The sequence below is a fragment of the Oryza sativa genome, chromosome 11 (assembly GCF_034140825.1).
Source record: "Oryza sativa Japonica Group chromosome 11, ASM3414082v1".
NCBI classification, from domain to species: Eukaryota; Viridiplantae; Streptophyta; class Magnoliopsida; order Poales; family Poaceae; genus Oryza; species Oryza sativa.
This window is the reverse complement of record NC_089045.1, coordinates 23636423-23750828: the sequence shown is the minus strand read 5'-3', so window position 1 is coordinate 23750828 and position 114406 is coordinate 23636423. Positions and strand designations below refer to the sequence as shown.

The following is a 114406-nucleotide window of genomic DNA, read 5'->3' as shown; positions in this document are numbered from 1 at the left end:
CTCCGATTTCAATTGCCCGTGTCGTGTGTCTTCCTTTCCGAAAACATTAAAAACGAAATCTGCTCTCAAACTTTTTCGTTGGTGCATCTCGAAAGTCGTATGTCAAGTCCGCCTGCGCGTCACTCGGATCTCCCCAGCACGTGCCCGCGCATGACGTGCCCAATGTCGTGTTCTTGTTCCCAGACCCAGCCGTGTGCCTGTGTCCAGTGTGGTTTGACAGGAAGATAAACAACTTAGTGTGTCCGTATGTAATTTGGATTAAGGCTGTGTTCATTTGGTTTTGTTCGGAACAAATCTCCCGTTCATGAAAAATAGAGTGGTCCATTAGAGTGTGATTAATTAAGTATTTATTATTTTTTAAAAAAAAATTGGATCTGCCAATACTTTGGTACGTCATCTGTGTCTGAGTCAGTTTTTAAGTTAGTTTGCTTTTGGAAATACATATTTGTATTTGAGTTAATTTTTAATTTTTAAGTTCGTTCGCTTTTGAAAATTTAGAAGGAGTTGTATAAGAAATTTCTTAGAAAAACTCGCATACTAACTTGAAACGATCGGATTCCTAATTGCAGCTCATAATTTTCTAAAAACAGAATATATATCCAAGCGAATTCTCACAGAACTAAAATAATATTCACCCGTTACAACGCACGGGCATTTGTTCTAGTATATATAAAGTACATCTAATGGTGAGAAATAATGGGTCCATCGGTTTATATGATAAGGATGGCAAGATGTTTTTTTTTCTTGGAAATCTTAGGATATTCTCTAATTTATATAGTGTTATGCAGTGTTTGTAAAGGTAACATATGCTGGCTTTATACTGAAAGGAATCATCATCTAAAGTCGATTAGATACTATGTAGAATATAGAAGATCATTTGGCTTGTTTGGATTATTTGAACATGCTATTTTTTTAAAGAAAAGGACAATTGCTTATTTTACCCTACTTTTATAAGCCCAAAATACCAATCTAACCATATTTTTATAAGTTTTCTCACTTGAAAACAGAGTCAGATGGTAACTCTAATTTTGAAAAGCACAGTAAAATGAGCTTGAAAAAATTGGGGTCATAGTTAGGTTTCTAAACACGCACGGATAAAAGAACATTTGCCCCTTTTAAAAAAAAACAAAGTAATCAGACCGTTTTCTCTAACCAAGGCTTCATATTATTTTTATAAAATAGCAACTCTTCATCTTCATATTTGAGATAATTCTTTTTCATATTTTTTTAGGCAATTCGGATAAAATGTAAAAGAACAGCGGTTTGTTTGACCATCCAAATTATTTTTTAATGTAGTGTCTTAGACTATTCATATTTTTACTATTTTTTAATGTCTAGTTTAGTTATACATGTTTGCAAAACAATATATAATGGCGCAACATGTGTTGTTGAATTATTTCTTAGTTTTTATGGCAAGTCCGATAGTATGTAAAATGGCAACGGTGTTGTCCATCAATAAAAACATTGATTGAAACATGAAATTACAATGTTTCTTTGGATAATATTGATTTAATATAGATATCCATGTTTGTAGATTGATGTATAATGACAAAATATGTGTTGACAATTTTTTATAGTATTCCATTGCTATTTGGATGACATACCAAATGCATGGGTCGAGTGTGCCTAAATGTCATATTATTCTTTTATATAGAAAAATATAGACATGTGTATTTTAAATTGCTGGTTTAAATATTAATAGAGTAACATTTGGATTATGATTTTGGATCAGAAATCATACATGTAGTATAAAATTACGATCTTTCAATATCTATAATTATTTGTTGTTTCGGTTTTAGTTTGACAGCTAAAGATGAGGAGGGAGAGACTGGGAAAGAAGAAATAATGTAGAGCTCGAGCGAGAGATTGGAAGGGGTTCGTAATACTGTGTGCCCATGATGGACTGATGGGATGTACAGGTGGAGAAAATATATTAGGTCGGGGAACTCTGTTTTTCAAATCTTTCTAAAAATCTAAGTGAAAACCAATGGTTTTTTTTCTCAGATTTCAATTCTTTTCTAATATTTAAAACATGATGTGATGGATTCGGATTTCCGGAGAAGATCTAATGCTTAAAAATAGTAGATCTATCAATTTATTTTTTTCCTTTAAATTTCTGAAAAAAATTTCTAACTTGAAAATGTGATACGTGGTAATTTCATAGATATTTGTTATGAAAAGTGAATTTAAGATAACATAATAGATATTGTCATCTTTTTATTATTTTGTTCTTATTTGATTTGTCATACAGAGGACAACGGTTTTAGTTGAAAATAGTAGACTTAATTTCTTAGAAATAGACTTAATAGGTTCACTGGTTTCAACTATGCTTATCTTTCTAATGGTTAAAATAATAGGTCCGAAAATCAATAATTCGACTTTTATTTTTTTCTTCATAATATTTGTTCTGTACTAAACTACTTTTTAGTTACCCTAACAAATTTGTTAGCTACAATAGAAAGGTGAGATGGAGGAAGCGTACGTACACGCACGTCTGGCCTGGACTGGTGGGAAACAGAGAGGGAGAGAGGAGATTGTGGGGTCCTTTTTTTCCTCTAAAAATAAATCTAATATTAGAAACAGTGGGTCCACTAATTTATTAGATTGCCACGTGGTGGTTTAGGAGCGTTTGTAGGAATGTCACGTAGCGTCTTAGGAGCGTTTGTAGAAAGTTTAATGGATTTTTAATATATAATAGATAGAAGATAGATTTCATGCATTGGCTAAAATCAAGGTCAAGTAAACACTATCCATTATTGCATTGGTTACTCATCAATATTCTACAATATATGGAAAACAGGGAAGTGTACCACAAGATTCTTTTCATTTCATTAAAACAGAAGAATTAATAGCTACTATTCACTGAAACCTGGCTAGAAGGTATTCACAAGGTGACTATACAAAGACAGAATAAAAATATGATTCCATTAGGCATTAGCACATCATAAGTAAATTGAGACTATAAGGGCATGCACAGCGGTCATCAATGTGCTGTCTTAGCAAGTGTCTCGTTCAATAGTTGCTAACATGGAGGGGAGAAAATAGAGTTGTATCTTCACAAAACAACAACATGAGCGTGCAGGTTAAGAAAAAGTAGAGAGGATAAAATAATCTAAGATTGAACTCCATGTTATATACTATGGTCATCTGTCCATGCTGTCTTTTGAGCTAGCTTAGTTGACACGTACCTATAAAATGTGGCAGTGGTCTCAAATGTTGAACATGCCCTAAAGGGCCCTTAATTGAAAGCTTGTGAAGTAACAATTCACAGGCTGAAAAAACAAAATGCGCACTAGCAGATTCACGATGACTGAAAAGTTCAATGAATTCAATTAACCAGCAGAGGCATCTATGCAGGACCAACAAAATCGTAAAAAAATAAGGCAATACGAGGTCTACAGGAATTGCCTGCACAAGAACTCAGTTTGTGCAAAACATTCACCTCATATTTCGGAGAATTGCCTAAACTGTCACATGTACTATGTGGTTTGTAATGTTACAATAAAACTAGTACTTTCACACAGATACCATCAATTAAGCACTCATAATCTTAACAACTCCCTACATTACGAATCTTGGGGGGTAAAAAAAGAGGGGTTTTCTCCCTATCCGTTCCTCCTTGCGACCTTGCATGCCATCGTTTTCTAGATTTTCTACCAAATCCTATTTAAAAGAAATGTTGCACAAAATTTCTAATTACCGCGCAACCTCCAACTGCTACCCCAAAACCCCAGGAAATCAAACAGGAACAGCATGAGCTGCACGGAATCGACCCCAATATTCCCAATAAAAAGGAATAACGGGAGAGAGAAAGAGAGAAAGGGATCTAGAGCATAGAAACAACAGTCACCTGAGCTAGGGGGCTAACAAGGTCGTCGGCGGCGGCCGGAGCCCTGGGACCCACCAGCGGCGAGGTGGATTGGGGCGGGTCCCCGTGGCACTGTGAGGAGTGAGGGCGTGGATAGTGTGGCTAGTGGGCAGAACTTCAAGTAGGAGGCTGTGTTCCATGGTAAAATGTAGCGTCGCATTAGCATGATTAATAATGTATTAATTAAAAAATAACAATAAATTAATAAGTTTTTCTAAAATAATTTTTTGTGATACTTTCAAAAAATACATACAGTTTAACAGTGTTAGAATCGTGCGCGCAAAAAACGATGGGTAGAAGTTGAGAAAGTGTTCAAAGAACACTGTTGTGGTAAACTCGTAATCCCCTCCAAAGTCCAACAGGGTATTTTGATGGGAAAAATTATATTGTTTCATATAATAGGAATTTAACTAACATTTACTATGTTAAAAATATAATTTTGCAATATAAATTGTTAGATTTGTATTCAAAAGTCTTGTACTAATTTTTTGTAATATATGATGAAGTTGAGTTTTCTTTAATAAATGACCAATGATAATTATTCAGCTATATGATTTATTTAAGTAAAATGAAATGAGCGTCACTAGAATTGTCATTAAAAAGTGATTACTATGTTTGTCTATTTGCACAAATATTTGTTGTCTTGTATTTTTTGACAGAGGGAGTAATTTGTTAAGGACTACATTAAATCTTTCAGAAGTCGTTTACGAAAAACTTTAAGATGTATATAATTGTAGTATAATTATATTGTACCTCTACTGTAATTACATTGTGACTAAGTATTAAATCGACTAGAAACCACGTCTAAGCCCTACGAGCCCTTGCTCATGAGAGGAAGATATTGTCATCAGCTTTCTAGCAAATCCATAAAAGAAATGCTTTGAACTGGAGTGTCAAATAAAAACGACGGGAGAGGGAGTACTTTTTTTTCTCATAATGCAAGACCAGGAATATTTTAAATTTTAAATTTTATTTATTAAAATATTTACAAAAATATATATAAAGTTTTATAAATCTACACCCCTAATACCCTTTGAGAGGGTATTTTTTAAAAGTCATTCCAAAGGACTTTTTTTTTATAATGTGGCACACGTCCGTTGACGTATTCTAATAGTCACATGAAGGGTGGCCAGTCATTTTGCAGACAACCGCTTGTCACCTTTCCAAAGAGCTACAAGGAAGCCAGTTGCAAAATAATTGAGACAGGCTATTTATAGGCAGGCCCTTGCCGCCCTCCCAGAGAACGTTGGAGTAGTAGATTTGTAAAACTTTAACCATAAATTAATTTTTAAAATATTTTAATAAATAAAATTAAAAGTTTAAAAAATTCTTGTTCCAAGCCAGTTTGCTTTATCCTCCATTCCTCCCAATAGCAAACACGTGTCGTAATCTACGGCACGTGATTCCTCTTTGGGCACTTGGTCACAAAGGTGCTATAGTCATGCTGTGTTCTGAAATTCAAATTTACAGGAATATGGAATTTTCACTGGAGGCTGACCGAAATTTATTAAATGGGGAGATAGACTTATCATCATATAGTCATAGAGATTCCGTCACGTACAATGATTTAGCTATAGTTACTAGGGGTACTGTAGCTTGTAGAAAAAAAAAACCATTTATACAAAGGGCGAATCAGGATTTGGCCAACCCATGCATTATACCTTTCATTTCTCCAATCTCAGAGAACACCACTTAAAATTTGAAATGAAGAAAAAGCTCGTGCACTGATCTCACGCGAAACTGAGTACGACGAAAGTGCATCGGATAACAGAATACCTATGGAATTTCAATAAAACTCTTAGTTGCAAATGCTCAGCAGACACCAGCATAGGCTAACATACTTCTTCCAGCGAAGAGATAATGCTTCTTTTCTAGTTTTATCAGCTGAACATTTAGAACGTTGGCACCGAAAATATTCACAGGTGTACCCAAGTTCATGTGAAAACATCACTCGTAAATATGCAGTGCGATGTATGTACAGCAGCAGAATTCATACATTGCAGCCAAATTTTAGAACAGATTAGTCACAGAAAGTAGAAACATTGATGGTACATACAATGGTCATGCAGACAATGCTGCACAGTTTCAACGGTAGTCAGGAGCCAAAGTTATGTAAGACCCACATGACTCTAGGAAAAACAATAAACACATATAACTTCAGAAAGAGCAATACTAATTGCTTGCAAGTTGCAACCCATATATTATGATGGTTTTGAACAGGTCTTATCCTTGGGCAAAACCGCAAAACATGACAATTGCCAAGTAGCATAGGCTATAGAATTTCAAAAGTTAGTAGCAGGATTCTGAATAAACAACAGATCAGGCATACATGTACACAGAAAATGGATAGCAGCATATATCAGGATATATTATAATTAAGACCAGATTTCAGTTCTACTACTTCAAGAGTCTGCTTTGACGTTGGCAAGTCATGGGGTGTCCCTGTAGAGGAAAACGTCAGGAACAGAGGCTGGATCAAGCTCATAGAAGCCACGGAGCTTGCCACCTCTTTCTTCTGTCAGACGGAAGGATGGTATTTGATGAGAAAACTTCAAACGATCTCTTTTAGGTATCTCCAGAACTCCACTTTGCCTGTCAGGCTTAAACACCGCTCTGTAGCCATTAACTTGGGTCAGCAGAGAAACTTTTATAAGTGCTTCCGTGCACTCAATGATCTCGCCGATGGCGAACTCGCACATATCTATGCTGGAAGGAGTCCAGTCAGATGTCCAGTTCATGTAGATACACCAAATTTCGCCTACTTGTGGAAGAATGTCAATCTGCCATGTTGAGTCCCTCTGTCCCGTGTGCACTAAATGAGAGAAAGTATCAGTTGTCTCATATTGGGCTTTCCAGGTCCGAATTTTAAATTTGCCACAGCAGACTGGTATGTCCTGATCCAACCACTGTTTCTCCTGCTCCTGTTCAGGACAAGCTTCAAGCCAGATCAAATGTACTCTGAATGGTTGTAGCTCGACTTTGCTTATCCAACCATAGAACTTGGGAAATTTATCAGCATCACTGTATAAAGCCCAAATTTGTCCAGGTTCAAACTTCTCACATGTGCGGCCTTCCTCGAAGTTATGGAATTCTGAATCAGGATATGAATAAATACTTGGGGAGGGACAGCTTGGCTCAGAAGAATTGCCAAAACCGTTGGCATCATGGCCATTTTTGGGCAAGGATGTGTTTTTCTCATAAGAAAGACTTTCATGATTTTCTGTAGACACTGGGCGGCAAATATGTGCTTCAGGCAGATTCTCCTTTTTCTCATTTCCAGGATCCATTCTACTACTTGTACTATCATTGGTCAAATCAATGATCGTACTGTCCTCTTTCTTGCCAAGGGAGATGTAAGATTCCAGGGGGACAGAAGGAAATATTATATCCATGTCATTGGGGAGACAAGCAGTGTCAAGTTCTATAAACCCTGCTGGGGAACCTACTTTCTCATTTCCATTTGTCCTATAAGAGGGGATACTGTGAGAAAATCGAAGCAACTCACTCGACACTATCACATTTGTGGATTTGTCTTTAGCCGCCGCAAATAAACTCACAAAGCCTTTAATCCTGACTAATGGGACAACAGTGATACCATCATTAACTGAGAAATCTGACAAGATTTCAACAACTTCATACTCATAAGACCGATGGCTGTCTGCATCTGAATTCCACTGCATGCTCCAATCCTTATAAAGCGCCCATACCTCACCCTTATTAGGATATACTTCATAGGCATTCCTCTTTTTGCCTTTTGTCCATGAAACAATGTGAGAGAACATGAGTCTGTCATGTGATACCTCTGTTGACCCTAAGCAAAACTTACCACAAGCAACAGGTAGTTCTTCATCAGTCCATTTCTTCTCTTCTTCACTTGCTGCATTGTACTCCAACCAAGTGAGATGAGCTTTGAAGTTGGATGCATCAAAATGTTTAATTCGAGCATAAAATCTTGGCATGCCATCAAGGTCATCATAAAGGGCCCATATCTGACCAACTGCGAACATATTGATATCCCTGAGCTTCTCAAAATCATAGAAATCTGGATCAGGGAATGATAGTTTTTCAAAGCAGGAAGGCACATTCCAACCAGCAGTATCAGTAGATTCTGCCTTGGTCTTACTATCTGCATCTGTAACTTTTGTTTTATCTTGAATGTCTACTGTGCTCGACACATGAGGTGGAGCAGATTGTTTGTCACCACTAGTGCCATTATTGTTGAATATTTGCTGGCAATTCAAGTCAACATCAGATAGCACATTATTCTTCTTTTGCTTCTTTCTGACCTTGGAGTTCATGCTGCCGTTGTCACCAGCATCTTGCTTTCTCCTAGCTGATCTCCGGAGACTGGAGGGTACTGCAGAATTGGGCACTGGAAATGAATCTTCTGTACCAAAGTTCTTTCTGTCAAAAACATTTGGATCAGCATGGTCTGGCTTGAATCTTCCACTGGCATTCTCATTTGCAGTTTGGGCAGAAGATTTTCTTTGATTCATCATTGACTGGTTTGCTTTCTTTTCAACACTTGCACTGCTATCCTCTTTTGTGGTTTCCTTCCATTGTGCCACATTTACCCGTGGTTTGGCATTTGTGCCTCCACCTGTCGAATGAAGCTTCGAATGACCAGGCACATTCATAGCAGGTGCAACAGATGCATCTTCTCTACCCAACTTTTGCCTGTCAATAGTGTCTGGACAATCAGGAACTGGTATTGAACATCCACCTGAATTCCCATTTGCTGTTGGTACAGAATATTTATCTTGATTCCTTGCTGGAAATTGATCTTTCCCCCTTGTCATCTCTGACTGAATAGTTCTCTCATCACTGCCTGGCCAGCTATATGTCCCCGGCCTCACATCTGTGTTTCCACCTGTGCAAGAAAGCTTCACAGGGTGGCCCTGTCGACTGATGGGATCACGCCGTTGATTTGGAAACATGTTTGCTGGAAATTGAGAACTATAAGGTACATTTGGTGTAGGCACAGGCTGTTCTTGCAGGTTGTATGCAAAAAAATTCCTTCTGCAGTTCATACAACAGACAGTAGTATTTATGGCATTGTTGTAGTACTGATATCGCATCTGACAATGTGGGCACATTGTCCAAAATGCATGTAAGTATACAGGTACACTGTATTTGTTTGCCTGAGTTTTCTTTGTGGGCCGTGTAGCTTGCTTTGGAGCCTTTCTGGGAATATTATTCCTTTTGATGTCATAAATAGGACGTTTTGTTGGATCACACAATAGTGAATGAGCTTCAGCAACCAACTTGAAAGCAGCTTCAGCGCCAGCGAAACTATTTTTGTCAGGATGAAGTGAAAAGGCAAGCTTGCGGTATTGCTTTCTTATGGTAGCCTCATCTGCTGTCGCCTCCACTTGAAGGATTCCATACCAGTCCGTCTGTCCATTTACCGTTGCTTCTGCTGCACAATGTACATGACAGATATTTAACAGCTGGGATATGTTCTCAAGCTCTGGGAAAAGCTTTTGAGCTTTAAGAACAATCTTTTGGGCACCATTGAAGTCTTTGTTTTCCATCTTTCTTAAAGCAATTTCCCTGGCCCTAAAGGCCTCTTCGCGGTTGCACTCCATCATAGTCTTGCACAATACACCACAGAATACCTCACATGAAATGATCTTTCCTGGAAATGAGTATCCACTGACACATGCTCTACATCAAATACTATTTGAAAGTAGATGTACAGCTACACCCATGACACACTAGTCCCTGCAAATTTAGAGTAGAAAATAATTCATAAACTGGAAATATCCCCCTACCATACCATCAGTGGTACAATGTAATACAGATATGTTGATTCTATGAATAATATTACAATGTACAATTAAAACTGAAGGAACAATAAAAAAATAAGCACATAAGGATAGCCAGATTAAACAATGAAGGAAATGACTTATACAACATTAATAAGCAGACTCTATTGCTGGCTCCACTCTATTAATAGTAGAGGTAAAAGATATAAATCATATGGCAGGATCAGACATTCAAGAATGTTCATGATTCTATCTGGAGGCCGCACGATTCATACACCAAATAATTCTCTTCGTGTAAACAGGAAAGTATATGTTGAATGTACATAGCATTGAAAACCAATGCAGAAACTGACCAACCATCAGGTGAGCAAATTGGAGCTTATAGTCTGCATATAAACCTATTAACAATACACACCATTCTCAATAAAAAAATGTTTTCTGACACGTCCAGTTACACCCCACAATGAAGGCAGTATTACATAGTCGATAGCTGCAATCTGTCTCATGAAGTTCTCCAAACACGCGCCAGTATAAAACGGTAGTAACTCCACATGGCCTAAATCATCAAAGCGTTCCGAAAACACTACCAAACAGGCCGGGTTTTTCCTTTTAGCGACAGTACTGTGTTGGTGTGACTAGGCTTGAAAGCATTAGATAACAACAACGATTAATTCACATCCAAATCAGTCATTTACAACCCACAAATCGGCAGCCTACTATGACTATGAGCAAACAAATCAGTAACTATGACTATGAGCAACGAAGCAAAAGCTACTGAGTTAGTCACTGACCTTCAATGTTCAATCGCCTGCTGCCGCGAGACTGAAGAGGATTAAGCAATCAGAGGATTTGGAGGAGACCAGATCGAGAGGCCGAGACAGCGGCGGGGGTCTGCACCAGTGAACTCGATTTCAGACTGGATAAAACATCGAGTAAAGGAGGCACCACGCACAATCTCACTAACTGCACATATCAAACGAAATCCGCGACAAACATTTCACATATCGGCAAGAACACAGAACGATTTGGGTTTCGGTCGCGGCGCACACCAAAACCCACCCCCACCCCCCAAAAGCAAAAGCTAGAGAGTTCCCTTACCAGCGCAAGAGAAACGAGAAGACGACGACGGGGGTGTGTGTGAGGGGGGGAGAAGGATCCTCGGAGGAGGGGGTTCGCTCCGGCGGCGGGAAGGAGGCGGATGCTCGCTCGCCGGAGGACGGCGGCGCGGGCGGAGGGGGAGGGGAGGAGGTTTTCGAACGAAATTTTGGTGGTGGCGCCCTCGTCCCGGAGTTCCCGCCTCTCGCCGCCGCCAGATGAAAGGGAAAATGGGGAATAGCGAGAGGGGAAGGGGATTGAAATATCTAGGGCAAAATGGGCAATTTGGGTATTTCACATTGGTGTGGTTTTTTCAAAAATGACCCTCAAAACTACTCGAAATTGTATTAACGTAGATTTATTTCCAGAGATGCTAGGTGACGTGATTAATGCTCCCAGAGATGTTAGGTGTGGTGAATAATGTGCCTTGAAGTAAAGTGATCGGTACATAGAGTTTGTAGCGTAACGTGTGACTAGTCAAATAGCTTAAAATCACTCTATGACACTTCTAACTCTTATATAGTAATAAATCGATAGAAATAAGTTCTTTTTTCGAAACACGATACAGTCGCAGACCCTGAAAGACACGTGTGTGCATCCCTAAAAACAGTGGTGGAGCCAGAAATTATATAAGACTAGGGCTAAAGTAGGGCTCGACTAACGGAGTATTAGTTTTCTGAAAAATTTACATGGTGAATCAACAAAATTTAAGCAAGTTTTTAAAGGCAAGCCTAGGGCCCAAGCCCTAGCCGCCCTGCCTAAAAACGTCATACATGCATACATTACCTATATGAGCACATTCTCCAAAGACTGAACTGATATATCTTAAGATTGACAAAGTTATTACAGCCATCATGTTACCAATGGATTACCTATTACTCTCTCTGTCCCAAAATATAATAACTTTAGCACTAAGGATTTGTCACAAAATATAACAACTTCTCCACCATTTACTTTTCCCACCTACCCCCACTTCTCAAGCAATCACAACCCCTTCCTGTTGATGCAAAAAAACATACGGCCTGGGAGATCTGCTTAGCTCCAGTGTAGGTCCAAGATGTTGATGAGATGCGGACGTGCCAGTCAGTTTGATCCTGCAACTGACAAGACATGTAAACATCAAATAAGACAGTCGATCGGCTGACAAGCCGATGGAATAATTCTAGTCGATAGCCGATATTAGCTGATACCGATTCCAGCCGATGTCGATAGGGTTTTGAGCAATCGGCTATATGTCCAATGCAGATAATGATATAAAGACAATCGGTTGATGATAATAAAAAGGGGAAATTGCAATTTTACCACTGCTTTGAATCGTTATTGCAAAACTGCCACTAGAAAATTGCAAAAATGCCACTAGAACTGGCATTCGAGTGGCATCCTTGCAAAATTGAAAAAAACGGTGGCAAATTTGCAAATGCCCCAACAATAATATAATCCAATAGAAACCAATCGACTAATAATAATATGATATGATAAGTATTGATTCGATGGTTAAAGCATACATCGGCTAAAATTCCGATGTCATAAAATCCAATCAATTTAGATAAACAGTGAAACCTTTGTTGCAATCGGCTAAATCCAATTTGTATGTAATCTTTGTAAGCCGATGCAATGTCCAGATAACTTATCGGCTAGCACCCCGATAAAACACTAGCATTAACTTATCGGCTAGCACCCTGATAAAACATTAGCATCAACCTATCGGCTTAACAAGATTTCTATTATCAACAACAATCTAGTAGGTCGGACCTAACCGATGAGCCGATAGATCTATCTAATGTGATGAATATAACAAATCTGTTTATAACAACATTGTAATTATAGAGATATATCGGCTAAGACAGAAGATCGGATCTAACCAAGACAATCCCAACTAAACCGATGCGCCTCTAAACACAATGCAAGAGATATAATTGAGATATCAGGTAGGCAAATATATCAACCAAACCAGAGCGATCCAAGAGATCGAAGCGATGCAGCCTTGAACAACACCAATGTAGCCGATAGATTCACCAGGGCCGACGGAACGTAGGACTTACCCCTTTGTCGAAGATCGAACTGAACCGATGCAGCCCCGTGTCAGGTGCCAAATTCCGCCGGTTGATAAGTAAAACCTCAGAAAGGAGGGTGGTGATGCGCCGGAGTAGTATTGATCGAGAGATAAATTACAATGACCCCGGGTATACATATTTATACCCATGAGTAGTATAGTCCTTGTAAGATAAGAAAGAAACTTTACTAAAGATAAAGGGAAAACATAAACTCCTTATCGGATACTAAAGACACTTTCCTAAAGATAAAAGGAAACTAAACCCTACCTAATTAATAGATAAACTGCCATGTCGCATCCTCCTTGAACTTGGACTCTTCTAGATAAGCTTCATTTAATTGATCTTTACCCGAATCCATCAAGAATACAACTGTTGGCGATTGATAGTTTCCATCGGTCGATTCTAGGATTTTGAAGTCAATACTGACTCTAAGCCGATGATTGCTCCGGGCTTACCAAATTTTGTCGTTAACACTTCCTATTTAATTCTACTTACTTTCTTAATAACCGTGTCCAACTCTAAAACTCTCTATATTCTGAAACGGAGGGCGTATTAAAATAATAAATAACCGTAAATGTGCCAAGTCAACTTATAGACAGATTTCATCAAAAAAACATAACCAACTAAGCTAGGCACACTTCGTGCAATAGGAAGATTTTAAAGAAGTTAGAATCGAATCCTCATGATTATCCAATTTTAACCAAATTTCATTAGCTACTTGCTAGTTGCTATGTGTTGCTTAGCCTCGATTCCCGTATCTAAAATGTGGGTCGTAGAGAGTGTTCAAATGGCTAATGGAGGTATCGATATTTTTGCTGCACTTTCACAAGTACAATTTCTAAAAACCTTTTCATTCTAGTATTGCGTGGACAACTTTTTAAAAAGTTATTTGCTAACTTGTAATATTTAATTAATCTACGAGACTTTTTTTCCTTTGTTCGAAATCTATCAATCATCTAGTTAGAATGCGCCCTTACCCCTTTCTTTTCTAGCACCACATTGATCATGGCCTTATTTACTTAAAAAAAATATGAGGATGAATAATGAAGTTGTATACTGGCGTATCATTTTCATATATTTCTTTATAAGGCATACCTTCTCATAACTATTCCTATTATCATATCATGCATAAAAAAATCACTATCCATTAGAACCAATCAAAACTGTTGTTACACATTGGATTTTTCTATTGTACTTCAAAAGCTATATAGTTCAAAAATCAAAACATAATGGCGGATGAAGATTAAGTGCAGGCACCCAAAACGAGAAAGTATTTAGCACATGATTAATGGAGTTTTAATTATTTTAAATTTGAAAAATAGATTTATTTGATATTTAAAGCAACTTTTATATATAAAAATTTTGCACAAAATGCATCGTTTATAACGAAACTGAGGTAGAATTTGTATCTTCATCATAAAAGAACGGGCCTTAATATGATATTCCCTTGTTACTTCCTTCTTAAGTGTATCATTGAGAAAAAAATGCTTTTGTATTGGAGAAGGTAACATCAAGAAAGATTAGAACTAATGGGAGGCATACACAATTGTAGTAATGGGTAGGAAAGTGGCATGAAGATGTGGGATTAATCTATATATCCCATGGACCACTGCACATGCCATGCACACACCACAAAAAGCTTGTGTCCAATATGTTCCTTTTTTATTTCTATGGCCCATAGCACATGTTAAGCACACACCACAAAAGGACAAATTCTTTGTTTGGGTTTAGGTTTGTTAGCTTATAATTTTAACCTGACATTTTGGCATATAAGTTTTATAAGCCGATGGTTTTTAAGCCATTAAGTTTAATGGTGGGGTCCTACCTTTACTTCACGTAAGGACAAAACTACTCTAATCTAGATTTTGGCTTAACAGTATAAGAATGGTTTATGGCTTTTAAAAAACTACTCGATGATACATTTTTCAAGGAAATTACTCGATGCCCTATTCTTTTCAAGGAATACATGAAACATACGTTTCCAGAGTATCAAGCATTTTTATGAAAAAACTTTCTATTTATACAAATTTCTTAGAAAATTGTTTTAAATCCATTTTCAACTTTACAATATTTAATTTATTTTTAATCCTTGAATAATTTCACAAATCATTCCTCTATTTAGCTATTTAGCACAACAGTATAGGGTGATATAGAGAAAAAAAACCATTCCATGTGAGCATCATGCCCAATTCTATCGGAACAACAACAACAAAAAGAAAAGATAGCAGCTAGGGAAAAAAATCAATTTTGATGATAAGCCCAATTCTATCGAAATATGGAAGAACAAATCCTTCTAAGAGCTACTAACTCTGTCCCATATTATAGCTGCCTTTGCTATTCAAATTTTAATAGCAAAGGTGCTATAATATAGAACGGAAGTAGTATAACCATTTTAATACATTGGCATGATGAATTGATGATACACCAAGAACAATGCAAAGACATCAGCTCAACCATGCAACCCCCCCCCCCCCCCCCCCAAAAACCAAAATGTGCTGTCCAGGCACCAAAATCTTTCTACTGGACCAAACCTAAAATAAAAGAGAGGCCTTCGTTGTTGAAACCTCAGACCACCAGTAAACATGGAAAATATAGCACAGCAGCACACTTATATTGGTTCATCTCCCTGGCTGATCATCTCTCCGTGGCCCTCCTGCTGGCTTTGCCATGAATGATCTGCGTAATTCATGAGAGAAAACATTAGCATGTACTTTTTATATTACATTTAACCATCATCTTATTAAAAAAATAGTGTAAACTAGCTGAATGCCCGTGCGTTGCGATGGGAATTAAATAAGAGAACCCTATCATACACTTTAAAGCCTCGAAAATTAAAATAAAATTATTCTCATTGTAAAATATTTAGATCATATTATTTGTCATTATTTTTACCTCACTTCAAAGGAAATTTCCCTGTTTGATGGCTTGAGGTTAGGGAATGGACAAAAGTCCACTTACCTCATGTTCAGGGGATCCACATGACAGTGGTGGTGGGTGGTGGCAAATTCACCACTTACCACCACCATTAGGGTCTTTTAAAGAGTACATATATGCAAAAATAGAAGTAACGCTTAAAGTTTCTTTATGAGAAAGCATGTCACAACAAAATAATTAAAACTTATATAATTTTGTTTAATGAGACAAATTCTCAAACGTCAAGCCAAAAGTCAACATCGTCATGTATTAAAAAAAATGGAGAGAGTATATGAGAATGATTTCTACTTCGTTTTTAACACAGCCAACAACATAAGATAGCACTCTTACGGTCTTACCTGGCCAACCCGCAGAACGGTACATGCAGCATCTGCAGAGTATTTTAGAGAACAAAAACTGATGAGTGAAAAGAAGGCACATGATAAGAGGTGGGCTAAAACAAGCTTAAGTCCTGGCAGTAGACAAGGAAATATAAAAATTGAATTAGACGCATGGATATCATGAAAAGTAACAAAGGGAAAAACATTGCATGTGCTTCCCACATAGTAAGTACACCTATTCTGCCGTACTAGAAGGTATGGACACATAGACTTACTTTGTAAGTTGTAACATAGAGGTCCCATATTTTCATGATCGAGACATCCTTGCAAACACCTTCCAAATCAATACCAGCTTTCGTGTTTCAACCAGCATGCTCGGTATAAACAGAAGATATTAACTCCAGAGCACTAAGCCCAGCATTTTCAGCCTGGGTTCTTGGAACCATTTCAAAACTTCAAGCAAATTTTGCAATGGCATAGTGGTCCAACCTGCATAACTGTTAACCATCAATATAGGAAGCAAAAACCGAAAAATGTATGTACTAAGGACATTGCATAACAATCATAAACCAAGGTACATAAACAGAAGCTCATGAATCAAATGTGTCAGGCATAATAACGCATAAAACTTTAAAAAACAACAAGTGAATACATTAAAAAAATAATCTGGATGGGTAAGACAGTATGGACACCTTAATATACAATTAAGCTATACCTGGACTTTATATAGTTTCATTCCAATAGAACAGGAGAATGTTAGCAACAGAGCTTATTATATTTATTGACAATGGACTGGAGATGGAACATCTTTTTTGGCCCTGTTCTTTTCAGCTACTAGCTACTCCTAAACGTTATATTTTTTGGAAAAAAGTTTACATGGAAAAAATTGCTTAGAATACATTTAAAAATTCATTTTCAACTTTTTAATATTTTTTTTATTTATTTGTGCCCTCGAAAAGCTATAAAAAATCAGAATAATCTTTAATCTATAAGCTATTATCTACTTCGAATGGGGCCTTTATCATCATGTTCCATGCATGAAAATTATTTGGTGTAACAAATATACTACCCTGTTTCCTTCAGAGAGAATTCCTTCAATCTCTTTGCCAATTCTATTTCTGTTGCTGCGGCACCAGGAATAATCCGACTATCCCTGCACATTGACTGTATAAACACCAATAGTCCGATAATATCTCAGCAAATTAAACATTAAAACAGCAGGTGTGTTCCAAAACAATGACAGGAAGCTGATTTACACACATACCTTGTAAGTGTTGACACCGTCATCAACAGCTCTTCCGAGATCATCCAGTATACTATCAGTGCTGCCTCTTAAGACAGCAATAGCCACCGAGTTTCGACCTTCTTCATTCTTGAGAACAGTTACCCACAAAGAACTAAACATGGTAAGAAGAATGAGGTCATGTCTATTGGAAAAAGAGCAGAGGCATGAAATGTACTCGAACACCTCCAATATCTTCCAGCGAAACAGAGTCTGCATATCCTAATTCATCCGCATTTGGCTGGCTCAGTTTCAACTGTTTTTTGGAAGAGCACTGGCATCAGCATATACACATAGTACTGTGAAATTGAGCAAAAGCTTGAGATCAGAACTTACAAGTGCAATAGCCCCCGTAGTACGACAAAACATTCTCAGTTTAAATTTTGAATTCATTTTCCTAATAATAATATTAGCCTGAAAATAAAAGGAAAAGTAAGTACTCCTCTAAAACAGAACCAAATCAAGCATGAAGTACCCAACTTTGAGATGCCTTTTAATATTAGAACTTCCAGGGTTTCAGTTGAGTAGAGTATTTACAATATTTCCAATTTTGAAGTGTAGATAAGAAAGATGCAAAGCACTGACTTGTTCACAAAAAGTAGAAGTGGAGTATTGCAACCATCCAGCAAATTCACAGAAGCACAAAATAGTGTAACCAAAGTACGTGAATTACATATTTTAATCACTCTAAAAAAGAACAGGTCCACAAGGTTGCTGTTTATTGCAATGTAGGTGTACAGCCTCTACTTGATCATGTACTCAATAGTCCATGACAAGGGCAGTCCATATGTTAGATTATTGAGCACATCAACAGCAAAAGGAAGGAATTGTAAGAAATACCATGAGTATTCTAAAGCAGGTTTACAACTACTATGCCATATAACAAGAGAAGAAGAGTGTTATCATACAGTGCCAATTAGGCCATAAGATCATAACTAGGTGGAGACAATTGAATACCGGCTACCAATTTTAGAACCCTGCTACAGTGCTACCTTCTAAGCCTTCAAAGCTTATTGACAAGATATATTCCACTAAATCTAACCACCAAATAAAGGCAAGCCTTAAGAAAACCATTTACACCATCAGAGTGCAATAACAAAGAAAAATGAGTATCATATCTCAAATAAAAATTTCAAGAAGATGAATCATTGAGTTACTAGAAACTCCCGATTCATAGTGGAAAGCTACAAAGATAAGAACAAAAATATTTGATCTCAGATGATGATATACTTCATCCATGAAAGGGACGACAAAGGAAAATAGAATTATCACCACCTAATGTATGCTACTATACAGTGTGGGAACAGCCCTGACTAAACAGTATCATCAAATCAAGAATAGATAATGTATCAACAGACTGGCAAAGACACACCACAAATTAAGTGTAACATTTTGTTCTCACCTTTGCCTTCTCCACCCTTTTTGACGATGCTCCCAACAGCGCCATTTTTCAGAACCAGCCCGTGAACTACAGAAGAGTTATGCAAACCTAACCACCTCGAAGTAGCTTCTCAACTCTAACATTGTCAACGTTGAAGACTTGAAGTTAGCAGGATTTTTGGGCAGACTTGCTTACAGGCCTGAAAAACCGTAGTACAAAAACCCAGCTACTAGTTTTCATCCATGAGCGCAAAAAGGTCCCTCTCACGTAAGAATGCAAGATGGTAACTTACATCAGCTAGAAGACGGCACAATATATCCTCCTGGCCTGAATTTCTTGATCGCGACTGTAGATCTTATCCGCAACACAACCTCCTCCTTGTTCCTCACATCCATGTTCTCTGAACCTTTCTCCACCAGATCTTCCAAGATCTCAATAAGCATGAATAAATAGCCTGCCATCAGGCAACAGGGTTAACAATACAAGGCCAGCTCAATCAAGAGGGTAAGTAACCTTATTGATGGCCTTGGTGTACACAGCGCGACGATCACACTTGGATGCAACCCCATCCTGACAAGCTCCTTAGCCTTCTCAAGCAGCCCCATCAGCAAAAGATATGGTGAGGTTAGCTCCATCACCAATCTCCTATTGCTGAGCAAGTACCAGGATCTTAGCAGCAGGGTGCTGGACCTCAAGCTCGTTCACAATTGTTGCAGCAGCGTTTGTGACAAAGAGCTTGTCGAGATGGTCAATGACCATCTTATTCAATCCTACCACAACAGAACAACAACAACATACTCCCTCCATCCCTAAATGTTTAACGTTGTTGACTTTTTTAAACATGTTTGACCATTCATCTTATTCAAAAATTTAAGTAATTATTAATTCTTTTCCTATCATTTAATTCATTGTTAAATATACTTTTATGTATACATATAGTTTTACATATTTCGCAAAAATCTTTGAATAAGACGAACGGTCAAACGTATTTAAAAAAGTCAACGGCGTCAAACATTTAGGTACGAAGGGAGTAGTTAAGAAACTAGCTTCTGGTGCTTATTTGAACCTGTCAAATGTTATACATCCACAGACAAAATGTAGCAGAAGAGCATGTTTACGCGGAGCAACATTTGGCAATCAATAGCGGGAAATTTAACTGAACTCAACCTCAAACCGCAAGACAAAAGCAAACCATTTTTTTACTACCCAAAAGGCCATAGAATTTTCCTCAGCGCCATTATACTAACCCAATGAGCTCCCACAATATTATCTTCAACTCATCGCTAATAACTAATAACTAATGTCTTAACAATCAAAATCCGGGCTCTTCTGCAGCTATGACACTAATCCAAGTTGGATGCAGTAGCAGTAACACGGCCACAACCCTAACCCGTTTCTACCACCACGCCACAACACTCACCTCCTGAGCTGCGGGTAACGAGAAAAACCTGGACATGAAGCGGGGAAGGAAGGGGAGGGGGCCTCACCGCTGCTCGCCGGCGCTGGGGACGAGGGAGGTGGAGCTCGCGGCGGCGTCGATGTTTGAGGGCGGCCTCCTCTTCTCGATCGAGACCGGAGGGGGGGGGGTGCTTGTGCCCCTCGCCTCGAGCATGGTGCTCAGTCCAACCATCGCCGGCGGCGGACGCGAGAGGTGACGGCGGCGTTGGAGGAGTATGCGACGGCGGCGGCGTCGCGATGATCTCGGCGATGGCGGCGAAGCGCGCCGACCTTGTGGGCCTCCATTTTGGGCCTGGCCCATGAGGTCCAAAGCTGCTTACTACTCTAGGCCCAAAATCTTAATGGGCTAAATTTGGGGCCTGAAATTTAGTTGACTGACAATAAAGTGACCTAATGCTTTTTTAAAAAGTAAATTTCACAAAACTTTAATATATTTAAAGTGACTAGCAAAAATGCCCGTGCGTTGCAACAGGTGAAAAAATTCTAATGATAATATACATTTTTCATGCATAATGATTTCAATGACAATATTTGTATTTTAATGAGCGGCTTGTTTTTTTTTATAAACAGTGTTCGCGATTTTCTCAAACCATTTTTTAAAATGGCACATTTCTTTCTAATATTTTTTCTTAGCATGTTTTTTTTTTGCTTTTTTTACTGACGACGAAAACCATATTTTTCTCCCTCTTTTTTTGCTTTTTTTTCTCGTGTGTTTTTTGCCTATTTTTTCTGACAATTATTTTCTCACGCGTTTTTTTTGCTTTTATTTTCGAATGTTCTTTTTTGCTTTTTTCCAATACAGGAGAATGTATGACGAAATAAAAGCCGTGTAGTAGATGGCAAAAAATTGATGGATTCTATCCGACTCAAGCGCCCATCAATTTAGCGTTTTTCTGATAGTTTTTCAGAGCGATTTGTTTTTTAATAGACGGTGTTTTTTTTCTTGCGAGGTTTTCTCAAACCATTTTTTAGAAATGGCATGTTTTTCTGGCAATTTTTTCCTCGCATGTTTTTTTAAAAAAAATTTACCGACGATGGAAATAACTTTTCTCGCATGTTTTTTTATTTTTCTTATGGAAGATGTAAAACCTTTTTACAGTGTTTTTTTTTTTGCGCTTTTTTCTGACTTTTTTCTCACGCGTTTTTTTGAACTGTTTTTATTTTCTCACGCGTTAGAGTACATTAGAGATAGAGAAGAGATATATACTGATTAGAAATCAGATTTTGTTTCACCCATTTTATTTTTTTCTCACGTGCACTTTTTAATTCATACGAACTAGCTTTTTATTTTTTACGAACCATTTTTTTGCCATTTTCTTAGGGAATCGGACGAACTTTTTTAGATGTTTTTTTCAGATTTTTTTTTCGCCTTTATAGGAATCAGACTTTTTTTTCCGTTTTTAAAGGAATTGGATCTAGCTTTTTTTTACCACTTTTTGTTTGCCTTTTATAGGAATAGGATTTTTTTTGTTCGGATCTATGGTTTTTTTTGGCCACATAGGGGAAACAGACTTTTGTTGTTGTTGTTGTTGTTTTTCTTTTTTTCTTTATTTTTTTGTGGCTTTTATTTTTCTTTTTATGCACCTTTCTTCCTTTGTTATCTCCCTTTTATTATTTTTTTAAAAAAACGACCTCAAGTACCTTATTGCAAGATTATAGGGACTTAAATGTAAATATAAAAATTACAGGGACTCAAATGCAAAATTACATACCAAAAATTAAAATCATATAAAAATAGAATGCTCTCGACATGTAGGTTCCATTTTTGCAAACAGATCTCCAATCTGGCACATCAATTTTTTTCACCAAGATGTATGGGATATCACGGTATAGATTAAAACCGTATGGAGTGGTGCCCGGATCTTGGACAAGCCTAGAGGAGTGGTGCCTTTTATTTTTTGTTTTTAAGGGGGAATCGGATTTAGAGTTGGATTTTTTTCGTTTAGAGATAAAGAATCGGACAGATTCTTTTTTTTTATATATTTTTTTCGTCCTTATTTTTACCCGGAGTCGGATTCGTTTTTTTCCTTTTTTCGCCTTTTTTTTTGGATCGGACAGGTTTAGGTTTTTTTTTTCACCCGGTTTTTTCTGGATCGGATAGAATTGGTTTTTTCGCCCGGTTTTTTGTTTTTTCGCCCTTTTTATTGGACAGGTTTGGTTTTTTTCCTTTTTTTCCGCTTGGTTTTTTTACGGACAGATTTGGTTTTTTTGTCCCGTTTTTTTACGGACGATGGAAGCACCTCTTATTTTTTTAAGTAGTAGAGATATATCAAAAGACTACAAATTGAACAATAAAATCATAAACTACAAGTTGAAGGCAAAGTATCACATAACTACTGATTTAGTAATAAAATTATCACTGAACTATAGATTTTAGTGCTTAAATCCTTAGCACTAATATTATGTTTGAGTTAAAAATATGAGAAAATTTCTTATTTGCCATTGAAAGTTCACAAGTTTCCTTATATGCCATCGAAAAGTTGCTATTCCTTTATATGCCACTACTTGAACTTTTTCTTTCCCTATATGCCATCCATGTCATCATCTTGTGTAATAGGGATGCAAAAGTACAATATTACCCTTTTACCTTTTAATCCCTCGAGGGGTTGTTCACTTGTTTTTTTTTTTTGCATGTCATCCCCATAATTATAAATTTTTTTACTAACAAAGAATAATATGTAATATATCACTACACAAATATGAAAGTTTAAATTTCACTTTTACAATTTTTTTTAAAAAAATCAAATTTGGTTATAGCACACGTATACTAGTTTCGATTAAATTTATTATTTTCATTACAACTTGTGAAGATCAAATTTGAATTTGAATTTTTGACTGATATATCAAATATTAATCTATCTTATCATTTAATTTTTTTAAATATTTATAACAATTTTAATGACGGTAATAATGACATCCTTGGATGGACTAGCAAAATTTGACAAATCAACTGCAAGATAAAATCGTTATGCTCAAGTGTGTACGTTGATAATGAGTGAATAAAAGCAGTCAGAAGAACACACGAGGGTAGTTTTGTCATTTTGTTAAAAAACTGACAAGGTCAAAGCGGTTTGACCTCGATAGTGGCATATAAAGGATGGAAATTTTCGTTGGATGGCATATAAGGAAATAGCAACTTTCCAATGGCATATAAGGAAGTCCGTAAACTTTGAGTGGCATATAAAGAATTTTCTCTAAAAATATTCAATTTTGGTGATTGAATTGATATTAAACTTGTCGTTTCGTGATAACTTTGTTACTAAATTTATAGTTTTGTACTATCCGCCTTAAATCTATAGTTCTGTGATAAATCTAGTGTTAAATATATGATTTTGTGATACATTATGTTAAATATACAGTCTTGTAACAATTTGGTGAAGGTATCTTTAATTTTGTGAAATTTACTTTTATTTAAAAGAAAAAACTGTGGCCTATACTTAATCGAGAACTATGCCTAAATTTTCTACAGCCTTCTTGGTTAGTGAATAGCTGATTGATTATAAGGCAACAGAATAGTTTATTAGAGAAAAAATAATTTTTAAGTAAAACTTTTATAAATGTGTTATTAACGACTTAAAAACCAAATTATAGATGTGTTATCAACTGTAAAATTAAGTTTTAAAATTTAAATTTTAATAACGGCTGAATTATTTTTAAGGAAAACGATGAGGCCCCCTAGCTTTATAAGCAGAAACAATACACTACTCATATAAACGAGCAGAAATAACCAAAGTATAGTGGTACAAATTTTCATAGGCTTCACCTATCTACAGCCTCTGCATACATTTCACCTTTCACCGTATCTAATTAAGTTTCAGACCAACGCAAGGAGCGCGGCCACCACGGCCGCCGCGCACGCCACCGCCGCGGCGGCGGCAACGGCGGCGCCCACCAATGCCGCGGCGGCGACCTGCACGCTGAAGTTGCAGGCGCCCTGCGCCACGTCCCTGTCGTCTTCGGTGACGACGGCGAGCCCCTGGAAGTCGCACGCCGCGTCGGCCTGCCCCTGCGCCTGGTAGTACACGTTGAACGCGTACGACGCGTTCCCACGCGCGTCGAGCGCGCCGCAGCTGCACCCGTAGCCGAGCGCCGTGCAGTCGGAGTGCGAGCACGCGTACCCGACGTTGTCGGCGAGCCGGCCGGCGTCGTCGTCCGTCACGTTCGGGTTCAGCACGCACCACCGCCGTGGCAGGTACTTGACGCCCTTCGCCGGCACCGGCATCGCCGGCCGCCCGGCGCCGCGGAGGTCGAGCGGGAACTTGGGCCGGCCGTCGAACGTGAAGATGCCCCAGTGGCGCTCGAAGTTGCCCGGCGCCACGCTCTTGGTGTCCTCGTCCATCAGCCCGAACAGGTACACCTCGATGCGCGCGCGCGGCCGGAGCGGCGTGCCGCGCCGCGCCGCCAGCCGCTTGAGCAGGCCGGAGTAGAACCGCTGCGCGTACGGCACGGTGGCGTGCTTGTCGCCGTCCGTCGGCCACCCGACCTCGCCGATCACGATCGGGAGGCTCCCGAACCCGATCCTCTTCAGCGCCGACACCAGCGTGTCGAAGTTGGCGTCGAACACGTTGGTGTAGTTGATGCCGTTGTCCACCACCGGCCGCGGCGGCGGCCCGCCGTCGAAGAAGGCGTAGTCGAGCGGGAAGTCGTCGTTGCCGTAGAGGCTGAGGAAGGGGTAGATGTTGACTGTGAGCGGCGCGCCGCTGCGGTTGAGGAACCTGACCATGTCGGCCATGGTGCCGGCGACGTCGTCGCGGAACCTCCCCGCCGACGGCACCGGGTTGCTCGCCGGCGAGTCGTACACGTCGGCGTTCACCGGCACCGTCGCCTTGATCCGCTTCCCGTACCCGGCCTCGTCGAGCGCGCGCTGGATGTTCCTCAGCGCCGGCACGGTGGCGCGGTCGAACTGGCCGTTGTACGCCTTGAGGAACGGCTCGTTGCCGACGGCGACGTACCTGATGTCGACGCCGCCGTCGAAGCTGTACCTCGTGACGTTCTCCTTCACCCACTCCCTGGCGCGGCCGTAGTCGCCGACGGCGGCGAGCATGTCGTTGGGGACGGCGATCATCGCCTCGATGCCGGTGCCGGCGAGCCCCGACATGGTCGTCGCGTCGGCGTCGAAGATCTTCACCTTCTTGAACCCGTTGTCCTTGAGCAGCCGCGCCATCACCTTGGGCGGCAGCCGGTGCGTCGCCATTGTGCCCCAGTTCACCCCGAGCCCATCCACCACCGCCGCCGCCGCCATGATCACCACTCCGACCACCACCGCGCAACGCCACACCGTCGCCGCCGCCATCGCCGACGTATCGATCCGATCCAAGAAACTTCAGTACGCTTAAAAAGGAAGCAATTCGATCAACCGATCGACCGACACGGCGGAGTAACGCCGAGTACGGATCAAGCGAATGAATTGGAACGCAACAACCGCAACTTTTTTTTTTTTTTTGCTCCGAAAGAAAAGTAGATCACCGCTCCGGCATTCAATTGGAAGGTGGCAATCATAAGCTGGAGCAATCAATTCGCGAGGTTTCTGGTGGTTTTGAGGTTAATTAGTGGAAGAAGAACACGCAGTTAGTTCAGTACTACGTGGGTAAACAATCTGAGCCTTGAACTGAAACTAAAGGGGAAATTTTTCAAATTTGGCGGGAGTCCTGCACTGATGTTTGACTACTCTGCAGCCGTCGGATCGCGCGCCAACGGCTGATCAGAGTGGATCACAAAACTTGCATACACAATGAGGATTGACAGTAAGTGCACGGCTTCAGTTCGACAGTTTTGTGGTTTGATTAATTAGCTAAGATAATTGTATGATTATGAATACAATCAAATCAATTGACAATTGCTACATGTATAGGCGTATAGCCTAAGCATATACAGAGAAACTTTAGGGACTAAAGTAGCTATTCTCCCGGTAGGGTTTGGAGGACATGATGCGCTGTTTAGTACAGTTTCTTTTATTTATGCATCAAACAACACCAATAAATAGTTAACTACCACCTCATTACTAACCAACTAAACATCACTAGGAGAACATGGGGATACCTAACACATAATGCCCTATGCACACTACTACAGTACTACCTGGGGCGGATCCAACGTGGGTGCAGGGGGACTTGAGTCCCCCCTACACCATAAGACCTATGGATACCCTCCGAAGCATCCCCTTCGATTTTTTCACCATGAATGATAAACTAAAAGTTCCTAATGGCTGGAGGTTGAAGAAACTGTGCCCCCCCCCCCCCCCCCCCCCAAAAAAAAAGTTCCTGGATCCGCCCTGTACTACTATGGAGACACCATTGATCGATCAAGTTCATTTGCCAACAGAGGAGAAAAATACTGCAAAGACTAGAGAAGAAGAAGCGGTTAAGTAAGCATTGTATGAATTGTACTCAATTCAGTAAAAGATCAGTCATCTAGACATATTCACCATCATATTTGACACTAAAGACAAGAAATGAGAGCAAGCTGTAAAGTAGATCAGTCATCTAGACCTATTCACCATCATTCCTGTGGAAGTCAAGATCACAATAGCATCCTACTGCTGCTGATGATAATATCTCCTGTGGAACTCTAGATCACTGTCTTTTAGAAATCTCGCATTGCACAAGTTGCATTTGGTTCCCGCATTCTGATGTATTGTTTGGCAATGATGTATTATCTGAGTTATAAGAAGAAGGTTAGGATTTTTTTCTTGAAATAAGATGTGCATATTTATAATTCAGAAAATAACATAACTTACCTTTCCTGAAGCCATTGCGATAGTAGAATATCTCTCAAAGAAGCAGATGACACATAGTTCCTGATCCTTTGGGATCTTAGCCTGTTCTCTTCTGTATGATTGGTGCGAATGCTCCACCTCGTATGGGTCAAACTTATTTGCTGCATCAACGATCTACCAATTCAAAACAAATTAGCTAAGCAGGAGAAAATTAAACATTTTAACAAAAAGAACAGCAATACGCAATAATAAAATTACCTCCACAAGTCTATTTACTGGAGTCACAACACTTTGTCCAATAGCTGGCCTGTGTAAAGCGCTATAGCCATACCGAGTGGCTTGCTGATTTACGATCCGCGGATCAGGAGGGGGCTGTATGGATAGTAGAAATCAGCAGATCAGGAGGAGATATGCACAGTTAGCGCAAATGAGAGGCATATGCATAGCAAACAGAAATAGTGTTTTACCTTGTATAAAGAGGGATCAGAGATCTTTGGAACCAAAATCTTAGGAACGTCCTGTACTGAGTTCTGATAATTGGAGGTGCCTGCAATTTCATCATTGAATTGTCCAATTTTTACTGTATTATGATATTGTTAGTAAGCAAAATACAATACATTTACCAACTAACAGAACATATTTGGAAATGGAAGCATATTGTTCTAGCACAAGACTAGACTTAGTAATTCTCAAGAGAAGATATCTAAAAAAATCACATTAAAAATGAATTCATCAGAGTAACAAATAAACAAAAGAGTTTTATTGGTTGTCAGGAATAGTTACAACATAGGACAATAGCTTCCCTATACACTAAGAAACATTGAACAACATTATGTTACAGAACATGGATCACACCTTTGAATATCTAATGTGAACTTCTAGAGTATGGAGGTGATGATGCTTCACTGCAGGCTATAAACTAAAAGTTCAATTACCAATTCCATCTAAGCGCATGTATATTTACTTCCATTCTGATTATATTGAATTAAACTCAAATAGCTTCTGTATTTGAGTAAAACTTATGTGGGTTAATCTTGCCAGGCAGTCAGCAATTAGGCCCCAAGTATATTTGGTTTGAGAAGTGAAAACTGATTAAAATTATCAAGATCTCTGAAAAAAAATGGAAACAAAGAAAATTAGGCAATAAGTGAGATATAATTTGTTTTGCATGACAACAAAACAAAGCTCATGGAAGAGTCAGTTTCATGAGTTTAATAAATATTCATAACACTGTCTGTATAAAGGAATATAGATTGCATAGTTCTAATACCAAATAACCATGCAATATCAGAACAGAACTCAAGATATAAGTGTGCGTTTCTTTCTTAATTTCACTGTTACAGTATATAAAGTGGGAGTGCTATTTATTAATCTGGACTGCTATTCCAGAATTATACTGTAATTATCGTAACTTAAGATGGGAAAAAGACGTTGAAATCAAGAGGTCACCTTTTGTTTCTAGTGTCGCTGAAGGCTTCACCCCATTGTCCTCCACATCAATCAATTCCAAATCTGAGGGGTTAGCATTTTCAACGAGGACCTCACTGCACCAATTAATAAACATGTGAGTTCATTGCATAACTAACAAAAAAAGAGGCTAATTTAACAAGAGTAATTGCATTATGCACAGTCCATTATTGAAATTCAATTGCTCAGAATCACTATTTTTCCCGTTCATCAGTTGCAATGCGTTTTCACCATAAGCAACAGAGAACTCAAGTCAACCATCAAATACTAAGGGACTTCTTGGCATCCATAATGTCCAGCTAGTAAATACTGTCTTCTAATTAGACCACATAGAAATAGTAGGGTGACCGCCCCCAAGGCCCAAGAACCTGAAATATGTTACGCTGTTTCTCATTGTTTTCATTATTTTTCGCACTTGTTTCAATAACCTGAGTGATTTCTGCGTTCTGATGCAAAGTTTCAGCACTGAAAGTAAGTAGTGGAGCCGTGCAATACATTGTACATAAATCAAAACCATTCAGATAATTGGAACAAGTGCAAATGGTAATGAAAAACTCAAGAATTATTGCTAAAACTTTGGGAGAGTATATTTGATTACTTCAACAACAAAGTAGGTTGAAGGATGGGTAAACTATAAAAAGGTAGGGTTGTTTGTGAAGAAATTAGCCTAATGCTGTGATACATTAAATCAAGATGCATACATTTATAACTATAACTTCAGCACACAATTTTAGTTTGACGGAAAGCTAGTAGCCAATCGCCATGACACTACTAACAGTTGCACCCTGTAGCTCTGCCAAACCAATCAACGAAAAAAGACATAGAATCTTACAAGATGGCTGAGAGAAGGCTGCAGACAAAGCTAAACAGCAACTCTACCGAAAACAACAAAAAGTAGTGCAGGACTGCTCAGGCCTTACAAAAGCAATGAACTAGACTGCAGTAATAAAGATCTTGTTGCATAGGGCCCTTAGAAACCAAACTTGCAGTAATAAAGCAATGAATAAAGGGCATAGCAAACTGCAGACAAACCTTTCTGGAATTAACTGAGGTATTTTCCTTAACCAAACTTGCAATATTAGATATAAAGCTAACTGCTATTCATTGATCTTACACTTACCAACTCAGAAAGATATTGTCTTTATGACATCATGAAAGTACACTATACTTTTCTACACTACACAATTTGTTTATAATTCCCTTATAGGAAAAAAAAAAGTTAGCCATTCCCTTTGTCAGGTTACATTATAAACAAACCGAAAGTGAAAGAGCCTGCACAAGTGGATCATAATTTAACAGCAAAACATGCAACCATATTGTTGAAACATCAGATAAGAAACATGAAAACAAATTGCAGGACCAGTATACATTCAATATAATAATGTAAACAGACTAAACCAGTCAGACAACAAAAAAAAGGAGAGATGGTTCTTTTTACCTTCTTTTATCTTCTCCAGCAATTAAGTTGTCAGAATACGAAAGCTGTAAGGAATTTCAATATATTATTGTTTTAACTTCATGTAAAACAATTAACAAAATGCAACTACATCTTACAAATTATCGTGCAAAAAACCTTTAAGTTTGTTGTATGCATGTTTTGCTTATCAGTCTTTGAATCAAGTTCCAAACTAGCGTTCCACTCAGGCGAACAACAACCATTCATAAATATATCATCAATATCTTTGTTGGTAATGTTTGGACGGGAAGTAATTTCACCCTGACTTATGCATTTCTTGAGCTCCCTCTGGAAAGATGGTTATATGTGAGCACACGACATGAGCAAACAGTTGATTAGCTGGAAAACAAAAGAAACTTCAGATGTAAACAAACCCATCGGTGGAATCGAAGAAGGGGCAACACGAATTCTCGGTAATCAGTGCATGAACTTTTGAGGAGCTTATGACACATTTCCTGAATAATTTTACAAGCAACATGGAACTGCAAAATAAAACCAGGATAAGAATAACTGTAAGCACTATAATGGACATCAGGATGAAATGTTGAACTCAAACCATATTGTGTAAAAGTACCAGACCTCATTACTTGATCTATCCGAAGGTAAATTCCGCAACTTCTTCTTGACTGCCTTGATGATGTCATTTCCTTCTTTTCGTTTCTCCCTTTGCAGTTCAGCAGCATCAGCTACTTCCTTTGCAGTAAATGGACTGAGGAGAAAGGATCCAAATGCACCTTCCACATTCATGAAACAAAATAAGTCATGCTGACTTGAGTCCTTGCACACATCTATGACGTCTAAGGAACAACAATGCTCCCCCATCACATCCTCACACAGGTTTGGATCTGAAACTTCAAGTAGTTTCTCCCCTAGTGAACCAAAATGGGAATTACACAAGTGAGTCCATAACATGACAGTGCTGTCGAATGTAATGTTAGAGCATCCTCAATGGGGGCATTTCCTCAGAATCCATGATTTGCTACTACTCACGAAATGATGAGCATCTGTTAGAGACTTGGATAGTGAACGGTTGATTTTGCTGTAGTATTCGCAAAGAACATCAAGCCTCACAGATAGGATCATTCGTTGCTTTTCACTTGTTATAAGGCTCCAATCACGTCTTGCGAATAGTACAAGAGTTTGTAGAAGCCCATGGATCTGTTTCTTTACAAAGCAAATCCGATCATCATATTCATCCCCTTTGGTAGACCCTACAGGGATGTCGTGACTGCTTGGATCGTCAGCCTTCTCAATGGGCTCGACAACACTCATCCTCAGCTGCAGCATAATCATGGAGGACAGCCATCAGTCCTGCACGAAACAGTGCGATCACAAGAGAGTGATCTGATATTTTTGCAGCACTGTCCATGATTTTCAGGGCACATTGTAGGACCTCCTCCTTATCAGCATCTGGTTCAATACTCTTGGCAAGGTCCAGTGCCACATAGGTTGGCAGAAATTGCGCACGAGCTGACTTAGGGAATGTGGTTGCAACAGCTGCGGCCCTATGCACCGCATACGCGACTCCTGAGCTCTTTGCAATGCTGAGAACACGCTCCACATCGACTTCACAACAAGCATTGTTGTTTATATCGATTGCTCGTTGGAGCCTTTCTCTTGCTGCAGTGATTCTTTGGCTCTTAGAGGCTTTTTCAGGTAGGGATACTCCATATGAAATGTTATGGATGGCAGGATCTAATGGTCGTGCAATTGATAGTGCTCTGTTGAACTGGGATTCCGCCAAACTGTACTCCTTAGATGCAGAAAGAGACTCACCGTGGGCGGTAGTTGTCTCAATGCAATCTGGAACTGCTTTTGCAGCAGAACCATACATATCAGTAGCAATTCATAGAGACATTTCTGGGCTGCCCTTGGCCGCTCGGGAGTGAAATGCCTTCATATTCAGGTCCCCTACGAGGTTGTAGATCATGGGACATGGAGAGGCGTTGAAGAGGCTCATAGCGCGATCAAGCGCCATGTCTAGATCGCCATTCCTCTGTAAATCCAGAACTTCGGCAGCTTCCCTCCGTAACCTCATTTCATCCTCCTTTTGTCCCCTCTTGGACCGGCTGGCCCTGGCCTCCTTTCCTCTGTCCATTCTGCCGCACCCGCAAGCTGTTCGTCAAAATGCCGCAGTGGGAGCGAGAGCGAAGCAACGATTTTACGAGGAAGGAGATGTCACGTGTAGTAGTTGGAGGACGGCGGCGACGCGTGGGCCGCTTGGGAGCGGTAGGAGAAGCGAAGCGGCGAGGCTTGGAGGAGGTGTCGAGCGCGGCGAGGCCTGGAGACGGTGTCGAACGCGGCGAGGCCTGGAGGCGGCAGCGCGACGAGTCCTGGAGGCGGCGAGGCGCGGAGGAGGCCGCGAGCGCGGCGAGGAACGGAGGCGAAGGCGAGGGCGGCGAGGTGCGTGGGCTTGGAGGTGCGCGACGGGCGATGGCCGAGGCCGCGAGGGTTTTCGTGGGATGTTGGGTGAGGTGAGTCGTGCAGGGCCAAAGGGCCTAAAGGGGAGGAAGTAGGTGAAGCGGAGAACGCGTGTCCTCCGCGCTGTTGTCCGATCATAGCCGTTCCTTTGAATAGACGATCAAGATGTGCTAAAAGAGGGATAAAATTTTAGCAGTAACCACTTGAACCTCTGAATATTCTGCATTTTTTAACAGAAAAACTGGTTGATGGCAGTGGCACGTAAAAATAGTCATGTGAAGCAATCACGCAGGCAAATGATGTGTATTAGTAGTAGTGTATATGTGTGCGTGTCTGTAACATAATAATCTTAGAAAAGAGAAAATAGCCATTAGCTATGGATGTGTGCATACCCATCATCCATGACCATGATCCCACCAAGCTTCCGCCACCCGAGTCTGCTTATTTGAGCTTACCAATTTAGGTGGTGTTTGGTTCGGATGTGGTAACGTAAACGCTAATGGTATTGCCTCCAGCCGTAACGGATACCAATTTATCCGATTACATGATTAGTTTGGTTGCAGGCGGTAACGTCATTTATTTACATTACTGCGTTTGGTTGCGGATGGCAGCCAAGGAACGGGAGGCTGATCAATAGGACACAATTCGAAATTTGAAACAGAAGCCTTTGGGAAGATCATTTGCTCCGATTACACTAATCAAAGAACTGCTTGCTTCCAGACAACCATTGATCAAATAACTGATTATACAAGTATGCTTATACAAGTACGCAATTAAGCATATGACATAAGCTATGAAACATTCGCACCAGACACACTCCAGTACTATATCAACAGCAGCTGACATCAAAAGCTACATAAAGAAGCTCAATAAATTTTGACATGCAAATGTTTGAAAGATAACTCGAGAGTTAATTTCCTATACATGCAACGAGCAGAGTTTTGGCAGATAGTTCATAATATTCCAAACACTGTCACCTCATGTTTGGATACAAATTTTGACAGTGAGAACTCAAGACAAAAAGACATTTTGCAGATTAGTAAACAATAAGCTAGGGGCAATACTTCTGTCTGAAAAACAGGACAGTACTTTGATCACAGAATATGTAGATTGTCATGGTTCAAGCAAATAAAGCTGAAGTACTGAAACTAAACATCCTTAGGACATAGGTAGTCTCCAATCCCCAAGGCCTATGCTTATATGGAATTCTAATAATTCAAAAACAAATAATGAACATCTTGTAGATCATGCTTGACAGCCAGCACATCAGTACATCAATTTTTCTTTGCCTCATCTGATAACAAAAAAAATTCAGAAATTAGTGAAAGAAACATTAGGTGAAAGAAAATATATAGTGCTCAGCATCATACCAAATTAAGAATATTCTTGCACAGACAAGCCATATATGATATTCAGAAAAAAGGTAGCATTTTTTAACTTTAGGAGTACAAAAACTCCCAGTTAGGTGTAAGCAAGTAAGCAAGAGACCAAGCACATACTCCAGTTAGAAGTGAATATAATATTACTATGGCATTGAGATGGACAGCTGGGTCCATTGATGCATTATACTAGTGCAAGGCAAATAATATGAATGCATATATGAAATGCTAAGTGGTAAAGAGCAATATGCTTACAATTAATGATCACAAAATAAAGTGATATGTTTCCTGTTGCATTTGCAACACTACAAGATTGATCAAGTGAATTACCAGCAAGTATTTTCAGTACGTACTCCCTCCTGAGAGACTCTGGAAGAGCGAGAAGCATACTCATTTGAGCCGGCACTTTTACAAAAGCAGCTGCAGCATTGACAACTTCAGTACCAGTCAATCCAAGCTTTTGACACTCAAGAATAGCTTCGTTCTGAATTTTTTGTAGTGGGTCCTCCTCAGCCATTGCCTTCTCTTGGATCTCAGCTTCACGTTGCATAGATGCCACCATTGCTCCCACATGCTTTGTAACATCCCTCAGATCACCTTGAACATTGGCAAAGACATCCATAAAAGGGTCACTTGACAATGTATTTTTCAGTTTGTTGTTGTCTTTCTTCCTCTTCTTAGAGCTTGAAGCAGTTGAATCAATGCTCCGTCGAGGTGTGGCTGAATCGATGCTCCGTCGAGCTGCAGCTGAATCGATGCTCCGTCGAGCTGCAGCTGAATCGATGCTCCGCCGAGGCGTTTCTCTAGACACTCTCTCTTCATCCTTCTCATCTTCTTCATCTTGAATATCTTGAACAATTTTTTTCTCCATATTAGCAACAGCCTCACCAAGACCCTCTGCACCTTCTCCAGTAGCAATGTCTTTACCATAAATTGCAGCTAGTGTATCATAGTGAGGGAATGCTACACCATATAGACCCTTTGCCTCATTGTTTTTCTGTAAAATACAAAGAATGACACAAAATTAAGGTCATGGTTTAGCAAGCAAAAGAGAGACCTATGCAGCTACAATTGCATGAAAAACACAAGAGAACATATGTATGAGAAAGCATACTACTAGAAAACCATAATGTTGTCTTTGCAAACATTTCAGAGGAATTTTACATAGCCGCTTATTTGGAACAAAATTTCATAAAATATCTTACAGTAGTTTCACATATTTCAATTCAATGCACTCATGAATCAATAAATAAATTTTCTACTCCATAGTTAGTTTGATGACTTACCCTGCAATGATCATCGTATTGTTGTTTCTCACATTGTATCATCTTTCTATTGTCATCCCAAGAAAAGCCACTTTTGGTTAGCATCACTTCAATTGCGCCAAACTTGGTCCTAAAGTGTCTTACTCTCGACTCTATGTGCGGAACAACAGTAAGGCCAGAACTTGGCAACTTCTTAGCAAGCACGTTCTCTAGAACTTGGCAGTATCCATTTTTGAAACCCCCTTCTGATTTCCAGCTTGGATCCAAAGCAATCTCGAACAATGCCTTGATCAGCTCCTCATCCTCAAAGTACGTCCAAATCCTCTTGTTCTTGCCTCTCCCACGCACAATGCTTGAGCTTCCAAGATGCTCCATAACTGCAATATTAGAAATTCAACAGAAAACTAACATCAGTAAGCATCCATAATTGTACCAACATTTTTTTATTTCTGATTTGCAAACAATTAGAAATTCCATTTAAAACACAAACCTCAATGAGCCCTATAGCTATTATACATCCCCTGAGCAAGAGTGTTGCGAAAATTTGTCCAATCATCAGATGTCGAAATAGCTGAGATAAACTCAGGTTCGGCGAGTTCTCCCTCAAGTATATCCAATGGTATCTCGTCCTCATCCTCATCCTCGTCCTCATCCTCAAATGGATCACTAGACATCTTTTGCAAAATTAAGTTGTGCAATAAAGCACATGCCATTATAATTCGACACTGAGTTTTGATAGGAAAATATGATGGGGACCTCAAAATCGCCCAACGACCCTTTAGTCTTCCAAAAAACCTCTCTACAATATTTCTAGCACTTGCATGCCTCATGTTAAAGTACTCCTCTGCACTACGTGGTGGGTTACGTGCTGTGAAACGGCCTAAATGATATCTTTGGCCTCGGTAAAGGGCTAAAAAACCATCTGCGTTTGTATAACCAGCATCCACAAGGTAATAGCAACCTTTAAAATTTTAAAAAAGAAATATCAGTACAATTCAGGCTGTGGAGTGTCAAACTTCAAAATAAATTGATTGGAAAAAGACTCGCCTTGAGGGACACGAAGCCCGTCCGGCCTGTGAATTGCATCACGAAGGACACGACCATCATGTGCAGAACCCTCCCAACTAGGTAGTAAGTAAATGAACTGCATATCGGGTGCACAAACACCTAATACATTTGTAACAATGTCTCCTTTTCTTGACCTATATCTTCCTTTTATCCTAGTTGGGACAGTTACTTTTATGTGTGTACCATCCAATGCACCTAGGCAATTCTACAATCCAGAACACCACATCAATAAAATATGGTACAATTAATAGTGCTGAGATGTGATTTTTTTTTAAAGGAAATGTGATTTATTTTTTAGAATGGGTTACCTTGAAATATTTCCATCTATCGTCGGTGGTGTCCTCAGGTATAGGTTCTGGCTTCTTAAGTAGAAGTTGATGAAGCCTCAGAACAGCAAGTAGGCATAAATTGAAATGCCTACTCACAGTCTCTCCACTTCGGTAAAAAAACTTTCCTATTGTTCTATTCTTTAAATGGTGAGATAGTATATATAAGAATGAAGCTACTGATTCCTCCAACGGCATATTTCTTGTATCCTCAATACCTCCGACGTCTCTAAGCATGTCACATAGAATGTGAAATGTCCTCCTGTCCATTCGGAGCTCGCTTATACAAGCAATATCACTCTCACGAATAAGCTGGAATAGTCTTTCACTCCTAAGTTCTCTAGTTCTGATCCTCCTCTCTATTTTCCAACATTTTCTCTTATATGAAATTAAAAACAGTACAACAACATGATAATACATAAGTATGACAACAATCATCATATTTCTAAGCCCTAAATTTCTTCTCCGCGTTTTGGTACTTAAGGGAAGGCGAGCCATAGCACTCTACAAATATATAAAACAAAAGCATTAACCATGTCCAGAATATATCCTGCTAGCACGCATAATACATCAAGCTACCACTAAAATAAACACAGTACATATTTTTTTATTGCTAAACCTAAGTGATTTGCTAGAACACAATATCAAGCATCCATTCAGGGATATTTACATGTATCTGTTGTTTTACACAAAACTTTTTTTCCAATCTTACATTGTGGAAAATGATATATCACCTGGCAGTAAAAGAAATCAAAATTCTCAAAATCTAGATAGTAAAAATGAGTTGATCAAACTTCCCTACACTCAAAAAAAATATTCACTAATATTCAACTTTCCTGCAATCTGGGAAAATATATTCTACATAACCATGTGAACTTATGAAGAAAACATGTATGAGGCAGGATTAATACATGAGATTCACTAGTATAAGCTACTTCATGATTTGTTAATGAAAAGATTATCACAGGATCATCACTCATCAGCATTCACAATTTATAAAGAGAGGTGGTTTCAGTAGGGGGAGGGTTCTCACCGGCGAGGTGATTGATAGATGACAGCAACGACGGAAGTCCGATGTGGTTGATGGCACCAGCCCCCTGCTTCACAGCCTCGCCCTTGTTCCCGGAGTTCTTCCGGTCAAGATCCACATCGGAAGACGGCGGTGGTGGAGGAGCGCAAGACGGCGGCGTCGGCGATGCACGGGGGGGGGGGGGGGGGGGTGGGGGGACGGCGCCGGCGACACGCGGGACGATGGGGTGGCGCGGGGACACGCGCGGGGCGAGGGGGCTGCGCCGGCGATGCGCACAGGGTGAGGAGGAGGCGCCGGCGACGCGCACAGGGAGAGGGGGCGGCGATGGCGACGCGCGCGATGTGGAGGAGAAGCTGCGGCGGCGCTCGATCTGGACGAGGCGCGTGAGGATAGTTAGGTTACGCTCCGTATCGGTATCGTTTTCCGCCCGCCTAGGAGTGTAATCAGCTTTGTATTGGGCCGGAATTCGTTTGCGGGCTATCCGATTACGATCCATCTGAAACAAACATGTGTAATGCAATCTATTCACGGTGGGATCTGATACGGGCCAAAAACGGCCCAACCAAACAGCTCCTTAGATTTTTAAGATTGATTTAGTTTTTTTTCATTTTTATAACTTTTCCTTGGCTTTTTAAATTGCTAGGAGTAGGAATGCTAAGCGCTCAAAAATTATTATTCTTTATCAATCTCATTTCTTCTCCAAATGGAACACAATAAAGATCTGGATCCTGATGGATTTTTACAAAGAAGAATTACCGATGCATTGTCTGACTTTTCGTACCAGTTTATTACCCAAACAAAAGGATGCTAAGCGAATTCAGCAATAAAGTCATATATGACTGTTGAATGTGAGTTTCAAAATTTACATGGAGCTAACAGCTAACAGCTCAAAAGGTCATTAGACCTTCACAAACAACGTTTTTACCAGGAAGGAACATAACAGAAGGTGCAATTATTTTACATGAAACAATTTATGAAATGCATAGGAAGAAGAATGATGGGGTAATTTTTAAACTCGACTTTGGAAAAGCTTATGGCAAAGTAGACTAGAGGTTTTTATAACAGACGTTGAGAATGAAAGGCTTCTTGCCACTATGGTGTCAGTGGATAGATAATATTGTTAGAGGGGGTAGTGTAGCAATTAAAGTGAATGATGAAGTAGGAAACCTCTTTCAAACAAAAAAAAAGGCTTAATACAAGGGGATCTGTTATCATCAATCCTTTTTAATTTAGTGGCTGGCATGTTAGCAATCCTGATTAGGAAGGGCAAATGGACGAGAGAGCTTTCATAGGGTGATACCACATCTAGTAGATAATGGGTTGTCTATCTTGCAATATGCAGATGATACAAACATCTTTATGCAACATGATTTAGAAGAAGCCAAAAACCTCAAACTTGTACTAAGTACATTCGAGAGGTTATCATGTCAAAAGATCAACTTTCACAAGAGTGAATTGTTCTGTTTTGGCAAGGCTAAGGAAGGGGATAAAGAGTATGTTATGTTATTTGGTTGCGGTTCTGGTAGGTATCCCTTTAGATATCTAGGGATCCTAATGCATCATAAAAAAATGTCAAACAAAGACTGGCTCGCAATCAAAGAGAGAATACAGAAAAAACTGATTAGTTGGAAAAGAAAACATCTGTCGATAGGTGGTAGATTAGTGTTGATAAACTTGGTGCTTAGTAGCCTGGCTATGTTCATGCTTTCTTTTTTTGAGGTACCTAAAGGTATTCTTGAGAAGTTGTACTATTATAGGTCATGATTCTTTTGACAATGTGAAGAATATAATAAGAAGTATAGGTTGACCAAATGGAGCATTTTATGCAAGCCAAAGGAATGTGGGGGTCTTGGGATACATAATCTAGAACTACAAAACAAATGCCCGTTAAGCAAATGGTTATATAAACATTGGAATGAAGAGGGAGTTTGGCACAACTTACTAAGAAGGAAATACTTATCAAAGAAAACTTTGACTCTTGTAGAAAAAAAACTAGGGGATTCTCATTATGGTTAGGACTCATGATTGTTAAGGACATCTTCCTTTCTTGTGGATCATTAAAAGTGCACAATGAGACTCAGGTTAGATTCTAGGAGGATCAATTGAACGGGAATGCTCCCTTTGCTGCTCGTTACCTGGCCTTGTACAACCTCTTGATAAACAAGAATGAATCAATGGCAGGGGTTACGAGTAAAAGGCCTCTAAAAGTGTCCTTTAGGAGGGTTATAGCGGGACATAATTTAAAAGCTTGGTTGGAAGTGGTCTCAAGGTTATCCTATCTATATAATCTATATAGTTGATCCCCACTAAATATAGTTATTAGTATTTTTCTCACTTGTGGTGCTTCCACATCACCTTAATTCTTTTTAGCCATTAGATTGAAATTCAACATTCCAGATTACCTCAAAGCCATTTCACTATTCACCATTGGATTATCTTGGACAGCTCAGATTTACTTTGAGTGTGATACGTTTTGTAGCGTGCATTTAGTTATTCCTTCCATCATGCACTGCATGCACTCGATGCCACAATTTTGCTAGCCGGGCGTTTCAGCAACATGCATGCATGAAGTAGGATTGAACAGACCTCCTTAATGCCATCCACAAATCAACTAAGGCGATTGAAGAGCCCTGCTTATAAATGACAACGATTGAGCTTTAATTGACACGGTACATATCCGTTCTGTTGTTATAAGTGCCATCGTCCCATCAGTACTCACCGGCCCTTGGAGTTTGATATTGTCTTTTGCCTTACCATCGGTTGAAATCAACATACACAGTTCCTCACCTTGATCTCTGTTGAATAGCTTCGCACTATAAATCTCAATGCATTTCCTCTCATATATATCTTGGAACAATCACTTGCTCGGTGCTGTCGCTGCTGCTTGGCAGTCATTGTCATCTCTGACCGTAAGCAGCAAATTTCCCACATCGCAGTACTTATTGGTAGCTGACTTGATTAAGCTTTTCCTTTTGCTAACCCCATTCAATCGCCATTTGCAGCAGTGCAGGTGTTTATATATCTATTTGATATTGGCCTCTTCAAACTTATATATCAAGATCTCACACCTTCACACTTGACAGTACATTCATAAGTATTGTTATTGTGTTCAAATATCATATGCTAGTGTTGTATGGATTCCGTTAATCATAGTGGTTTCGTCCAGCAAAGATTATATATTTCTTTTGCTCATCAGAACGGCATAAGATCTGGTTGGATATATAATTTTCAACTGGAGCCAAAAGAGTGCAGTGTTGCAGTACATGTGAGGTAGACCTGACATTACAAATTGCTTGATAGGTTTAACTTTATTTTCTAAAGAATTAACTGATGGATATACGGTCTGTTATTTGTACATATGATTTATTCTCAGTTTGATAATTTGTGGGCATTTGTTTCTCTTATTTCAGGCCCTTTTGCCATTACGTCCTCTCGGCTTTGCTGCAGCTTGCGCGCTGTTGCTCCGCTGATATAAGTCACCGTAGTCTGTAGATGGCAATGCAATTAGCCATGTAAAGCAGTACAGCACTACAGCAGTACGACGGGAGCTTTTTTTTAGATAATGGAAGATTTTATTGAACTCAGTCAATTACATCAAGGTGATACAATTATCCTGAGAACACTTCCGGCCTCTGCATAACTAAGATGCACACAACGGAACAAACAAAACCACACTCGAAAGGAAAAAAGAATGACATGGAGTATTGAGGACCATCAATCTAACGACTAAATTGCCACTTATGAACAACTCCTTGGCCATCTCCTCCAAAAGCACAGAGTTTTAAGGACCACCAATTCTAAGACTAGATCGCCACCCATATCCCTGGGTAAAAAACTCCTTGACCACCTTCTCCAAATGTTGACATGCCGCAACTATCATATCCCGCGAACCAGGCTTCTGTAGGATAGCCCATGTACGAAGCCAATGGATAAGAGAATATATAACCTGCAAAGGTGAAGATATGACTTTTTTTTATCAAAAACCACATTATTCCTGCATAGCCAAAGCGACCAAAGCGACCAACAAGTAGCAGCTGCTCCTAACAGAACATGTGATTTCAAAATATTATGAATTCCATCAAGCCAGCTACCAAACATATGCGCTACACAATGTGGTGGAGGAAGTCCAGATGCTGCTTGGATGATGGACCAAACAGAAAGGGCAAAACGGCATTCGAAGAAAAGATGTCTAATTGTCTCGTCATTGCAACAAAAACAACACTTCTTATTGCCTTGTCATTTCCTTTTTATCAAATTGTCCTTCGTTAACACCACTCCACGACGCAAGTACCAAAGAAAAATCTTAACTTTTAGGGGTATCTTTAATTTCCAAAGACGGTTATTAATGTTGGGAACATTGTTGTGAATTAGAGCTAGATAATGAGACTTCACCGAGAACTCCCCATTTGAGGTTAAGTTCCAATGAAACTCATTTTGCTCCTGAGTTAAATGAAAACCAGTGATGCGCGGTAATAAATTATTCTACGCCACTAGTTTTGATCCTATAAGGTCTCTTCGCCATGAAAAAGATGGAGGATTGTTTTCGAAGACTTGTGCAACTGTAGCGTGCTTATGCCTAATTATGTTATAAAGGCAAGGATACTGTTCTTTCAAGGTTGAATTGCCCAACCATTTGTCTTCCCAAAATCTAATTTGGGAGCCATCTTTAATTATAAAGGATCCAAAACGGAGAAAGTCCTGTTTCACCTTCATGAGGCTAGATCAAAAGTGTGAGTCCCCTGCCTTCCATTGAGCTTGAGAAAGAGGTTTATCACCGAGATACTTATTACGCATCAACTGTTGCCAAACCCCTTCCGTGGAGAGCAACTTGAATAACCACTTACTAAGTAGAGCCATATTCTTAATTTCCAAATCATGAATTCCTAATCCCCCTTGTTCCTTGGGGCGGCACAGTATGTTCCATTTATCAAGACGATACTTTTTTTTTACCATCACTTTGCCAGTAAAACCTGGAGCGAAAGTAGTCAAGCTTTGTAAGTATCCCTCTTGGTATGGCAAAGAAGGACATCATATACAACGGGAGGCTACTTAGCACCGAATTAATCAATGTTAGCCGTCCTCCGGTAGATAGGAGTTTTCCTTTCCAACTACTTAGACGCTTTTCAAAGCGTTCTACAACCTCCTTCCAATCGGCATTTCTTAATCTCCTATAATGAATAGGGATACCCAGATACCGAAATGGAAATTGACCAGTGGAACAACCAAAGAGTTCCATGTATTCGTTTTCAAAATCTTTCGCTTCACCAAAGCAATATAATTCACTTTTATGGAAATTTATCTTAAGACCCGATAATTGCTCAAAGACAAAAAGCAACAACTTCATGTTATGAGCTTTGTCTAGGTCATGATCCATAAAGAGAACCGTATCATCGGCATATTGCAAGATAGAGAGACCATCATTAATTAGATGTGGTACTACTCCTGCAATTTGCCCATCCTCTTTGGCTCTATTAATCAGTACAGTCAACATGTCAGCTATAATATTAAATAATATAGGTGATAAGGGATCACCTTGACGTACCCCCTTCTTTGTCTGAAAAAAATGTCCAACTTCGTCATTAACCTTTACCGCTACGCTTCCTCCAGAAATGAAAGACTCAACCCAAGAGATCCACTTAGGTGAGAAACCTTTCATACGTAGAGTTTGCAAGAGGAAAGGCCATTTGACTTTATCATAGGCTTTTTCGAAATCTACTTTAAAAATTACCCCATTTAGTTTTTTACGATATAATTTGTGTACAGTTTCATGAAGGACGACAACTCTCTCTAGGATATTCCGTCCTCTCATAAAGGCTGTTTGAGAAGAGCTCACCACATGGTCTGCCACGGAATTAATTCTATTTGTTGCAACCTTGGTGAAAATTTTGAAACTGACATTCAAAAGACATATTGGCCTGTACTGTTGTATACAGTTTGCCTCATGAACTTTTGGAAGAAGTGTAATTATCCAAAAATTGAGACTAAACAAATTGTACGACGGGAGCTTACAAAGATGCTTGCTACTTAACCAAGTAATCTACTTACGCTGGAGTCAGTAATATATACATACATCTAGGGACATGTTTCTGAGAAAATAAAATATGTACATCTTCATAATAATTTAATACTACTAGACAATAGAGTTTACAAAATTTTAAACTATAATTTCAGACATATCTTTGGAGTATATTTTTATTTGATCATAATATCATTTTTATTTTTTCTTACACAAAATCCCACAGCAACGCGCGGGGTTCTTTCTAGTATATCTATAAAGTTCATCCCCACTAAATGTAGTTATTGCTAATTCTCTCTTCTCTCATGAAGCCACATCACCTTAATTCTTTGTAGCCTTTGGATGATTCATCAAGGGTGTAAATTGCATCTCTTCACATCACCTTAATTGTTTTTAGTCTTTGGATGATTCATCAAGGATGTAAATTGCATCTCTTTCCCCCATAAGACACACCATACAACCCAATTATTTATAACATCTGGATATTAATAAAGGTAAAAAATATATAAACACGTGAAAAAAAATCATATAGTTGGTTTGAAAGAAAGTTTTAGAACTCATATCTACTATATTATCATATAATTCTTTCGCAGCAACGCGCGGGGTACCCATTAGTATCAATAAAATTGACCGAGAAAAATGATACCTTTTTGTGGGAGGAACAAAAGAATGGGCATTTCTCAGTTAACTCACTATACAAAACAATCATGTATAGGTAAGTCGTTCCTAAAAATGACATGATTTGGAAACTCAGAATACCACTAAAAATTACAATTTTCTTGTGGTACTTAAAGAGCGGAGTAATTTTAACAAAGAATAATTTAGCCAAAAGGAGGTGGAATGGTAGTGATAAGTGTTGTTTTTGTGATTCTAACAAATCAACTCAACATCTTTTCTTTGATTGTATTTTGGCAAGATTCATGTTTAATGCAGTCCTTATATCTTTTGGAATTCATCCGCCTATGAATGTTGCTAGTCTTTTTGGCAATTGGCTAAAGGGGGTTTAACCCAAGCTAAGAGCTCAAATCCTTGTGGGGATCGCAGCTTTGTGTTGGGCGGTTTGGTTATGCCGGAATGATGTAGTCTTTAGCAGCTCCAATACGGTGATTTTCAAGGGGACCTTTTGAGTAAGACAATGGTCTTTGCTACTTAAGGAGGAAGATGGCCAAAAAGTGAGAGAAGGTTGTTTGATGTTGGAGAAGAGAGTTTCTGGCTTTTTTTTGCAATGAAGGGATGGAACTTAAGAAAAATATTGGGTGATTAATACTCGTTGTATTAATCTTTCTTGTTTTCTTGTGTGTCTCGGTTGAAACTTTGTATTAACTTTTTAAGTTGCTAGAGACTAAGTGGTCAGGTCTAGTTGCTTGAGATGGTATTAAACCTTTTGTAAGGGTGTGAGTCTATGTACTCTTGTATGTTTCGTTGGGGTTGTGCACTTCCTCTTTGGTGTAGAGGCCAGTTTAATCCATTATCTTAAAAAAAATCAATCTCATATCTTCAGAGTTTGGATATAATGGGCATGCAATTTTTTTGCTAATTATGAATGGAAATTGCTTAGTTGTATCTCCTTTTGAGTTAGCGTGGTTTAAGATTAATTTCTCTATCATTCTTTTAGGAACTATGAGTAGTTTAGAGTAGAGTTAGGCCTACCACTATAAGGGTATGAGTAACCCATATCCATACTCTATTTTACTTATACCCATTTTATAATTAGCTTACCCATATCCAATGGGTAAGGGTATTATCCAATGGATCTGGGTAATCTATATATGGGCCTAATATATAGAAATGTCTCAAAGCTTGTACAAAGTTGCTTATCTATACAATAAATCATTTCTACAAAATTCAATCGAATTTAATAAGTTTTTATAATGTGAATACGAGTTTTTAAATTTTGGATCCAAATTTTACACGTATAAAATGTGTATGAGTAAAGTGAGTAATAATGCGTATTATCCTCCGCTACCCAAAATTAAAATGTGTAATTACTTTGCACCCATACCCTTTCTAAATAATGTGGGTAAGGGTAAGCATATACTCCCTCCGTCCCATAATATAAGGGATTTTGAGTTTTTGTTTGCAACGTTTGACCACTCGTCTTATTCAAAAAATTTTGAAATTATTAATTATTTTATTTGTGACTTACTTTATTATCTACAGTACTTTAAGCACAACTTTTTATTTTTTATATTTGCAAAAAAATTGAATAAGACGAGTGGTCAAATGTTACAAGCAAAAACTAAAAATCCCTTATATCGTGGGATAGAGGGAGTAGGTATTGAGTACCCAGTGGCAGCCTTGAGTAGAGGCCGGATTATCTTTTATTTAAAAAAAAGGCTTAGAAACCATAGGCCAAAAAGGAATAAGTTCACTTAAGGGCCCTCAATTTGTTGCCTAGTCTAATTTTTGTCCTTCCAACCAAAAACCAGATACTAGTCCCCCAACTTACAAAACCAGTGCAAACGAGGTCCCTCAATGGTTTGGATAGCAGTTTTAGCTAAAGTGGCGCATACATGGATAATTTGACTTGGTCCTTGTTCTACGTGGCGGTGATGTGGCACTGGAAGCAAAATATAAAAATTTAAAAAACATGTGGGGCCTACATATCAGCCAGATAAAAGATAAAAGAAATAGTGGGATCCACATAATCAGTGGGTCGCACCCTCTTTTCCCGTCACCACCTCCTTCCCCATGGATGACGGCATCGGTGCCTCCTTCTCCCCTCTCCCTCCCTCCTCGAGCTCCCTCACCGGTTGGCGAGCACACAGGAAGAGGGAGAAGGGCGACACGCGGCTTCACTGGCGCTGCTCGAAGGGAGACGAGGTCACGCTCCTCTTCTGTCATAAGGAAGAAGCAGGGGAAGCAGCTATGCAGAGGGAGGGAATGGTGATGTCGGCCTCCGAAAAGGGGAACTCAACAACGACGGGAGGGGATGCAGCGGTGACTGGCTCTCGGATCCATCATCGCTAGGAGGGGACCCAAATCCGCGTGGTTGTCGTGGGTTCAGTGCTTAGCCTCCCTGCGGCGGGAGCTTGGGAGGCCCGTGGTGATCGACTCGGTGACATCGCTGCCGTCGCCTAGCTCCTTCCCGTCGGTCATCGCCCTTTTCCCGCTGGCCTCCGCCCCTCTTCCCGTCAGCCATCGTGCCTTCAAGGCTGTCACACACCTGGTGACCGGGCGAATCTAATGGGTGCAGGAGGAGTGCGGGGTGAGAGGGGAGGCGGCTGGGTCATCATCGTCCACGACCTCCGTGGTGGTAACCCGGGTATGTGCTCATGGCGCGGCTCACACAGCTGGCCCAGGAGAATAGGAGGAGTTGGTGGGGGCCCGTCATGTGCGGCGTCATCATCGAAGCGGGTGACCGCCTCCGTATATCCTCCACGCGGCGAGGATGGAGGCGGTGGTAAATGGGTTGGGAGGAGCGGGGGACGGCAGGGTGGTTGGTTCTCCTCCATGCAAAAGTGTTTGCGGGACGGCGATGGTGGAGCTGGATCTAAGGGGGTGGAGATCTGGAGGGAAAGGAGAGCGGCCGCTCTACCCTTGCCGCCCGCCGCCCGCTGCCCGCTGCACTCGTTGTCCTTGCTGCGCTCCTCTCCCTCTTCCTCTTGTTGTCGCTGGTGTTCTTGGAGCCCGCAAGGCACAGGTGGTCGGTGGTCACCCGCTTCGATGTTGCCGTTGTGGGACACCACCACCGTGGGAGTACCGGAGGATGGAGGATGGAGGCCTAGAAGAGGAAGAGAGGGGAAGAGGTTGAGGTGGAGGAAGTGGGACCCACCGACATGTGGTTCCCACTATTTTTTTGTTTGGCTGACGTATGGGTCCCGCATATTTTGTTTTATTTTTTAGTTTTAATTTTATTCCATTTATTTATTTATCAAACTGCCACGTAAGTGCCACGTCAATGCCACGTGGGACAAAGACCTAGTTGAAGGCGCCACGTCAACCAAAACTGGAGACAATACTGTCGAGGGATCTTGTTTGCACGGTTTTGTAAATTGAGAGATAGATTGTATCTGGTTTTTCGGATCAAGGACAAAATCAGACTGAGGGACAAATTAATGGACTTAAAAGTGAACTTATTCTTCCAATAAATGCCTTCCAACCAGGCCCAATTTTTAAATTTACTTATGTATTTTTTTTAAAAAAAATACAGAATACACTAACGCCTCTTGGAAGAGCTTTTTTTTTTTTGAAATTAGCTATATATCTGTGCTTTGCTACGGATAAATAAAAGAAAAGAACATTACCATCTTGTTGGAATAGGGAATATTCATCTTAATTTAATTTTATATACATGGTTATCCACTTAGATTTAGTTGTTATGTAATATTAAAAAGTTTAGGGGGTGAATATTAAAAAAATAATAATTGGAGTAGGTGGGGTGACAGATTCGCCATTGGGGTATTTTTAAGGAGTATAGAAATCGCTCCCTGAGAGGGCAAGAAGGGATTAGATACAAAATTTCACATATAGGTTGCCAACCTTGTATTTTTACAATTTCAAATGTGCCATATGAAGTCGGATGAAATCAAACCATATATTGAAATTATAGAGCCAGAGGAGATCTATGAAGTACTTGCCAACTTTTTCATTCAAGACCATGTAGGAGTGCAAACATTTGTTACAAAAACTAAAAATATTTTTATAAAATCTTAGATCTAAATCTCAAACGATCTCTGATGGAAATATTTTCTCTATTTTTTTTATATAAAAGTAGTATATCTACAACTTTGTAGTTATCACATTTTCATTTAAAGTAATTTAGAATGTTAAGTAAGCATCACTAGCTTTCATACCAATTAAAACTGGCTGAAATGATATAATGTAAATCTCTTCTTACCATACAGTTGGTATCCACTAAAATCATTAACTCATACTTCCTCTGTTTCATAATGTAAGACTTTTTATTATTGTCCACATTTATATAAATGTTAATGAATCTAGACACATAATCTAGATATATATATATATGTGTCTAGATTCATTAGCATTTATATAAATATGAACAATACTAGAAAGTTTTATATTATGAAACGGAGGGAGTATAAAAACATCCTTCACATGAAGCCACCTCACCACAAATTCCATAACCGTTAGATTTGATCTCAACATTTGCAAACTCCCTCAGCTCTCCGTTACATAGCTCGGTTGCAGCAGCTCAGGCCCAACCCAACTTAACCGATTGATCCAGCCCATCCAGTCTTCTTCACTTCCATCGCCCCTTGCGGCATGCGAGCGGTCAATGTGAACTCCGACCACCACGCTCACGAGTCACGAGTAACCATGGCGGCGAGAACAATTACTTCTTAATGGCGAGGTTTCCCACCTGAATATATATTGCCTTTTATTCCCTTCTTATCCCCTCTTTTCATTTTACTTATAAATTCACATAATCTTAATAATTATCAAGCGTAATCGTTAATCTATCAGGCCGATGGTGTTTCGCTCATGTTGCTGGAGCTTGCTCGCTGGAAACATATGCATCACTGCACCATCCTCCTCAATTTACTCCAACGATCTAGCACAGGTCACCAACTTCCTCTTTCCCTTTGGTTGATTCAATAATTTGTTTCTCCGAAAATAGGACCACCATTCTAATTTGAACCTGCATGTGTTCAGTGTTTAAGTCTAATTTGAATTAAGTGGTGGTCCTATTTTCTCCGAAAATAGGTCCATACTAATATATAGGGCCACCATTCTAATCTGAATCCTGGGAAAATGAATGGGGATAGGAAACGGAAGGAATTGAAATGCATGGGAAAACTGTTAGATAGCAAAAATGGGAAAAATAATGCTAATATGTATAGTTCAAATTAGAATGGTGGTCCTATTTTCGGAGAAACAAATTATTGAATTAAGTCTATTTTGGATACCTCAATTATGTTTCTTTGACTGTGTCGTGCCGAGCTGGTCCACCGTGCAAGGCATCGGTCCAGGCATGGCCCAACTGTCGGGTCGGGCCGTCACGGGCCCGACTCCAATCATGACGTGCTGTGTTTGGGTTGGGCCAAATGGCCGTGCCATTGGGCCTCGGCCTTTATGGCCATCTATCTATACTTAGGTGAACTCTATAAATTTTTTTAAAAAATAAATATACAAATAAAGAGAATTCTGCGTGTCAGTCGAGGCAGTAGTAACAAGGAATAAGTCTACTTTGCCTCCCTCAACTCATTCGCTTGGTTGAATCGTATCCCTCAACCGCAAAATCGGATATAACCCGTCCTCCAACTTATAAACCGTTGCAAATTGACTCCTCGGGCGGTTTGGGAGGCGATTTTCTCCCACGTGGCATATTTGACCCAGGGTTTCCCAAACCGCCGGGGCCAGGGTTATCACGCCCCGGCGGTAAGCACGGTTACCGCCGCGGTAACCGTGAAAAACCGTACAAAACCGTGCAAAATTTATCAAATATTCAAATTATTTTTTAAATTTATTTGAATTTAAGGAGGTTACCGCGGTATTTATATTACCGTACCCCCGCGGTAACCGCGCGGTTACCGGCGGTAACGTAAACCCTGATTTGACCCTATTGACTGGCTGAGTCATTAGGTGGGACCCACTTGTCAACCGACCGACTGCTGTAGGGCGACAGGGTGGCCTTCTCCTCTTCCTCGTCGTCGTTCTCGCCTGACACCGAGCTCCTCGGGATGCTAAACTCGAGCACTAGTAGGAAAGATGGCGACGTCGAGCTGGACCCCTCCTCCACAAGCGCAGTCGTGTCGAACGCCTCTACGTTGGGCAGCGACGACTCCAACACCACCTCCGCGCCGTGCAGGGCATCGACAAGGCTGACCAGGATGACTTCCATGCCGCCTCGCTCTTGATGAATGACCGGGGCGGCGGGGAGGGAGGAGAGGAGGTGGCGGCGAGACCGGAGTAGGCGAGGACGGGGATGAGGCAGTGGCGGAGGGGTGCGGGAGGGGAGGCGGCGACGAGGCCGGAGGAGGCGAGGACGGGGATGAGGCGGTGGCGGAGGGCGCAGGAGGGAAGGCAATGGCGAGGCCAGAGGAGGCGAGGACGGGGATTAGGCGGCGAGGAGAGGAGGCGGCGGCGAGGCCAAGGAGGCGAGGACGGGGATGAGGCGATAGAGGATGGGTGCGGGAGGGGAGGCGGCTGCGGGGAGGGAGGAGAGGAGGCAGTGACGTGGCTTTCTCACCTATGCTCTCTCTCCCCTCCCGCCGTCCCACCGCTTCGCCGAGCTCCGGCCGCTCCTGCGGTCCTGCCACTCCGCCGAGCTCCCACCGCCCCGCCGTCCTCCATCTTGCTCGCCACCGAGGATAAGGCTTCATCACCTCTGCTCTCTCTCCGTTCCTGTCGTCCCGCCACTCCGATGAGCTCCCGCCGTCCCGCCACTTCGACGAGCTCCCGCCACCCCGCCGCTCTCTCCATCTCGTTCGTTGCCGAGGATAAAGAGGAGGAGAAAGGGAAACTGACACGTGGGCCCAATTCTTTTTTATGGTTTTACTCGCTGACAATTGGGTCCCATTTAGATTTGTTTTTATTTTAGTGCCACGTAAGCGCCACGTCGATGCCACATGGGATGCAGACCAAGTCAATCCACCACGTAAGTGCCACGTAGGATAAAACTGCCTCCGAAACCACCAGGGGAGTCTATTTGCAACGGTTTTGGAAGTTAGGGGACGGGTTATACCTGGTTTTGCTGTTGAGGGATGCGATTCAACCAGATGAATGAGTTGAGGGAGACAAAGTGGACTTATTCCTAGTAACAAAGCCCAATAGCAGATTCGGCCCAGCAGCAGAAATCCCTACCCGATTTCTTCTCAGGATAAGTTCATCTGAGGTCCCTGAATTTGTCAACGAATCCGATTTTCGTCCTGGAACCCTAAAACCAGATACAATGGGTCCCTCAACTATCAAAACTGGTGCATATAAGGTCCCTTGGCGGTTTAGATGGCGGTTTTGGCTGACGTGGTGCCTATGTGGCTATTTTGACTCGGTCTTCATCAGACGTGGCACTGACGTGGCGCTTACGTGGCAATTTGATCCAGAAAAATAATAAAACCTATGGGACCCACATGTCAGTTACACAAAGAAAAATAATTAAAAAACGGTGGGGCCCATGTGAGCCCCACATGTCATCCTCACCCTACCCTTCTTCCTCATTTCTCCCTATCTCCCCTCTCTCCAGGCACCACGGGACAGGGTGGTTCGGCGGCCGCTGCCGGCGGCGGCGGTGGCAGCGCAAGAGAAAGGGAGGGCGCAAGAGAAGGGTGGCCGGTCGAGTTCCTCAAGGGCGGTGATGACCTGGACGACGACGACGACGACGACTGCGGCGGCGGGAGCGCTGGGTGAAGGGGGAGGGGGAGCGGGGCGGCCGGCGCAAGAGAAGGGCGGTCGACTGGGTTCCTTAAGGGCGGTGACGACCTGGACGACGACAACGATGACTGTGGTGGCAGGAGGGGAGGAGAGCGGGGCGGCCGGCGAACGCCGGGTTCCTCAAGGGTGGCGATGACGACGACGACTGGGCCGTCCGCCCCTTCTCTTGCGTCGCCGCCGCCGAACCTCCCCGTCCCGTGGCGCCTAGAGAGAGAGGAGAGGGGAGAGATGAAGAGAAGGGAGATAGGGAGAGATGGGGAAGAAGGGTAGGGTGAGGATGACATGTGGGGCCCACGTGGGCCCCACCATTTTCTAATTATTTTTTCGTGTAACTGACATGTGGGCCCCACGGGTTTTATTATTTTTCTAGATCGAATTGCCACGTAAGCGCCACGTTAGTGCCACATCCGATGAACACCGAGTCAAAAATAGCCACGTAGGTGCCACGCCAGCTAAAACCGCCATCTAAACCGCCAAGGGACCCGTTGTATTTGGTTTTGGGGTTTCAAGGATGAAAATCGGATTCGTTGACAAGTTCAGGGACCTCAGATGAACTTATTCCTCTCTTCTCCTCTTTTTTTCAGTAGAAGTCGAACAAATTCAGTCCACAACACGCCAACACCCGCGGCCTCCGCCCATGGCGACCTCCGCCGCGCGCGCCAGGATCGACTCCCCGCCGCCACCGCCGCCGCCGACTCAGCCGCGGCGCGGGGACGACGACTACGTGCCGTGCAACATCGTCGAGATCGAGCTCTTGAACTTCATGACGTACGACCGCCTCGCCTGCCACCCCGGCCCCCGCCTCAACCTCGTTGCCGGCCCCAACGGCTCCGGCAAGGGCTCCCTCGTCTGTGCCATCGCCCTCGCCCTCACCGCTGACCCCAGCATATAACCTCCTCACCCTGCTCTCCCACTCCCCTCCCGCCGCAATTCTTCTGGGAATACGACGGCAAAATGTATGAACAAATGCGTGAACGGAATGCAGGTTCTCGGGAGGGCAGCCAGCGTCGGCGCGTTCGACAAGAGGGGGGAGGAGTCCGGCCATGTCAAGATTTCACTCAGCGGGAATACACCCGAACACATCATCCGCATCACAAGGAAGATCGATACCAAGAACAAGTCCGAGTGGCTACTCGATGGTACTCCCCTTGACACTGCTTGTGTGTTCCTTCATTCTTCTGAGCTATATATGTTACTTTTAAAAAAATTGAAGAAAACTGTGGAGGTGCATCACTAATATTTATTACCTGTAAAAGCCACTGTGCCAAGAAAGGAAGTTGTTGATCTCATCAAGAAATTCAATATTCAAGATAACAACTTAACTCAGGTGCACCTTCAGTTTATGTTACCTCTCCCTTTGTTTACATTCGTTATCATTTTGCTTTGCATGTTAATCCAGAGGAGACACTCACTTATCCATTTGTCGTGAACCTATTCCTGATTTCTGTTGCTTCCTGCTCAACTGTGTTCAGTTTTTACCACAAGACCAATTCAACTATTGGAAGAGACTCAAAAAGCTGTTGGTGTTCCTGATTTACCCGTTCAGCATCATCAGCTTATATACAGGAGTAAGGAATTGAAGAACCTTGAAGTGGTAAACTGAATCATTGATCTTCTCTTTATGCTTGCTTGGACCATTGGCAGCTATTCTCATTTATTATTAACATATTTTATTAGTTCTCATTTATTATAAAGCAAAAGGAGCAGACTCTGAATAATCTAAAGGCCCTCAATGCTGAACTAGAAAAAGATGTTGAACGTGTCCGGCAGAGAGACAAACTCCCTATTTTTGGTTATGAAGGGAATGAACAGAACTGTAATTTCAATGATAATTGTGATACTTCTTGTTGATTTGGTCTTAGGCCAATTTAATGAGGAAGAGGCTGCCATGGCTAAAATATGAAATGAAGGAGGAGGAATTGATAGAAGCACAGGAGCAGGAAAAAACAATGAAGAAGAAAATGGAAATAGCCAAAATCTGGGAAGATTCAAAGCGCCCTATCGACTATCGAGTATGTTTCATACTAAAATGGTTTCAATTATTCCTAGAGGCTTCTTGTACTATGCGCGTGGGTAATTGTTCTTTAGCAAGAAGATTCATTTTAAGTCCTCCAATCTGAATCGATAAAATCTTGGTCAGCCAAGAAGGCAGTCCTGTTATTTTTACTAGCATTCATTTGATCCAACCTTGATTCAGTATTACTTTTTATGTTTTGGTAGATGCACCACTTTCCTTTAATATTTTAAGTCAATGTTTTTCTTTTGTACTTGAGTAATGCTAATTAAAACAAGCTAAGCTTGATAGGGCCAGTATCCATGATCAGCATCATTTATAAAGAAGCAACTTGTGAATCCGACCACTTTATATAAATGACAGTCTTCCCTTGTTTTCTAGTATAAGTTGTCAGCCCAAACACTCACTCGCACACACACCTCTCTCTTTCTCACTTGATGAAACACACACACACAGAGATGATGAACTGACGGAGGAAGAAGATGAACGGTACGCAAGGAATTTCCACGCTGCACACCAGCGCGCACAGCACAAACACTTGTTTTTCACTTCACTTTTGGCACACTTTAACAAATGCTGATTACATTGGTTAAATAGACCACACACACGCACAGGTTAAGCCACGTCTTGCCGCACAAACCGGCAAGCACCTCCCGTGGATTATCCTCTAACCACCTTCCTACATGCAAGGCACAACTCGCTGCATGCAGAGCACCACTAAATCACTAACCAACACATGCATGAGCCATCTGATCCAGTCTTCTCGCCAAGAATCCATGCTTCACTTGCATGCAGATCATGGCCTCCCTGATCAAACTAAATCACACATACTATTGACCTGCTCACTGCTCAGTACACACACATGGAAAGACTAACGTGGACACAAACCACTAATTAGCTAAACACGACTTGATAGGATGAAAAAACACAAACGACAAGATTAAGTCTAACATAAGTTTCATGGCAAGTTTTTCATCTCCTGTTAAACTTTTTTTTCATATTCAAGGAGCTTATGCAATCAAATTGTTTGCACTCAATATATCTGTGGTTTTTTAATAAATCGACTCCACTCTATTTCTCACCACTGTGGCTGCTCATGCAGTATCAGAGTGCACCTTAAATGCAAGAGAACAAGAACAGTTAGTATATGGGGGTATAAAATATGCTCTCCACTTACTTAGGGAGTAACTATAACTAAAAGGAATTGGGGGGGGGGGGACAGGGAGAGGTTAGGAGATACATTGTTGTATTACCAGTGGATATAACAAACTGGCGAGGTTAATGTTTTGAGTTCTAGTAAAATACCCATCTTATTTGTTTTTCCCTACTTGTAGAGAGCTCAAGAAAGAGAATGTCCCATACTTCAATTATAAAAAGGACAAGCAACCAAATAGCGGAAACATGAATAAGCAATATGTTACAGACAAGGAACTGCAACTGGAATGAACTCTTCTATACCGAAATCAAATTTCTAGAACTATTTCACTGCTGTATGTCATTTCCATGTCTTCTCTATCAGAATGAACAAGTGAGGGCTATAATGAACAAGCTCCCTTGAGCTTTGGACTCATCGAGCTACAGGAACTGCCAAGTCCAAGATTGAATCTTGGTGTCAGCTCCTACAGTTACAACCTTAATCTGTAAATACCATCACCATTGTAAATTCCTGCATTTCTGTCTGTTTTTTCCGTTTTTCTTTCTCTCTCCTTCTTTCTATTTTATTTTCTTTTTCTATGTTTGTATCACCTCATTTCTATTAATGAAATGGCTATAAGGTGGAGCCAGCTCTACCTTCTTACGTCAAAAAAAAAAAATGAAGGACATAGAAGATCTAAAACAACAAGAAATCTCTGTTCAGCAAAGGATCTTGAAGGCTAAGGAAGCTCTTGCTGCTGCTGAGAGGGAACATGATCTACAACCATATGAAGCACCTAAAGCTGAAATGGTTAGTTTATTTGCCTTCTTTCCACTAGCTTTTTCTTTTTCTTTTACATATGTGACATACAAGTATTCTGTACAGTTTATCTGCTCCTGTCATTATTTAAGCCTGCGACTAATTTTATGTTTCTGCATAGTTGTGACTCCGAGCAAATTGCAAAACCCAACTGGGATATAAATAATTAAAAAATGAAAGCACAGACACAGAATCTCTCTTAGTGTGTGTGTGTGTGTGAGAGAGAGAGAGAGAGAGAGAGAGAGGGCAGCTTGCAGTGGGGGCGTGGTGTTTGGTTGGTGACTTTAACTTGTTGGCCTCGGAGGGTGACAAGAAAAATGGCAATGTGAATCGCAGACTGATTAACAAGTTTAGACAAACTATTGACGTTCTGGAGCTCCGTGAAGTTTATCTGTTCGGGCGCCGGTATACTTGGAGCAGTGAACAAGAGCAGCCAACCTTAACCAAAATTGATAAAGTGTTGATTAATGGGGAATGGGAGGAATTTTTCCAGGATGCCCATTTGCAAGCTCTCAGTTCGTCCGCATCCGACCACTGCCCTCTGCTTTTGACTTGCGATAACATGATGCACCGTCCGAGAAAGTTTAAGTTTGAGTCTTTCTGGACCAAGCTAGATGGGTTTGAGGAAGTGGTCCGGCAAGCTTGGGCAGCTGCGCCGTCGGGCTCCAACTCTGTTTCCTCCCTTCATCTCAAGTTGAAATCTACTGCCGCATCTCTTCGTTCGTGGGGGGCTAGGCGAATCAGCGAACTTCGGCAGCAGCTCGCAGTGGCTCATGAAATTATTCTTCAGCTGGACAAGGCCCAGGACGACCGGCTTCTCTCGGCAGAGGAGCGATCGCTGCGTGCTACCTTGAAGGGACGATGCCTTGCTCTCGCCTCCCTGGAGCGCATTAGGCTCCGTCAGCGAGCCAGGCTGTTATTCCTCAAGCATAGCGGCACAACGGCACAATTTTTTCGCCTTAAGATCAATGCACGTCGAAGAAAGAAAGCAATTCCTACCCTCTGTCATGATGGTGTCTATGCTACCACTGAAGAAGATAAGTTACAAGCTGCATACAACTATTTCCTCAATATTTTGGGGACGCCGTGTCCACCTTCGGCATCCGTTAATTTCGGTTTGATTGGTTTGGCGGCCCACGATCTCTCTGAATTGGAGGGCGACATCATTAAGGATGAGGTGAAAAAGGCGATCATGGCGTCACCAAGTGACAAGGCGCCAGAGCCAGATGGTTTTAGCGCCACCTTTTTCAAGGTTTGTTGGGGAATTATCAAAGATGACTTGGTTGCGGCCCTTAACTTAGCCTGGAGAGTGAATTCCCAGCACCTGCATCTCGTCAACACAGCTTCCATCATCCTCCTGTCCAAGAAAGAGGACCCGAATCAACTAACTGACTTTCGCCCAATTAGTTTGATTCATAGTTTCACCAAGATCCTGACCAAAATTCTAGCACTCCGTCTCGCCCCGAGAATGGATGAATTGATCGGGCCTGCACAGTCGGCCTTCATTAGGTGCAGAAGAATACAAGAGAACTTCCTCTATGTTCATGGTGTAGTTAAGAAGTTGCATCGGTCCAAAACGCCTGCCATGCTGTTGAAGATTGACATCGCAAAAGCTTTTGATACGGTATCTTGGGAATTCCTTTTGGAGCTGCTTCGACATTTGGGCTTCGGTGCTCGATGGCGTGACTGTGTTTCAGCTCTGCTTTTCACTTCGTCAACCACCGTCACCATCAATGGTAGAGACACTCAAAGGATCAAGCTAGCTTGGGACTCAGGCAAGGGGATCCACTCTCGCCGTTGCTTTTCGTCATTGTGATGGAGGCGTTTGCGGCTCTCTGCTCCACGGCAGCGAGCCGTGGCGTGCTTTCCCCACTTGCTACGGGTTCCTTGCCACTTCGCGCCTCAATCTATGCAGATGATGCCATCATCTTCTTCCATCCTTCTCGGCGGGACGCGCTGACGATCCACTTCATACTTAAGTTGATGGGTGACGCCACCGGCTTGGTTTCCAACCTAGCCAAGAGCTCGTTGACCCCGATCCATTGCACTGTTGTTCAAATTGAAGAGGTCACAGAGGTGTTGACATGCCCGATCAAGCAATTGCCGATTGTTTACCTAGGGCTGCCGCTTTCTGTGAGTAAACCGACGAAAGTGCAAATCCAACCGATGATGGATAGGCTTGCCAAAAATTTGGCTGGTTGGAAGCCCAAGCTTTTATCTCCAGATGCCCGTCTAGCCCTGATCAAGCATGTGTTAATGGCGCTCCCACTCTACTTCATGTCCGTCTTGGAACTACCAGCCTGGGCGATCAACGAAATTGAGAAGAAATGCCGGGGTTTCCTTTGGAAGGGTGATGAAGATGCTGCGGGCTCTTGCAGCTTGGTGGCTTGGGAGAAGCTTTGCCTCTTTGTCGAGCAGGGGGGACTAGGGATCAGAAACCTACGCCTAATGGGAATTGCGCTTCGCACTCGGTGGATTTGGTTGCGCCGTGCTGAGCCAGAGCATCCTTGGACGCGTGTTGCACCTCTAGCTGACAGAAAGTCGCTGCACTGCTTTGCCGCTGGTAGCAAAGTACTGCTGGGGAACGGAGCCTCTACCTCGTTTTGGTGCGACAACTGGTTGCCAGACGGAGGATCAGTGCAGTACAGATTCCCAATTCTTTTCTCCTTCGTCAAGCTGAGTGACATCACGGTGGCTGCCGCTCTCTGCGACAACTCCTGGATTGCAGATATTAGGGGCGGCCTGTCTGTCCAAGCGATGGGGGAATACCTTGCGCTCTGGGACGTGATCGCCGGGATTTCTCTCGACCCCGGAAGTACTGACTCTATGATCTGGAAGGCGGCACCTAACGGCGACTTCTCGGTGCGGTCTGCCTACTCTATCCTTTCGGCTGGTAGAACATCTTGCCCACTCGGCAAGATTATCTGGAAATCCCGCGCGCCAGCGAGATGCAAGTTCTTCATGTTCCTTGCGGTCCGCAATACCTGTTTAACAGCTGATAACCTGCAGCGCCGAGGCTGGAAGCTCGCACCAATTTGTCACCTTTGTTCTAAGGATGGAGAGTCCTACCAACACATCTTCCAAGCCTGCACCTTCTCGCAGCAAGTTTGGGTGCAGGTTCAGGCTCGTTTGAGCCTCTCCTGCTCGCCGCCGTCCTCAGACTTTGCCGGTTGGTGGCTCGCTGCCCGGCAAACTGTTGCGAAGATCGATCGCAAGACGTTCGACGCCGGGGTCATCCTCGTTACATGGTTGATTTGGAAAGAGCGAAACGCACGGGTTTTCGAGGGAAACAACCTCGTCGGTCACGCAGCTGTGTGTGACCATGTGTGATGAATGGGAAACTTGGAAATCAGCAGGGCTAGTTACCTCGTTGAATGTTGCTGCGGCGCCAGCTTTAGAGAGATTACAGACTTTGTAATTTGCTTTTTGTTGTAATGGCGGTGCTTTGACGCATTGCATTTGTATAGTTTTTCCCTTTTCCTTAATATACATCGGTCGGCATTCTTCACCGTCCCGGCGAAAAAAAAAGAAGAGAGAGAGAGAATCTGAGGAAGTGCTCTGATAGGTAACCTGTTTTGCCTATTAATTTCTATTTCATCCAAGACTCGGCTACATGTTGCTTTATCACAGATTGAAGCAAATGGAAACTATAAGATTCTCCAAAGAGTGAGATGTTGTGGTGCTGAAAAAAAAATCAAAGAAGCATACAACTGGGTGCAAGATAACAGATACAAGTTCAGGACTGAAGTTTACGGACCTGTTTTCCTTGAGGTTTGTTTACATGCATGTTTGTCTACCATTGTTTGCTTTGCATATGATACAAGTACAACCATTGTCTTGTTCTTTGTACTATTCTCAGGTAAATATTCAGGATAAGGCTCACGCTTCATACTTGGAAGGCCATGTCCCAAACTATATATGGAAGGTACAAATATTATGATAGTATTTTGTGATGCTTACTTATGCCTTACTTGATTTTGACATTTCAATGAAAATATGGAAAGCCAGGACAACACATTCTACCAGTGCCTGCTGTTTCTGTTGTGCCAATGCATGTTGTGTTTTCTTTTTCTTGCTCATAGTCAAGATATGTAAAGGGGAAATTTATCCTCCAGTTACAGGACATGGTTGTTTTCCAGTAGGATGGCATCTATGTGAACTATTTCTAGAACAAAGTCCCTTGTTTGTTGTCGTCATTGACTTGGAAACCATGAACCACCACGATCTGATTTTTTTCCTCCTATGGAAAATATTACATCTGTAAACAAATTAACTGCCATTTTGTTTTATATGTCAGTCATTTGTTACTCAGGATGGAGGTCAGCAGGCATTGCCTAAGCAATTTAGTCTAAAAAGAAGGGCATTTACCATTTGAGAGCATCGATATTTGTCATTTGTTACTCCTTTTCAATGTGCCCTATTTTTTTTGTTCCGCATTAATTTCCTAGTTGTTCCTATTCCTATTATTTGTCAAATTAACTGCCATTGTAAGTTCTGCGTTCAGATTTGATGCTAGATTACACGACGTATCATCTATTGTTTTTCCTAAATATTCATTTGAAGGACCCTACAGCCGTTCTCTTCTGGTGGCTTCATCAATCTTAAAGCTTTCTCAGCCTCTGTTCCCTCTTACTCCACAAAACATGCCATATGTAAAAGAATGGTAAGATAAATTATTTAGTATTGTTATTTTTTTTGCAGATGCAGGAAGTTGGCATCTACTCACGACTTGATCAAGTTTTTGAAGCTCCTCCTGCCGTGAAAGATGTTTTAATTAGTCGCGCTAATTTCGATCATTCGGTATGACTGCTTATGTCCACTTCATAAATCTATATCAAGCTGCATTGGATAACGCCTGAATCCTCAATTGTGTGTTCTCTCCCGTTTCTCCTTTTTTTTTTATGTCTATATAGTATATAGGAACAGATGAAACACATAACAGAGCAGATGATGTACCTAAGTTAGGCATGTCTGACTTTTGAACCCCAAATAACCACTACCGGTGTTCTAGATCAAGATATAGTGGCCATTTATCAGCATTTGTAGATGATGTGATCCATCCCCTTTTTTTATGGGCAGTATGTGTGCCAGTCTCAACCTTAATGCTTGTTAGCTACTCGGTTTGTGCATTCTGATCTGCTGGTGCCTAATGCTTATCAGCTTACTGGTGCAGATTTAGATGTTGGTGAGTGGTGACATCGAAAGGCTTCGATCTCAAAAACAAAAGCACATGAAAGACATTGAAGGTACAGGTGAAGCCTTAAAGATGCTATTGATGACACCGAGTCAATTAGAAGATGAAGCAGCAAAATTTCACAGGATAAATGTTTCATAGGTTTAAATTCTATTCACAGAACTAGATATGGATATAATTAATGTCCATTTCTTATAGCGCTCATATTTTTATTGCCATATTTCCAGGAGGAGATGCTGCATGAGAAAAGGAAGCAAGACGAAATAAAGAAGCATGTTGGTATGATAACTTTTGCTGTTCTTCTACTTGTATCTTGTCTTTGCACCTCTAGTTAGGAAAAGAATAATGCTGGTGAGCATATATAAAAAGAAAGTTACGGAGTCCAGCAAAATAAAGTTTGTTGATCAGGTGGCAAAGTTTGATCAGCGATTTCAAGTAGTGCTAAAATTCAAGGTTAGCAGAGCCTGGAAGTTCTTTTGCTGACAACCAATATTTTATTAATCTTCAAGGTCATCATCAAATTTGTGTTTGGTTTAATTTTATTTAAATTCTCTCAGGATTTGCTTATTAGAGCCGTTGTTCTCAAACGGAGTTGCACACAAGAGAATATGGCTTCTATTGAGCTTGATACAAGGTATGCTTGTGAGAAACTAGTTACTTTCACAAACTAGGCTTCTTAATCTGTTCATATTCCTTGCATTTGATTACATGGAACCTTAAAAGGAATTATAGTAATTAAAGAAACCATAGTTACCATATTTGCAGTACACTATCGAAACAATAATCAGATTGCATGATGTGGTGATCTGATTTGGGGTTTGCCAGCAATCTGCCAGCACGTGCTGTGATTGGCAATCAGGAAGAGTTCACCGACATTGTTGGGTTTGATTCAAGGCTGTGGTTTGATATTCTATGAAACTTTGTGGCATTGGGTTCATGAACCTCAGCATGGATTCATGATAGGAGAGTACACCCCATATCTTATGTTTGTCTAGTGGGGGATTCCATACCACGGACATGTACCAGGGACCCACAGATCATGATTGTGGTAACTACAGTAACAACAGCATTATATCCCAACAGCCTTTGTGCATCTCAATCACGTCTGAAGCGCCTAGGCTCCAGCATGTTAGTGTCTTCTCATCTAAAACAATTCTGCCAATCTTAGTTCCTTTATTTGTTGGAGTTCTCCATAGAAATCCCAGCTATTTGTTTGATTGTTCAGGATTTATGGTGCCCCTTAATAATCTATTGTTTGTTATTTTAAATCTGGATTTCTTATTCTGTTTTCTCAAGTGAGTTAATAATTGGAAATGTGCTGGCATTTACTTTGTCCTAACAAACCACTTAACCTATCACTTATCAGCATATGCTAGCACTTAGCACCCATCTGTTGATGGTTTCACTTGTTCCACTCTATTTGCAGATGCCTACTACCATGGGAAAAGAACTGGATTGTGCCATACAAGGTATTGAATCTGAAGCAAATTCTATGCTTTTTCTTAATCAAAATGTTTTGCTGGAGTATCAAAACAACTGGCAACATGAGGTACAAGTGCACCGATTTATTTAATTCTTACTTTTTTTTACTAACATAGTGGCATAGTTGCATTGTGCTTCAGCTGTTTAGCGTCAGTTTGTCATAAGGAATGAGCCCCTAGCAGTTTTTTTACATTCAGAATAGGGATGGTGGTGATTCCTTAGCAGTTAGCAGAGATCTTTCTCTATTGTTTCTCATAATACTGCTGGCAACTACACTGCTGGCAACTACACAACATAGCAATAAATTTCTTCTTGAGTTTTATGAATTAAGAGCTTTAAAATAAAATTGTGTAAGTTTATTTCCCCAGAGTGATCTCCTTTATATTCTCCTCTGATGACAGGTAGCACATTTAGCTATATCAGTGCAGAGAAGATACTCCATACAGTTTTTCTTTACTACTAGCAAAATAACCGTGCGTTGCAACAGGTTATTTAACATAAAACATAATTATGAGTTCTCTTGGTCATAAAAAAAAATATAACTATAATCTTCAATCAAAAATAAAATGAGTGATCCCTCTTGCTCAAATTTCTGTTCGCAAAAACCTCATTGATCTGTTTGAGGAAGGACATCAATGCCTATAATTGTCCATATGTTGTTTTGCAACGGCCAGTCATGCTTAGCGGTGGCCGGTTCAGTAATGTTCCTTGGTTGCATGTGTAGGTGACGCCAGTGTGGCCGTGTGGGGGTGGGGGGGGGGGTGTTTGCTGACTATAGTTTTGCTGGGTTATAGTCCATAATTTTTTCTGCTATATTGAATGAAACTTTGCACTGTCTAAGTATCGGTTCGTTCGAAAAAAAAATGTTTTGCTCGGTCTCAGGAAATATTTTGAATCGTTCATTGACTCCCAAAATGTAAGTCCATGAATGTTGTAGACATTGGAAAAATTAACTATTTGCCACTCTTAGATGAGGTCCATATGTCATTGATAATGGGTGGTAAATAGTTAAACACTAAATCTAAGGGTGGCAAATAGTCATGACCCAATCTGGGTAAATTCTTATTAACAAAAAGACATCACCATTAAAAAATATTAAAATATATAATACAAAATACAATCTATATAATTTTCATATTTTTTTTTAGAACTAGGACACAAGGCCCCCCTTTCCATTAATGGAACGGCATAGTTGTCTTACAGATTCTAAACAAGAAATAGAAAACCCAGAAATAGGGTTCCTACAAAAAAAACCAGCAAAACAACTGGTTGAGGGAGATTGCTAGTTCCTGGCTGATCTAACAGAGCCAGAGAAGAAACACAAAGCTAGAAGGGGATCTATTAAGCAACACAGAAGCTTCAAAACGGTCATAAGCACCAGCATTCCACACATCAGCATCCTTCATTCATTCCAATCTTCTAACGTGGGGACGCCAGCCATATCTTGAGTTGTAAACATCACTTGCAACTTGCCTTACCACCCGGACCCCTAGCTCCAGCTTTTTTCGATTTGCCTCCGATCTCTGCAAAACAGTCCATGATTCAATCAAATTACAAACCAAGAAGATAACCTCTATAGGATCTTTAGGAAGAACATAATCAAAACACGCTCTGTTTCTGGACTTCCAGATGGCCCAGATAACAGTAGTAATCCCCACCATCATCAAATTTTTTGTGTTCTTATCAAAGTCAGATAACCAAGGCCCAAAAAGTTGGGTTTTATTTGAGAAGGGTTTTAGATTTAGGGCACAAATGACCACATTCCAGATCAATTTTGCTAAGGGACATTCAAAAAACAAATGCTGTATGGACTCTTCCCTACAGCAAAACTGACAGATTTTGTCTCCCTTTTGCCAACCACGCTTGTAAAGATTATCCTTAGTCAGGATTTTGTTTTTGAGAAATAACCAGAGGAACACCCTAATCTTCAGGGGAGCTTTGATGCACCAAATCTTTTTCAAAGGACATGAAAACTATTGCAGTTTGAGAGCTCTGTACATTGACTTGACTGTATAAGAGCCGTTTTTTGTCAAATTCCACCAGAGCTTATCACTGTGGCCATTCTGCAGATGGATAGCGGCACATTGCTGCTTTATTCTATTCCAGTCCTCAAGCCTAATCCCATGTAAAGTTCTTCTGAAAGTGACTTTATCCCAACCCCCCTGCAGAACCTTATCCACTGTGATGTGCTTTGTGTTAGTGATACTGTACAGGTCTGAGAATTGCTCATTTAAAGGCCTACCTCCAATCCAATTGTCCTCCCAGAATAAAGTTCATTTGCCATCTCCCAGTTTCTTAGTACAGAATTTGTAAAAGGTGTTTTTAATCTCCAATAAACCTTGCCAAAAGTGAGAATCCCCCACTTTATTCTTAACCTCAGAGAGAGGTTTTTTTCTCAGATACTTATCCCTAAGTATATCTTGCCACCAACCTTCTTTGTTCTCCAAATTCCATATCCATTTTCCCAGCAGAGCAATATTCATAGTTTCTAAATCCAGAACACCCAACCCCCCTTGATCCCTAGGAGAACAGATTACAGGCCATTGTACCAAGTGGTATTTTCTTATACCTTGGTCTTCCTGCCAAAAAAATCTCCTTCTAAAGAAATCCATTCTCTCTTTGACTCCCTGAGGGATTTTATAAAAAGACAGCATGTATAAAGGTACATTGCTAAGACTAGCATTAATAAGGATCAGCCTACCCCCAATGGACTGGAGTTTGCCTTGCCAACCCCCCATCTTATGTTCCATCTTATTTTCAGCAGACTTCCAGTCTTTGTTTAGTAACCTCTTTTTGTGAATAGGCAACCCTAGGTATTTCATGGGAAAAGAACCCACCTTACAGGTAAAAATTTCACTGTAAACATTTTCTCTCTCCACAGCCTCTCCAATACAATACACATCACTTTTGTTAAAATTGATCTTTAACCCTGATAATTGTTCAAAAAGGCACAGGATGAATTTCAGGTTTCTAGCTTGCTCCACATTGTCTTTGATCATAAATATCGTGTCATCAGCATACTTCAGAATTGTCACCTTATTGTTCTCACTAACTGACAAACCCTCCAAAAGGGAACTGCTCTCAGCCCTTTGCACCAACAAGGTGAGTGTTTCTGCTGCTAAATTAAACAGCAAGGGTGAAAGAGGATCCCCCTGTCTCAGGCCTTTGTGAGTGTTGAAATAGGGGCCAATCTCATCATTCACTTTAATAGCGACCTTGCCCCCTCTCACCACTTTCATAACCCAATCACACCATAAGTCTGGAAAGCCTTTTGATTTCAACATTCTATATACAAACACCCAATCAACTTTGTCATATGCCTTCTCAAAATCAACCTTAAAAAGGATGCTCTGTTTTTTTTAATGTAAAGAGTTCAGAAGTTCGTGCAGAATGACAATCCCTTCCACGATAAACCTATTCTTGAGAAAGGCTGTTTGGTTCTTGGAAATAATATACATCATAATCCTGTCCAATCTATTCATCAACACCTTGGTGATGATCTTGAAACTCACATTGAGTAAGCAGATAGGCCTGAATTTTTGTATTTGTGCAGCATCTTTTGTTTTAGGGACAAGAGTAACAATGCCATAATTCAATCTCTCGACATTCAGTAAACCTTTATGAAAGTCATTTATCAGTTCCAAGAGATCATTTTTGATAATATCCCAGAATCTCATGTAAAATTCACCAGGGAAACCATCTGGCCCTAGGGCTCTGTTTTTTCTTAATTCAAAAACGACTTTCTTCACCTCCTCTAAACTGAAAGGCTTGGTTAATTCCACTTTGTCTTCCTCCTTAACCTTGCTCACCCCCTCCATGTTTAAAGAGACATTGTTTTCTTTAGAATGACCAAACAATTCTTTATAAAAGCTGGTAATATAGGATAGCAAGTTTTGTTGGCCAGAAATCACACCATCATCTTGCACAAGTGAATGGATCAAGCTCTTCCTTTTCCTTCCATTTGCCTTAGTGTGATAGTATTAGCTCTTCCTTTTCCTTCCATTTGCCTTAGTGTGATAGTATTTGGTATTACAGTCACCTTCCAAGACCTCCTTTTCTTTGCACCTTTGAAACCATTTAATTTTCTCCTCTCTAACCACATATCTGAGTTGGGCATCAAGGGCTCTTCTATTGTTCATAATGTTGGTATCCACCCCAACAGTTTCAGCTAGGATATCAATCTCTTCAATCTTATCCATGATTTCTTTTTTCCTCCTTCTGTATTCTTCTCCTTCCCAGTTTTTGTTCCAGCCTTTCAGTTTTCTTCTTAAAAACTTCAACTTCTTTTGCCATCTTTCCATACTGTTCCCCCTATAATCAGAGTTCCAAATCTCTTCCATTACTGAAGTAAGATCCTCCCTCAGAAACCAACTTTGCTCAAACCTGAATATACTCTGAGGAGCTATATTCTGTCATGTTTCCATTAACATGGGATTGTGATCAGACATGGCCCTAACCAAAGTCCTAACAGTGGTAAGGGGATAAATGTCTTCCCATTAATTGTTAATGAAAACTCTATCTAGTTTCTCTAGAGTGGGAGAGTCCTGAAAATTACACCAAGTGAACTGTCTCCCACTCATCTGAACTTCTCTAAGATTTGCCTGATCAATGATGGAGTTGAAAATGAAACTCCATTTTGTATATCCACCTATCTTGTTTTTTTCACTTTCCTTTCTCAGAATATTGAAATCACCACCCACCACTAAAGGGGAACCTTGGGAGTAAAATTCCTTAGCCAATTCAGTCAGGAATTCAGCTTTCTGTTCAGATTGCGCTGCCCCATATATTGCCATAAGATCCCAGACTTTTTTGTTGTCAGCATTCGACAATTTAAGTCTTATGAAATACTTCCCAGTTTTCTCATTTAAGACATTGACTTTGTCCTTATCCATTCCCACTAATATTCCCCCAGATCTACCATGAGCAGCCACCCAACTCCAATGCATATTTCTCCCCGAGCTCAGTTTGTTTAACATTTCAGTTGAAAAATCCTGTTTAACTGTTTCTAGAATAGCCACAAAGTCCAGTTTGTGTTCTCTAATTAGATCTTGTAAGTGACCTGTTTTTTCAATGTTACCCATCCCCCTAATATTCCAAAATAAGCCTTTCATTTCCTTTTTTTATTTACTTTACCTTTTTTCTTTGAGTTCTTGGGAGTGACCTTGAAAATCTCAAGGTTTCCCCTCCTCTGATTGCTTTTTTTCATTGAGGACTGGACCTGTTTGAGCATATGTTCAATCTCATCAAGAGTAGAATTGTCATTTTCAGAAGAATCATCATCTGACCACTCTTGATCAGTGAACATGCCTTCCATTTCTTTTTTCCTAATTTCAGAATTTTTATCTGCTTCACCCTCTTTCATAAAGAGGTTAATTCTGGCAGATCCCAGATTTTTAATCAAATCCAAGTTACTTTCCACATCTTCATTAGCACATCCTAAACTAACACCCAGAATATTCGCCATGTTGATAAGAGAAACATTTGATTCATTAACAATAGAGGGTACTGTATTCTGACCTTTGTTGACAAAAGCATTCTGTGCTTCCTTTCTTTGCATGGCCATATCTTGTGGCTTCAAGTCTTCCTTTTCCTTCAGTCTTTTACTCATTCTCATCTCTTCATCTTGACTACCCGTAGTGTCCTCCACTAAGTTGATCCCAGTCTTTTGGCAAAGCTTCCTTCAGATTCTTGTGAATCCATATAATCCTCACTGTCACCCAAGTGCACTCTTTCATCTTCCCTGTCTATCACTTCATCACCCACCTCAGTTGCCTCAGAGTTGATTGTGTTCACTGCCATCCCTCTATTTCTAGCCTGCTCCCAATTTTTGTCTTGTGTCGGTACAACTTGTGTTTCCTTTGTCAGGATTGTCTCTCCACTGGTCATACCTAATTCTATCCCACAATCTGTGATCAACTTGGCCTCTGCTTCCTAAAGCTGAAAAGCCAATGCTCTGCCTCTCAGTATCTGAGCACACTTGATTTGACCTTCCTCAGTCATTGTAGTAGGACACAACATATTTGTAGGACCATCTTTTGAGCCACTACCTCCCAGTAAAGTACCAGGACTGATCTTATCACCCATCTCCATAATCTGTTTGCCATCCCTTTGACCTGATTTCTGACCGCTTTTCAGCAAGCTTTCTGACCCTCCCTAAACTTCCTCAAAGATACTCTCATTGAACCATCCTTGCTCAACAACTTCATCCAGCTCAAAGTGGGCTTGGTACAGCAAACCTTTAGGTGTAGTAAGGATTAACTTCAAGGGCAGAGAATCAAGCTCCATCATCCCAACCTTAAATCTTATCACATTGCTAGCCCTAAAGGTGGCCATGTCAACTTCCATAACTGTTCCCAAGTTAGATCCCACTTCATATAGGGCCTGGTAACCTCTCATAGCATCAGGAATACCAGATACCTTCACCCAAGCAGTATGCATCTTCCCCACTGCATCAGACTCTTGTGTCCATTCTTTCACATTGACTTGAACATCAGTCCCCTTAACATTGAAGTAGTCAAAGTTGGATAGCTCTTCAAATTTTATTTTGTTTGGGAACCTCAGCTGAAAAGTCCCATTAGGCATAGCTTTTGCTTTCCATTGCCAATTCCACTTAAATTGCTGGGTGAAACCTTGTTCAAGCTAATATTCAGTAAGTTCCCCCCCAAAGACAATAGACACCATTGCCAAAGGATTTGCATGCTCTTTAGGAGAGTCTGGCCTAGTGTTTTGAATAAGAATACAGCCTAAACCAGGGGCACCATACCCAACAAGCTTAGCAACTGGCCTTGGTTGCTTGTCATACAGGCAATCCTCAGTTCTATGAGTTGGCTTGGCACAGTTAATGCAGAAAACAGAAACATTGCAATCCCTAGCCAGGTGACCAACATTTTTGCATCTCTGACAAAAAAAATCTTTGTAGGATAGGATTGTTACCAGCACGGGGATTGGATTGCAGAGGTTGTTCTGGCTGCGGCACAGGGGTATCACCCTTCTCTGTTTCCTTGGCTGGCTCCTTGTGCTGAACAGGGCGATACTGCTGCTTTGTTCCTCCTCGCGCAGCCATGGCTTGGGCTTGATCCCCTGGAGCTCCTCCCCCAATTCCCTGCAGCGACTCACCACCCCCTGACGACGTCGAAGCTTGTGGTCTTCTCCCCTCGCCGAAGTTGCGCATCGGCCTCGGATTGAAGCGCCCACGCCATGCGCCTCCCCCTTGATGCGCCATTGCCCCCAATCGACCTCGCACCACCTTCGAAAATCGCCGAGTGTCTCCGTGGATTGTGCTTCTCTACTTCAATTCTCCGCCTCCGATCCCCACCCTCGGCCACTCCTCCACAAATCCTCCCCGATTGGTTAGGGTTTCACGCCGCTTCACCCGAAGCCCTAGGTTCGGTTGCCCACCACGAAGGTGTTGCACATGGCGATCCAAATGCGCAAGAGGATAAGGCCTAGAGCACTCACCCCTACAGTGATGGGCTTGAACAGCAGAGTCTAGATTCCCTCCGACATAGGAGCCGGAGTCTAGATTCCCTCCGCCATGGGAGCCCACCACAACCTTCGCCAAATTGAAAATCACCCGCCCCTTCGCGCCCTTAGCTCGCAGACAACCCCCAAGAGGGGACTCCAAGCTGCTTGACACCGACGATGATTCCGGCGGCCAGACGATCGCCGTGATCAGCGCCTTTCCCGCCCCCGCTCTCGCCGCCTCTCTCACGGCCATCCCCTCATGTGGAATCATGATGTTCAGTGTTTAATGGCGTATCCATCAATCCATATATAATTTTCATATGGTATCTGAATAAAAAAAAATCCTCGCCTCGTAGTAGGCTCGTACTGTACTCTATTTTGTGTTTGCCGCTCTGGTTTATTTGATTGAGCCAAAGAAAAGTGATGTAAAGCAAAGAAGAGCTCCATTACTCAGCGTCATCAGCAGTGCCTATCCCATCTCTGGTCTTCTTCCTCCCCAAAGCTACATCAGCAATGCCTGTCTTTCCGATATCTTCATTTTTCTCTCTTATTAGAAGAGACATGGAGAGAAGCAAGATTTGTTCAATCTACTTCTATGGCAGTTCTAACTCTACCCTCAATTTTGAATGTTTAACACCACCTTCTCAACCAGCAGAACTACGCCATGTCTACCCCATTACTCAGCGTCACACAAATCCTCCCTTCTAAATCCATACCCTCTTTTCTCTCTTTTTTTTCGTCTCAACTCTGGACACCGTTGTTACGGACACTGCTCCTGGTCCGGCAACTGAAGGCAATCCCGTGAAGTCTAGCAAGCGAGTGGAGAGAGTGCGCAGGCCTAATGTTCGACTGTTTGGGGCGGAATGGGCCTAAAGCCTTGTAAACAGATGTGCGAGTATATAAGCACATATGACGACTTGGAGAAGGGTATCGAATAAGAAAACTGAGAAATCAAATCCCTCCCAACTACTGCTATCTCTCTCTCTCCCAAGTTTTCTCTGTTCTTCCTCTGCTTCTCTCCAGTTCATCCCTTTCCCCAAATTTCCCAAAGTGCTGGAAGGATAGAGAGATCGTAATAATAGGTATCAGAGCCAACCATCCTGGATTACTTGGAGAAACCTCGGTATCACTCGAGAGCACAACTGAAATCGCAAGAGATAGAGCATCAGCTGTCGGAGTTGGTCGCAGTGGTGATCGCGATTCAGAAGCAAAATACCGCGATCCAAACTTCGGTGGGTTCCCTGGAAGAGATCAAACCGCTGGTGATGGAGCTCTCGGGCTGGAAGCCGGCGGTAGATCAAGCCGTGGCGGACCTGCGGACCAAGGTGGGGGAACTACGGCAACAAGTAGAGCAGATGGCGCGAACACCAACGACCATCACCAAGCCCTCGGATCTGCCTCCCCTGCTTCCGACGCCGTCGAAACTGCAAGTTCCGGCGCTAAAGGAGGAGGAACCTGCTCCGATGGAGGGGGAATCATCTCACGGCCCGAATGGCCACCGCGTCGCTACGATTCCACGTGGGAAGGCTATTGGAGAGGAGTCCTCTCCAAAGTCTCCTCCGGCCAAGGGTACATGTTCACCTCAATTCACCCATCGGTTTCCTTGGGAAACGGGAGAGTGTTCAAGTAGGGGTCATGGGAATTGGTTCCATGGGGGTAACGCCCGTGTAGATTGTCCTCAATTTGATGGGGGAAATCCTAAGGCCTGGAAGATGAAATGCAAAACATATTTCCGGGTTAGTGGAACCAGTCCTGAAGTCTGGGTGGGAGTAGCAGCCTTGCAGTTTTCTGGGGGAGCTTTAGTTTGGTTGCAGACTACCAATGCCCATATTGAGATGATGAGTTGGGAAGAGTTTGTTGATGCTGTTTGTGCTAAGTTTGGTAGAGAGGAGTTTCAGGGTGTGGTCCGACAGTTCAACAAACTTAGACAAACGGGGTCGGTAACCAGCTATGCTAAGAGGTTTAACGATCTGATGCACCAGCTTCATGTCCACCATCCCTCTTGGAACCCAGAATTTTTTGTTACTCAATTTTTAGAAGGGTTGAAACCTGAAATTAGAGCTGCTGTGCTGTTACATCGTCCTTCGGATATGGATACTGCTGTCGACCTTTCTTGCTTACAGGATGAAGTGGCCAAAATTGTTCGGAGGGAACCTCGACGGGTGGAATTTCCTGCTAACAACCGTGGGGGAATTCGGCCTGGATGAGCTGTACCTATTGGAGCTGGACGTGTTTTGGGAGGCACAGGAGTATCTGGAGAAGACAGAAATCTACCAATGGAAGATCGAGTGGCTGCATTACGGGCTTATCGTAAGGCTAAAGGCTTGTATCATACTTGTGGTGAGCGTTGGAGCCACGAGCACAAATGTGGTCCTACTGTTCAATTGCATGTGGTGGAAGAGCTGCTTGATCTCTTGGAGAATTTTGACGAAAATCAGACAGCTACAGTATCTGATGAAATTGAGTCTGAAGAAACTGAAGTGAATGGCGAAGTCTGTCAGATTTCCAAAGAGGCCATGTTGGAAACTGAAACTTCTGGGACTTTGAGATTGCAGGGTTTAATGCAACACCATCAGATTATGTTGCTTGTGGATTCGGGTAGTACTCATAGCTTTGTATCTGCTGCTTTGGATGATAAATTGGGGGGTAAACAACGGGCTGTGCCGGCCATCAAAGTAAGAATTGCTGATGGGGGAATCCTGCATTGTAACAAGGAGATAGTGGACTGTCTTTGGTTGGTTCAAGGGGAATCATTCTTAACCAGCTTGAAAGTGTTACCATTGGGCAATTATGATGTGATTCTTGGAATGGACTGGCTTGAGCAGCATAGTCCTATGAAAGTTGATTGGCGAGCCAAAACTTTACAGTTTCATTACAATCAGAAGGAGATTTGCTTGAAGGGGGTGACAGCCAATACTCAAACTTGCAAGACTCTGTCAGCTACTCAAGTGCAAGGGCTGGTTCACCGAAGTGCTGTGCTGCAAGTGGTTGAACTCTGTTCTGTTGAGCTAGCTATCAAAGACTCAGACATTCCTGCTGAAGTCTCTCAGTTACTACTGGAATTTGCTCCAATTTTTGAGGAACCTAAGGGGCTTCCTCCAATTCGGGCTTTCGATCATTCTATTCCCCTATTGCCCGAAGCCAAACCTGTGAATTTGTGTCGTTATCGTTACAATCTAGCACAGAAGGACGAGATTGAACGACAGGTGGCTGAAATGCTTCAACAAGGGGTGATACAACCTAGTGTAAGCCCTTTTTCTTCTCCAGTGTTGCTAGTGCAAAAGAAGGACCTCACTTGGCGGTTTTGCATTGACTACCGACATCTGAACGCCATCACTGTTAAAAATCGTTACCCACTGCCCATTGTTGATGAACTCTTGGATGAGCTCGCTGGATCGAGTCTTTTCACCAGTTTGGACTTGCGAGCAGGCTACCATCAGATTCGGATGCGTCCTGAAGACGAGCACAAGACCGCTTTCAAAACACACAATGGACATTATGAGTTTCGTGTCATGTCTTTCGGTTTGATCGGGGCACTTGCAACTTTTCAAGGCATTATGAATCAGATCTTTTGGCTCCACTTCTCAGGAAGGGTGTTTTGGTTTTTATAGATGACATCTTAATCTACAGTCGAACTTTACAGGAGCATTTGATTCTCCTTCGCCAAGTGTTACAGTTACTTTCTGAACATCAGCTCAAGGTGAAAAGATCTAAGTGTTCTTTTGCTCGTTCCAGTTTGACATATCTTGGACATGTGATCAGTGCGTCGGGGGTGGCTACCGATCCCAAAAACATCAAGGCAGTACAAGCTTGGGCAATTCCGGTTAATGTCAAGGAAGTACAAGGGTTTCTGGGTCTAGTAGGATACTACCGGAAGTTTGTTCGTTCCTTTGGCATTATCAGTCGTCCACTCACTAACCTCTTAAAGAAGAATGTGGTTTTTGTATGGACCAGCGAACACCATACGGCTTTTGATGCTCTCAAAGCAGCTCTTACTTTAGCTCCGGTGTTAGTTTTGCCGGATTTTACCAAGGTCTTTGAAATTGAGACCGACGCATCCGACAAAGGAGTGGGAGCTGTACTCATGCAAGGAGGACATCCTCTGGCTTTTCTCAGCAAATCGCTTGGACCACGGAATCGAGGTCTTTCCACCTATGAGAAGGAATGCTTGGCTATTTTATTAGCAGTGGACCATTGGTGATCGTACTTGCAATTCGGAGAGTTTATCATTCGCACCAATCAGAGGAGTTTGATTCACTTAGACGATCAGAGGCTGGTTACCCCTTGGCAGCAACGAGCTCTCACTAAACTTCTTGGTTTGCAATACAAGTTGGTGTATAAAAAGGGTCTTGAAAATAAGGCCGCAGATGCCTTGTCTCGCTGTCATACTGAGGAAGTGTTTCAGTTGAGCGTTGTTTCTTCCAATGTTCCAGTATGGTTGGCCAAGGTGCAAACTGGATATGATTAGGATGCAGCTACTACTAATCTTATGGCTCAGGTGCTGTTATCTCCTCATTCATTTCCGGATTACTCTATGAAGAATGGAATTTTGTACTACCGTGGCCTCATTTGGCTAGGCAACAATCAGCAATTGCAGTCAAAAGTTATAATAGCTCTGCATTGTTCGGCTATTGGGGGACATTCGGGAATTCATGTCACAATTTGTCGAGTACGCAACCTCTTTGCTTGGCCTGGGCTGCGCAAAGCAATGCGTGCTTTTATAGCAGATTGCTCAGTTTGTAAGCAGGCAAAATCTGAACGCGTGCGTTACCCTGGCCTCCTTCAACCTTTACTGGTTCCTGAGCACGCTTGGCAAAATGTTTCATTGGATTTCATTGAAGGATTGCCTCATTCTTCTGGTTTCGATTGCATACTGGTGGTGGTGGATAAGTTCAGTAAGTATGCTCATTTTGTGGCTTTGGCGCATCCTTTCACTGCTTTTGATGTCGCATTAGCCTACTTGAACAACATTTACAAGCTCCATGGTCTTCCCCATCATCTTATTTCTGATTGAGATCGTATTTTCACCAGTGCCTTGTGGAAGGAGTTGTTTCTGTTAGCCGATACATAATTGCAGATGAGCTCGGCCTATCACCCTCAGGCGGACGGGCAGACGGAACGAGTAAATCAGTGTCTGGAGACCTTTTTGCGCTGCTTCATTCATGCCTGTCTGAAGAAATGGTTTCATTGGCTAGCGCTTGCTGAATTCTGGTATAATACTGCTTATCACTCGGCTTTGGACATATCGCCGTTTAAGGTACTCTATGGTCATCCTCCTCGTCATTTTGGCGTGTTGGACATCTCTGCCAGTGCTGTACCCGACCTGGAGGAATGGTTGAAAGAGCGTGCTGTGATCACCAGATTGCTTCGACAGCATCTTCTTCGTGCCTAGCAGCGTATGAAGTTTTAGGCTGATAAGAAACGATCTGAGCGTGTTTTTGCTGTAGGGGACTGGTTTTTTCTGAAGGCACGACCATATGCTCAGCACTCTCTGACTGGTCACACCAATCATAAGCTGGTTTTCCATTATTTCGGACCTTTTCAGGTATTGGAGCAAGTGGGGAAGGTGGCGTATCGCCTGCAACTTCTAGCGAGTTGTTCCATACATCCGGTGGTTCATGTCTCGCAGCTGCGCCACACTTCTTCCCCAAGTTCAAGCGATGAGATCCAAGTTCCTGTGACATTGCCGGCTGATGAGGAAGCTGTTCCTGTCCATGTGCTCAGTCGCCGAGTGTATCGCAAGGGAGCCGGAGCGGTGGAACAAGTCAAGGTTCGCTGGCAGGGACAAACGTCGGCGGAGGCTACCTGGGAAGATGCAGCTGCTCTTCGTCTTCGTTTCCCCGCTGCACCGGCTTGGGGTCAAGCCGTTTCCAAAGGAGGGGGAAATGTTACGGACACTGCTCCTGGTCCAGCAACTGAAGGCAATCCCGTGAAGTTTAGCAAGCGAGCGGAGAGAGTGCGCAGGCCTAATGTTCGACTGTTTGGGCCGGAATGGGCCTAAAGCCTTGTAAACAAATGTGCGAGTATATAAGCTCAGATGATGGCTTGGAGAAGGGTATCGAATAAGAAAACTGAGAAATCAAATCCCTCCCAACTACTGCTATCTCTCTCCCCCAAGTTTTCTCTGTTCTTCCTCTGCTTCTCTCCAGTTCATCCCTTTCCCCAAATTTCCCAAAGTGCTGGAAGGATAGAGAGATCGTAACAACCGTCTTCTATCCTGCGCTTCACCTGCTGCTAGTGAACATTCAAACATGCTCCACAGCTCCAGCTAAGGTATTGATAGGTTCTTCCCTATTCCTCTTCGATTCCAGCCACGGCCTTCAACCAAATCATCTGCGCCCAGCACCCTGAGTGGAGAGAGAAGCACACGGGTGTTGCCTCACCTCTAGTCTCCTCTCCTGTAGGCAGCCTCCACCTCACGTCGCAGCATCAGCTCCCTCGCGTCCCTCGTTGTGCAGGGAGACTCCACGACGACGTCTTGTCTCTCGTCGGCTGAAAACGAATCAATGAAGTGGTCATCAGGCTTTCTTTTCAAGCCGCGTCTCCAAGCTGCACACCTGCTTCCTTCGACGACCTAGGAGGCCAGCAAGCCACCAGCTCCACTGATGCCTTCAACAGCTCGACCCTCGATCCCAAGCTAGTAGCAAATTAAAGCAACGCCCTCCCGTGAGAGTCAGACGGTGGTGGTGTGGAGTAACTATTCTGTACCCCCTCCCCTCCCTCCTCTCCCATGCCCCCCTCCCTCCCCCCTCCTACCACGATCTCATAGTTTATAGCAAGTTCTTCTAACCAATTCATCCAATAATGCTATTTGTTTGAAGATTATTGATTGTTTTTTTTTATCTCACTTTGTGAGAAAGGAATATTGTGACCAATTCTAATCTCTTTTACTACCACCATAGAACAAAATAAATATGTTATTATGAAACTCATAACATTTTACTATATTTCAGTAGTAACGTTATCGTAGAAGTGCGGTAATACGTCACGTTACTATAGATCATTTATGACATTACTGCAGTTTTAACGGTAACATTGTGGTGAATTATAGTAAACCAGGAATTGCAACAAAAATATATGGGTTAAAAGTCTCATATGCTAACCATATACACATGTTACTATACAAAAGTAAAAGAGTTATTGCATGGCAGATACACATTACCATGTGTTTATGTAGTAACACTATCCAAAAAATACAGTAAGACGCTTTGTTACTGCAAAACTTATAGTCTTTACCACACTTTTATAGTAACGTCGTGATGAGATTGTAGTAACGTGACAGTAGTAACACTTATGATAATATTATTACTTGTGGAGAGATAAATTTCAAAAGACTAATCTTCGAAGGTAATGACATGAAAGTTATAGTCGTTACTACATCTCGTAGTAATGACATGATGTAATTGCAGTAACTACATCTCGTTGATGCCTTCCGGCCAACAGGCGAGGTTGGGCGGCGGCGCGGTGGGGCAGCGATGGCGGAGGCAGTGCGAAACTCGCTCACACTAATGAGGAGCGGCGGTGTGAGGGGGAATCGGGAGAGGAAAAGGTTTTTTACGGTTTGGTTGCCTGCATGAATCTTAAAACAATTAGGTGGTCTAAAATTTGCAAGATTCCTAAGGGGGGTTTCTGTCAAATGATCTATAGACAATTCCTAAAATTAAACCAACTCAAACACGGATGACGTACCAAACATCTAGCGAAAACATTTTTAATTTTTATAATAGTAGAGATAGATTAATTCATAATATTTTCTTCTATTATACAATAGTGTATCAAATGAATATCATATATGGAAATAAGGATGAAAAGAGTGACATTTTACCTGTAACAAAGCATAGACATCTTGCTAGTTTTATCGAAACAACATGAGGAATGGTTGAAAGAATAAGTCTATTTTACCTCCCACAACTCTTGCTCCTGAGTGAATCACCTCCCTCAACCTTAATACTGGGTATTTCACATCCCCATCTTTAAAAACCAGAGAAAATCATGCCCCTTGGCTTTTTTATAGCGATTTCATCCAACATGCCAGTAAGAGAAAAAATAAGAAAATAATAATAACCCCACATTTTAGTCATGATAATCTCACTCTTTTCTTCTCCTCACCTCTCTCATCTCTCATCCTCTCTCGCCAGCATAGATGTCCAAATGGGCCGCCCGGCGCAGCACGGCCCAGGCACGGCTCGAGATTGGTCGGGTCGGCACGGCTCGCTCAACGGCCATGCCGGGCCGTGACAGCCCACGTTCTCCACTTAAGGCCCAGTCACAACCCAATAAGGGTCGGGGCGGGCCGAGCCAGCCCGTAGGCACGATATCCCATCATGCTTTATTTGAAATAAGTCTATTTTGCCTCCCTCCTCTTTAGGTGACTTATATATCGTTAAAATAAGTCTATTTGCTTCCCTCCTCTTTAGGCCGTGCCTTATATATGGCTGAAATAAGTTTATTTCTATCTATCGGAGGGTGAACTCCTCTAGCGGCGGACCGTGAGGCCCCCCTTTGTTAGTTCGGCCGGGGGCAGCGGGTGAATCCTTGAGGAATCGGAGGGAAATGTTCACTAGAAGGGGTCAAGCCGCCGGTGAAGATGACACAAGGGGATTATACAGGTCTGGGCTGCTGGGAAACGTAACACCCTACTCCTGTATACGATGATTTTGCTGAGCTTTGTAAGTCCCTGAATCCCTAGTGTACAAGCTAGGGCTCAACTAGCCTTGGAACCAGGGATCCAAAAACCCGTCCCCTCTCTCGCTAGGTAAGGTCCTCTTTTTATACTTTAAGGGGATTCCACATGTGATGCGAGAGCTACCTAGGAAAGAGGAAAAATATTCTTTATATTTAATGCATGTCTCGTGCCTTAACCCGGAAGCTACTAGCACATCGGCTGCTATGCGGGGTCCACCGAATCACGCCGACTAACACGGCGGGTGCCTCTATCATTCACCATTTAATGGAGGAGGACTTGGGAGGCATGCATGCACTGGGAATGAAATCCCGGGCACATCCAGAGCGGTCAAGCCGGCCCCGGATTTGGTGGGAGGATTAGAGCCTCTCACCATCACGACGGGACGAGGCATATACCTGCCTCACGCCGCTTGACACACGGTCAGGGCGTGAGTGGCTTGCCGCCATCCCTTCTGTCAATCATTCGGTCACAGACCGGTCGCAGGCAGTGCAGGTGCGTAGCGTGCCACATTAAATGCAGCGTGGTACGCTCGCTCCGCCCGCAATAAATGGGGTTAAGTGGGCGCTGGAGGACGCCCACCCAACCCCACACGCGTGGCAGCCACGTGGTGGCTATAGGGAGGGGTCGGGGCGAGCCGACCCCTCGGGTTCGGACGGGATGGCTGCCACTCATCCACAGGCCCGGCCACCCTCAGGGGGAATGCCACGTGGACGCCGAGGGCGGCCTCTCCCCTCTAAGCTTGGTATCCCCGGGCCCATATCCCAGACAATCCCTCTTCTTTGGTCTGCGTATGGCTAAAATAAGTTTATTTCTCCTCCCTAACTTTCGTGTCGTGTCGGGCTGGCCGACCCTTCCAAGGCAGCGCCGCAGGCACGGCCCAACTATCGGGTCGGGCCATGTCGTGCCAAAGAGCCGTGCCATGGGCCAGGCCGTCCGGCCGTGGGCCATATGGCCATCTATACTCGCTAGACAGAGACAATGGCCAACATTGTCGAGGCGGCGGTGGGAGTTCTGACTCGAGCTCTGTGCGGGGAGGGGCGCCGCCGCCACGGTGGGGCGGGGTGGGGAGAGGGCATGATGCAGAGCCGACGAGTGCATATGCTTCCAAATATAAGGACATGCCACCAAAGCATTATCTTGCTTGTCTCCACTATGCCATCGTCGGGAGGCATCAGAAGATCGGCAGAGACACAATGGGTGATGTGTAGGGGAGAAGCTTGTCGGTAAGCTACACGCGAAAGGAGAAGCTCGTTGGCCATCCGTGCACGCGTGGACGACCTGGCCGGCTGCGACTCGCGCAGGAAGGAGAATGCCGGCCGGCCGCGTGTTGGGAAGGAGTCGTCTGCCACGACGTGCACACGAAATAGCTCACCGACAACTACTCCGCAGCCACCCGCCGGTTCCAACCCTCGGTGCTCCTCCTCCTTTGCCGCTGGTTCCAATCCTATTCCTATCCCACCCCTTCCTCCCCCTCTCCTTTGGCGCTCCTCCACAGGCGCCGCTTGCACCCCTCGCTCCACACTCCACCACCTGAGCCCTCTCCTCTCCCAACGACACTGCCTTCGTCCTGTGTGCTGTCACCTTTACCTACCGTCTGCGAGCTGGCCATTGGCTCCCACATGAGTCAAACATTGTGTGCTGTCACCTTTACCTACCGTCTGCGAGCTGGCCATTGGCTCCCACATGAGTCAAACACCTGCCGCTGCCCTAACGATGTTGGCCGCTGTCACTGCCCAACGCGTACGAGAGAGAACGAGAAAGATTTGAGAGGGGAGAGAGAGGTGAGGAAAAGGAAAAAAGTGAGATTAGGATTTCTGACATATGTGGGGCTGTTAATGTTTTCTCACTAACATGTGGGTCCCATAAGTACCACGTAGGACAAAACCACTTCCGAAACCAGTGAAGAAGTTGATTTGCACCGGTCTTCAAAAATGAAGAAGACGTTACACCCGATTTTATGATTGAGGGAAACAATAATTCAATCATGGAAAAGAGGTAAGGATGGAAAAGAGGTAAGGAAAGTAAAGTAGATTTATTACTGGGAGGTCTATGATTTATCGGTCCTTATAGGTGGCCAAATGGGTCGCTCGGCCCGACTCAAGCATGACCAAATAAGACTCGAGTCGTGCTGGGCCGGCCCGAAGGCACGACAAGTCCATCGTGCTCCTACTTGGAATAAGTCTATTTTGCCTCTCTCATCTCTTTGATCCGTGTATTATATGGCTGGATTCAGGGTTTGCAATTTCGAAATCACGTTTTCTGCCGCAGGGGGGGCGATAGAACCGAAATTTCCGAAATTTCAGAAATATTTTGTACGAAATTTTTTGAATTCAAATTTGAAAATTTCGCCCGAAATTTCCGAAATTTATGGGAAAAAAAATCTGGGACGCTCTGAGAACAATTTTGCAGTCATATAATTCATGATTTCAAAAGAAATAAGTCATCTTGGAAGCATTAGTCTATTATAGTTGCATACACCAATAAATCCATTACAAGTTCATCACATAGCTCAGTGTGTACACCACTGAAGAACAGGACAAGGGCATAATGTCAAATCCAAGAGAGGCGAAGTGGAAAAATGAGACAACGAATCAGTGAGAATAAGGGATGGAGTCGAGCAAATCCGATGTACATACATACCGCTGCTTCAGTGCCTCCTCGCCGTGACGCCGTCGAAAACCCTGTCGCCGAGATGCCAAGTCGCCGGATCGAAGAGGGGAGGCACAACGAGGACTGGAGGGGCGTCGGGGGCTCGGGGCAGGAGGGGCGTCGGGGCGTCGCAGGGTGCAGGATCGCAGCCGCTCGCAACCAGGAGGGGTGCCGGAGCCACGGCTGCTGCCACCGCCTGCAAGATGAGCGGCGCCGCCACCGGCTGCAGGACGAGCGGCGTCGCAGGCTATCAGCCAGGAAGGGCGCCGGAGCCGCCGGAGCAGCCTGCTGGATGAGCGCCGTCGTGAACTGGAGGTAGCGGCGCAGGGGGATTTGGCGCCGAAGGACGAAAAAATCGCCTCTCAGCGGCGCGGTGGGGGGAAAATGGGTTAGGGTTAGGGTTGGGGGGAGGAGTGCGGGCCTTTTTGCTTTTTTTAAAAAAAAAATTTGTCCGAAATTTTTGTCCGTCATGTACTTTTACCGGACCCCAGCGGCAAAACCGAAATTTCGGAAATTTCGAACCGAAATTTCAAACACTGGCTGGAATAAGTCTATTTTACTTCCCTCATCTCTTTGAGCAATGCTTTATATGATTGGTATAAGTCTATTTTGGTTCCCTCGTCTATTTGCCTCCCTAATCATTAGACGGGGCCAGCCCATCGTGCCGAGCAAGAGGCTCAGCCACAATCCAAAGATCGTGCCGGGCCAGCACGGGTCGACACCAGTCGACTGTGCCGTGGACCGCACCGTCGGGCCGCCGGCCTTTGGGCCTACTATATCGGGCCTCAACTTAGGGCTGTCAACAAGCCGAGCTCGAGCAAGCTTAGATCCTCAGGCTCGAGCTCGATATGAACTCGAGTCGAGCTCGAGCCGAGCCTGGACTAACCTTCGAGCTTGCAGTCAAGCTCGGGCTCGGCTCGGACGAGCCTCGAGCCTAATCGAGCTCGTATCAACGCAACACAAGCATGTGTACATATTTCAAAAAGTAGAGAAACTGACAGAAAGCTGCAGCTGGGCATGTTGTGTAGAGATACGGCCATACGGGAGCACTAGTGTACTGTACTACTAGTACTAGCACAGGAGTAGTCTGCTTTGCTTTGGGAGTAGTGTTCAAGAATTGATTGCTTCTGTACTTCACATAGACCAATGTTGGAGTAGTAGCAGACCAAGGAAAAGCAACGATGATTTTTTATTGGAGACCAAGGTAAAGCATGAGACATGACAGTTACTAACTAGTACTCGAGTCTTTACCGAGCTATTCGAGCTCGGCTCGTTAAAGTGCACGAGCCTCATTTCAAGCTCGAGCTCGGTTCGTTTTAGGCTCAAACCGAGCTTGAGCCGAGCCTATAACGAGTCGAGTTCGAGTAGCTTGCGAGTCTCGAGCTTTTTTTGACAGCCCTACCTCAACCTCAATACCATTGACAGCACACCGCTCTCTAGACCCTACTAGTGACCTAGTCGATGCGATCCTCCATCGGTTCCCTTCTCGTCTGGTGAGTCCGCCTGGCCGCCGTCTGCGCCGAGCGGCTCCGCCGTCGTTCCTGCAGCTTCCGCCGCATCCTCGCCGGTGAGTACCCGCACGCACATCCTCAACCGTAGCTTCTCTTGTAGATCCGAAAGCTCCCCTCTTTCCCTTCAATCTTAGTACTAACAGCAGCTTGTTTGTTTCAAACAAATTTGGGGGTTTCAGCAGCTGAACCCCTCCCATCCCATGCCCTACGCTATGTCCGCCCCTGATATTGCGAGGATGCCGCTGGTTCTGTTTAGGCAGGGGACAACGGATTCCCGTGATACCTATGTTGTTGGATTGGAGTTTCCTGCATCTAATCGGACTCAGAGTTTGATGGCGCGTCCTCGTTTGGTTTTCTATATAACTCGTTCCAGGGGGAGCCTGCCCTCTCTATCAAACCTCCAAGATTGCAGCTTTCGCGGTGGTCCTGCACAAGCAGTTCATCTTCCAAGAGATTGCACCTCTGCCAGTATTCCTGCACAAGCGATTGATCTGCTACGAGACGCTCTGCTCCAGATGGAGATGTGCAGCAGAGAGGAGATTATGGATCTGTGCCGTCAGGCTATACACCAAAACATGTGCTATGTAGTTCCCAGAGTTTTGCCTCAGCAGCTATGCCTTCCTCCACCTTCACCAAAGGATGAACTTCATTCGACGCTGACAAAAACTTCGACTCGCAAATTTTCAGACCTGCCACATGATATCCTGATGGATATCATTGCCATGTTGGAGATCCCTGATGCCCTGCGTGCGGCTTCCGTCTGCTCCTCGTAGTGCTCCGTGCATACCAAACTGCACAACCTTGGAAAGTACAAACGACCTCAGACGCCGTGTTTCCTCTACACCTCTCAATCTATTGGTGAAAACATCGCTTGCCTCTACAGCCTTGCAGAGAAGAGGACCTACAAGTTAACTCTGCCTGAGCCACCCATCAGTAGGAGGTATCTGCTTGGGTCTTCAGATGGCTGGCTGGTTACCGCTGATGAGAGGTCTGAGATGCACATTCTTAATCCGATCACCGGTGAACAGATCGCTCTTCCGTCTGTGATAACCATCAACCAGGTGACGCCCATTTTCAACCACAAAGGCGTGCTCTGCAAATATCGTTACTCACGGCACACAGCGGAGGGTGTTACCGACTCACCCATGACGCTTCCTCTTGACAAACTGCGGTACTTCTTCCATTGCAAGGCCTTTGTATTTTATGATAAATCTGTAAAAAGCTATATTGTGGTGCTCATCCATAACCCATGTGAGCAGCTCTCATTTGCTAGATTAGGATATGACAAGTGGACATGGCTGCCACCACACTTGAGATTTCAGGATTGCACCTACAAGGATGGCCTATTGTATGCAGTGACGTCATTGGGGGAAATTTTCGCGTTTGATCTCAACACCACTGTGATCACAGCAAAGATAATCATGGACAGGACAAAGGAGTATTCGCGTGAGAGAATTTATATTGTTCAGGCTCCATGGGGTGATCTGTTGCAAGTTTGGAGACCACCACAAGGAGATGGGCGTGGGTATGATGAAATTACTGGCCGTTCAGCTCTTGTGAGCAACACTGGGAGGACAAAATTATATAGAGTTGATACTCTGGCTAAAGAGCTAGTGGAAATAAGTGACCTGGGTGACCATGTATTGTTTATGGGGAATAACCAAACTTATTGTCTTTGTGCAAAGGAATACCCACTGTTGAAGGCAAACCATATATATTTTACAGATGATTCTGAGTGCTTGGCACTCAGAACCCTGTGGGGTTTCCGTCTTGATATTGGACTCCTTAACTTGAGAGATAAGAGTGTGGAGGAAATTGTATCCCCTCGGCTTTGGTTGAAGTGTCGCGCTCCTGTGTTGCTTGTACCGAATCCTCGGAAGATGAATTCCACTTGTCACAATTAGACACAACATCCGGGAACCTCCTTTTCTTGGGAATTTTAATGTTGCCAGGCAAGATAGTATTGATACATTGTAATAAGAAATAGGAATGTTCTTATATGCCCTGTTGCATTGTTAAATATGTTGTAGCCTGTTTTATTCTGTGACATTTGTAAGGTTATTCTTTCCTTAATCTTAATTAATTGTAACTGATTCTAGTTAGTAGAGCCGTTTTAATTCCCCAGCATGAACATGGCAAGGTTTTCAGCCAACTCAATTTTTTTGATGTCGATGTAGGTGAGAGAGAGTAGAAAGAGAGGGCAGAGAAGGGGAGAGAGAGAGAGCTGCTTTTTGATGGTCCCCACACAAAATTAGCCTCATTAGCACCCCTTAGAGGGGCTAATGTTTTGTGGGGAGCTAATTCATATTAGCTCAAAATTAGCCCACCTGTTTGGATCCTTGAGGGCTAATTTGAGGCTAAAAGGTGAGGGCTAAACATTAGCCCATGGAACCAAACAGGACCTTAGTGGACACCAATGTGTTTGGCCTGATGTTGAATAAATATCTTGGTGAGAAGTCGGCCATGGGCTGGATGGATGCTAGAACAATCCTCGACACACCCATCATGGTCTGGAAAGCGACCACATCTTGGTCTGTGCCACCATCGACGTCAAGGCCGACTTTCGAACGCTTGACATGCGTCACCTTGGAATAGTCATAGGTGTCGATGTAGGTGACTCCTGTTGTGTCCTCAACAGATACTACCTCCATAGATGCAGTGGCAGTGGTGGCGCACGCTACCACCGCAGTCATGGTAAGATCGGGCTCGGTGTCGGGGCTGGAGCATTTCATCGAACACATGGTAGACGTGACCTCGGGAAAATTCTTGGTGACGATGTAGGAGTCGTGAACCTTGTCCTCGCCATCCCCAAGCTCTAGGTAGACCATCGGAGCAGTCTCCTCGTCGATGTGGCTTGAGCTCACCATCACCCGAGGGTTGGCGTTATTGGGGCATTTCGTCAAATAGGTGGTGGGTGTTGGAGAAGGTGGCGCCTGGGAAGGAGGAGATGATGCCGCCCTAAAGACAGGACTGCTCGCCTTGAGGCTGGTGGTGATCTCCTTCATGATGTCCAATCTCCACTGCATGAACTCCCTTTCTCTTTTCCCCCATCTCAAATTTCCCTAGTAACCTATCTAGGTACCAATCCATGGATTTCTTTTGATTGTTCATGATGGACTCAAGTGGGGATTGATGGCTCTGATACCAGATTGTTAGGAACCCATTTCTTCCAATTCAATAGCAATGATGCACCATACAAGCAACAATTTAAGAGAAAAGAGAGGAAGAAACCATGAAATACAAGTTCTAGAAGCTTCTAGAACTAGGAGAGAAAGTTGGAGGCAGTGGCGTATGTAGGATTTGAAGTATGGGTGGTCCGATTTTAAAAAAATCTTTTAAACATCACTGTAACAATATCAATATACATAGTACAAGTATAAATAATATAATTATCTAAAAGTTTAATATGATATATTGATAAGCCATCTTAGAAACAACTTATAATTAGCAATTAAATAAATAAATAAATAAAAACATAAACAAGCTTATACCGTGACAGAACTCTGAGATGAGAGGAGTCAATACTGAAAATTAAAAAGAATAAATCATCTACAAGACCTATAGCTAATTGGCTAATCACTAAACACCTGCTCTTCCTTGCAGCTTGTCTGGCTGCCCACATGCAGCCACAACGCCTGCCGCCGTTCGCCGCACTTGCACTCCGGCGCCGGATGTAACACCCCTCCGAGCGGCCCTTGTTGTTTGCCTTCACGTCGCCACTCGATTGCCGGAGGTCAGATGCTAGGAAGGGAATGAGCAGAGGAGATAGTGTTAGACCCTTATCTGACGTCAACCAGGAAGATGTTGGTGAGAAGACTGAAGCTGCTGAGGAGGAGGCGCCAACAGAGCTGAGTGCTGAAGCTGAGCAAGAAGCAGAGCAAAGAGGAGAGGAGGACTTCAAGCTCAAGAAGCATTGCTCATCAAGGCCTGTCAAACCCAACCCTATGTATCATGGGCCACAGTGGGCCGTGTAAGTCTGTCCGTGGTAACAGCTGGTTGACAGCTGGCGTGTGTGGCGTGTAGAGGCGAGGCGATGAGCCACATATAAGAACTCGTGATGAACTAGGATGAACTCGGTTTTTGGCAACCTGGTGGCGAAGGAGGCGGCATTGCCATATCTCTTGATTCTGTCTCTCTTTGCTCGGTGAGTGATTTTAGTTGCATTAGACCCTAATAGATAGGAGCAAGAAGCCAGCGCTACAATGGTCGGCCACCGGACAGTCTTCAATTTCCTTTTTCCTTTTTTCTTTACCATATCTATTTAATTGGGCCTTGGGCTCGAGAATTTTTGGGTGGTCCGGGGAACACCCGGACCACCCTCTCAATCCGCCGGTGGTTGGAGGTAGGAGGAGAGGAAGAGAAGAGGGATCGCCAAGGTTCCAGCTCGGAACCAGGACGCCGTCGCCACCACTGCCGTTCTGGTCATCTGCTCGATGGATGCCCATAGTTGCTGTTGTTGCTCATATAAATACTACTCCATATTAGTTGTGCTTGCTTGGGCTTCGGTTGGAATGTGGCTAACTCAGCCTAACTGTGCTCCTGGCAAGCTATTGTGCGATCAATCGCGTGTGGCGCGATCTGTTCAGTGCTTTCTTCCATCCAGGAGAATTTTTGTCAGATTGTCTTGTTTTTATTTTTATATGTAGGTATGTCCTGTCAACATGGCTTCATGGCTTAGCTCGTTTCACAATTTCTGTTGGTTTTTTAGGCTCATAGCCCATAAGACCATATGTATACTTTTTCTCAATTATTTCCAAAATTTGTTACATGTAAAAAAATTATAATAAAAAGTTTTTATATACATATCTACAAAATATCTATGTAGAAAAGCTCTTACGCATAGATATATTTTTTGTTCATGCTAACAGGATTATGAGTTCATTTCAAAGCTATACATCTAATTTAAATATACAAAGTTTTTCTACACAAAGTTTATATGTACAAAGTTTACATGTAAGAAGTTTACCTACGAAATATTTGCACGTATAAAGTTTATATACTATGTATAAAAAATAAAAAATTCATATACCAAATATTTCTAGCATATGGACCGAAAGACTAGCAATACTTCGGAAAGAGCTATGCATCGGATGTCTGGAGATTTGCAAATAGGACGATGTTTCACTGTATGTTGAATGAATGTTGCAATGTTCCATCGCTCGAAAAAAAATATTTTAACGTGAAATCTCCGAACGATGTTTCACTGTATGTTGAATGAATATTGCAATGTTTCATTGCTCGAAAAAAATATTTCAATATGAATTGTTTCTTGATGTTTCAGTTTTCATTGAAGAATGTTTTACCACTTTATCGAAGATGTTTCAATCAAATGCAACACTCAAGAACATTGTCTGCAACAACAAAAACCCAATATATGCAACATCCGGTACTGATTTAAGAAACATTCCGAAAAGACGGATTGCAATATCACAAACATAATATGTGCAAAAAAAAAAACATGTGGTGTGCAACAATCCTCTCTAACTAGTTTGACGTTGCCACAAGCCTCCTCACCTTCGCTGCCGAGCTCAGAGCCCTCTCAGATGATGGCGTCTCAAGCTTTTTCGTCTTACTGCCCTATTGCCGCCAATGTGGTTGCCCGTGCTCACTGCATCCCGCCGCCTAAACTGCTGCACTGGCTGCTGCACAAACGCATGGTAGTCCTCGTCGGCGACGAGCACCACCCCATGCTTCCTCCCTCTCTTTCGTCCGTACACCACCACCATGCCAGGGGAGAAGGTGAAGAACAACGGCGTGCGGCCGTTGCCGTCGACGCGGCCCGATGCCTCCATTGCCAGTGCCGCTCGGAACACGGGCCACCGTGCCCCGAGGAACTCCTCCTACCCCGGCGACGCCCAAAATAACACCTCCAGTGACTCGTGGGGCGTGGATGAATAGCCGGAATCCAGCTACCCGCGACGGCAGCGCCACCGTAGACGGCGGCGCTGCCGCCACCGCCACCTGATGACGCCACAGCCACGCGTGCAGCATGGGGACGCCGGAATGAGGATAAGGTTGGGGACGAGGAGGAATGAGGATAAGTTTCAACTGGGTCCTATCTTATAGGACCTTATGTAGTTTCGTCTTGTATCGGATGTACGATAATAAGAGTTTTCGCAATACATCTCATAAGAAAAATGGCTAGCAATACATGGACCTAAAGGGCAGCCAATAATATATGTAGCCCACGAGACAAGAATTGGGTTGACGCAGAAAAAAAAAAGTTCGCACGGGATGGAACTAGTCATCGTTCCGGAAAAAAAAAAGAGTGTACCATTGAAGCCGATATGGGTGCATTGAAGCCAATATGGGTGCGATGCTATCGCGTGCCGAGATCGCCATTTCGCGACAGTAGCATGGGTGCCTCGCGCGACTGGACACTTGTCGCGCGCAGAGAGGAGGGTGGCGCAAAACGCGTTTTTTTTTTCTACTGTTTCTTCATACAGTTTCTTTTTTTTTTGTTTTTTTCGTCCATATCTTTTGGTTTCTTATTTTTTTCTTTTGTATCTTTTTAGTTTTTTTCGGTTTTTTAATAAGTATGTATGTGTGTATACGTACACATACAAACTTTTTATACACATAAATAAACTTTGTATACACGTATATACAAAAGTTGTATACATGTACTTTTAGGGGTTTTTATACATATGTATACAAACTTTGTATAAACGTATACAAAGTTTATATTACGTGTATTTTTTTTGGGTTTTTTCTACGTACGCTCACATACTTTATAGACGTATATATATTTTTTATAAATTAAAAGTGTATACATAAAAAATTATATATATCTACACACGTACATATATACTACATATACATACGTATAAACTTTATATACACATATACAAAGTTTATACATACGTATATATCTATAACTAATATAAATATTCGTATTTTTCCAATCATCACACCGATTTTTCGTCCCTTCGTAACCTCATGCGCACCTCCTCTCCAAATCCCACATCCAATCCAACCCAAAAACAAAATATCAATCTCAATCCAAATACAAATCGGAATCATCATAAAATCCTAGAGAAAATACTACTACAAGATCACAAGAACATATTTCATCAACAACAACGACAACACAAGAACATCACAAGCACAAAAACACCGACGCCGGAAGGGGAGGGTGCCACCGTCGCCGCAGGGATGCCGGGCCACCGCTACCTCTCCTCCTGCTGGATCCGGCGGAGGGGAGGGCACCGTCCCTGCCTGCCACCGTGGGAGGGGGAGGGGTAACGACGCCGCCGCCAGTGGGGGAGGGGGAGCCTCCCTTCCCGCTGGATCCGGCGGAGGGGAGGACGCTGCATCCGCCTGCCATCGTGGGAGGGGGAGTGGGAACGGCGCTGCCGCCGGTGGGGGAAGGGGAGCGGCGCCGCCACAGCAGAGACGCCGCGCCGCCGCTGCCTGCCCTCCCGCTAGATCCTGCGGAGGGGAGGGCGCCGCCCCTGCCCGCCGCCTCCCCTCCTGCCGCTGGCCGCAGCCAGCCACCGTGGGTGGGGGAGGGGGAACGGCGCCACCGTGGCGGAGGGGAGAGGCGACGGCGTCACCGTGGGAGGGGGAGGGGGAGCGGCGCCGCCACGGCGGAGGGAGAGAGGCGACGGCGTCGTTTTGAGAGAGAGGGGAGAAAAAATGATTTTAGGGTTAGGGTTTAGCTACTGAACTTTTATATAGGTTTGGAACAATCTGGAGCATTGATCAGATCGGACGGCTGTGGCTGCTCCCGCGTCGGGCCGCGATTCCCAGGCCGCCACACAATTGGGTCGTCTCATGGGCCGCATGTATGCTCCGAACGGAATAAGTTAAGTTTAGGTCCCTTAAGGCTGTTATTTCTTTTTAAGAGCAAGGTTAATAATACAGCCGACTTGTTGGCTATAAGGTTCTTTATAGCCTTCTCTCAGCCTACCCATATAATAGTTAGCTCTTTACAATTAATATAGGGTCCACTTGTCTCTTTCACAGAGTTTCTTGGTTCTTGTGTCCGAGCCGGCTGTAAGTTTACAGCCCGCTTCTCCTCTCTCCTCTCTTCTCTCCTCCACATCAGCATTTAGCCGGCTTATAGCCTACTATTATACTTGCTCTAAGACTACTAAACGGTGCATTTTTCGCAAGAATCATCTATACGAAAGTTGTTTTAGAAAACATATTAATCTATTTTTTACTAATACTTAATTAATTATAGATTAATAAACTACCATGTTTTCCGTGATAATACTCTCTAAGAAAACGAAAATGGCTAATCTCTATCTCTACTTATACTTCAAAAATTTGAAAATGTTTCCATCGTCCGTCTAAAATAAAAAAAGAGCGAAAAAGGTCCGATTGTATGTAAAAAGAAAAAAGTCTGATTTCTATCCGATTTCATCGTTTATATGTTATCTACCTCTAATCTAATCTAATCTAATCTAACATTCTATATACCTATACCTAATCTTCCGGTGAAATTTTCATCCGTTCTCACCTATTTTTGTCCGCAACATCCCGGGTCCAACACACAACAAATCATACAGAGTCCGCATCAAATAGCACTTCACCTTCGGTTACCCAGAAGAGAATGAACGAGAAATTTTAATTCGCGGGCTGAAGAATAAATGCTGAAACTATCTTTGTATTATTAAAATTTGCAATTAAGCTCTGAAAACTTCAATAAAATTCCAAAGAGTGTAATTATAATTTAATTATACACCTACCAACTTAAAAAAATATCCAAATTTTTAAGAAAATTTGTATTTTAATTAATTAATTACATAATGTAATTTTTTTTAACTTTTCCTTAATTTTCTTGTCTTTACATTTCCCGTTGCAACGCACGGGCACTCTACTAAACACACACAAACATATTGGGACCTTTTGTCTAACCGTGGAGAGTTGAATTCATCATGCTAGGATTCGGTACGAGAAACACAGGAGCTCGACACTTGAGGAAAAGCCGAGGTGCTACAATTTCATCGATGCTCTTATCTTCCAGGTTAAGGACTCCAATATCAAGGCGGAGACCCCACATGCTCTTGGAGGACAAGCACTCGAAATCATCTGTAAAATACACATGATTTGCCTTCAGCTGTGGGTACTCACAAACACCAAGACAAGATGACTGGTTATTCCCAATAAACAACACATGGTCATCCAAGCTAAATATTTGCACCAGCTTTTTAGCCACAGTGTCAACTCTAAATATTCTTGTGTTCTGAGTGTTGCTCACAAGAGCTGGAAAGCCAGTGATTTCATCAACCCAATTACCATTCCCCTCCTGTGGTTTCCAAACTTGCAGCAGATCACCACATGGAGCATGAACAATATAAATTCTCTCACACGCATACTCCTTTGTCCTGCCCATAATTACCTTTGCTGTGATCACAGTGGCGTCGAGATCAAACGAGAAGATTTCCCCAAATGACGTCACTGCATACAGTAGGCCATCCTTGTAGGCGCAGTCATGAATTCCCAAGTGTGGTGGCAGCCATGTCCACTTGTCATGTTCTAATCTAGCAAATGAGATCTGTTTATGTGGATCATGAATGAGCACCACAATATAGCTTCGTACGAATTTATCGTAGAATACAAAGGCCTTGCAATGGAAGAAGTACCGTAGTTTGTCAAGAGGAAGCGTCATGGGTGACTCAGTAACACCCTCCGCTGTGTGCCGTGAGTAACGATATTTGCAGAGCTCGCCTTTGCGGTTGAAAATGGGCGTCACCTGGTTGATGGTTATCACTGACGGAAGAGCGATCTGTTCACCGGTGATCGTATTAAGAATGTGCATCTCAGACCTCTCATCAGCGGTAACCAGCCAGCCATCTGAAGACCCAAGCAGATACCTCCTACTGATGGGTGGCTCGGGCAGAGTTAACTTGTAGGTCCTCTTCTCTGCAAGGCTGTAGAGGCAAGCGATGTTTTCACCAATAGATTGAGAAGTGTAGAGGAAACACGGCGTCTGAGGTCGTTTGTACTTTCCAAGGTTGTGCAGTTTGATATGCACGGAGCGCCACGAGGAGCAGACTGAAGCCGCACGCAGGGCATCAGGGATCTCCAACATGGCAATGATATCCATCAGGATATCATGTGGCAGGTCTGAAAATTCGCGAGCCGTAGTTTCGGTCAGTATCGTCCGAAGTTCCTCCTTTGTTGAACAGGGAGGAAGGCATAGCTGCTTAGGCAAAACTTGGGGAATTACACAGCACATGTTTTGGGGGCACAAATCCATAATCTCCTCTCTGCTGCACATCTCCATCTGGAGCAGAGCGTCTCTTAGCAGATCAATCGCTTGTGCAGGAACACTGGCAGAGGTGCAACCTCTTGGAAGATGAACTGCTCGTGCAGGAACACCGCGAAAGCTGCACAATCTTGGAGGTCGGGATCGGGCAGGCTCCTCCTGGAACGACTTATACAGAGAACCAAACGAGGACGCGCCATAAAACTCCGAGTTCGATTAGATGCAGGAATTGGAAACCCCAATCCAAGAACAAGATAAGCATCACCGGAATCCGTTGTCCCATGCCTAAAGAGAGCCATATCCATCCTCGCAGGACACAGCGTAGGGCAGCTGAAACCCACCCCCCAAAATTCGTTGAAACAAACAAACGCACGCTGCTGTTAGTACTACGATTGAAGGGAAAAGAGGGGAGCTTTTGGATCTACAAGAGAAGATGTTCGTGCTGGGTACTCACCGGCGAGGATGCGGCGGAAGCAGCAGGACGGCGGCGCCGTTCGGCGAAGACGGCGGACTCACGAGGAGGAGAAGGGGGACGGTGGATATAGGTGTCCAAACGGGCGGCACGGCCCGGCCCGGCACGGGCACGGTTCCGGCACGGCCCATTTCGGCACGGCCCGTTAGGCACGGCTGATGAAACGGGCCGTGCCGTGCCGGCCCACGTGCCGAGCCGCAGGCCCAAGCACGGCCCGTGGATGGCCGGGCCGTGCCCGTGCCGGCACGGCACGCCCGCGGCCCACGGGCCGTTCGGGGCACGGCGGCCCGTGAAGGCAGGCCGCCAGCCCGCCAGCCTGCAGTGCACAGTGTTTTTTTTTAAAAAAAAAGCAAAGTAAATGTATAAGGAAAAAAAAATTAAAAATGGAAATAAAATGTTTAAAAAAAAGTAATGATTTACTAATGTTAAAAAATGAAAAAATGGTATTTAAAAAATGGAAATAAAAGTTTTTTAAAAAAGTAATGATTTGCTAATGTTAAAAAAAAGAAAAAATGGTATTTTTTTGTTGTGTTGAAAAATTTAAAAATATAGATTGTGATTCATTATTTTGAAATAATTTAAAGATAAATCCACACTTGCGAAAATATTGCAAAAGAATTTGTTAAAAATAGTAATGACCTTTATTGATGTTTATATCATTACAGGATACAATGATACATGCTGCCTCGTTAAAAACTTTGTCATGTAAAAACTCATAGGGGAAAATGAGAAAACCATGACAAAGAAAAGAGTACAGCTCAAAGGTCAGAACTACTTCTAACAAAATTCTACTGGGGTTGGTCTGGATCCAGGTAGAGTTGCTCGAACTGGGCGGCCAATTCTTGGTTGTCCGCAGTGTATTGGGCATGTTGTTGAGCAAGCTCCCAGTCTTTAACGCATTGTAGCATTTCGACGTGGTCGCTGCGCAGAGTCGTCCTCCGGTCTCCGATTCGGAGGACACCGTCGACACGGGCACCGTCAACACATCCCGTGCTAGTTTTGAAAGCACAGGATATGTTATCTTGTGGTCATTCCACCACCCGAGGACGTTGAAATCTTGTGCTTCGTGGTGGATGGCGTCGCTGTCCAAATAACCGGACAACTCTTCGGCCACAACATGCGAAGAGGCGTCTCCACTTGTAGCCGACGAACTGCCACCACCTTGGATTGAACTTGAAGACGATCCACCCCAAATCCTACCCCACTGTATCTTCTTCTTACCTGTAGTGGGGATAGGAGGGGGTCTCTGCTGGCGAACTTCCTGAAACTTTACTTCATATCTTCCAAAAACCTCATATAATTTACGTCTAACCTCAGTATAAAAAGAACTATAATCTACACCTATAGTATCTCCAACAAGTGATAAAATAGCAGACAATCCCCTTAATTTACACCTAGGATCTAAAACAAAAGCAAGAGCATACAACATAGGTATATTTTTCCAATATTTCAAATATTTTTGTTTCATGTGAAAGACAGGTTCAGTTAGAACGTCATCATTTTCGTATTCTTTAAATAAAGTAGCAATTTCAAGAAGGTTGTGCAAAATTATATTAGCAGTTGGATAATAAACTTGTGACAAAGTTAGAGTACAATCATAAAAAGTTTCTAGAAATTGGTAAAATTTTTGGACAATTGCCCAAACATGCTCGTTCAGTACTGAAGACCCGTCACTGTTTCTTGGGCCACCACGTGACTGAACAAAATCAGAAAGTAAACTACTATAAGGTAAAACAACTTTTAACATTAAATACGTTGCATTCCACCGATGCTCTGCATCGGTGGCAAACTTACGAGCTTTCACACCGGCCGCATTGCAAAACCTCTTCCATGCAGCAATCCGCGGGTTAGAAGCAGTTAACCACGCGATTGCTTGACGAACAGCATCGATGTGGTCACCTACCCTCTTCATGCCAGTCTTAACAATCAAATTAATTATATGACATGCACAACGCTGATGGAGTAGAAAAGATTGAGCATACACACAAAATAAAGGTTGCAATATTTCAATAGCCCTAGAATTAGCAGATGCATTATCTAGGGTGACAGCAAATATTTTATCAGCAAGATTAAATTCATTAATTACTTCCCTAATTCTTTCAGCTATGTTTTCTCCTGTATGTGAGACATCTATTAACCTAAGCCCTAAAACTCTCTTTTGTAATTGCCAATCATCATCAACAAAATGAACAACTACGCTAAGATAATCCTCTCTAGCTCTACTACTCCATATATCTGAAGTAACACTAACAGAGAAAGTACATGTACTAAACAGTTCCTTAAGTGCAGTTGCTTCCTTGTGATAAACATTCTCTAAATCTCTAGTTGATGTTTGCCTACTCACAGCTTTAAACCTAGGGTTATGAGATTGCTGAATGTAATGTTCAAAAGCAGGGGACTCCCCAAAGTTCAGGGGTAAATCTTGCCTGGCGATTAACCGGACAAGAGATTCCCGAGCAACCATGGGATCGTACTCCCAACTGTGTACCGTACCGTCTGGGTTTACCATAAGTTGCTGCTGCCGGAGTTGTATTCCTTGCTTCTTGGCACACGACTCCGCATGGCGCTTGAGGTGACCTGTACCACCAGAAGAACGAGCAGATAAAATTTGCCTACATATTCTACAACGGGCTTTCGATACCTCCCTTCCGTCGGGGCATGTTTCCTTTATCTCGTCGAAGCTTTGCCACACACCGGAGGTTCTCGATCTCTTCGAGCCGGTGTGTGTCGAAACACTTCCGCTCGCGGTTCCGGAAAATCCTTCCGAAGCTGTCTCCGCCTGAACCGGTACCTCCTCAACGACAGCCGTATGAACCGGTACCTCCTCCACAGATGGTGGAGTTGGAGCCGATCCGGAGGTACCGTCAAACCCCGACATGTAGTTGGGGTCGAAATCACCCAAGGTGAACGACGGCGACTGGTATGGAAAGTTCGGATCCATTCTGAAAATTTAAACCGACATAAACAAATTTTCGAATATTTATTGAATTCACAAACACAATACAAATAATACACAAATTTGAATATTACTTACATCTTTCCAACCGCGAGCTCTTCAAACCTCTGCGATCAAACTGTTGAACTACGAAACTAATTTTGATTTTTGACAAAATTTGAGCAAATTTTGTCAAAATAAAAAAAAATGCACACTTGAGAACAAAGAGAGCACTTAAAACACTTGAGAACACAAGATGAGGAGTGTGGGATGAGGAGAAATGGCTGGGGTTCATGCCCTATTTATAGGGCGAAATTTGAGATTTTTTGAAATTTTTTCGAAATTTTTATGAATTTTTTAGCCTCCCAACGGTTATTTTCAAATTTGAACGGTCAAATAGCCGTTAGTGCCACGTGGCGCCTTCCCATTCGACCGCCGCCCGCCCTGTCCGCGCCTGACGGGCCGCCGGCGTGCCGTGCCGTGCCGTGCCGCGGGCCGTGCCGTGCCGGCCCGCTACAGTAGCCGTGCCGTGCCGTGCCGGCCCGCGGGCTCGGCCAGCGGCCCAAGCACGGCACGGCTACTCGTGCCGTGCCGGCACGGCCCGTTACTGTAGCAGGCCGTGCCGGGCCGTGCCTGCTACAGGTTCGGCCGTGCCCCGGGCCGCCCATTTGGCCCGGCCCATTTGGCCACCTCTAGCGGTGGAGGATCGGATCGACTAGGGTGTACGGAGTGATGGGCTGTTAACGGTATTGGGCTTTCTATCGTCCAATTCGGAGAGGCCCGCCAGAGTTTAGAGACTGTCGCAATCGACCTCCCCATTGAATTTTATTATTTTTACATTTTCTTATTAAAATATTTAAAAAATATTTTTTCGAAAATTTACAATTCTAGTCGTCTCTGGCCTTCTGGGAAAAATCGCCCTTCCAGAGAGCGATAAGGGACCTAAATGCAAATTTTTCAACACAGCTTATTAGCTCTATAATTTTACAATTTAAAATTATATTATATAAAGTCATATGAAATAAAACTTTATATCAAAATTGTAGAGATCGAGGAGATCTACAACTTTGTAGTTAACAATGTTTTCATTTAAGATCTTTTAGATATCCATATATTCGTTACACAATATAAAACTATTTTAAAAATCTCAGATATACATTTCAAACGACATCGGATGGAGATAAATTTTATATAAAAATTGTACATCTTGATGAGATCTACAACTTTGTTGTTTATCACTTTTCCATTTAAAATTATTTGGAGTGTCGAATAAGCATTATTAGTTTTTAAACGATTAACACCGGTGGAAAGGGTTTGAACACAAATAAAAAATTTATATTTAGGTCCCTTATCAGGAAGGGCGATTTTTAAAAAACGCCCTCCCAAAGAGCGAGAGGCCACTAGAATTGTAAATTTTCAAAACAAATTTTTTAAAAAATATTTTAATAAAAAGATGTAAAAATAAGAAATTCCCCATTGCGCCCTCTTTTTTTTCTACGGAATAAGTGCATTTGACTTTCTGTTCAATCTGATTCCAACCCCTTAAATATAAGTTTAATAATATAACCAACCACTAGTTCTTAAAAATTAAAACATCATCAATAACCAACCTAATAGCCTGCTCATATAATAGTTATAATAGTTAGTTATAGATATATAATGCATAATTAATACCCCCTCCGTTTCACAATGTAAGTTATTCTAGCATTTTCCACATTCATACTAATGTTAATGAATCTAGACATATATATTTATCTAGATTCATTAATATCAATATGAATATGGAAAATGCTAGAATGACTTACATTGTGAAACGGAGGAAGTATTAAATCTACCTATCTCACATAGTATGTTGAAACCCATGCTGCAGCCGGCTACTAATAATCTATTATGTACTCCGCTTCTTTTCTCTCTAATCTTCTCTCTTATCCACATAAGCATAAATATGATGTGGCAGCCTGTATAGCCTACTTACATCATCTTATTATACTCGCTCTTAGCAATACTAGATATTTTAACCCCTCAACTATGAAAACCGATGCAAAATTACTCCTTTAGGCTGTGATCTTTTGGAGGGGTTAGGAACCCTTCCTCTCCACATGGAAACACAGTGCGATGATTTAAAACATGATTAATTAAGTATTAGCCAAAAGAAAACTTGAAAAAATAGATTAATATAATTTTCTACAGCAACTTTTCTATAGAATTTTTTTTAAAAAAAAACTACACCATTTAGTATTTGGAAAGCGTGCACGCGATAAATTAGGGAGTGAGGTTGGGAGCCTCAAGTGGCACTGAAGGTGATTTTTGCTGAACATGACGTTTATGCAGCATTACAATTAACTAAAAGAATTAAAAAATATATACGTGACCAGCTATCAGTGACCACTTCTTTTCCTCTATCCTCCTCTTCGTGTCCTATCCTATCCTTGCCCCCGTGACGGGCAAGACCAGCGGCACCGGCCTGCAAAAGAGCGGCGGTGAACCACGGCATCCCCGGCGAGCTCCGCGGGCGGCTGCTGGCGTTGGGGGAAGCAGCTGCTGGGTCGTGACCCTTCCGAGCTAAAGAAGGTGCGGCACCGCGGCGCTGAAGTCGCTCCGCGTCCACGAAGTTAGGGCCGTTCCTGTGGGAGTGCCACAAGCGTGACCGCACAGGGCCCCAAATATCTTAGTACGTGTCACAGGACCATTAGCCCAATAGAATAAATTAGTTGAAATGTGCAGTTGGAAACGGAGGCTGAGCGAGCACGTCGATTTGTTTTCGGCACGTGTGTCAATTCGAGCGTCCACCCGTCCGTCTGCCCCAACCCATACGCCGCGCCGCTCTCGCACTCGCCGTCTCGCTGTCCTGCTCGATGCTCGGCCGCTCATCGCACGGTCGTCGCTTGGCTCTTGGCCCTCGTCGCTCGCCGTCTGCACGTCTGCTGACGTGCCGCAGTAAAGCGGCAAGGCGGCAACCAGCGAGCAACGCCTTTGGGCGCCCTCCTCGGCGATATGGCAGCGACCACAAGCGGCAAGCTAGCTGCCCTGCACACACCAGCAAGGCAGCAGGGTATATGACCTAAAATTTTATTATGATCACTAGGTTTATGGTTTATCTAGTACGTATACTAAATTAATTTTTATTCATCTTGCATCTATATGTGCATAGATTTATATAGCATTTCAACTTCTAAGAAATGTCTTCTGCAAATCATTGAAAATTTTATTTCAAGAAGTACTAAAGGAAAAAGAAAGGAAAAAATACGAATTACCCCCCTGAACTATCGTGGTCGGCCGAATTTCCCCCCTGAACCTGAAAACCAGACATTACTCACCGTAAACTTTCAATACCGGACGAATTACCCCCCTCGACCCAATCCAGAGCAGTTTTGTCCTACGTGGTGTACGCGTGGCAACCCAGTCAGCTTTTTTTTCTAAAAAAATGGTGGGACCCACGTGTCATACCCCCCTCTTCCTCTCTTCGTCTGTTCATACATGGTCAACGGGCGACAGCGCGCACGACGCAATGCGGAGAGGGGCGGTGGGCAGCGCCGGTGGCCAGCGGCGCGCGGGAGCGGGCCGGCCGTCGCGCGCACGGCGGCGCGCGGGACGGGCGGTGGGCAGCGGCGCACGCGGGCAGGCCGGCCGTCGACGCACCCGGCGGCGCGCGGGGAGGTTGAGAGGATGGGGGAGGGGGGAGCGGAGGTGGATGGGGAAGGGGAGGAAATGGAGGTGGAAAGGGAGGTCGAGGGGAGCGAGCTCCGCACACGGCGGCGGCCATGGCGGTGAGGCGGGGGTCGGCCGGAAGCTCCCCAGCCGTTGCTCGCTCCCCAGCACCTGCGGGGGTGGCGATGGGCGGCAGCGCATCATCAGGGGACGATTGTGTCTTTTGTCTTTAGCTATAGCTATGACACGGTTACAGGATAGACAATTGACGACGATGATGACGACGAACATAGATAGAATTGAAGAGGTGATTAGCATTAATGATGTAGCATATGACGATGCGATCGATGGATGTAACATGGGCGTGATCGAGATGGCGAGACATTCGGAATCTCATTGTCTCCCCCGGCCAATTTGCAAAATCAACAGGCATGCGCGGCAATGGGCTCCAGACAGCGAGCGCGACTAGGTACACGACGCGAGCGCGGCGGGCGGCTCTGGTTGAAAATCCAGGAGGCAGAGCCGATGGAGGAAGCGGCCAAGTCCTGACGGCAGCGATGAGCACCCTAGCCAGGCGCCGGTGCCGGCTCATCGCAGAGGACACTGTGGCTCAGGCCGGTCGACGGCGGTGGCGGACCAACGAACGCCAGCGAGGGAGAGCCGGTTGACGGCGTGGTCCAGGAGAACGCGACGACAGGAGAAGGAGGAGGTCGGGGCTGGAGGCCCCAAGGTCGACCGCGGTCGCGGCGAAGATGGCCGATGCACAGGGGGCGGAGCAGATTCCGTCGACGATGACCTAGCAAGCAAGGTGCTGTTGCTGCTGCTTGACAGCGACAAAACCAAGGAGATCGATCTCTCCTGATGACCAAGAACGAAAAAGATGGGGCCGCTGGAGGGGATCGGGATCGATCTTCTCGGCCCACCGCCCGCCCTCGCGTGCCGCCGTGCGCGCTGATCGCCCGCACGGCCACGCCTGACGACGCGCTGCCGCCCACCGTTGCCCTCGCGTGCCGACCGCCCGTGCGGCCACGCCTGACAAACCGCTGCCGCCCATCGCGGCCCTCGCGTGCCGACCGCGCCTAACGTCGAGAGAGAGAGAGAGGAAGAGGGGAAGAGGAAAAGGAGGAGATGGGAGAGAATGACAGGTGGGCCCACCATATTTAAAAAAAGAAAATGCTGACTGGGTTGCCACGCATACGCCACATAGGACAAAACTGCTCTGGATTGAGTCGAGGGGGGTAATTCGTCCGGTATTGAAAGTTTAGGGTGAATAATGTATGGTTTTCGGGTTTAGGGGGGGAATTTGGACGACCGTGATAGTTCAGGGGGTAATTCGTACTTTTTCCAAAAAGAAATATACTTTCCAATTGAAGATTATGCACAAAGAAAAATTTCTATTCAAGTTTATATTGCTAAAATATATCTTGAAGTGTAAGTTGTTTACCGGTTTATTTTATCGCACGGGCTCCCAAATTTTACGGGACGACCCTTACGAAGTCAATTGGGCTGGAGGGAAGGGGTGTAAGTGGCTAACCCGCGAAACCCACTTATAGGCTAAAATAAGCCACAAATCCGCTTATTTTGACCTATAAGTGGGTTCGCGGCTGACCCACTTACACCCCTGGAGGGACTCCATATCGATCTCGTCCCCGGTTCGGTTCCTCGTTATCGTCACAGGTCAGCGATGGCGATGATGACGACGTACTGGGTTCGGATCGATCAGGGCACACATGGCGGAGTACGGCGATCGACCACATGGCGCGCATCGCCTGCAAGCAGTCTGTTCAACGCCCTGGCCGGCCGAGCTCAAGCTGGGCGTCGACGCGACGGCCACTAGATGAAGTCCCTACCTCACTGAGGGCCACAGCTTCGTGCGCCTGCATGTACCGCTACATGCCCTGCCCTCGGTGGATCCAGAAAATCTTTTCATCGGTGTCATGATGTGTCTATCGGTGTTATAGGATACTAATTATGCTTAGATTATGGTGTTATAATATATGGATAAGTAGTTTCGTTATAGATTTTACCGAAAGTCGTCGGTGTCGCCTGACACCGGTCCTTATACTATAAATCCACCCCTGCCTGCCCTTCCTCCGCCTTCTGTACGTACTATTGTGAACTGATAACTGCAGCAATCATCGTGCTTACTTTGTGGATTATTCAGTCACAGCCTCACCATCGCTGTTATGAAAATGGCGTCCAGAAAAGAGGTTATTACAATATTTTTTCATGACTAGCTTTATTAATTCTGTCAGTAAGAAAGCTACTTCCCTACGGATCGCGCCACACCCCCAGGCCTCCTTTAGTGCTGGTGCACAAGTGCAAATCAACCATACTCAGAGCTAATTAAAAACTCTACATGCATATATCTAGTATAAGAACAAAGCATATGCATGACCAATTTCTTCTGGTTGTGAGGAGCTCCATTGGATAGGTTGATGGGAGGATTGGAGGTGGTGGCGGTGGAAGGGCAACTGGTATAGGTATATGCTGATCTCAATTAACTTTAAAACATTTCGATAAAATTGGTACAAACTCATCCAAATCAAGACGGATGGACAGGAAATTTTAGCTAACTAGAAAAAATACCCGTGCGTTGCAACGGGTAAAGACTATATTAATCTTATTATTGTTCATTGTGAAATTCATTGTAAGAATTCGCTTGGATATATATATTTTTCTAGAAAATCATGTCAAGTTAACATGCGAGTTTATTTTAAAGAGATTTCTTATACAACTCCTTCTGTATTTGTAAAAGCGAATGAACTTAAAACTCGACTAAAATACAGATCTATATTTCCAATAGCGAACGAACTTAAAAACTGACTCATACACAGATGACTTACTAAAATATCGATAAAAATATCTTTAATTTTTGTAATGGTAGAGATTTGCCGAGGTCAAAAGGGGTCAGAGTTTTAATTTAGGAGCCCCTGCGATCATTTTCTTTTTACCAAAAAATATGATTTGGAATGAGGGATTCAAAGTAGAGTTATTCTAAGTAATAATAGGTGTAAAATGGTTTTGATAAAGTAGGCCAGATTTGGCTTAGGAGTGGCCCATTGACGCTTTAAATCACACTAGTGCAAGTAATAATATGTGTAAAAAGGAGATGAATGTGGGAATGAAGAGCTCCTTCCTTAGCCAAGTAGGCAAACTGCTGTTTTTGCTTGGTTGTTACATGGAAAATACATATTCTATCTGAACCGTGGTTTTGGAGTAGATTGAAAAGTGTTTGATACATCTAAGCAGATTAAAATCGATTTTGCGTACGCAAGTGGATGACGGACGAAAAAAAACTTTCGAAAACCTTACGTATTTTTTTATTAGGTATATATAGATATAGATATAGATTTCGTTGTAGTTTTTTCGAGATATGATACGTTCTTTTAAGGTAATGGAAATGCTATATATCCTCGGCCTGATCGATACGAGATTTACAGTGTGGTTCACCGCTTTACTGGTAATTTAAGATATTTGCACTAGTCCCGAATTAGATCATAACGACTGTTTGCAATTACCTGTAAGATGCAGATATATGTTGGAACTCGATCTAACAAAGGCAGCTTGTCTGATGCAATTTTTCTTTTATCACATATTGTTTATGACAGGACTTGGATCAGTGCACCCCCAATTTCTTTATTTTCGTTCCTCCCTAATACCATGCACAGAAACACACTGCACTAATGAAGCGAGTAATTTATCAGGGAAATTTAACTATTTGCCACTTCAAATACCACTTCTATAGTTCTTCTCTATAACCACTGTGATTGTATCGATGCTATAGGACTTATTTCATCTGCATTTTTTTTCAGTTCTTGCAATCTTCTTAAAGACACAGAAGTGATAATCTCTACCTGTTATTTCCGTCCTGTAGACAATGTTGTGCTGAAGATATTTCTGTTAACCCAGAACACCAATCTCTCTAGGAACATGAAGGTAAACGCCTTTTGCTTCAGTGTCTACTGTCACTGTTTGAGTATAGAACAAAATGATTGACATTTAAAACCACCATACCATGTTCATCTGTGTCACAACTTTGGTTTGTTTTTTTGGGAATCAGGTACTTCACCATTGAATCTTGCAAACTTACGTACCAAGTCCTTTAATTTATACACCATGAACAAAAATTCCAGATCAGATAAATTGGACAAAAATTCCACGGTGGCGATGGCACATTTAGCTTTGCCCGTCGACTTACCACATGATGTGAGCACAAGAATATATTTTCCCAGGCCATAAGATTCCTCACACTCCATCTCTTGGCAACTCGATCGCCCCTTCTTGAGCATAAGTAGGAGCAGAAGGGGCTCATAGCACAAGCAGGAGCAGCGAGAGGTGCCAAGAAATGGGGAGGGAGGAATATGGTAAAATGGGGAAGAATTCATTTGTGTTTTCTAAACTAACACGCATTGACAACTTTGCACTAAATATAGGTGGTACGGTAAGACCGACCAATATTTATTCTCTAGAACCCAAAATAAGTAATAATGTTACATTAGTTCCAAAATAAATACCAAAGTAAAAAAGGTACATATTTTTAAACGATAATATTAAATGACAATGACAGGACAATCAAACCCACACCAACGTGCGTGCGCGATGTTTTCTAGTTTTATAGGAGTTTCTACGAGAGCCGTGCAAAATCTCACGCCCAAAGCCCTAAATCTAATTATTTTTCACCCTGAGTTTTCCATATCACTCATTTAACCTGCTTCTGTATATTCCACATAGCTTTACTCCACGGTAGCAATGGCACATTAGTTTTATGCATTGGCGTACCACATGACATGAGCACAAAAAAATATTTTCCTAGTCTATAAGATGCCTCGCATTCCATCTCTTGGCTACTCGAGCGCTCCTTCTTGAGCATGAGCATGAGAAAACGGGGCTCAGAGTGCAAGCAGGAGCAGCGAGAGGAGCCAATAAATGAGGAGGGAGGGATATGGTAAAATGGGGGAAGAATTAATTTGTGTTGTCTGTAGCAAATAACGGTCAAAACTAACATGCATTGCCACTGTGTACTAAAAATAGGTGGTATGGTAAGACCAACAAATATTTAATATCTAGAACCCAAAATAAGTAATAATGTAACATAAATTTTAAAATAAATATCAAAGCACTAAAAGATACATTTTTTAAACGATTATATTACATGACAATAGCAACACAATCAAAACCGCACCAACGTGCGTGCGCGATGCACTCTAGTTTTATAGGAGTTTCTACGAGAGCGGTGCAAAATCCCATGCCCAAAGCCCTAAATTTGATTATTTTTTACCCTGTGTTTTTTATATCACTCATTTAACCCACTTCTGCTCATTCCACATAGGTTTACTCCACAGTGGCGATGGTACATTTAGCTTTACCCGTGAACGTACCACATAACGTGAGCACAAATAAATATTTTCCTAGTCCATAAGATGCCTCACACTCCATCTCTTGGCTACTCTAGCGCTCCTTCTTGAGCATGAGTAGGAGCAGAAGGGGCTCATAGCACAAGCAGGAGCAGCGAGAGGTGCCAAGAAATGGGGAGGGAGGAATATGATAAAATGGGGAAGAATTCATTTGTGTTTTCTGCAGCAAGTCAACGGTCAAAACTAACACACATTGCCACCGTGTACTAAGACTAGGTGGTATGGTAAGACCAACTAATATTTAATCTCTAGAACCTAAAATAAGTAAAAATGTTACATTAGTTCCAAAATAAATACCAAAGTACAAAAATATACAATTCTTTAAATGATAAGATTACAGGACAATATCAACACAATCAAAACTGCACCAACGTGTGTGCGCAATAGGAGTTTCTATGAAAGCCATGCGTAATCCCGCGCCTAAAGCCCTAAATCCTATTATTTTCCACCCCGAGTTTTTCATATCACTAGTTTAACCTACTTTCACCCATTCGACGTAGCTTTACTCCACGGTGGCAATGGCACATTTAGCTTTACCCGTTGACGTATCACATGACGTGACAAAAAAAATATTTTCCTAGTCCACAAGATGCCTCGTACTCCATCTCTTAGCTACTTGAGCGGTCCTTATTGAGCACGAGCAGAAGGGGCTCAGAGCACAAGGAGGAGCAACAAGAGGAGCCATGAAATGGGTTGGGAGCGATATGGTAAAATGGGAAAAAATTATTTGTTTTTTTAGCAACTCGACGGTTAAAACTAACAAGCATTGTCACCGTGTACCTAAAATAGGTGGTCTGGTAAGACCAACAAATATTTAATCTCTAGAATAGAAAATAAGCAATAATGTAACTATTAGTTCCAAAATAAATACCAAAGTACTAAAAGATACTATAAATTTTTTAAACGATAAGATTACATGACAAGAACAGGATAATCAAACCCGCAACAGCGTGCGTGCGGGATGTACTCTACTTTTAAAGGAGTTTCTACGAGAGCCATGCAAAATCCTGCGCCTAAAGCCTTAAATTTTAAATTCTTTATAACCCTGAGTTTTTCGTATCACTCGTTTAACCCACTTTTGCCCATTCCACATAGCTTTACTCCATGGTAGCAATGGCACTTTAGCTTTACCCGTTGACATACCACATTATGTGAGCACAAGAAACTATTTTCCCACTTCATAAGATGTCTCGCACTCCATCTCTTGGCTACTCCAGTGCTCCTCCTTGAGCACGAGCATGAGCAGTTGGGGCTCAGAGCACAAGCAGGAGCAGCGAGAGGAGGCCAAGAAATGGGGAGGGAGGGACATGGTAAAATGGGAAATGATTTATTTGTGGCTTTTGTAGCAAGTCAACGGTCAAAACTAACGGGCATGTCTACCATGTACTTAAAAAATAGGTGGTGTGGTAAGATCGACAAATATTTAATCCGTAGAATCCAAAATAAGTAATAAGTAATAATGTAAGTGCTAGTTCCAAAATAAATACCAAAGTACCAAAAGATGCATTTTATTAACGACAAGAAACATGAAAATAACAGCACAATCAAACCCGTAACGTGCGGGATGTAGTTTAGTTTTGTATGAGTTTCTACGAGAGCCATGCAAAATCCCGTGCCTAAAGCCCTAATTTTTTTTCACCTTGAATTTTTCGTATCACTCGTTTGACCCACTTTTGTCCATTCCACATAGTTTTACTCCACGGTAGCAATGGCACATTAGCTTTACCCGTTGACATACCACATTATATGAGCACAGAAAACTATTTTCCCACTTCATAAGATGTCTCACACTCCATCTCTTGGCTACTCCAACGCTCCTTGAGCACGAGCATGAGCGGTTGGGGCTCAGAGCTCAAGCAGGAGCAGTGAGAGGAGGCCAGAAAATGGGGAGGGAGGGACATGGTAAAATGGGAAATAATTTATTTATGGCTTTTGTAGCAAGTCAATGGTCAAAACTAACGGGCGTGTCTACCATGTACTTAAAAATAGGTGGTGCGGTAAGACCGATAAATATTTAATCCGTAGAATCCAAAATAAGTAATAAGTAATAACGTAAGTGCTAGTTCCAAAATAAATACCAAAGTATCAAAAGATACATTTTATTAAAGACAAGATACATGAAAATAACAGCACAATCAAACCCGCAACAATGTGTGGGTTATAGTCTAGTTTTGTACGAGTTTCTATGAGAGCCATGCAAGATTCCGCGCCTAAAGTCCTAGACCCTAAACCCGCAAAAAATCACTCTGGCTGAACCTGCAGAACGCGGTCCAAGGCCGCCCTCGCCTCCTCCGTCTCCGGGTCATCGTCGCCGGCGACCACCTCCAGGATGTGGATCACCGCCAAGCTGTGGTCCTCGGCGAGCGTGAACTCGCCTCCTCGGAGCATCAGCTTGGCGCGGAGCTTCAGCAGCTGTGCCCTAGAATGTGCAAGCTCATGGTACAGAGCTGGGTTCTCATCGAGGCCGCCGCTCGCGACGTACCTGCTCTCCTCGCCGCGGACGACGTTGCTGGACTCCACGAGCAGGTCGGTGACGGCGGCGTACGCCGAGTGCGCAACCACGCCTCGCGCGGCGAGCGGCACGGCGACGTGCGTGACGAACTGGGGCAGCTCCTTCGTCGGCAGGTTGGCGGCGATGGCCGGCGCGATCTTGAACACCGACATGCACGCCGCCCACGCGTGTTCGTCGTGCACCTCCGCGGCGGTGATGGCGCGGACGGTGGAACGCGCCGCCGCCTCGCCGGAGCCGACGGCCTTTCGGCCGAAGAGCCTGAACACCCGGTGCACGGAGACGCACGGCGCCGGCTGCGTCGTGCACCGCCGCGCGATCCCGAGCCGCAGCAGCGCCACCAGCGCCTCCGGCTCGGCGGCGGCGGCGGCGGCGCGGCGGCGGGAGGAGGAGTCTTTGTCCAGCGCTCGCCGGGATGATGAGCAGGAGAGGCGCAGCGCGAGCTTCATCTGCTTCCACAGCGGCCTCTTGGGCTCGCCGCCCATGGCCGCCGCCAGCAAGGCCACCGGGATCGGCGACGGAGCGAAGAAGCTGCTGGTCTCGACCATCCTCACCGCCGCCTCGCCGAGGCCGTCCTTCTCCTCGTCCAGGAGCGCGAAGCACACGTCGAGCAGCTGCACCATGCCCGGGTTGTCCCGCAGCGCCGGCGCGTCGTTCTCCTCCCACGTCGGCGCGCGGTACGGCGCGTCGTTCATGGCTTGCCGGAGCTCCGCCGGGCTGACGGCGAGCTCGGAGAGGACCGCGCCGACGAGCGCGAGGGCGAGAGGGATGCTACCTACCTTCTGCTGGATCGCCCTGAGGGCAATGGTGTCCTCCTCGCCGTGGAACGCGAGAGCCCCGTTCCTCGTCATCAGCAGCATGGCCTCCGGCGACTCCATGCTCGGCGCCAGCGAGAACGTCCTGACCCTCTGCAGCCGGCGCAGCCGCGTCGTCGTGATGATGACATGGCTGCGCACGGCGGCGCCGGCGACGGCGCCGGGCAGGAGGTCCTGCACGTCGCGGCTGTCCCACCAGTCCGTCTCGCTCTCGAGATTGTCGATGACGAGGAGGTAGGGGATCTCGCGCGTGAGCTCCTTTCGGATCTTGGCAATGGCGTCGCTCTCCAAGCCACGAAAGATCCACTCCTTCTCGGCCTTCTTGCTGCCGCTGCTACGCCGGTCTCCGGCGGCGATGAGGGACAGGTCGTCGCCGACGGCGAGGCCGAGCTGGTCGGCGAGCTTGAGGTAGCCCATGCGTAGGTACCTCGCCTCGCCGCGCACCCACAGCACCTTCTTGTACTCCATGGCGTGGCGGTGCGCGTACTCCAGCACAAGCTCCGTCTTCCCGGCGCCCGACGCGCCGGAGATGCACACGACGCCGTCCATGAACGCCGGCTCGCCGCAGAACACCTCGACCTCGACCAGATGCATCGGCCTCTTCCCGAACAGGACGGCCTCGAGATCGAGCAGCTCGCTCTCCCTCCCGACGAAGCGCTCGTTGCGGGCGAAGGGAAGCTCCGGGTGCACCGCCGCCGCCGCGCGCCATGACCGGACGGCGTCCGTCACCGCGCGCCGCCCAAGCCTCGACCCGACGATCTCGAGGAGATCGATCAGGCGGTGCCTCTGGCTCGCGGCGTCCACCTCCACGGCCGGATCAGCACGGGACAGCGCGCCAACCGCCTCCCTCCAGTCCCGCTCGCCGCCGTCGTAGACCTTCCACAGGTGGCCGCCGAACCTCCCCCACAGATCGCCGCGCTTCTCCACGACGTCCTCCGCGCGGCAGTCGCCCTTCCCGAGCCCGACGAACACCGGCACGAGCCTCCCCTTCTCCACGAACGCACGGATCTCGTCGACGCAGTAGGGGTTCCCGAGCGACGCCGGGGTGACGACCACGACGCCCGCCACCACGGCGTCCATCGCGGCGCGCGCCGCCGCGTGCGACGGCGCGTCGCGGCACCGCCGCCGGTCCGCCGCCACGCAGCGCACGCCGAGCGCCTCCATCTCGGCGCACAGCCACGCCACGAACCGCTCCACCTCCGCCGCCGCGCCACCACCACCGCCGCCGCCGTACCCGACGTACACGTCGCACCCCCGCGCCCTCGCCAGCGCCGACGACGGCGCCAGCACCACCTCCTCCTCCGCCTCCTCACCATCACCTACCCCGAAAGAGAACCCGGCACGCCGCGTCGGGATCTCCGGCGGCGCAGGGGCATCCAAGATCCGGATCCCTTTCTCCTTCTTGCTCGAGGACGACACCGCGAAGCCTTGGAGGCCACCATTAATCCTCTTATCCCGCGCCGCCATCGCCGCCGCGCGATCTCTTGCCCGAAATCGCTCGACCAAATCTTGGGAGGGGATCGAGACGATCTCTCCACCAATCCAAGGAAAGGAATAATCGATGGAACTGGACGAGCACTTGAGATTATCTCACGCCGCCATCAAGGCTTTCCCAAAACGAGAGGCGACGCTGAAGCGGGAGGTTTTAAATGTACTAGGAACAGGGTTTACAATTTCGCTTTCGGTCAAAATTTCAGTGCTATACCGCAATTTGGAAATTTTCGGTACTTTTGGGCCGAAATTATATAAATTTTTTAACAAATTTCGACTGAATTTGGATAAATTTTGACCGTATTCACAAAAAATTGAGAAAATTCGAAAATTTCGGACGAGATAATGGCTTGCCGGTGGGGTCTAAAATTTCGAACCGGCATTGCAATCACTGACTAGGAATTCTTTTTTTTTTGTGTCCGTTTCTACTCGATCTGAGCCGTCCGTTTCAGCAACAACGGACACAACAAATCCACACGAGGGATGGTGCAGCACGTACAGGTTTGTGAGACGCTGCGTGGTGGGGCCAGGGACATGGAGGGTCAACTTTGATTTACCGTTTTTTTTTTTGACAACTCACCAAGGAAGATACAAACTTGATTTAAGCAAATTCATTTCACTAGCATATTTAATTTTACGTTAGTATTTCTCTACTACTTAAATGATGAGCTGATTACAGATTGGTCCATGAAGATAAGTATGTGTGTTCTATGTATGACCTTTTTTTGGAAGAAAAAATGGTTACATCATCTAGACATGGATATACATCCATGGATGATATAGTTAGTTTGATATGCTTTCTATTTTAGTTTTATATTCTCAAGATAATTGTTTTAATATATATTTTTTCAATCGGTATATATACTTATCAGGCGTAATGCATGAGAACAATGGTAAGGATTGACAAATGGACCCATACTCCCTATAATTTGATTCAATTTTGCATGCAAAATTATAAGAAGGTGCATATAGACATCATATTAGCTGTATTTATTTTATATGCTTACTGTTTAATTAAGTGATTCAATACACTTTTGTCCAATTCTCAACAAAAAACAAAAATGCATAAAGTCAGTACTGACACACTCAATATGTAAACAACTCATCATTTAAGTAGTGGGAAAATAGTAACGTAATTTTTTAATATACTATTGAAATAAATTACTGAAATCATATTTGTATCTATCTTGGTGAGCTGTCCCAAAAAAAAAAAGGGGAAACCAAGTTAACCATCCATGGCCTAGGTCGGGAAAACCTGATGTAGCGTTTTTATGAAAGTGGATTTTTGTCTATCAAGGGGACATACTCTCGTTTTATACATGTCGTTCAAAAAGTTATCAAAATTTTTTTAAAAAATTGTCAAGATAGATCAATCTATGATATATCTTTTCACAAACATGTGAGTTAAAATTTGACATATACAATTCGAAACAAAAAATAACAAATTTGACCGTGAATTACACATTCACTTCATAGTCAAATTTATTATTTTTGTTTCTACTTGTATAAGCTGAATTTGAATTTGCATATTTGTGAAGTGACATATCACATATTGATCTATCCTGTTAAGTTTTTTCAATTTTTTTATGACTTTTTAAGTGATATGTAAAAATGAGAGGATATCCTCTTAAGGATGATTTGAGTTTTCTCGTTTTTATAGCTACATCCTTTTATTTTCAGCTATATCTAATCCAATAGTTGGGTCGGTCGAGTAGTAATCAACTTCTGATAATTGGAAAGCTACTCTTGATGGGCCTTATTCCTGTACAGGGTCCCGCCCCACTTCCCCACTGTTACCCTCACATTTTCTCAAAGGTTCCGCGGGTCAAAAATTGGATCTATTCTTAATTAATCTGTAAGGGCGGGTTCCTGGATAGAGATTTTGCCACCCCTAGCACACTCACCCAGCGTCTTCATCTCAGTGCACAGCCACATCACATATTTGGTTTACTTTTTAACATGATAATCGAAACATTAAATGGAACACATACATGCGGAAGTCTAGCTGGGGTTTGCCCAAGAGGAAAATCAACTAGTTAGAAGCACCTACCTGATATGCAGTCATGCAGGCAACGTGAGATCATATTCCAATTTACCAGCAGAGGCCATGTAACCATAAACAATTAATCCATCGAATTAGTGTGGCGCCAACAATTGAACCATTAGTTAATGTCTTTACTGCATCAGGAACTAAGTGCATGCAGTACTGCCTCATCTGTTTAACCACAAAGTAATTGGGCCAACATTAGGTTCCGAGATTAACACATTATGAAATACAAGATTTATACATGTTTCTGCCTTTCTGAGCTTTGATCGTCTAGAAAAAGTTAGACCGTTCAATGCTGAGCCAAATTTATTTGACCAACCTAGCTTAATTAATTAGTTAGGCCTAAACTCGGCTGACATTTGTTTATTTTACCATGTTCGAAATAAAATTGTTGTTGTTTTAATTTCGGAAAAGATTATTTTCAGTTACTAATTAGTTCTAAATTTCATGAGTTCCCTAATTGGGTTTTTTTTTAAAAAAAAACAAGAAACCATGCTAATCCTATCTTACTGTAAAGTTATAACCCACGAATTTTAAAACTCAACATACAAACATGTCACATCATCATCCACTAGCAATAACTATATAAAAAACTTATGCATGCATGCAACATTATCTATAATTCATTGAATTCTACAAATCAACACCCAATCATCTTTCTTCACATTATTCTTCATAATATTTTAAACATATATATATATATATCCATCATTTTTATAATATTCAACATATATTCATCCATATAATCAAAGTGTGGGATATCATATTTCATCTACAATCTCATATAGAGTATGTCTACTAAATTTATTTCTCTTTGAACATAGTTTGACAAACTAGTTTTATTTGTTGTTAATAACTAATTTAATTTTTTTAGCTCGATTATTAAAAAATATTAAAAGTTACTTAGTAATTTCTGTAGTAAGGCGCGGGGAATCATTTTAATTAAGCTGGGCCAACCATATGCCTCTCTGGCCGGATATACCCATATATTCGTGAAAAGTAAAATTCATGTAGTACCAGCTAGGCCAAGCCGTGAGTGCAATTTTCGCGAGAATGCCTAATGGGCACTAATTAATGTATAGTACTCCATATGGTCATATATGGCCGTTTCCTCTTCACTGATGGACAAAGGTTAAGCAAATATCTATCTATCTATCTATCTATCTATCTATCTATCTATCTATCTATCTATCTATCTATACTAATTATACTAATTAGATATTTTTTAGGAGCTCATATATCAACTAGAAAAATCTAGCAGTTGATTAGAATGATCGTAATATCACAACCGTAGATTGTATCGATGCATTCAAAATTATTTAGTTTCTATTTTTCCTATCCAGTTACGTACATGAAGAAATGGTTAAATCTGGTACGGTTTTAGTGAATGGGAAATTATCTCTGTTGAATAGATGTACGGTTTAAGCAATCAATAGAATCTTATACGGTTTACTGACCGGACTGGAAATTTTCTCTAACTGTGCTTGTTTTTCTTATCCAGTCACGTATATTAATCGCTAATCGGTAGTAGAATCCTATACGGTATACTGAAATTGGAAACATACAAAGGTAGAGGTAGAGACTACCATCTTATAATAGTTGAGATAATAAGAGGTCTCATCATTAATGCACCAAAACATTTTTTTTATTTACCATTTTTTATCTTCTCCACCCACATGCAACAAATTTTCGTTAAAAAATGCTAAGAGTCACTTTGTTGTCAAGTGTAGTAATAATGTTTCTCTTTCCTCTCATTTCTCTCTTCTATTCTATGTTACCAAATTTATTTGTATGATAACACAGTGAGTTTATTATTAAAGTACATGCCCTAACAGAATAGATGTACAACCTGATTGATGTGCGAGCTGGTAGATTATATCCATAGTCATAGATCATTTATTTGAGGTAAATCCTTAACCTTTATCTAGAAAACAAACTATTTCTTGATTAGGTGATTGTGATGGTATTATCAAAATTTTATATCATATTGAGAAATCATCTTGAATAAAACATATTGTTGTAAATTCTATGGGCTCTTCAGTTTATTATATTAATTTTTGCATTTGACATAGACTATTGTCCAGATTATTGTTACGAATTATCTATTTTATTATAGGGATAAATTAAATATTTGAGAAAGGAACTTTAGAAATATCTTATAAAAATGGTCAAGCAATGTAGTGGAATAATGTTTTTTGAGAAAACATATTTTTAGAGGCGTTGACCAGAATTAGCTAAAATAACACCAATAAAACAAAT

At 43.0% G+C, this 114406-nt stretch overlaps 8 protein-coding genes, 3 long non-coding RNA genes and 2 pseudogenes across 13 annotated transcripts in view; 3 read left to right on the top strand and 10 right to left on the bottom strand.

Annotated features, from left to right (window-relative positions):
* Positions 1-6044: 6044 nt before the first annotated feature.
* Positions 6045-10963, bottom strand: LOC4350772 (uncharacterized). 2 transcript variants are annotated; one of them, XM_015762306.3, is made up of 3 exons: positions 10735-10963; positions 10428-10599; positions 6045-9592 (listed from the first exon to the last, which is right to left on the bottom strand). In XM_015762306.3, the coding sequence occupies exon 3, from the start codon at positions 9457-9459 to the stop codon at positions 6298-6300; it is 3162 nt and encodes a 1053-aa protein (XP_015617792.1). In that variant the 5' UTR covers positions 9460-9592; positions 10428-10599; positions 10735-10963; the 3' UTR covers positions 6045-6297. The 2 variants fall into 2 exon arrangements, with proteins under 2 accessions (XP_015617792.1, XP_015617791.1); XM_015762305.3 differs by having other exon boundaries at positions 10428-10527.
* Positions 10964-15252: 4289 nt separating this feature from the next.
* On the bottom strand, positions 15253-19552 carry LOC107278333 (uncharacterized). 2 transcript variants are annotated; one of them, XR_003239474.2, is made up of 9 exons: positions 18995-19552; positions 18724-18901; positions 17658-17735; positions 17508-17577; positions 17304-17411; positions 17109-17203; positions 16315-16528; positions 16058-16089; positions 15253-15461 (listed from the first exon to the last, which is right to left on the bottom strand). It is a non-coding gene; the product is annotated as an uncharacterized lncRNA (long non-coding RNA). The 2 variants fall into 2 exon arrangements; XR_001541307.3 differs by having other exon boundaries at positions 17109-17192.
* A 4258-nt stretch (positions 19553-23810) lies between these two features.
* LOC4350771 (glucan endo-1,3-beta-glucosidase 8) lies at positions 23811-25588 on the bottom strand. Its single transcript, XM_015760820.3, has one exon. It carries the CDS (start codon positions 25451-25453, stop codon positions 23975-23977), a length of 1479 nt encoding a protein of 492 aa, XP_015616306.1. The 5' UTR covers positions 25454-25588; the 3' UTR covers positions 23811-23974.
* Positions 25589-26520: 932 nt separating this feature from the next.
* LOC9271899 (uncharacterized) lies at positions 26521-30839 on the bottom strand. The gene is made up of 9 exons (XM_015760349.3): positions 30378-30839; positions 30173-30280; positions 29916-30086; positions 29781-29824; positions 28325-28419; positions 27343-27422; positions 27134-27247; positions 26897-27049; positions 26521-26815 (listed from the first exon to the last, which is right to left on the bottom strand). Exons 1-9 carry the CDS (start codon positions 30708-30710, stop codon positions 26693-26695), a joined length of 1221 nt encoding a protein of 406 aa, XP_015615835.1. The 5' UTR covers positions 30711-30839; the 3' UTR covers positions 26521-26692.
* A 2654-nt stretch (positions 30840-33493) lies between these two features.
* Positions 33494-50111, bottom strand: LOC107277458 (uncharacterized). Its single transcript, XM_015760819.3, has 6 exons — positions 49864-50111; positions 35907-36007; positions 34885-35240; positions 34385-34595; positions 33929-34318; positions 33494-33513 (listed from the first exon to the last, which is right to left on the bottom strand). The coding sequence occupies exons 1-6, from the start codon at positions 50109-50111 to the stop codon at positions 33494-33496; spliced, it is 1326 nt and encodes a 441-aa protein (XP_015616305.1).
* Positions 50112-52225: 2114 nt separating this feature from the next.
* On the top strand, positions 52226-53740 carry LOC136351215 (structural maintenance of chromosomes protein 5-like). The gene is made up of 4 exons (XM_066305606.1): positions 52226-52487; positions 52626-52779; positions 52897-52967; positions 53113-53740. The coding sequence occupies exons 1-4, from the start codon at positions 52278-52280 to the stop codon at positions 53218-53220; spliced, it is 543 nt and encodes a 180-aa protein (XP_066161703.1). The 5' UTR covers positions 52226-52277; the 3' UTR covers positions 53221-53740.
* A 1727-nt stretch (positions 53741-55467) lies between these two features.
* On the top strand, positions 55468-61718 carry LOC107277884 (structural maintenance of chromosomes protein 5-like; annotated as a pseudogene).
* Positions 61719-63363: 1645 nt separating this feature from the next.
* LOC136353940 (uncharacterized) lies at positions 63364-81480 on the bottom strand. The gene is made up of 2 exons (XR_010737508.1): positions 81075-81480; positions 63364-63807 (listed from the first exon to the last, which is right to left on the bottom strand). It is a non-coding gene; the product is annotated as an uncharacterized lncRNA (long non-coding RNA).
* Positions 67192-70001, bottom strand: LOC136353962 (uncharacterized; annotated as a pseudogene).
* A 1041-nt stretch (positions 81481-82521) lies between the features above and the next one.
* Positions 82522-84696, top strand: LOC4350770 (uncharacterized). The gene is made up of 2 exons (XM_015759937.3): positions 82522-82650; positions 82774-84696. Exon 2 carries the CDS (start codon positions 83590-83592, stop codon positions 84496-84498), a length of 909 nt encoding a protein of 302 aa, XP_015615423.1. The 5' UTR covers positions 82522-82650; positions 82774-83589; the 3' UTR covers positions 84499-84696.
* A 6627-nt stretch (positions 84697-91323) lies between these two features.
* Positions 91324-93344, bottom strand: LOC4350768 (F-box only protein 7). Its single transcript, XM_015760263.3, has 2 exons — positions 93268-93344; positions 91324-93143 (listed from the first exon to the last, which is right to left on the bottom strand). The coding sequence occupies exon 2, from the start codon at positions 92829-92831 to the stop codon at positions 91455-91457; it is 1377 nt and encodes a 458-aa protein (XP_015615749.1). The 5' UTR covers positions 92832-93143; positions 93268-93344; the 3' UTR covers positions 91324-91454.
* Positions 93345-93903: 559 nt separating this feature from the next.
* Positions 93904-96756, bottom strand: LOC136354007 (uncharacterized). The gene is made up of 2 exons (XR_010737671.1): positions 96320-96756; positions 93904-96227 (listed from the first exon to the last, which is right to left on the bottom strand). It is a non-coding gene; the product is annotated as an uncharacterized lncRNA (long non-coding RNA).
* A 10600-nt stretch (positions 96757-107356) lies between these two features.
* LOC107279298 (uncharacterized) overlaps positions 107357-114406 on the bottom strand; it is an 8152-nt gene continuing 1102 nt past the window's right edge. Inside the window, exon 3 of the mRNA XM_026021140.2 lies at positions 107357-112315. Coding sequence (XP_025876925.1) covers positions 107527-110076 — 2550 coding nt within the window. The 5' untranslated portion in view covers positions 110077-112315 and the 3' untranslated portion in view covers positions 107357-107526. The remainder of the gene's footprint in view (positions 112316-114406) is intronic.

Excerpts from the sequence above, each read along its gene's own strand:
- LOC107277458 (XM_015760819.3), bottom strand. The coding sequence starts at position 50,111 with ATGGAAGTCATCCTGGTCAGCCTTGTCGATGCCCTGCACGGCGCGGAG. Across the intron at positions 34,596-34,884 it reads AATACGATGATCATTGCAGG|AAAAACAATGAGGCAAAGGG; the intron begins GTAAGTCATCAA and ends TGTATTTTACAG. Across the intron at positions 34,319-34,384 it reads TAGAGAAACGCCTCGGCGGA|CCACACCTCGACGGAGCATT; the intron begins GCATCGATTCAG and ends GCATCGATTCAG.
- LOC4350770 (XM_015759937.3), top strand. The coding sequence starts at position 83,590 with ATGCACATTCTTAATCCGATCACCGGTGAACAGATCGCTCTTCCGTCT.
- LOC136351215 (XM_066305606.1), top strand. The coding sequence starts at position 52,278 with ATGGCGACCTCCGCCGCGCGCGCCAGGATCGACTCCCCGCCGCCACCG. Across the intron at positions 52,488-52,625 it reads GCTCCGGCAAGGGCTCCCTC|GTTCTCGGGAGGGCAGCCAG; the intron begins GTCTGTGCCATC and ends AACGGAATGCAG. Across the intron at positions 52,968-53,112 it reads AAGATAACAACTTAACTCAG|TTTTTACCACAAGACCAATT; the intron begins GTGCACCTTCAG and ends AACTGTGTTCAG.
- LOC4350772 (XM_015762306.3), bottom strand. The coding sequence starts at position 9,459 with ATGATGGAGTGCAACCGCGAAGAGGCCTTTAGGGCCAGGGAAATTGCT.
- LOC4350771 (XM_015760820.3), bottom strand. The coding sequence starts at position 25,453 with ATGGCGGCGGCGACGGTGTGGCGTTGCGCGGTGGTGGTCGGAGTGGTG.
- LOC9271899 (XM_015760349.3), bottom strand. The coding sequence starts at position 30,710 with ATGTTATGGACTCACTTGTGTAATTCCCATTTTGGTTCACTAGGGGAG. Across the intron at positions 28,420-29,780 it reads GCTGGAGAAGATAAAAGAAG|TGAGGTCCTCGTTGAAAATG; the intron begins GTAAAAAGAACC and ends TAATTGGTGCAG. Across the intron at positions 27,248-27,342 it reads CTGATCCCTCTTTATACAAG|CCCCCTCCTGATCCGCGGAT; the intron begins GTAAAACACTAT and ends CTATCCATACAG.
- LOC4350768 (XM_015760263.3), bottom strand. The coding sequence starts at position 92,831 with ATGGAGATGTGCAGCAGAGAGGAGATTATGGATTTGTGCCCCCAAAAC.